Raw genomic sequence first — 144,179 nt, forward strand, 5'->3', positions numbered from 1 at the left:
CTGGGTCTTAGGAAAGTGTAATGAGGGTGGGTCGCCTTGTGGAGAGTGCTTCTGCATCCCTGCTAGGTGTAATCCTTGTGGGTTCCAGGTAGAACATATTTTTAGGTATTGAGGGCTGAAAGGAGAAAATGGGAATAGTCTAGAAGGGGGGCTGAGAAGGTCCTCAGGGAGGAAGAAATATGAGTCTTCCCAGGGAGTAGAGTAAAAGAGAGAAGACACGTTCCTGCAAGTAAATAGCTAGAGAGCTGTGGATGAGACTGGGAAATTTGAAATGGAGGACAGAAAGGAAAGGAAAGTTGAACAACCTGATTCCCAGGCAGGTGACCAGTGAGTTCCCAGGGAGAGAATGCCTCAGGGTTCTGGTGGCTGACACAAAGGGATGGGGTTAGGAAGGAAGGTTGGCCTGACTCAAGGACCCACAGGTGATGGAGATAGAGAAGTAGGCCAGGCCACAGTAAGTGGTCTGCTATAGGGATGGGGATGAGACTCTACATTTTCTTTTAAAATGTTGTATTTTAAAATGGAACTTTCTAAAGTCTTCTTTGATTTATTTTTAAAAATTTATTTATTTATATGTGTATAGGTGTTTTGTCTACATTCTATGTCTGTGAATCATGCACATATACAGTCACAGAAGCCAGAATAATATCCAAGATCTACAGTTATGGGTGGTTGTGAGCGATCCTGTGAATGCCGGGAAGTGAACCTGGCCAAGTATCTGCAAAAGCAGCAAGTGTTCTTTACTGTTGAGCCCTAGTGTATTAAACATCCAAAGAATAAAAACTATTATTTTTCCTGGAGACTTGACTGAACCACAAAACCCTGAGTATGTGATGAAACAGTATTCTGGATGTTTCTTTTGAGGGCACTTTTGGATGAAGTTCATTTTTAAATTGGTGGTCCTTGAAACTGTTACCCTTTGTAATGTGTATGGACTGCATCCAAGGAGAGAGAGAGAGAGAGAGAGAGAGAGAGAGAGAGAGAGAGAGAGAGACTGGGCTTCCCCAAGGAATGGGGGAAGTCTACAGCAGATGAACGTTCAATTTCAATTTCAATTTCAATTTCAACTTTGGCTATCCCCTGAATACACAGCTTGCCAACCAGTTTTTATTGGATTGTTTTTGAATTTACATTTCAAATGTTATCTCTTTTCCCAGTTTCCCGTCCATAAACCCCCTATCTCATCTCTCCTCCCCCTTCTTCTGTAAGGGTGTTCCCCATCCACTCCCCTTCCCACACCCCCAACCTTCCCCTACACTGGGGGTCCAACCTTGGCAGGACCAAGGGCTTCCCCTTCCATTGGTGCCTAACAAGGCCATCCTCTGCTACAAATGCAGGTCAGTCCATGTGTAGTCTTTGGATGGTGGTTTAGTCCCTGGGAGCTCTGGTTGGTTGGCATTGTTGTTCTTATGGGGTTGCAAACCTCATCAGCTCTTTTAATCCTTTCTCTAACTCCTACAATGGGAACCCTGTTCTCAGTTCAATGGTTGCCAGCCAGTTTTTATATATTACGGACTATCTGAATTCCATCCTTAAACAATCCAGATCTATCTCTAAGGATGCATATATCCTGTTGCTACTATTTCTCTGTGGGGGTGATTACACTAGGATGGAATAATATAGTTTCAGTTCTTCCATCTAAGTCACCAATCCATTTTAATGTCACTTTGGTATATGGTGTGAAATAGGGCTGATGTAATCACTCTTCAGGTAGGTACCACGTTATCTGAGCAAACTTTGTAGGTAACTTTTTTGTTCCTTAAAAAAAAACCTTTAGAGGGCCCAGGAGCGGCAGGACCCCTGCCTCAGACACCTCCGGAACCTGAAAAAAACAGAACGGATAAACAGTTCTCTGCACCCAAATCCCGTGGGAGGGAGAGCTAAACCTTCAGAGAGGCAGACAAACCTGGGAAACCAGAAGAGACTGCTCTCTGCACACACATCTCGGACGCCAGAGGAAAAAGCCAAAGACCATCTGGAACCCTGGTGCACTGAAGCTCCCGGAAGGGGCGGCACAGGTCTTCCTGGTTGCTGCCGCCGCAGAGAGCCCGTGGGCAGCACCCCACGAGCGAACTTGAGCCTCGGGACCACAGGTAAGACCAACTTTCTGCTGCAAGAAACCTGCCTGGTGAGCTTGGGATACACGGAGGCAGAATTCCTCTAGGACCGGGCACGTTCTGTGTTTACCGGAAGTCCCACACCCGCGGATCCCGGCCCGCAGCAGCTCTCTGCTCCCAGACCCCATGAGAGAGAGAGACCCAACCGCCTGGTCAGGTGGGCACTCCTGAGGCTGCAGAGCGGAAGAGATCACCAACACTGCTCACACCTGCCCACATCCCTGGCCCAAGAGGAAACTGTATAAGCCTCTGGGCTCCCGTGGGGGAGGGCCCAGGAGCGGCAGGACCCCTGCCTGAGACACCGCTGGAACCTGAAGGAAACAGACCGGATAAACAGTTCTCTGCACCCAAATCCCGTGGGAGGGAGAGCTAAACCTTCAGAGAGGCAGACAAGCCTGGGAAACCAGAAGAGACTGCTCTCTGCACACACATCTCGGACGCCAGAGGAAAAAGCCAAAGACCATCTGGAACCCTGGTGCACTGAAGCTCCCGGAAGGGGCGGCACAGGTCTTCCTGGTTGCTGCCGCTGCAGAGAGCCCGTGGGCAGCACCCCACGAGCGAACTTGAGCCTCGGGACCACAGGTAAGACCAAATTTTCTGCTGCAAGAAAGCTGCCTGGTGAACTCAAGACACAGGCCCACAGGAACAGCTGAAGACCTGTAGAGAGGAAAAACTACACGCCCGAAAGCAGAACACTCTGTCCCCATAACTGACTGAAAGAGAGGAAAACAGGTCTACAGCACTCCTGACACACAGGCTTATAGGACAGTCTAGCCACTGTCAGAAATAGCAGAACAAAGTAACACTAGAGATAATCTGATGGCGAGAGGCAAGCGCAGGAACCCAAGCAACAGAAACCAAGACTACATGGCACCATCGGAGCCCAATTCTCCCATCAAAACAAACATGGAATATCCAAACACACCAGAAAAGCAAGATCTAGTTTCAAAATCATTTTTGATCATGATGCTGGAGGACTTCAAGAAAGATGTGAAGAACTCCCTTAGAGAACAAGTAGAAGCCTACAGAGAGGAATCGCAAAAATGCCTGAAAGAATTCCAGGAAAACATAAATAAACAAGTAGAAGCCCATAGAGAGGAGACACAAAAATCCCTGAAAGAATTCCAGGAAAACACAATCAAACAGTTGAAGGAATTAAAAATGGAAATAGAAGCAATCAAGAAAGAACACATGGAAACAACCCTGGATATAGAAAACCAAAAGAAGAGACAAGGAGCTGTAGATACAAGCTTCACCAACAGAATACAAGAGATGAAAGAGAGAAACTCAGGAGCAGAAGATTCCATAGAAATCATTGACTCAACTGTCAAAGATAATGTAAAGCGGAAAAAGCTACTGGTCCAAAACATACAGGAAATCCAGGACTCAATGAGAAGATCAAACCTAAGGATAATAGGTATAGAAGAGAGTGAAGACTCCCAGCTCAAAGGACCAGTAAATATCTTCAACAAAATCATAGAAGAAAACTTCCCTAACCTAAAAAAAGAGATACCCATAGACATACAAGAAGCCTACAGAACTCCAAATAGATTGGACCAGAAAAGAAACACCTCCTGTCACATAATTGTCAAAACACCAAACGCACAAAATAAAGAAAGAATATTAAAAGCAGTAAGGGAAAAAGGTCAAGTAACATATAAAGGCAGACCTATCAGAATCACACCAGACTTCTCGCCAGAAACTATGAAGGCCAGAAGATCCTGGACTGATGTCATACAGACCCTAAGAGAACACAAATGCCAGCCCAGGTTACTGTATCCTGCAAAACTCTCAATTAACATAGATGGAGAAACCAAGATATTCCATGACAAAACCAAATTTATACAATATCTTTCTACAAATCCAGCACTACAAAGGATAATAAATGGTAAAGCCCAACATAAGGAGGCAAGCTATACCCTAGAAGAAGCAAGAACTAATCGTCTTGGCAACAAAACAAAGAGAATGAAAGCACACAAATATAACCTCACTTCCAAATATGAATATAACAGGAAGCAATAATCACTATTCCTTAATATCTCTCAATATCAATGGCCTCAACTCCCCAATAAAAAGACATAGATTAACAAACTGGATATGCAATGAGGACCCTGCATTCTGCTACCTACAGGAAACATACCTCAGAGACAAAGACAGACACTACCTCAGAGTGAAAGGCTGGAAAACAACTTTCCAAGGAAATGGTCAGAAGAAGCAAGCTGGAGTGGCCATTCTAATATCAAATAAAATGAATTTTCAACTAAAAGTCATCAAAAAAGATAAGGAAGGACACTTCATATTCATCAAAGGAAAAATCCACCAAGATGAACTCTCAATCCTAAATATCTATGCCCCAAATACAAGGGCACCTACATATGTAAAAGAAACCTTACTAAAGCTCAAAACACACATTGCACCTCACACAATAATAGTGGGAGATTTCAACACCCCACTCTCATCAATGGACAGATCATGGAAACAGAAATTAAACAGTGATGTCGACAGACTAAGAGAAGTCATGAGCCAAATGGACTTAACGGATATTTATAGAACATTCTATGCTAAAGCAAAAGGATGTACCTTCTTCTCAGCTCCTCATGGTACTTTCTCCAAAATTGACCATATAATTGGTCAAAAAACGGGCCTCAACAGGTACAGAAAGATAGAAATAATCCCATGCGTGCTATCGGACCACCAGGGCCTAAAACTGGTCTTCAATAACAATAAGGGAAGAAAAAAAAAACAATAAGGGAAGAATGCCCACATATACGTGGAAATTGAACAATGCTCTACTCAATGATAACCTGGTCAAGGAAGAAATAATAAAAGAAATTAAAAACTTTTTAGAATTTAATGAAAATGAAGGTACAACATACCCAAACTTATGGGACACAATGAAAGCTGTGCTAAGAGGAAAATTCATAGCGCTGAGTGCCTGCAGAAAGAAACAGGAAAGAGCATATGTCAGCAGCTTGACAGCACACCTAAAAGCTCTAGAACAAAAAGAAGCAAATACACCCAGGAGGAGTAGAAGGCAGGAAATAATCAAACTCAGAGCTGAAATCAACCAAGTAGAAACAAAAAGGACCATAGAAAGAATCAACAGAACCAAAAGTTGGTTCTTTGAGAAAATCAACAAGATAGATAAACCCTTAGCCAGACTAACGAGAGGACACAGAGAGTGCGTCCAAATTAACAAAATCAGAAATGAAAAGGGAGACATAACTACAGATTCAGAGGAAATTCAAAATATCATCAGATCTTACTATAAAAACCTATATTCAACAACACTTGAAAATCTTCAGGAAATGGACAATTTCCTAGAGAGATACCAGGTATCGAAGTTAAATCAGGAACAGATAAACCAGTTAAACAACCCCATAACTCCTAAGGAAATAGAAGCAGTCATTAAAGGTCTCCCAACCAAAAAGAGCCCAGGTCCAGACGGGTTTAGTGCAGAATTCTATCAAACCTTCATAGGAGACCTCATACCAATATTATCCAAACTATTCCACAAAATTGAAACAGATGGAGCCCTACCGAATTCCTTCTACGAAGCCACAATTACTCTTATACTTAAACACACAAAGACCCAACAAAGAAAGAGAACTTCAGACCAATTTCCCTTATGAATATCGACGCAAAAATACTCAATAAAATTCTGGCAAACCGAATTCAAGAGCACATCAAAACAATCATCCACCATGATCAAGTAGGCTTCATCCCAGGCATGCAGGGATGGTTTAATATACGGAAAACCATCAACGTGATCCATTATATAAACAAACTGAAAGAACAGAACCACATGATCATTTCATTAGATGCTGAGAAAGCATTTGACAAAATTCAACACCCCTTCATGATAAAAGTCCTGGAAAGAATAGGAATTCAAGGCCCATACCTAAACATAGTAAAAGCCATATACAGCAAACCAGTTGCTAACATTAAACTAAATGGAGAGAAACTTGAAGCAGTCCCACTAAAATCAGGGACTAGACAAGGCTGCCCACTCTCTCCCTACTTATTCAATATAGTTCTTGAAGTTCTAGCCAGAGCAATCAGACAACAAAAGGAGATCAAGGGGATACAGATCGGAAAAGAAGAGGTCAAAATATCACTATTTGCAGACGACATGATAGTATATTTAAGTGATCCCAAAAGTTCCACCAGAGAACTACTAAAGCTGATAAACAACTTCAGCAAAGTGGCTGGGTATAAAATTAACTCAAATAAATCAGTTGCCTTCCTCTATACAAAAGAGAAACAAGCCGAGAAAGAAATTAGGGAAACGACACCCTTCATAATAGACCCAAATAATATAAAGTACCTCGGTGTGACTTTAACCAAGCAAGTAAAAGATCTGTACAATAAGAACTTCAAGACACTGAGGGAAGAAATTGAAGAAGACCTCAGAAGATGGAAAGATCTCCCATGCTCATGGATTGGCAGGATTAATATAGTAAAAATGGCCATTTTACCAAAAGCAATCTACAGATTCAATGCAATCCCCATCAAAATACCAATCCAATTCTTCAAAGAGTTAGACAGAACAATTTGCAAATTCATCTGGAATAACAAAAAACCCAGGATAGCTAAAGCTATCCTCAACAATGAAAGGACTTCAGGGGGAACCACTATCCCTGAACTCAAGCAGTATTACAGAGCAATAGTGATAAAAACTGCATGGTATTGGTACAGAGACAGACAGATAGACCAAAGGAATAGAATCGAAGACCCAGAAATGAACCCACACACATATGGTCACTTGATTTTTGACAAAGGAGCCAAAACCATCCAATGGAAAAAAGATAGCATTTTCAGCAAATGGTGCTGGATCAACTGGAGGGCAACATGTAGAAGAATGCAGATCGATCCATACTTATCACCCTGTACAAAGCTTAAGTCCAAGTGGATCAAGGACCTCCACATCAAACTAGACACACTCAAACTAATAGAAGAAAAACTAGGGAAGCATCTGGAACACATGGGCACTGGAAAAAATTTCCTAAACAAAACACCAATGGCTTACGCTCTAAGATCAAGAATCGACAAATGGGATCTCATAAAACCGCAAAGCTTCTGTAAGGCAAAGGACACTGTGGTTAGGACAAAACAGCAACCAACAGATTGGGAAAAGATCTTTACCAATCCTACAACAGTTAGAGGCCTTATATCCAAAATATACAAAGAACTCAAGAAGTTAGACCGCAGGGAAACAAATAACCCTATTAAAAAATGGGGTTCAGAGCTAAACAAAGAATTCACAGCTGAGGAATGCCGAATGGCTGAGAAACACCTAAAGAAATGTTCAACATCTTTAGTCATAAGGGAAATGCAAATCAAAACAACCCTAAGATTTCACCTCACACCAGTGCAATTGGCTAAGATCAAAAACTCAGGTGACAGCAGATGCTGGCGAGGATGTGGAGAAAGAGGAACACTCCTCCATTGTTGGTGGGATTGCAGACTGGTAAAACCATTCTGGAAATCAGTCTGGAGGTTCCTCAGAAAATTGGACATTGAACTGCCTGAGGATCCAGCTATACCTCTCTTGGGCATATACCCAAAAGATGCCTCAACATATAAAAGAGACACGTGCTCCACTATGTTCATCGCAGCCTTATTTATAATAGCCAGAAAATGGAAAGAACCCAGATGCCCTTCAACAGAGGAATGGATACAGAAAATGTTGTACATCTACACAATGGACTATTACTCAGCTATCAAAAACAACGAGTTTATGAAATTCGTAGGCAAATGGTTGGAACTGGAAAATATCATCCTGAGTGAGCTAACCCAATCACAGAAAGACATACATGGTATGCACTCATTGATAAGTGGCTATTAGCCCAAATGCTTGAATTACCCTAGATCCCTAGAACAAACGAAACTCAAGACAGATGATCAAAATGTGAATGCTTCACTCCTTCTTTAAATGAGGAAAAAGAATACCCTTGGCAGGGAAGGGAGAGGCAAAGATTAAAACAGAGACTGAAGGAACACCCATTCAGAGCCTGCCCCACATGTGGCCCATACATATACAGCCACCCAATTAGACAAGATGGTTGAAGCAAAGAAGTGCAGACCAACAGGAGCCGGATGTAGATCGCTCCTGAGAGGCACAGCCAGAATACAGCAAATACAGAGGCGAATGCCAGCAGCAAACCACTGAACTGAGAATAGGTCCCCTATTGAAGGAATCAGAGAAAGAACTGGAAGAGCTTGAAGGTGCTCGAGACCCCAAAAGTACAACAATGCCAAGCAACCAGAGCTTCCAGGGACTAAGCCACTACCTAAAGACTATACATGGACTGACCCTGGACTCTGACCCCATAGGTAGCAATGAATATCCTAGTAAGATCACCAGTGGAAGGGGAAGCCCTGGGTCCTGCTAAGACTGAACCCCCAGTGAACTAGTCTATGGGGGGAGGGCGGCAATGGGGGAGGGTTGGGAGGGGAACACTCATAAGGAAGGGGAGGGGGGAGGGGGATGTTTGCCCGGAAACCGGGAAAGGGAATAACACTCGAAATGTATATAAGAAATACTCAAGTTAATAAAAAAAAAAAAAAGAAACAGGAAAGAGCATATGTCAGCAGCTTGACAGCACACCTAAAAGCTCTAGAACAAAAAGAAGCAAATACACCCAGGAGGAGTAGAAGGCAGGAAATAATCAAACTCAGAGCTGAAATCAACCAAGTAGAAACAAAAAGGACCATAGAAAGAATCAACAGAACCAAAAGTTGGTTCTTTGAGAAAATCAACAAGATAGATAAACCCTTAGCCAGACTAACGAGAGGACACAGAGAGTGCGTCCAAATTACCAAAATTAGAAATGAAAAGGGAGACATAACTACAGATTCAGAGGAAATTCAAAAAATCATCAGATCTTACTATAAAAACCTATATTCAACAACACTTGAAAATCTTCAGGAAATGGACAATTTCCTAGAGAGATACCAGGTATCGAAGTTAAATCAGGAACAGATAAACCAGTTAAACAACCCCATAACTCCTAAGGAAATAGAAGCAGTCATTAAAGGTCTCCCAACCAAAAAGAGCCCAGGTCCAGACGGGTTTAGTGCAGAATTCTATCAAACCTTCATAGGAGACCTCATACCAATATTATCCAAACTATTCCACAAAATTGAAACAGATGGAGCCCTACCGAATTCCTTCTACGAAGCCACAATTACTCTTATACCTAAACCACACAAAGACACAACAAAGAAAGAGAATTCAGACCAATTTCCCTTACGAATTTCGACGCAAAAATACTCAATAAAATTCTGGCAAACCGAATTCAAGAGCACATCAAAACAATCATCCACCATGATCATGTAGGCTTCATCCCAGGCATGCAGGGATGGTTTAATATACGGAAAACCATCAACGTGATCTATTATATAAACAAACTGAAAGAACAGAACCACATGATCATTTCATTAGATGCTGAGAAAGCATTTGACAAAATTCAACACCCCTTCATGATAAAAGTCCTGGAAAGAATAGGAATTCAAGGCCCATACCTAAACATAGTAAAAGCCATATACAGCAAACCAGTTGCTAACATTAAACTAAATGGAGAGAAACTTGAAGCAGTCCCACTAAAATCAGGGACTAGACAAGGCTGCCCACTCTCTCCCTACTTATTCAATATAGTTCTTGAAGTTCTAGCCAGAGCAATCAGACAACAAAAGGAGATCAAGGGGATACAGATCGGAAAAGAAGAGGTCAAAATATCACTATTTGCAGACGACATGATAGTATATTTAAGTGATCCCAAAAGTTCCACCAGAGAACTACTAAAGCTGATAAACAACTTCAGCAAAGTGGCTGGGTATAAAATTAACTCAAATAAATCAGTTGCCTTCCTCTATACAAAAGAGAAACAAGCCGAGAAAGAAATTAGGGAAACGACACCCTTCATAATAGACCCAAATAATATAAAGTACCTCGGTGTGACTTTAACCAAGCAAGTAAAAGATCTGTACAATAAGAACTTCAAGACACTGAGGAAAGAAATTGAAGAAGACCTCAGAAGATGGAAAGATCTCCCATGCTCATGGATTGGCAGGATTAATATAGTAAAAATGGCCATTTTACCAAAAGCAATCTACAGATTCAATGCAATCCCCATCAAAATACCAATCCAATTCTTCAAAGAGTTAGACAGAACAATTTGCAAATTCATCTGGAATAACAAAAAACCCAGGATAGCTAAAGCTATCCTCAACAATAAAAGGACTTCAGGGGGAACCACTATCCCTGAACTCAAGCAGTATTACAGAGCAATAGTGATAAAAACTGCATGGTATTGGTACAGAGACAGACAGATAGACCAATGGAATAGAATTGAATACCCAGAAATGAACCCACACACCTATGGTCACTTGATTTTTGACAAAGGAGCCAAAACCATCCAATGGAAAAAAGATAGCATTTTCAGCAAATGGTGCTGGATCAACTGGAGGGCAACATGTAGAAGAATGCAGATCGATCCATTCTTATCACCCTGTACAAAGCTTAAGTCCAAGTGGATCAAGGACCTCCACATCAAACCAGACACACTCAAACTAATAGAAGAAAAACTAGGGAAGCATCTGGAACACATGGGCACTGGAAAAAATTTCCTGAACAAAACACCAATGGCTTATGCTCTAAGATCAAGAATCGACAAATGGGATCTCATAAAACTGCAAAGCTTCTGTAAGGCAAAGGACACTGTGGTTAGGACAAAAAGACAACCAACAGTTTGGGAAAAGATCTTTACCAATCCTACAACAGATAGAGGCCTTATATCCAAAATATACAAAGAACTCAAGAAGTTAGACTGCAGGGAAACAAATAACCCTATTAAAAATGGGGTTCAGAGCTAAACAAAGAATTCACAGCTGAGGAATGCCGAATGGCTGAGAAACACCTAAAGAAATGTTCAACATCTTTAGTCATAAGGGAAATGCAAATCAAAACAACCCTGAGATTTCACCTCACACCAGTGAGAATGGCTAAGATCAAAAACTCAGGTGACAGCAGATGCTGGCGAGGATGTGGAGAAAGAGGAACACTCCTCCATTGTTGGTGGGATTGCAGACTGGTAAAACCATTCTGGAAATCAGTCTGGAGGTTCCTCAGAAAATTGGACATTGAACTGCCTGAGGATCCAGCTATACCTCTCTTGGGCATATACCCAAAAGATGCCTCAACATATAAAAGAGACACGTGCTCCACTATGTTCATCGCAGCCTCATTTATAATAGCCAGAAACTGGAAAGAACCCAGATCCCCTTCAACAGAGGAATGGATACAGAAAATGTGGTACATCTACACAATGGACTATTACTCAGCTATCAAAAACAACGAGTTTATGAAATTCGTAGGCAAATGGTTGGAACTGGAAAACATCATCCTGAGTGAGCTAACCCAATCACAGAAAGACATACATGGTATGCACTCATTGATAAGTGGCTATTAGCCCAAATGCTTGAATTACCCTAGATCCCTAGAACAAACGAAACTCAAGATGGATGATCAAAATGTGAATGCTTTACTCCTTCTTTAAATGAGGAAAAAGAATACCCTTGGCAGGGAAGGGAGAGGCAAAGATTAAAACAGAGACTGAAGGAACACCCATTCAGAGCCTGCCCCACATGTGGCCCATACATATACAGCCACCCAATTAGACAAGATGGATGAAGCAAAGAAGTGCAGACCAACAGGAGCCGGATGTAGATCGCTCCTGAGAGGCACAGCCAGAATACAGCAAATACAGAGGCGAATGCCAGCAGCAAACCACTGAACTGAGAATAGGTCCCCTATTGAAGGAATCAGAGAAAGAACTGGAAGAGCTTGAAGGTGCTCGAGACCCCAAAAGTACAACAATGTCAAGCAACCAGAGCTTCCAGGGACTAAGCCACTACCTAAAGACTATACATGGACTGACCCTGGACTCTGACCCCATAGGTAGCAATGAATATCCTAGTAAGAGCACCAGTGGAAGGGGAAGCCCTGGGTCCTGCTAAGACTGAACCCCCAGTGAACTAGACTATGGGGGGAGGGCGGCAATGGGGGGAGGGTTGGGAGGGGAACACCCATAAGGAAGGGGAGGGGGAAGGGGGATATTTGTCCGGAAACCGGGAAAGGGAATAACACTTGAAATGTATATAAGAAATACTCAAGTTAATAAAAAAAAAACCTTTAATCTTTTTCTAAATTCCAGACTTTATCCCCCTCCCAGTCTACCTTCTGACTATTCTACATCCCATACCCCCCCCCTCTGTCTCCAAGAGGATGTCCCCACTGCAACCCCCATTCCATCAGACCTTCACGCCCTGGGGCCTCAAGTCTCTGGCGGGTTAGTTGTATTTTCTCTCACTGAGGCCAGACCAGGCTGTCTTCTGCTGTCTATGTGTTGGGGGCCTCATATCAGCTGGTGTATGCTGCCCGGTTGGTGGCTCTGTATCTGAGAGTTCTCTGGTGTTCAGGTTAATTGAGACTGCTAGTCTTCCTATAGGTTCATCCTCCTCCTCAGCTTCTTCCAGCTTTTCCTTAATTCAACCACAGGGGTCACTAGCTTCTGTCTATTGGTTTGTTGTGAATGTCTGCATCTGACCCTTTCAGTTGATTGGTGGGTCTTTGGGAGGGCAGTCATGATAGGCCCCTGTTTGTAAGCACACCATAGCACCATTAATAGTGTCAGGCCTTGGAGCCTCCCCTTGAGCTGGATTCCAATTTGTGCCTGTAGCTGGACCTCTGTTTCCTCATCCTCTTCTCCATTTTTGCCCCTGCAGTTCTTTCAGGCAGAAACAATTCTGCATCAGAGTTTTTGACTGTTGGATGGCAATCCTATCCCTCCACTTGATGCCCTGTCTTTCTACTGGAGATAGGCTCTACAAGTTCCTTCTCCCCATTATAGGGCATTTCATCTAAGGTCCCTCCCTTTGAGTCCTGAGAGTCTCTCACCTCCCAGTTCTCTGGTACATTCTAGAGGGTGCCCTCACCTCCTACTTCTTGAGGTTTCCTGTTTGCATTCTTTCTGATGGCCCTCAGGATTTCAGTCCTGTTCTCCCCACCTGTCTTAGTCAGGGTTTCTATTCCTGCACAAACATCATGACCAAGAAGCAGGTTGGGGAGGAAAGGGTTTATTCAGCTTACACTTCCATGTTGCTGTTCATCACCAAAGGAAGTCCGGACTGGCACTGAAGCAGGGCAGGGAGCAGGAGCTGATGCAGAGGCCATCAAGGGATGTTTCTTACTAGCTCACTTCCCCTAGCTTGCTCAGCTTGCTTTCTTATAGAACCCAAGACTATCAGCCCAGGGATGGCATCACCCAAAATGGGCTGGGCCCTCCCCCTTGATCACTAATTGAGAAAAATGCCTTACAGCTGGGTCTCACAGCAGCATTTCCTCAACTGAGGCTCTTTTCTCTGTGCTAACTCCAGCTTGTGTCAAGTTGACACACAAAACCAGCCAGTACACCACCTATCCTCAGCATCCTGTACTTTTTTGGCTAATATTCACTTACTATTGCGTATATACCATGCACATCCTTTTGGGTCTGACCTCACTCAGGATGATATTTTCTAGTTCTGTCTATTTGCCTAAAATACTCAGGATGCCCTCAATCTTAATAGCTGTGTAGTATTCCATTATGTAAATGAACCACATTTTTCTGTATCCATTCTTTTGTTGAGGGACATCTGGGGTGTTTTCACCTTTTGGCTATTACAAATAAGGTTGCTATGAACATAGTGGAACATGTACCCCTGTGTCATATTTTGGGTATATGCCCAAGAGAAGTATAGCTGGATTTTCAAGAAGCTCTATTTCCAGTTTTCTGAGGAACCTCAGATTGATTCCTAGAGTTGCTATACCATTTTGAAATCCCAACAGCAATGAAGGAGTGTTCCTTTTTCTCCACATCCTTGTCAGCATCTGCTGTTACCTGAGGTTTTGACCTTAGCCATTGTAAGGTAAAATCTCAGGGTCATTTTGATTTGCATTTCTCTGATCACTGCGGACTTTGAACATTTCTTTAAGTGCTTCTCAGCCATTTGAGATTCTTCTGTTGTGAATTCTCTGTTTAGCTCCATACACCATTTTTTTGTATGGGTTGTTTGGGTTTTGGCGGTTAGCTTCTTGAGTTCTTTATATATCATGGATATTAGCCCTCTATCATATGTGTGTTTAGTAAAGAATTTTTTCACAATCTGTAGGATGCTGATTGTCTTACTGATTATGTCTTTGCCTTACAGAAGTTTTCCAGTTTCATGGGATCCGATTTATCAATTCTTGATCTTAGAGTGTGAGCCATTGGATTTCTGTTTAGGAAATTTCCCCCTGTGATAATGAGTTCAAGTCTCTTTCCCACTTTCTCTTCTATTAGATTCAGTGTATCTGGTTTTATGTTGAGGTTCTTGATCCACCTGGACTTGAGCTTTGTGAAAGGTGACAAATATGAAACTAGCTTCATTTTTCTACAATCAGACTGCCAGTTAGACCTGTACCATTTATTGAAGATGCTTTATTTTTTTCCATTGTATATTTTTCTCCATTAAAAGTCCTTGGCATCTGTGGAGATTTGAATAGGTGTGGCCCTCATAGATTCATGTGTTTAAATGTTTGGCCCATAGGGAGTGGCACTATTAGGAGGCCTTGTTGGAGAAGGTATGACTTTGTTAGAGGAAGTATGTCACTAGTGGCTCGGCTTTAAGGTCTCATATATGCTCAAGCCAGTTCTCTACCTGCTGCCTATGGGTCCAAATGTAGAACTCTCAGCTCCTCCAGGCACCAGGATTGCCTATGTGCTAATGGTAGAATTAATAATAAAAGGTTAAAAAAGACAAACTAAACAATCTAAAACAATCCTCATTTTCAGTAAGCCAAAGCTGGAAGAAAACTCCAGGTCAACTGTGTGCCTTGAGAAACCTGACCATAAGGAAAGACTAAATGTCAGGAAAATGAAAGAGAAAGAATAGGTCAGGACGAAGCTCCAAAGATCTGAGATGCCCTGAAAACATCTCTCCTGGTATCCTGATGATGACGAGTTCTGCCCATGTGCTTAAAACTGCTATTCAACTACAAAAACCTTGGCTTTTTTCTTTGCTGTTCCTATCATCAGATTAGTCAGACTGTGAAATTCTAAATCTTTCCACTGTGTCCGTTTGATCACTGTAAAACGGGCAGAATGTAGCCAAGAATACCCACGTTTCAGTCTGAAAGATTAGGGGGAGGGTGGTGGTGGAAATCTTCTCTGCCAAACTTATCCATCAACTTTAAATTTAGCTTTCCATGAAGTCTTAGCACACAAGCACAATATAGCTAAGGTCTTTTCCACAATTTAACAAGTGACTTTTTCTTTAGTTTCCAATAGAATCTTCATCTACTTCCAAGATCTCATCAATATAGACTTTAGCCCTTAAATTTCTGGTCATCTGGACCCTCACCAGAATCACCTTCATATCAACCATTCCAAAAGCTATTTTGCATTCTTTTAGTATTAGCTTTCTATTTGTAGAGTATGGTGCATGCTTTGGGTTTATTTAAATCAAACATTTGGAATTCAAAGTCTTAGTTAAGAATCCTCAGAGAATAGTGCATCATGAAGGAATCACATGTGTGACCATACAATGCAATCTGAGAGAGAATGGGCTAAACCAGGCTTGCTCCTTCTATTACTTAGGATTTTACTGCTGTGAACAGACACCATGACCTAGGCAACTCTTATAAGGACATTTAATTGGGGCTGGCTTACAGGTTCAGAGGTTCAGTATATTATCATCAAGGCAAGAACATGGCAGTACCTAAGCAGGCATAGTGCAGGAGTAGATGAGAGTTCTACACCTTTATCTGAAGGCTGCCAGAAGAATATTGACTTCTAGGCATCTAGGACAAGGTTATTAAAGTCCATGAACAAAGAATGGTCCCCAAATAGGGAGAGCTGTAAAAGGGGAAAACTGGAAGGCGGGGGGCGGCAATCAGGATGTAAAGTGAATAAATTAATTAATGAACTAATAGTTTCCAGAGCTTATATTTGAATACTAGTCACTAAGGAATGACACTATTTGAAATGATTTGGATGTGTGACCTTTTTGGAGGAAATGTATCACTGGAGGTGGGCTTTGAAGTTTCAAATGCCCAAACCAGGACTGGCAGCTTACTCTTCTTGCTACCATGGATTTGGATATAGAACTCTCAGCTGTCAAGTCTGCCCGAATGCTGTCACGCTTACCATCTGGATAATGAATGAAACCTTCGAAACTAAATAAGCAAGCTTCGATTGAATGCTTCATTAGAAGAGTTGCCATGGTCATGGCGTCTATTCATAGCAATAGAACACTTACTAAGTCTCTCTCCTTAGAAAGAATCGGAGGACTAGCAATTCTGTGTTGAGTAGCTGTGATGAGTGTAAACACCTATGACTTATTTGTTATACTAGAAGAAAAGCTTTCAACTTTTCAACATTGATTATGATGCTGTGAGTTTGTCATATGTGGTTTTTATGGTATAGAAATATACTCCTTCTACACCTAAATTATTCAGAGGGTTTGGGGTGGAATGGGTGGGGGTTGAAAGAGGAATGAAAGGGGAATGAAAGAGAACTTATGTAAGGTGGTACTGGAGGAGAAGAAGGGTGATATCAGGTTATAAAGTGAATAAATACATTTAATACAAAAGTAAGAATGTCACCAAAAATATGCTTTCTAGGAGAAATCTGTTCTTTGTGGCATTTTAACTATAAAATAAATGATGTTTACATTTCTTCCTTTATTCATTTACAAATGCTGCCCTCTCCTGATTCCCCCTGGCAGAGTTCCTTCCCCCTTCACCCCTGAGAGGTTAGCCTCGCCAGTATCATCCTGGTGCATCAGGTCTCAGCAGGATTAGGCATATCTTCCCCCATTGAGGCCAGACACAGCAGCCCTCTGCTACATATGTGCTGGGGGTTTCAGACAAGCTCATGCATATTCCTTTGGTTGGTGGCACAGTTTCTGGGAGTTCCTAGGGACCTAGGTTAGTTGACACTGTTAGTCTTCCTGTAGGGTTGCTATCTACTTGGTGGCCTTCCATCTTCTCTCTAACTCTTCCATAGATGTCCCTGACCTCTGTGAAATGTTTTTCTGTGGGCATCTGCATCTGTTTTAGTCAGTTTCTGGATAGAGCCTCTCAAAGGCCTGCTATGCTAGGCTACTGCCTGTAAGTTCAACATAGCACCATTACTACTATGAGGGATTGGTGCCTGGCCATGAGATGGGCCTCAAAATGTACCCACACAATAATCAAAGCACAAAATCTACAGAACAAAAAAGTGTATTAAAAGCTGCAAGAGGAAAAGGCCAGGTAACACCTATCAGAATTACATCCAAGTTCTCAATAAAGACTTTAAAAGCTTGAAGGGCCTGGACAGATATCTTGCAACCTTTAAACAACCACAGATGGCTACCTAGACTAATATACTAAGAAAAACTCTCAATCACCATAGATAAAGAAAACAAGATATTTCAAGACAAATCCAAATTTAAACAATATTGATCCACAAATCCAGCCCTACAGAAAATACTAGAAGGGAAATGTCAACACAAGGAAGATAACTGCATTCAAGAAAACATAGGAAATAAGTAATTCCATACAAAGCAAAAACATGGAAAACTATACTACAAACTACACTAATACTACAAACACCAAAACAACAGGAAGTAGCAAACACTGGTCGTTTATCTCTCAACATCAATGGACTCAATTCTTTAATAAAAAGACAGGCTAACAGAATGAACGTGAAAATGGAATCCATCATTCTGTGGCATACAAGAAATATACCTCAGCAACAAAGATAGATATTACCTCAGAATAAAAGGCTGGGTAAATGTTTTCCAAGCAAATGGACCCAAGAAGCAAGCTGGAGTAACCATTCTAATATTTAATAAAATAGACTTTCACATCTATGCCCCAAACAAAAGGGCACCCACATTTGTAAAAGAAACATTGCTAAAGGTTAAATTGCATTTCCAACCCTACACATTAATAGTTGGAGACTTCAATACCACATGACCAATCAACAGGTCATCCAGATAAAAACTAAACAGAGAAATAATGAAGCTAACAGACATTATGAATCAAATGGACCTAACAGACATCTATAAACTGTTTCACCGAAACACAAAAGAATATGTCTTCTTCTCAGGACCCAATGGATCCTTCTCCAAAATGAGCCATATACTCAGTCACAAAGCAAGCTTCAACAGATACAAGAAAACTGAAATAACGCCTTGTATTTTGTTAGACTAACATTGATTAAAGCTGGGCATCAACAACAATAGAAATAACAGAAAGCATACACACTCAAAGAAACTGAACAAGTCAATGATCTCTGGGTCAGGAAAGAAACAAATAAAGACTTTCTCAATTCAATGAAAATGAAGACATAACATACCCAAATTTATAGGGTACAATGAAAGCAGTGTTAAGAGGAAAGTTCATAACACTAAGTGCCTCCATAAAGAAATTAGAAAGTTCTCATACTAGTAATTTAAAAGTACACCTCAAAGCTCTAGGAAAAAAGAAGCAAACACACTGAAGAAGAGTAGAAGGAAGGAAATAATCAAAATCAAGACTGAAGTCCATCAATTAAAAACAAAGAAAACAATACAAAGAATCAATGAAACCAAGAGCTGGTTCTTTGAGAAAATCAACAAGCTAGACAAACCCTTAGGCAAACTAAACAAACAAACAAACAAAACCAAACAGACAAAAGCCAAAAAAAAATCAGAAATGAAAAGGAAGACATAACAATAGACAATGAGGAAATTCAAAGAATCTTTAGGTCTTATTTCACAAGGCTGTACCCCACAAAATCAGAAAATCTAATGAAATGGATGATTTTCTAGATAGAGATACCACTTACCAAAGTTAAATCAAGATCAGGTAAACTATTTATACAGCACCATAACACTAAGGAAAATAGAAGCAGTCATCAAAATATCCCAAATCCCCCCTCAAAAGCCCAAGGCCAGATGATTTTAGTCAAAAATTCTACCTGATATTCAAAGAAGACCTAATACCCAATGCTTCTCAAATTATTTCACAAAATAGAAACATAAGGAACACGGCCAAACTCATTCTGTAAGGCCACGATCACCCTGATACCTAAACAATGCACTCATTAAAGAAAGAGAACTTCAGACCGATTTCTCTTAGGAACATTGGTGTGAAAATATGCAATACAATTCTCTCAAATTGAATCCAGGGACACATCAAAAACATCATCCACCATGATCAAGTAGGCTTCAAACCAAGGATGCAGGGATGGTTCAATATATGAAAATCCATCAAAGTAACCCACTATATAACTGAAAGAAAAAAAATCACATGATTATCTCATTAGATGCTGAAAAATCCTTTGGAAAAAATCCAACACCCCTTCATGTTTAAAGTCTTAGAGATATCAGGGATACAAGGTGCATACATAAACATAATGAAAGCAATATACGGGAAGCCAATAGTCAACATCAAATTCAATGGAGAGATATTTAAAGCAATTCCATTAAAATCAGGGACAAAACAAAACTGCCTAGTCTCTCCCTATCCAATGTAGTACATGAAGTTCTAAGTAGAGGAATAAACAACTAAAGAAGATTAAGAGGACACCGATTGGAAAGGGAGGAGTCAAAGTGTCACTATTTATGGATGATATTATAGTATACATAAGCAACCCCAAAATTCTACCAGACAACTCCTATAGTCCATAAACACCTTCAGCAAAGTGGTTGGACACAAAATTAACTAAAAAAATCAGTAGCCCTCCTTTATACAAATGATAAATGGGACAAGAAAGAAATCAGGAAAACAATACCCTTTATAATAGCCACAAATAATATAAAATATCTTAGTGTAACTCTAACTAGGTAAGTGAAAGACCTATATAACAAGAACATTAAGTTGCTGAAGAAATAAATTGAGGAATATATCAGAAGATGGAAAGATCTCCAATGTTCAAGTATCAGTCAGATTAACATAGTAAAAATGGCCATTCTACCAAAAGCAATCTACAGATTCAATACAATCCCCATCAAAATTCCAAAACAATACTTTACAGACCTTGACAGATCAATTCTCAACTTCACGTGGAAAAACAAAAAGAGAGAGCCAGAGCCAAACATTGGATGGAGTTTTGAAACTCTTATAGAAGAGTAGGGGGAAGGATTGAGGGCTCCAAAGAGGATAGGAACTCTACAGGAAAAGCAAGAGTCAACTAACCTGAATCCTTGGGGTCTCTCAGAGACTGAACTACCAACCAAAAAGCACACATGGGCTGGACCTAGCCACTATATATGTAGCAGATACGCAGCTGGGTCTTCATGTGGGAACTAAACAATTGGAGTGGGGAGGAGGGTATCCCTAAAGCAGTTGTTTGTCAGTGGAATCCATTCCCCTAGCTTGGCTGTCTTGTCTAGCCTCAGTGGGAGATAAAGTGGCTAGCACTCACAGACTTGATGTGACAGGATGGGGGTATATCCAAGGGGTCTCCACTCCCTCAGAGGAAAAGCAGAATAAATAAATAAATAAATCTTAGACTCAAAACATATTTACAAATACCTTGGCCATATAGCTAGGCTCTTTCATGACTTTCTCATAATATAACTCATATACTTTAACATACATTTTGTCACATGGCTCAGGGGCCATGTGTCTAGTGTATCACATCTTCCTGGGTGAATTTCCTGTCTGGCGCTATTCCAAAATCCTTTCTGCCTAGCAGATGTTCCACCTCCTATTTTCTACCTAAGTTATAGCCCATCATATTTTTTATTGACAGGTGCCACATCCATACAGACACAAAATATTCTCTCTACAGATTGAGGGGAGGAGATACCTGTATTATTTATTTATTTATTTATTTATTTATTTATTTATTTATTTATTTATTTATTTATTTGGTTGGTTGGTTGGTTGGTTGGTTGGTTGTTTGGTTGGTTGGTTGATGGTGGTGGTGGTACTACTGCTGTGATAAATACCACGAGGCAAAGTAACTTGAGAAGAAAGAGGTTGTCGGGCTTGTGTTGCTAAGAATGAGTCTATAACAGCAAGGGAGGTGTAGCAGGTGACCAGAGCAGGAAACTCAGAGCAGGAAAGTCTTAAAGTGCAAAAATATAGGAAAGAGGAAGGAGGGAATGGGAGGTAGGAGGGAGAAAGAGAGGGATAAATGGAAGTAAGGCAAGATTATAAACTCTCAACTTCTGCACACAGTGACATACTTCTTTACAGCAAGACTATACCTCCTAAATGTTCCATTATCTCCCCAAACAGCACCACCAACAGGGGACCAAGTATTCAAATACATGAATCAAATGTATGGGGAACATTCTCATTTAAACTGCAATAAATACCATACTTCAAACAGTGGTCCCCTCTGTTTTTTTGAGACACTTATTTTATACAGTGCATTAACTGGATCCTGAAAGGGAACAGATATGCTCTGTATCTGTTAGCTTCTGTTGTATTATGGCCAGGATGTATGCCTCTTTCTTTTTGTGCCCTCATCTAATCTATGCAAAGCCTTACAGAAAGAAACATATGGTATAGCTGAGAAAAGGAATTCCCCATTTACCATGTTAATCAGTCTACAACAGATATTGGTGCATGGTACACATGTGTAACTTGGCACATGCCAGGGGAGTCAACTCTTGAATTGAAAAGACATGATAAACCTGATTCCCAGGTTTTCAAGTTGAAGGGAGACATTCCCGTCATTTATTCATATTTTATTTAGTTTTCTCTTTTACTTTGAGTTTTATACTTAAAATACATAGAATTTTAGTCATTTTCCCCAAACTATTCTTTCATTCCTTCTCCTTTTTTCATTGAAACACTTCTTTCTTAGCAGTCCCACTTGCATTTTCATGTTCTTTGTGAGTAGCTCAAGAACTCGTTTAGGGTTGCTTGCATGAAGATGGCTGGGAGATTATTTATTGGAGCATGAGAAAATTATCAGCAGCTACACTCTACTGAAAATTACAGTCCCATTGGTAATTTTAAAAAAGTTGAAATAGAATGGACGTCCTCTCCACAAGTTCTTTGTGTTCCTTTGTCTTCTAGATAGGAAACTCATTTTCAAATCCTCTTGATTTGTCTGCCCCTTGGATATACTCTTATTGTTTTACACAAATTTAATCTCCACGTGTTAAGAAAAAAGTTAACTTGGCTTTACAGGTTGGATTTTAGAACTCTTTTATAAAGTCCTAAGCAAATTGTCTCAAATAAAAGATGCAGATTAATGTAAGCAAACCAATCAGATAATTTAAACCCAATGTTATAGAAATATAAGAAACAATTGGCTATATAAACCCTCAGTAGGTCTATTTTTAGAAGAAACTGGTTTCTACTCAGGTTTTTTATGACTTTCATAAAAAGGCTCAAATATATCAGAAATTTTATAAAGGAAAGACAAAAAGAAACCATCAACTGCAAGAAAGAGACATAGAAGGGTAGAATGGAAATGTGTGGTCAGCTCTGAGTTGTGCTGCCATGGTGGACCACCATCCAGTGAATGTGCTCAGTCAGAATACAAAGTATGAATCTGTAAGGGAAGTTCAACCTGGAAATATCAATTCTGTGAAGACAATTGGGGACATCATCTGGACCTGTTTTTGATCTAAATCTATGAAGAAGATGCTTTTGGACCCAATGGGAGGCATCATGATAACCAATGATGGCAATGCCATTCTTTGAGAGATTCAAGTCCAGCATCCTGCAGCGAAATCCATTATTGAAATCAGTGGGACCCAGGATGAAGTGGCTAGAGATGGGACCATATCAGTAATTATTCTTGTGGGAGAAATGCTGTCTGTGGCTGAGCAGTTCCTAGAACAGCAGACGCACTCAACAGTGGTGAGCAGTGCTTACCACATGGCACTGGATGATATGCTCAGTACTCTGAAGCAAATCAATAGTCCTGTTGATGTCAATGACCGTGATATGATGTTAAACATCATAAATAGCTCTATTATTACAAAAGTCATCAGACTATGGTCCTCTTTAGCATACAACATTGCCCTGGATGCTGTCAAGTTTGAAGAGAACAGCTGAAAGGAAACTGACATCAAGAAATATGCAAGGATGGAAAAGATACCTGGGCAGCATCACTGAAGCCTCTCATGTCTTACATGGAGTCATGATTAACAAGGATGTAACCCATCCATGAATGCGTCGCTCTAACAAGAATCATTGGATTGTGCTACTGGATTCTTCTCTGGAATACAAAACAAGAGAAAGCCAGAGTTTCATTGAGATTACATGAGAGGAGGATTTCACCCGAATCCTGCAAATGGGAGAAGAGTACCCTTAGCAGTTGTGTGAGGATATTATCTAGCTGAAACCTGACATGGTCATCACAGAAGAGTGCTTCACAAATTTGCCTCAGCACTACCTCATATGGGACAATGTCACAGCTATTTTTAGAGTTTGGAAAATAGACAATAAATCACATTGCTAGAGCCTGTGGGGCACGGATAATCAGCAGATCTGAGAGAAGATGTTGGTACAGGGGAAGTTTTATTGGAAATTAAGAAGATTGGAAATGAGTACTTCACACTCATCACTGACTGAAATGACCCAAAGACCTGTACCATTTTTCTTAGAGGATCCAGCAAAGAGATACTCTTGTAAGTAGAAGGCAACCTCCAGGATGCCATGCAAGTGTGCTGCAATGTTCTCCTGGACCCTTACCTCATGCCTAGTGATGGAGCCTCAGAAATGGCTGTAGCCCATGCTGTGACAGAAAAAGCTAAGGCCAGGACTGTTATGGAACCATGGCCATATAGAGCTGTGGCCCAAGCTTTAGAGGTCATCCTTTGAACCTTGGTTCAGAACTGTGGGGCTAGTACTATTCATCTATTTACTTCTCTTCAGCCCACCCACACACAGACCTGGGGTATGAATGATGAAACTGGTACCTTGGTGGACATGAAAGAGCTGGGTAATAGGAGTCATTGGCTGTGAAGCTACAAATATACAAAACACCAGTGAAGGCTGCAGTTCTACTTCTGTGGATTAATAACATTGTCTCTGACCACAAAAAGAATGATGATGACCAAAGCCGGCAAAGCCGTGCTCCAGATGCTGACCAGGAGTTGTGAGCAAGGTGACTTCATTGCACAGAACCAGCAATCTCCCCTTTCCTGAGTCAGAGTTCCTGGAAAACTGTAGACATCTTTGTTTGCAAAAGATCAGGTTGAGGGGCAGGCCCCAGTCTGTTGCATCTAGGTTTACAGAAAGCACTGACATGTATCTCTTCTATTGTAAGCTTCCCATTTAGTTTGATTCCAATGATTAAATCTAAGTCATTTTTAGAAAATGGAAATATGTTACTTGTTTTAAAAGAGGAAATGGTTTAGTTTTAAAAACGGTTTATATGGTAAACTATAGTTTTATCCTTTATGTACAAGATTGTTATAAAAATGAAAATAGACAAAAAATAATAAAACCAAAATGCCAAAGTATATCACAAAATTGTTTGTAAAATATGAACCCTCAAATGTATAATATGGGCGTGTAGTAAGATTAAAAATCCCTTAAGTCAAAAATTCAGTGTGCTAAAATAGTTTTCACATAATTCGTTGTATATAGAAGCATCTATACAAAACTGGCTTAGAAAACAAAATATGTTTATCAAGATAACTACTCAAATTATTTTTTGCTTAATTTGTTAGGCTTTTCAGCTACTTAGGAAACTGAGTTATAACAGAGCCAAGAATAAATTTTTAAATATATTAGTTTTGTCAGTCTTTAAGTGTTATACTAAAACCATTATCCCTTCTTCAAAACAAATATGACTAACCTTTTAATTTCCAACAACCAAAGCTAGAGTCCATAACCAATGAGGATAAAGGTATTAATGGGACAGCCAATGTCTTTTTTCTTTTTCTCAGGTCGACCAAATTCCTGGGGACAATGGCACACCTTGAAAAGTGTCCTATGCCTCTGTTAGGTTATATTTCCTCTTGATTGGAGAGACCATGGAGACTCCAGAAGTTAGACTTTAACCAGTGTGCATTCTATAAGAAGGAGGATTATTATAAAGGGAATTGTAGAGACTTTTAGAAAGGTAGACACATGCCCAATAAGACCCTGACACATTCAATTATATAACACAGCTGGTTTAGGCAAGATTAAAGGTGTCACTGGACTCCTCTTATGTTCCTAAAAGTAACCCCTAAGGGACCCTCAGATGACCTTAACAATAAACAGAAGAAAATGTTAACTTTCGTCTACTTACAGAGTCTAAAAGACTTGTCAGGAAAGAATAAACAAAAAACAGATTAGTTGGTAATAAAAGAATTAAACTAGATTTGAAGTGGGATTCTAAATACTATGCCAACTTTTATAGGACCTACTCAAAAGAACATGGGGGCACAGAGTGTACAGAGAAAAAGAACAAATTTGTACAGTTTCTAACTGCATTGGTGGCTTCTTAACCAGCAGTCATTAAAATTTCCAGACTTCCAGTACAGTAGCGCTTGTAAAATGTATCATTCATCGTATTAAAAATGTTACTACATCTTGTATTATAAAGATACCCGAGTTCTCTGCACCCAAATCCCGTGGGAGGGAGAGCTAAACCTACAGAGAGGCAGACACGCCTGGGAAACCAGAAGAGACTGCACTCTGCGCACATCCAGACGCCAGAGGAAAACACCAAACGCCATCTGGAACCCTGGTGCACGGAGGCTCCCGGAAAGAGCGGCGCAGATCTTCTCGGTTGCTGCCTCCGTGGAGAGGACTTAGGCAGTACCCCCACGAGCACACTTGAGCCTCGGAACCTCAGGTAGGACCAACTTTTCCCCTGCAAGAAACCTGCCTGGTGAACTCAGGACACGCAGAGGCAGAATTCCTCTAGGACCGGGCACTTCCTGTGTTTACCGGAAGTCCCACACCCGCGGATCCCGGCCCGCAGCAGCTCTCTGCTCCCAAACCCCGTGGGAGAGAGACCTCACTGCCTGGTCAGGTGGGCACTCCTGAGGCTGCAGAGCGGAGGAGACCACCAACACTGCCCACCACTCCCCACATCCCTGGCCCAAGAGGAAACTGTATAAGGCCTCTGAGTTCCCGTAGGGGAGGGCCCAGGAGCGGCAGGACCCCTGCGCCTGAGACACCGCCGGAACCTGAAGGAAACAGACTGGATAAACAGTTCTCTGCACCCAAATCCCGTGGGAGGGAGAGCTAAACCTACAGAGAGGCAGACACGCCTGGGAAACCAGAAGAGACTGCACTCTGCGCACATCCAGACGCCAGAGGAAAACACCAAACGCCATCTGGAACCCTGGTGCACGGAGGCTCCCGGAAAGAACGGCGCAGATCTTCTCAGTTGCTGCCGCCGTGGAGAGGACTTAGGCAGTACCCCGTGAGCACACTTGAGCCTTGGAACCTCAGGTAGGACCAACTTTTCCCCTGCAAGAAACCTGCCTGGTGAACTCAAGACACAGGCCCACAGGAACAGCTGTACAGACCTGTACAGAGGAAAAACTACACGCCCGAAAGCAGAACACTCTGTCCCCATAACTGGCTGAAAGAAAACAGGAAAACAGGTCTACAGCACTCCTGACGCACAGGCTTATAGGACAGTCTAGCCACTGTCAGAAATAGCAGAACACAGCAACACTAGAGATAATCTGATGGCGAGAGGCAAGCGCAGGAACCCAAGCAACAGAAACCAAGACTACATGCCATCATCGGAGCCCAATTCTCCCACCAAAAAAAACATGGAATATCCAAACACACCAGAAAAGCAAGATCTAGTTTCAAAATCATATTTGATCATGATGCTGGAGGACTTCAAGAAAGACGTGAAGAACTCCCTTAGAGAACAAGTAGAAGCCTACAGAGAGGAATCGCAAAAATGCCTGAAAGAATTCCAGGAAAACATAAATAAACAAGTAGAAACCCATAGAGAGGAGACACAAAAATCCCTGAAAGAATTCCAGGAAAACACAATCAAACAGTTGAAGGAATTAAAAATGGAAATAGAAGCAATCAAGAAAGAACACATGGAAACAACCCTGGATATAGAAAATCAAAAGAAGAGACAAGGAGCTGTAGATACAAGCTTCACCAACAGAATACAAGAGATGGAAGAGAGAATCTCAGGAGCAGAAGATTCCCTAGAAATCATTGACTCAACTGTCAAAGATAATGTAAAGCAGAAAAAGCTACTGGTCCAAAACATACAGGAAATCCAGGACTCAATGAGAAGATCAAACCTAAGGATAATAGGCATAGAAGAGAGTGAAGACTCCCAGCTCAAAGGACCAGTAAATATCTTCAACAAAATCATAGAAGAAAACTTCCCTAACCTAAAAAAAGAGATACCCATAGGCATACAAGAAGCCTACAGAACTCCAAATAGATTGGACCAGAAAAGAAACACCTCCCATCACATAATAGTCAAAACACCAAACGCACAAAATAAAGAAAGAATATTAAAAGCAGTAAGGGAAAAAGGTCAAGTAACATATAAAGGCAGACCTATCAGAATCACACCAGACATCTCGCCAGAAACTATGAAGGCCAGAAGATCCTGGACAGATGTCATACAGACCCTAAGAGAACACAAGTGCCAGCCCAGGTTACTCTATCCTGCAAAACTCTCAATTAACATAGATGGAGAAACCAAGATATTCCATGACAAAACCAAATTTACACAATATCTTTCTACAAATCCAGCACTACAAAGGATAATAAATGGTAAAGCCCAACATAAGGAGGCAAGCTATACCCTAGAAGAAGCAAGACACTAATCGTCTTGGCAACAAAACAAAGAGAATGAAAGCACACAAACATAACCTCACATCCAAATATGAATATAACAGGAAGCAATAATCACTATTCCTTAATACCTCTCAACATCAATGGCCTCAACTCCCCAATAAAAAGACATAGATTAACAAACTGGATACGCAATGAGGTCCCTGCATTCTGCTGCCTACAGGAAACACACCTCAGAGACAAAGACAGACACTACCTCAGAGTGAAAGGCTGGAAAACAACTTTCCAAGCAAATGGTCAGAAGAAGCAAGCTGCAGTAGCCATTCTAATATCAAATAAAATCAATTTTCAATTAAAAGTCATCAAAAAAGATAAGGAAGGACACTTCATATTCATCAAAGCAAAAATCCACCAAGATGAACTCTCAATCCTAAATATCTCTGCCCCAAATACAAGGGCACCTACATACGTAAAAGAAACCTTACTAAAGCTCAAAACACACATTGCACCTCACACAATAATACTGGGAGATTTCAACACCCCACTCTCATCAATGGACAGATCATGGAAACAGAAATTGAACAGAGATGTAGACAGACTAAGAGAAGTCAGGAGCCAAATGGACTTAACAGATATTTAAAGAACATTCTATCCTAAAGCAAAAGGATATACCTTCTTCTCAGCTCCTCATGGTACTTTCTCCAAAATTGACCATATAGTTGGTCAAAAAACGGGCCTCAACAGGTACAGAAAGATAGAAATAATCCCATGCATGCTATCAGACTACCATGGCCTAAAACTGGTCTTCAATAACAATAAGGGAAGAATGCCCACATATACGTGGAAATTGAACAATGCTCTACTCAATGATAACCTAGTCAAGGAAGAAATAGAGAAATTAAAAACTTTTTAGAATTTAATGAAAATGAAGGTACAACATACCCAAACTTATGGGACACAATGAGAGCTGTGCTAAGAGGAAACTCATAGCGCTGTGTGCCTGCAGAAACAAACAGGAAAGAGCATATGTCAGCAGCTTGACAGCACACCTAAAAGCTCTAGAGCAAAAAGAAGCAAATACACCCAGGAGGAGTAGAAGGCAGGAAATAATCAAACTCAGAGCTGAAATCAACCAAGTAGAAACAAAAAGGACCATAGAAAGAATCAACAGAACCAAAAGTTGGTTCTTTGAGAAAATCAACAAGATAGATAAACCCCTAGCCAGACTAACGAGAGGACACAGAGAGTGTGTCCAAATTAACAAAATCAAAAATGAAAAGGGAGACATAACAACAGATTCAGAGGAAATTCAAAAAATCATCAGATCTTACTATAAAAGCCTATATTCAACAAAACTTGAAAATCTACAGGAAATGGACAATTTCCTAGACAAATATCAGGTACCGAAGTTAAATCAGGAACAGATAAACCAGTTAAACAACCCCATAACTCCTAAGGAAATAGAAGCAGTCATTAAAGGTCTCCCAACCAAAAAGAGCCCAGGTCCAGATGGGTTTAGAGCAGAATTCTATCAAACCTTCATAGAAGACCTCATACCAATATTATCCAAACTATTCCACAAAATTGAAACAGATGGATCACTCCCGAATTCCTTCTATGAAGCCACAATTACTCTTATACCTAAACCACACAAAGACCCAACAAAGAAAGAGAACTTCAGACCAATTTCCCTTATGAATATCGACGCAAAAATACTCAATAAAATTCTGGCAAACCGAATCCAAGAGCACATCAGAACAATCATCCACCATGATCAGGTTGGCTTCATCCCAGGCATGCAGGGATGGTTTAATACACGGAAAACCATCAACGTGATCCATTATATAAACAAACTGAAAGAACAAAACCACATGATCATTTCATTAGATGCTGAGAAAGCATTTGACAAAATTCAACACCCCTTCATGATAAAAGTCCTGGAAAGAGTAGGAATTCAAGGCCCATACCTAAACATAGTAAAAGCCATATACAGCAAACCAGTTGCTAACATTAAACTAAATGGAGAGAAACTTGAAGCAATCCCACTAAAATCAGGGACTAGACAAGGCTGCCCACTCTCTCCCTACTTACTCAATATAGTTCTTGAAGTCCTAGCCAGAGCAATCAGACAACAAAAGGAGGTCAAGGGGATACAGATCGGAAAAGAAGAAGTCAAAATATCACTATTTGCAGATGATATGATAGTATATTTAAGTGATCCCAAAAGTTCCACCAGAGAACTACTAAAGCTGATAAACAACTTCAGCAAAGTGGCTGGGTATAAAATTAACTCAAATAAATCAGTAGCCTTCCTCTACACAAAAGAGAAACAAGCCGAGAAAGAAATTAGGGAAACAACACCCTTCATAATAGACCCAAATAATATAAAGTACCTCGGTGTGACTTTAACCAAGCAAGTAAAACATCTGTACAATAAGAACTTCAAGACACTGAAGAAAGAAATTGAAGAAGACCTCAGAAGATGGAAAGATCTCCCATGCTCATGGATTGGCAGGATTAATATAGTAAAAATGGCCATTTTACCAAAAGCGATCTACAGATTCAATGCAATCCCCATCAAAATACCAATCCAATTCTTCAAAGAGTTAGACAGAACAATTTGCAAATTCATCTGGAATAACAAAAAACCCAGGATAGCTAAAGGTATCCTCAACAATGAAAGGACTTCAGGGGGAATCACATTCCCTGAACTCAAGCAGTATTACAGAGCAATAGTGATAAAAACTGCATGGTATTGGTACAGAGACAGACAGATAGACCAATGGAATAGAATTGAAGACACAGAAATGAACCCACACACCTATGGTCACTTGAATTTGACAAAGGAGCCAAAACCATCCAATGGAAAAAAGATAGCTTTTTCAGCAAATGGTGCTGGTTCAACTGGAGGTCAACATGTAGAAGAATGCAGATCGATCCATGCTTATCACCCTGTACAAAGCTTAAGTCCAAGTGGATCAAGGACCTCCACATCAAACTAGACACACTCAAACTAATAGAAGAAAAACTAGGGAAGCATCTGGAACACATGGGCACTGGAAAAAATTTCCTGAACAAAACACCAATGGCTTATGCTCTAAGATCAAGAATCGACAAATGGGATCTCATAAAACTGCAAAGCTTCTGTAAGGCAAAGGACACTGTGGTTAGGACAAATCGGCAACCAACAGATTGGGAAAAGATCCTTACCAATCCTACAACAGATAGAGGCCTTATATCCAAAATATACAAAGAACTCAAGAAGTTAGACCGCAGGGAGACAAATAACCCTATTAAAAAATGGGGTTCAGAGCTAAACAATGAATTCACAGCTGAGGAATGCCGAATGGCTGAGAAACACCTAAAGAAATGTTCAACATCTTTAGTCATAAGGGAAATGCAAATCAAAACAACCCTGAGATTTCACCTCAAACCCAGTGAGAATGGCTAAGATCAAAAACTCAGGTGACAGCAGATGCTGGCGAGGATGCAGAGAAAGAGGAACACTCCTCCATTGTTGGTGGGATTGCAGACTGGTAAAACCATTCTGGAAATCAGTCTGGAGGTTCCTCAGAAAATTGGACATTGAACTGCCTGAGGATCCAGCTATACCTCTCTTGGGCATATACCCAAAATATGTCCCAACATATAAAAAAGACACGTGCTCCACTATGTTCATCGCAGCCTTATTTATAATGGCCAGAAGCTGGAAAGAACCCAGATGCCCTTCAACAGAGGAATGGATACAGAAAATGTGGTACATCTACACAATGGAATATTACTCAGCTATCAAAAACAACGGCTTTATGAAGTTCGTAGGCAAATGGTTGGAACTGGAAAATATCATCCTGAGTGAGCTAACCCAATCACAGAAAGACATACATGGTATGCACTCACTGATAAGTGGCTATTAGCCCAAATGCTTGAATTACCCTAGATGCCTAGAACAAATGAAACTCTAGACGGATGATCAAAATGTGAATGCTTCACTCCTCCTCTAAAAGGGGAACAAGAATACCCTTGGCAGGGAAGAGAGAGGCAAAGATTAAAACAGAGACTGAAGGAACTCCCATTCAGAGCCTGCCCCACATGTGGCCCATACATATACAGCAACCCAATTAGACTAGATGGGTGAAGCAAAGAAGTGCAGACCGACAGGAGCCGGATGTAGATCGCTCCTGAGAGACACAGCCAGAATACAGCAAATACAGAGGCGAATGCCAGCAGCAAACCACTGAACTGAGAATAGGACCCCCGTTGAAGGAATCAGAGAAAGAACTGGAAGAGCTTGAAGGGGCTCGTGACCCCATATGTACAACAATGCCAAGCAACCAGAGCTTCCAGGGACTAAGCCACTACCTAAAGACTATACATGGACTGACCCTGGACTCTGACCTCATAGGTAGCAATGAATATCCTAGTAAGAGCACCAGTGGAAGGGGAAGCCCTGGGTCCTGCTAAGACTGAACCCCCAGTGAACTAGACTGTTGGGGGGAGGGCGGCATTGGGGGGAGGGTTGGGAGGGGAACACCCATAAGGAAGGGGAGGGGGGACGGGGGTGTCTGCCCGGAAACCAAAGAATTATTATTAAGTATTAAATAAATTAAAAAAAACTGAAAAAAAAGAAAAAAATAAAGATACCCAAAGTTTTTTTTACTAAAAACATGGTCATTTTAGCTTCCTTCATTGAGAAGCTGTTCAAGTTCTAACCACCACCAATTAATCATCATCCAATATTATATTAGACCACAAGCTAGCTTTAGATTAACTCTTAACTGATGAAGATGGAGTTCATGCTGCTTTTTATAAATGTTTCCCTAGTTAACAATTCAAGAATAGTGCAGATTGATTTTCAGAAGATTATCCTTCAGTCTGACCTCCATAGATCTCTTCGAAGTGATGGTTACCATTTTTCTATTTCTATTATAGAACACTCACCCTATAGCTAAGTAATGGGGACTTAGTTATTATCTTCACTCTGCTTATAGACTTAAGTCCTCTGGATAAGTAAATGTGTTATTCAGACCCTACTATCATCCATTAAAAAGCTTTGTCAGGAGACTCATCTTACCTGGAGGGCAAATGCTACCAATAATCCTATTTAGAGTCCATGTAAACATATAAACCTTCATTCAGCTCCTAGCTTTAATTCTTTTAAAACACCTTATAGGTACCCTTTTCTACATTCTAGTCTGCTAATAAACGACACAGTCTATGTTTTAAGTCAGAAATATGAGACCTGAGTGATACCTTTGGTCCTAGAAGGACATGTGACATCCCAAAGGGTTTACAAAGTGATTAATGGATAACATCTAAACCTAGCTTCTAGAACTCTAAATATTTTAAGATTATTATTTAACAGGAGCCTTTATGATATACAAATATGGACATGGATTATGTAGCAATTTCCTCTGAGTTCAAATGTTATATCTTGGAGGGAATTTCATTAAGAGTAAAGATATTCTAAAGGGGGCAGGAAACATTCTACCTAGAAGAAACATTAGACCTACAGGAAAGCTGATTAAGACCAAAGTAAACAACACAAAAATCTCAGGAAGTCCCTGTAACTGAACAGATAAATTAGGCCCCTGCCTCCCCAAGCATATATAAGCAGTAATAACTGATTGAATACACTCTTAAAGCAGCTGAACCTCCTGAAAAATAACACTGTACAAATTGTGGAGCTATCTTCAAGTTGTCCAGTGCATTTCAGATTTCCAACTTTAGTGAGCTGTCATCCATGCTTTGGTGGTCTTTGGTGATACAGCAAGCTTTGTGTCATCTCTGCTTCTATAAGTAACCCCAATACAATTCATTAGTTCACCAAATTTGACTTTTGGAAGTATCTTTAATTTGGTCTACTATTGATTTGGCATATATCATATGTGGATGTTTGTCCAAATCTTTCCAGAAACAGTGCCAGAAAACAACATACCAGTGATCCTTCCTCTAAGAATTAATGCAATTGAATCTCATTTTTGACACTATAGAAATAGTATAAAGCCTGTCTATTACCTGTTGAGACTCCACTCTCCTTTGAAATGCCCCCGTTGGTCACTGACTATACTCACCTCTTGATACTGGACTCTCTCCTACCACTGCCCCTTTCTACCCCTACTTTCACCCCTTTGGGAATGTACTCTGCTCTGCAATGTGCTCTTTGGCCATCTACTCTGATTCTTTGAGAGCTTTTTCCACCTTAGAATAAACTGCTCCTCTTCTACACTGTGCTCTGTGCATCTTACCTGAATTCTCTCTGTGAATCTCATCACAAGAACCAAGGAGCTAATGGTATCCAGAAAGAGACTGGTAACGTTGCTGATATCTAGGCTTGTAGTTTTAGTAAACATACTTTTTTTAGGATATTTTAACTTATTTTTTCTCTTTTGTTCTAACATGCAATCTGTTCTGAATAATGTTCTATGTGCAGTTGAGAAAATTGTATATTCTTTGTGGTATATGGTGTATGTGCTACATGCCGGATGGATGTCTGGAGTTGCCTTTTCCTTATTTATCTTCTTTCTAGCTCTATGAATTTAAAAAATGGATAAAAGTAAATGTAGACTGATCTTTCTCTCCCCTCAGTTCTGTTTATTTCATTTATTTATTCCTCTGGGGTTTTATGGTGTGTATATATGTTTACAATTCCTGTATATTTTGATGGACTTCACTTTTATCAATCTATAATATTCTTTATAATTTTTAAATAATTTAAACTAAGTATATTTTTCTTAAACTCCAGTCTAGCTAATATTTATATAGAATATATTTTACAATTATTCACTTTTATTTTTACCATTTTACCTAAAGTAAGTTTCTTAATTTTTCCTTACCCCAGATAGAAAGTATGTGAAGTGATGCATATGTTAGTTAGCTTGGCTACATTATTTCATAAAGGACATGTGTATCAAAATATTATATTAAGATCTGGCTGTGGCTCAGTGGCAACTGATGGCTTAGCATTGGTGAGGCCCTGGTTTATATCCACAGTAGTATGAAGAAAATGGAACACTCTAGTTGTTAATTACATCTCAATACAGTACTGTGCTGTAGTAGAGTTCTTTTCTACACGTGTAACATGATTGTCACCATCATGAAGCCTAGATCGCTGTGATGACCTATAGAATGGCTTATCTCTGCAGTCATAGTAACAAAATAAGCAAATTAAACTGTTAATAGCTGGGTTAATAAAAATTATAATTGGACCATTAACACTAACTCTTAGAAGGAATCCACTATCATTATCCACTACTCCCGACCTCTCACCTATATGTGGTCTTAGGAAGTTCTAGAGAATATAGAAGGGGGAGGATGACTAAAGCTAGAACTCTAGTTAGGCATCTTCTGTGAGTGGTCACACATGCTGGAGTAGGATTATTCAGTGAATCAGCTGCCCAAACCATCCATGCAGTGGCCACTCACTGAGGTTGAACTTGGTTGATGATATAGCTGCCCAGTTACCCATGTTCTTATAAGTAACTTCAATCAATTTCCTGATGCACCACTTGGAGCTTAGGTGGAGTCAGGATTTTAGTGTATACGTGATACCTTATGTGGGATAAATTGGCATTTCTTTATATCCTCCAAGAAAAGTCACCCAACAATATAATTTTATTTTTAATTAGTTTTTCTAGTGACTTCAATTTTAGGGTATGTGACAAATGCAATGTGTGTGTATAGAAAACATCTGTAACATTTAAAAATGTATAGGCATAATAAATATATTCACACTGTGGGAAATTGATCTATAGAATGTTTTCATGTTGCAAAAGTAATCTCTATTGTCCATAAAAAAATCAAGAACAACAATGAGAAAAATGAAGAGGAAGAGAGTGACAAAATCAACAAAAATTCTTTTATCCATCACCATGACTGTGATGCTTTGGATAAGAACACCCCCATATGTTCATATTTTTAAATGCTTGTTCATTAGGCAGTGGCACTACTTGAGAGAGATTAAGTGTGCCCTTTTTGAGTATGTGTGGCCTTGTTGGAGGAAGTATATCTAACTGGGGATGGGGGAGGAGGTGGGCTTTGGAGTTTCAAGGACTTAAACCAGGTCAAGTTTCTTTCTGACTTTCTGCCACCTTCAGATCTAGATGTAGAACTCTCAGCTCCTCTCCAACACCATGACTGCTTACATGCTGCAAAGCTTTTTACATGCTGATAATGGACTGAATCTTTGAAACTGTAAGCCAGCCTCAATTAAATGTTTTCCTTTATAAGAGTTGCCTTGGTCCTGGTATTTCTTCATAGCAGTAAAACAGTGATTAAGACACCCTGGTGACCACTATTCTATTAATATCTTTTTCTATGAATTTGATACTTCAGATATTTGTCTTAGTGAAGTCATTCACTAAATCATTTTTTGGTGGGCTTATTTCTTTTACCACAGTATCTGCAAAGTTTATCCACATACAGCAGCTGTAAGTTATCCCTCCTTTCGAAAGGGTAAATAAGACACTACTATATAATTATGCCTCATTTATCTATTCTTCCACTCATACATACTTCTACCTTTTTACTGTTGTAAATAAAAGCTTTTATGACTAGAGATATACAGATTTCTCTTGAAGATCCTGTTTTCAATCTTCCTGGGTAAATATTCACAAATAGAATTGCTAGATTATATAATTTTTACAAATATTTTTAAGGAATCACCAAAATATTTTCTACAGTAACTACATCATTTTATATTCTAACAAAGAGTGCTGAAAGTGTCAGATCTAAGAATCTTTGGTTGTGGTGTGGAGGGCGTTTTAAGTAGAAGCTCATGTCATTTGCAAATAATGATTTGACTTCTTTTCCTATTTATATACATTTTTCTCTTGTATTTTTGCTGTAAAGCTTCAAACACTCTATTCTATAAGAGTGGTAAAAGTAGGCACTGTATTACTCCAGATTTTAGAGTAAATGGTCTTGGTTTGTCTCCATTTAATAGAATGCTAACTATTGGTTTGTCGTATGTAGTCTTTTTTAAAAGTTGAAATATGTTCCTTTGATTACTAGATTCATGACTTTTTATCATGAACACATGTTAAACTTTGAAATGGCTTTTCTGGGTCTAAGGAAATTATCGTGTGATTCTTAAGTCTATTAATATAGTGCATTACATTAACTAATTTGCATGCTTTAAACCAAACTTGCATCCTTAGTATGAAACCAATTAGGTGGTCGTATATGTTCTTCTTAGCGTGTTCTTGAGTTTAGTTTACAAGTATTTTGAGATTTTTGTTTTTTACATCTGCTCACCAGGGAAATTGTGGCATCAAGATAATACCAGCTTCACAGAATAAGTTTAATTCTGTCTCCTCCATTTCTATTTTACGAAAGTTGTTTAAGAATTATTCATGTTAGACTCCCTTAATGATTTGTTAGAATTCAGTAGTGAATCCATCCAACCCCTGACTTTTCTATGTGTGAAGATTTCGATATCACTGCTTATTTTACATTTCTTGAAATTATTCTTGTCTTTTTGAATTTGTGTTAGCGGGTTACATGAGTTTAGTAATATGTCCATTTTTTTAAAGTTTTGTAAAATTTTGTTGTGTTAAAAATACTAGGAATCAAATCCACGACTTTGAGCATGCCAGACAAACCCTCTACCACTGAGCTACATCCCTGGCCCCAGTTTTCTAGCTTTTTAGACTATAAGCTTTCAAAGTATTCCCTAATGTCCCTCTGGATTTCATAAGAGCCTTTCTTTCATAATAGCTTTCTTTTCATTTGTATTTTTAATTTGGATATTATCTATTTTTCTTTAAGATTTGCTCCACCTTTTCAAATAACTAACTTTTTGTTTGATTTCCTATGTTTTATTATCTCTACTTCTTGTCATTCATGTCCTGTGAGTTTTCCTTCTAGTTTTTTTTAGAACCTTAAGGTGTATAATTAGGTTGTTTGAAGTATATATTGGGTTATTGTGATCCCATTGATTTTTTAATGTAAGCACTTATAATTATAATCCTTCTTATGAATGACCTTTTTGTACACCATAGCTTTGGTGTGTCATACTTTTCATTTATTTATAAGATTTCAAGAACTTTCTTCCTTGATTTCCTCAATGACCCACTGTTTACTCAAAAATATATTTTATACTATTTATGTTGCTTCCTTTATTCTACTATTATCTGCTGAAATGTTATTACTTTGATTTTGCTTTGTGTCCCATAATGTAAATAGCTCTAAACAAGGACCCATGTGCTGCTGGGAATAATTGCATTCCTTGTTTACTGGACAGAATATTCTGCATCTGTTAAATGGTATTTCTCTTTCATATTATTTACTTATGCTGCTGCTTTGTTAACTTTTAGTTTGAAATAAGTGCCTAAAGATGAGAGTACTGAAATCTCCTACCAATTGTACCTGATATTTGGTACATAAATGTTAACAATATTTTCCTTCCATTAGGTTATTTATTCACTTTATATCCCAACAGTAGACCCCTCCTCCTCTCAGTTCCCCCTCTCCTCCTCTCAGTTCCCCCTCATATGACCCTAGACCCCATTCCCCTTCTCCTCTGAGAAGAGGGAGGACCCCCTGGGTACCAACCCAGGCACATCAAGTCACTTCAGGACTAGAGGGAGGACCCCCTGGGTACCAACCCAGGCACATCAAGTCACTGCAGGACTAGAGGGAGGACCCCTGGGTACCAACCCAGGCACATCGAGTCACTGCAGGACTATGTACAATCTCTCCCACTGAGGCCAGACAAGGCAGCCCAGTTAGGGGAGCAGGATCCACAGGCAAGCAACAAAGTCAGGGAAAGACCCTGCTGTAGTTGTGAGGGGACCACACGAAGACCACATCTGTTAAATATGTTCAGGAGGCCTAAGTCTAACCTGTGTATGCTCTTTGGTTAGTGGTTCAGTCTCTGGAAGCCACCAAGAGTCTAAGTTAGTTGACACTGTTGGTCTTCTTGTGGAGTATCTATCCCCTCCTGATTTGTCCATCCTTCCCTCAACTCTTCCCCAAGACTTCCTGAGCTTAGTCTAATGTTTGGCTGTAGGTCTTTGCATCTGTTTCAGTCAGCCTCTCAGAGGACAGTTATGCTAGGCTTGTGTCTGTGAATTCAGGCCGACAGATTCAAACAGCCTGAGGATCCAAAGTTGCTGAAGGAGGAAGGCAGGCCTACAATGTGTCCCTATTGATCTTTTATCCTAGAACACAGCCCCATTGTGATAAGGGCTGGAAGCACACCCATTTTGATCTGTCTCACAGAACCTTCCAGCATATTCAGCAGAGCAGTGTTCCCTTTAATAATATGTAGTGATCTTCAACTTCATGTTTTCCAATCACATTTCTGCTACTCACTCTAACACCTACAATGCTGCAACCTGTTTTGTGTATAGATTCTTAACCATCATCCAGTTGTATTTACACAGTCCAGAATGGCCGTCTTGGGCTCTCATGGTGTAACTTTTGAGAATACACTGCTGGCAGCTACAGATGATGCCAGTCAGCAGGAATAATACTACAGCTGATTTCTTGTGGGCCTGGTTCATTGTGGAGAAATGCTGACTTTGCCTTATTTTTCTTTACTTCTCTTAGTTTCTCTTATCTATAAATAGGATTTATTATGTTTTTATCTTCACATTTTTTTATCCACTGACTCACATGCAGCATCTAATCCACCATCTTATCTATAAATTCCAATCTACCAATCCTACATTACTTAGGGAAAAATGTAAAAATTATGTAACACACCATCATTACACTACAAATAACAGTAGCAGTCTAAAATGCCATAAATACTATCTAATCACGTGTGTGCATACAAGTACCTCACCCATTCCAAAAGATCAGCCAAGAAAGTGTGTTGTTCAGAATGAATATTTTTGTGGCTTAAATAACAAAATAGCATCAATTTAAAATATTAATGGCATTATCCCTTAACAGTTAACAATAAAAACTGTTTTCTCAGCAAGATCACTAGAAAGTCTGTGGATTTCTCTCCTGATGTTTTGTTGGGTTGAGATAGGGTCACATTATGTTGTTCAGGATGGTCAACTCAGTTCTTTGACTTAAGTACTTCTCCTACCTCAGCCTCCCAAATAGTGTGGATTACAAGTACAGCTAAACTAGCATTTACAGAAATATGAGGAGGTGATTCTTTGTGTCCAGGTGATCTTGGAACTTTGGTTTGTGGTCAGCTCCTAGGTAAGTTGCTGGAATGTGGTGGCACGTTGACTGGCTGCTCCTCTTGACAGAACTACCAGGTGACAGTTCTGGTTAGAAACATCTGACAGAAACAAGACAAGTGTTAGGAGATGGCAGCTGGAAGTCATAAATAATTATTGCATTGCGACTGAGCAAATATCCTCCCACATACTAGGTAATAAACAGGACCATCTCTCTTAACAAGCAGTTCCATCAATAGTCAAACTTCTAGAAATACCAGTCTTTCGGATACATGATTTACATATTCAGGGTTTTTACTAGTTCTTTGAGACTTTTTGATAACTTTTACCCCTCCTCCCCCAACTCTTCCCATTCACTCCTTTTCTATCCACCTAACTTTGTATCTTTTCAAAAAGCCCCTCAAGACCAGTTTATGCTGCTCCAATGGTTTTGGATCTGAGGTCTTCCACTGTACTCTGCTCAACTTACCTGTGGCTCCAATCTTAAAGAAAACTATCCTTTCTCCCAGCAGCTAATTGCCAATAGCTCCAAGTAGGCTGTGGTTAACATTCCACATGTTTTGGAGTGCATAATATTTGGAGTACTTGTGAAAATGCCCATCCTTGGAACCCCCATCCCCTTTTCTGAGAGCTAGAGCTAGACTGGCATTGAAATGTTGCAGTGGGAATACGAGAAGAAGCTAATGGAGCAGATGGGTTTGTTCTAGTTCTCTTTGACCTGGCAGTTAGCTTGTATTTTCACATCAAGATTAGTATTCTCCCTGATTTGTGCAGTATAGCCAAGCTTTTATGGAAGGAATTTTAGACAAAAGACATATCAGACAATTTGGTAGAAGTCACGAAAGCCACTTACCTGTAATTACAGTATGGAGGTCTACATAATGAATACCAAAAAAACAAGCTTGAGGGCAATCCAGATACAAATGTCCAAAGGTGTTCCTCAGTTGAGTTTAGGACATGATGTTGAGCCAAATGGGATTCAGAGGTCCAGGGATATTCCGAAGAAAGAACAGCAAATATAAGTAAAAGTTATACATATCAGCCATTATTTAGACAGGTCCTTATCATGCAACCCAGGCTGTGCTGTAATCCTACTGCTTTGCTCCTTTCAGTTGTAGGATTATAGGAGTATATCACCAAGCCCAGCACTCATGGTGTTTTTATGGAAAGAATACTTCACCCACAGGTGACATTTTCCAAGTTATAAGCCTGAATTTTCTTGCTACGTTTAGTCTGATGAAGGGGATGAGCTGAGACAGACATACATCCCCATGTCATCTATCCTAGGCAGATAATTGGCTTTTCCCATAGAAAGCCTCATTGTCCTCTAGGGTATTGTTGACATTTTAGGGAGGGTTTTCATGCTTGCTTCTGAGATCTAGTCACCTTTTAGAGAAGTAGCTGCTGAATTGGCCATTGTCATAGCATGATTACAATATGTTCCCTGTGCTACACTCGGAGTCTCCTTCTTAGGTTGGATGCAGTCAGGATACAGAGTAAAGTGCCAAAACACACAGCATGAAAATGAAACACATACATACAAATAGGCATATATAGAAATGCGAAACTGTACAAAAGAGAACAAACTGGGCTCATCTACCTGGCTGTCCTTGGCTAGAACTTTGTACTAATTAACATATCCTTTAGTTTCTCTACTGTCTAAGACATGAGTGAAGCTAGAAATGTGAGATAATGAAATCACACTTGCTCTGCAAAAGACCGTTCACTGTGATGAGGTTGAGAGAACTCTTCTAAGAGAATCTTGAAGTAGTAGATGTGTAGGAGGAGAAAGTGTAGAGACTTAATGTATGGCAACATGACCCTATTGTATCTAGCATTTTTTAAAGAAGTAGCAAAAGGATTGATGGAGCTGAAGGGGCTTGCAACCCCATAAGAACAACAATACCAACCAACCAGAGCTCCCAGGGACTAAACCATTACCCAAAGGGTACACATGGACAGACCCATGGCTCCAGCTGCATATGTAGCAGAGGATGGCCTTGTTGGACAACAATGCTAGGAGAAGCCCTTGGTCTTGTCAAGCGGTACCCCCCCTCCCTGCAGTGTAAGGGAATGTCAGGTGGGGAGGTGGGAAGGGGTGGGTGATTGGGAAGGGGGAACACCCTCATAGAAGAAGGGGGGATGGGATAGGGAGTTTATGGACAGGAACTGGGAAAGGGGATAATATTTGAAATATGAATAAAAAATATCCAATTAAAAAAAGAAGTAGCTTTTACTGTTTTGTTACAAATAATTAGGTTATGAAGTAATACATTTCTTAATAATATGTGGGTGCTTTAGAGCTAAGATACATATATCAAAGCCCTGTTAGCTAGCACTGTAGGAAAATGTAGTAAGTTCAGGTCTTCCTGGCAGATGAGACATTCATTATCTCAATAGAAACACACAAAGAGCTGCTCTCCTCATATAAAATGCACAACCAGAAAAATCTTCAGTGCTCAGAGCAGAAATGGCCAGAGAGGAAAGAGGAAATTTCCTGTGTGCCACTAGAACAGATTTCATTCACACTGACAACAATTGGAGCAGTAGTACTAGACTTCTTTACTCATCTCTTTACTACTTGGATGAAGAGGAAACCAAAACTAGAATGTGACAGAAATAGACACAGCTGGACAGATGTGGAGTTAGAAGATTTTATAAATCCTAAATGGCAAGGAGAAAACTGCCATGACTTGAGAGCCATGATAATGGAAAAATAATTCTATGAGAAAGACAGCAATAGTTGGCAGAAACAGAAAGGTATTTTTTTTCTGGAAGGAGCCCTAACATACAATGTTTAATGATCAAGTTAATAAGCAGAGCAGAGAGACTTTGAAAGATACAAGGTAGGAATGGTTCCTTGCGTTATCAAAGCAGAGGTACCTGAAAAGCATGAAAGGGGAAGAACTTCATTCTTGGTCAGTGGTGGAAACTTTTTTTCTGACCAACTTTGTTGGGCCTATGGGAGAGGAGAGGCTGGAGAATTTCCTTAAGTGGGGTGGATATAGAATGGGAAGACATGGTCATGGAAAACTTGTTGCTTTACCAAGCAACTTTAGCTCCTGAGAAAAATGGATTTGGAAGGTATTTCACAACTATGACCCTGCACCAAGTGAGAGCACATAGAAGTTGAGCATCACTTTCTTGTCAACCACATCTATATCAGGGAAAATGCATGGTGATGGATGACTTATTCCAGTACTAAACCAGCAACAGGGAGGATATGACTGCAGAGAATTCAATTTATTGCTAAAGTAGTTGTGAGTTAAACATATATAGGCATGGAAAAATTATATCATGATTTAAAAAACTCTTATGAGTGAATAAGCCATACTAGATATTCTTCTTGAAACCAAAGTCCCTAATGATTATACAATACTTAGAACTGGATTATATCTCTTATGGGTACTCATTTTCAGTAATAAGTTAATATGGAAAACTCCTTCAATGCACTGAGAAGCTGTGGTTAGGAAAGACATGAGATAGAAGGCTTATTTTCTAATAATATTATCCATGGTAGAAAATATAGCATGCAGAATATATTTCATGAAGTAAATAGGAAGATGTTATCCATTTTTATCATCACACATTTATTGCCATGGAAGGGAGCACTCAAAATACTTATGACTTTGAAAGATGTGAAAATTGATAGGGTGTTTATTGATGGGAAACCAGGAAAGGGGATAACATTTGAAATGTAAATTAAAAATATCCAATAAAAAAGAGTAAAAAAGTTCCATGATAAAGAAAAAAAGATGTGAAAATTGAAGATTTCAGTAACTATTAAAGTAATATATGTGGGAAGGACAAGAATATGAAGTAGATATTAGGATTTGAAGGCAGCTATAACTTGAGAGGACATAGAGATTGATGACTCCTGTGTGACCAAAACAAATCCAGCTATGGAAGGCATGCATGCAATAAGTCCTCTCTGAATAGAATAGAATAAATAATGACAGTAAAGATACAAAAGTGGTAAACTTCCTTTGAAAGCTACATGACATGACCTTTTTGGAAATGCTGATTTAAAAGACTTATTTCCTGGACAGAACATAGGCAACTAGATAAACTAGATATGGAAGACTTAATGATCAAAGCAGAAAGAGCAGGAATAGTAAAATGCAGAAGCTATCTTTCATGATTCATGCTACTCTTAATTTGGAAAACATCTCATGGAAAGCTTCTTTTGATACAGGGTAAGAAGAGATGAGGGGGCCATAGAGCTCATAGTGCAAGGCCAATAAAAGACAGAGAAGGAACCATAAAATACCCAAAAGATAATTGTTATGTGTAAGAAGATTTGTGATAGCAAAACCACACAGCTGAAATGTATCTTTCGCTGTTGGACCAGAGAATGCAGAAAAAAAATACGTGTATACACAAAAGACATCCCTTAGTCACACTTGATAGTTCAAAAACACGCAAGCTGGAACAATGAGAAAAAACCCTACTCCTAAACAGGAGTATCATGGGAAAAAGAAAACCCTGGAAACTCCAAGGCAGATACAGGGAAAATAATATCAGAGAAACCAAGCAAATGGTAATCAGTGAAAAAGACGTGATTGACACCCCTGAAATGACCTAACACCTTTGCCCACACACATCAAATACCAGTTTCTGCATGTATCCTGCATATCCAGGGATACTATAAGAGGATAATCCACCATATTCTTAGCCCAAGCAAGGGTTATAATTCATGTGTACCAGAACAGAGGTGACTGCCTCAGCTCCTCAGTTCCTCAGGCAATATCAAGCATAGAGGTACAGTATGAACCCTGTGCCTCTGCTCCATTTGAAAAACGTCAAAAACTAGAGCAATCATCAAAGGGGAGGTTCACAGACACTCAGGTCTAGATGGATTTGGACACCGTGTACAATAGACCAGCCAGGGCGTGTTCCAGTTTCCCCAATGGCCTAGCCCTAACTTCACAATGCCTGGCCAGGCTAGGACACAAATATTCTGTGCTAGTCCAATCTAGTTGGAACAAGACATATATTTGCAGCCCATTGCCACAGACCGAGGCTGGCTGAAGACCCACATATGCAGCATGCCACATATGCAGCTTGGAGTCCTACATGCTTCCATGCTCATGCAGACTCTATTACCCAGCATCGGATGGGGCTCCACAACTACATCCCCCATCCAAACTCTGGAGGGACCCCAGTCCTCCCTCCTTGGCTCTGTCTGTTGCATCCTGGACTTACTGGTGTTGCTCGGTTTTGTGCTCCTCGTCAGTCAGTTGATTCACTTGTCTCTGCATTTCACCCATTTTTCATCATTCCAGAACCAACTGGGATCCCATTGCTCAAGGCCATCCACCCTAGGAGGTGGGCTTGACTTTCATTCACTCATATGATTCCCATATCCTATGAAGGCAAGGCCTGACTAGGCTCCAGGAGACTGTGCAACTCCAAAGCATAGTGAGTGACACAGGACATACCCATCAACATTGTGTCTACTCACAAAACACATAGGTTTTCCTGGGACATAGAACCTTACATCTGCCAAGCTTACAGCTTGTGCCAGACCTCTCTACCCTACATGCTCTATAAGCCTAAGACAGTGGTTCTCAACATTCTCAATGCCTCCACCCTGTACAATACAATTCCTGACATTTTGGTGACCTGCAACAGCAACATTATTTCTATTGCTACTGCATGATTGTAATTTTGCTACTGTTATGAATTGCCATGGAAAAGAGCGCGTATTTTCAGAACCTGTTATGACCTACAGTTTGAGAGCCATTGCCATAATCCATGGACTCTGTGGATGTTCACAGCATTCAGCCAGTTGTATGCCCTAACCCATTGTTCCCTCTACCAGGCTCATATCAACACCATGGGGCTCATGAGACCATATACTGCTAGGCCTTGCTGGTATCTTGAAGACTGCATAATAGTCTATCAGGAAGAATCACCCCTATCCTGAATGCCCTGGTTCCCACATTTGAGGCCTTATTTGGGTATAGATGGCCATACAAAGTTCCTTCCATGGCATAGCCTTCCTTAGATCACAATCCACCTAGTATCTACCTGTCCAAAGATTGCTAGGGTGATGCGGCCTACAAACCAGCAAGACCTTGTCCGTGTCCAGCACATAACACACCTACACTGTCCCACATTTTTAGACTTAGAGTAAGATACCATGTGCAACATACCAGCAAGATGAGTACCCTGGACCCTCAACTATAGACACAGTCCCATAATCCCAGGCAGAGGGAGGGGGTCCACAGCCTGTGCTCAAATCCTGCAATGTGAAGACCACAGACATGCCTTTACACGATTATGTTCAGACATCCAAGTCTTGATGAATTTGCACCCCTTGTGCACAAGACCTGTGAGGGAATGCTCCAGTTTGCCACATGCCTGGTCCTTTCTTCATAATGCATGACCCAGTTGACAGACAGAGATTCTGTGTGCCCAGGACAAACATTTGCAACAGATCACCAAGGTCAGAGCCCTAGGGTGGGTGGTCCCTCATCTTTATCAGATCTTTATCTTTGAGTCCCACATCTGTTCCTGTTCATGCAGTCCTCACTACCCAGGATCATAGGGGGCCCAGTGACCCTGATCCACCCTCCTTGACTTTGTCTACTGTTCCCTGGACTTGCTGCTGTTGCTCGGTTTTGTGCTCCTGCCCAGCCATCTGAGGTTTTTATAACTGTATTTTACTCAATTTGAATCATCCCAGAATGAAATGGGACCCCATTGTTCATGGTCAGACCAGCCTGGGAGGTAGGCTGTGCCTTCCATTCACCCATACTGTATGAAGTATTTCCCATACTTTATGAAGACCTGCTTACGGTCCACGAGCCTGTGCAACACTAAAGCTTAGTCAGTGGCACAGGTAAATACTGACTACCATTATTAGAAGACACCTAGATCACAGGGTTTCCTGGGACATTGAACCTTACATCTGCCAAGCCAGGGACTTGACCCAGCTCTCTCTACCATGCATACTCTATCACCATAAAACAGCAGATCTCAAAATTCCCAATGCCTCAACAACCCTGAATGATACATTTCTTCACCGTGTTGTGGTGACCTCCAATCATAATATTATCTTTTATTCTACTTCGTGACTCTAACTTTCCTCCTGTTGTGAATGGTCATGTCATAGGTCTGTGTTTTCAGACAATTCATCTGGGCTGTGACCCACAGCTCGGGAACCACTGCCATAATCCATGTGCTCTGTAAACTCAATCCTTTTAATGGCCTAGTCATATTGCTACCTCAATCAGGCCCACATCAAGACCTTGTTGGCACTCTACTCTCATGTTTAGATATATTTATATCTATTGCACATTAAGCTAGCAAAGGGAGAACTCCAATTCCTTACATGCCTACCCCTAATTTCATAATTCATACTCTTGCTGAAAATCTGTGTTGTAGACCAATCTAATGAAACCAACACACACATTTCCACGCCTTGGGCACAGTTATGGCCCTAGGTTGTATACTATAGCTTGTGCATGAGTCCATGCAGTCTGATATTTCAAAGGGTCCTTTGTGTGCCCCATCCCAGAATTGGCTGTGATCTCACCAGCACCCACATTAGCAGACCCCTTAATTACCTGTAGTCTGTACACTGACTTTTCTTAGAAACCAACTCAATTTCCAGCCTGGAAGCATGGTGCCCATATTCCACACCTATCTTGAGTCTCAAAACCTATGCAATGCAACACCGCTTCCTGGTGAGTGCTTATGATTTCACATACCCTGTTTGTTTTCAGCCTTTCTGACATGCTGCACGCTTACCAGCACAGCCTTGTACATATCCCTAGAACTTCACCCACACTCACTGTCCCTAAACTTTTTGGCGTACTCAGGGTCATACAGCATATGCACCAGCTCAAGGTGAATGACATAGATTCTTAAGTACTCATGTAATCACCATAGTGCCATGTCTAGGTGCAGGTCCTGCAGCCTGCTTATCCTGCTGGGGATTTTGTGATTGTCCCTCATCATTTTCATGCACTTGTCATCTTCATACTCCCAGAAGTCCTATTTCTGTCCAGCAGACTGTTCTATGGCCAAGCCTAGTGAGTCAACTAGATCCTCAGTCACCTCCTCCGTCCACATCTTTGTATGCATAGGTGTGGTCAATTGCCTTGTTCCTAAATTCAGGCATGTTAGTGCTACAAAGATCCCGATGAGCTCACGTAATCCCCACACTCCCGGGCCTAGCTGGATTTCCATAGCAAATATCCCAACACTGCCTAATGAGTAATCCAGACTCTCCCTCTCAATTTATGTCTCCTCATTCGCCAGTCTAGTTGTGGTCACAAAAGCTGTTGTACCAGTCTGGCTTGTTGAGTTTCCTGGGTCCCTGTATGCTTCCCAGTCCTCATATGCTCACACTCGTAGTTGCTTCCCAGTCCTATCTTTGGTTCCACAGCCAGTGCACCAGCCCAGTGGAATGAGTGATACTGACATTCCCAGTTCTAGCTGGGGTCACAAAGCTTGCGCAGTGGTATAATAAGACAAGTGCTCTGGATTCCCCAAATGCTCATGTGATCTCCATTCTTGTTAGATAGCTTGGGTCCCTTATCCTCTGTTTCAACAAACTGTAGAATTTGTCCAGATCCCTGTATGCCATGCCAGCCTCATACATCCAGTGTGCTCAGCTCAGGTTCTAGAGCCTATGAACCAGTTACGATTTCTCTAGAACCTAGCCTGCTTGTACTGACCCCATTTTCCCAAGCCTAGCTAGGGTCTCAGTCTGTATATACACCCTCTACTATATCTTTAAGTCATATTCTTGTATGGACTCAAGAATTTACAACTGAGGAGGCTTTTACGCTGGGGATCAACTGCAGGCAAGTGCAGGTCTTTGCACTAAGTGCTCTACCACTGAGTTGTAGCTCCAACCACTTTAAAATTACATCTTGAGGCAAAGCCTTGCTAAATTACTCTCCATTTGACTATGGATGTGATGAGACTAGCTTCCTGACTTCCTTGAAATGATGGAGTTGGAACTGTAAGGCAAGTAGACCCTCTCTCCCCAAAGATGCTTTTGGTCAGGTTATTTTCACAGAATCTTGCCTGAATGTGACCGATACAATTTAATTCACTTATTCCTAGCCTGATGATTAAGAATGCTACCACTCTGGAATAAAAGGGCTCATGGTACCTATTCTGACCTTACAGATACTTTAAAACTTCTAACTGGCTTGACAACTACTCTATAAAAATGGGTTATCTAGACTACCAATAAGAACAAGGTGTCACTGTTGTGGAAAGAAGTGTTGAAGGTTATCATTAGCTCGATTTTACTGAATAAATGAGGACCTAAGAGTTGCAGTGACTAGCCTATACCTAGTGGAGCATAGGAAAGCTGAAATAGAAACCCAGCCTTTTCTTCTAGTTGAGTTCCCTCTCTTTACCACATAGTATGTGGCATGCCATCTTTCCTCAGTATTACAAGAATATATTTAGCCTCAAGAGATTTTTAAATCTCTTATAACTGATAGAATCTGTAGTATATGAAGTTCTATAATTTATTCATCATTCATTTCAAGAAACACAAAATGAAAATGTGCTGTGTCATAGGACCTAGACTAGATGCAGAACTATTTTATGTATTCAAGGAAACTCACCAATAAATAATTCTTTCCTTTTCTATTTCCCCCTTTTTCTGTTCGTGTGCACGTTCGAGAATGAGTGTGCATGTGTGTGTGTGTGTGTGTGTGTGTGTGTGTGTGTGTGTGTGTGTGTGTGTAAATATATGTTGGGGGTTACTGAGGGCCTTGGCCTTGTGAATACCAGGCAAGTTTTGTAGTATTCAGCCCTGAATAATTCTTTTAAATAAATATCTAGAAGCAATACCCAATTTTTCTATTTAAAAAGGTCATTACATTTTACTTATTTTTTTGTGGGAGGAGACACTTGTGTGGAGGTCAAAGGACATCATGCAGCAGTTGGTTCTTTCCTTCTACCTTATGGGTTCTAAGGATTTCACTCAGGTCATCATGCTTAGTTAGTGTCAAGCAAAGTTACCTAACCAAGCCATCTTGTCAGTCCCAACCTGAATTTTCTTTTAAAAGACCCAGAATTCTTCATTTGAAAGAGGCTGCAAGAAACCACATTTATCAATTTCCTCTCCCCCACACCTAACAAGAACAAAACATTTAAGCATTAATTCTATTTTTATGTCTATCTATAAAGGAACAAGACATTTTAATCAACCCAATAACTCCAAAAGATAGGACTTATCTTTACAATCAAGGAGATTGAGCTGTAAGAAAACTAAGTAGGTTATCCATGACCACAGATCTTATAAGTATTTGAGCTAACATTTGAGCTCCCAATTGATTGTCAATGTATTTCTTCTTTATTAATTAAATTTTTGTTTTGTTTTCAGCTTCAGAAATTGTTTATTTATTGGAAATATTCTTTTTATTTTATTTATTTTGCATCCTGTCCAGTTTCCCCTCTCTTCTTTCCTCCCAGTCCTTCCCTCCCATCCCACCGTCAATCTACCCCTCCTCAATTTCTCCTCAGAAAAGGGCTAGCCTCAGTGGACATCAACCAACCATGGCATATCAAGTTGCAGTAAGATTAGCCACCTTCTCTTCTATTAAGATTAGAAAGGTAACCCAGTAGGGGGGAAGGGTTCCAAAGGCAAGGAACAGAGTCAGAGACAACCCTGCTCCCATTGTTAGAAATCCCACAAGAATATCAAACTACACAACTGTAACATATATACAGAGGTCCTAGCTCAGCCCCATTTAGTTAAATTTTAACTTAGGATATAAAGTAATGGACTTCATTCTGGCATTAGCTTATGTATCATTATGCTTTCTTCTTATCTGTCCCCCTGCCCCACTGCCCTAGCCTCTGTTCCCTGCCCTCTCTGGTTGGTTCTCTTCCTTTCCCCCATAGTCCCCTATTATGCTTTTGTAGATCACATTAATTCACTTATGTTCTCTTCTGCCCCCCACCTAAGATTGCTTCTTTCTGTGGCATCTACATCTTTTAGGACTATCAGCCATATTCCCAAGATGTCACTACATAAAGTGAACAACATGAAGTTCAGAGGAAGGAAAGAAAACGGGACACTGCTGAGTGTTCTCTATTTCCTTCAAGCTCACAAAACTCATCACATCGTAGAAAGTAGAGAAAGCCTGAGTTTTCACAAGGAAGAGATTAAACTTGGACTCTTGTTAGATTCTTTCCCAAAAATCATAGAACTGGAAATGTTCTGGGGGAGCTTCTTGAGGTAGTTTTACATTTTTTTTCTCTTTAATTCCATCTCAGCTAGACAGAAAATGGAAAAACTGTAGGGCTTTATGTTCCAAAACTGTTACTCATCCTAGTTTCACCCCCACTCCTACTGCCACCCCCATAATCCCACAGTCCAAGAAATAATGCAATGTACCTTTTGGGAAAAGTGACTTTATAATTGTTTTGGATCATAAGAACATACACTTTCCTTGCCTGATGATTTCTCACCTTAACTTCCAAGCAAAGTGTTTCCTAATGCAGACTTCTGCTAGGGACAGCTGCTTTCCAGTCCTTCCCAGTCCTTCCCAGTCCTTCCCAGTCCTTCCCAGTCCTTCCCAGTCCTTCCCAGTCCTTCCCAGTCCTTCCCAGTCCTTCCCAGTCTCCAGTGGATAGTAATACTGGAAAGCTTAGCAACTCTGCCAGAAAATAGGACAGAGGCGTCCTACCTGGCCAATGGCTTCTGTGATAAGGCTTTTGAAAAGGATGTTATTCTGTAAGAATACATCTTTCAGACCTGCCTTCTGTCATGGGGAGGGTATGGTAAGTGTTGGAGAATAGATAGAAGAGGGTATAAAACATGAACATAGGATATATGGCTGTTCCAAGAAGAAAGAGATCCATGAAGAACAGACTCTAACTTTTGTCTTGCCCCAAGTAATATCTTGAAATAATTGCAGAGAAAATCTGATTCATTGGCTATATTGTATGAGAGATGTCACAACAGATTTTAGCCATATGTTTCAAAAGCATCGGGTGATGATCTTGCTTTGTCTTACCTTCCAGTCAGAGAGCACTAGAAGAGAACAGGCCTGCCATATGTACAGTGTTAGCCTATTGGTAAAACCTTGCATAACATTTTTTTATTAACCCTGATTCATTCCATCATAGCCAAGTTCTTCACCCGGCCAAATCCACAGCTTGCTTGGATGCCAGCAAGGGTCAGTTCCCTTCAGCTGGCCTTCCCAGCTGGCCTTTGATTAGGAGTTCAGTAATGATCACACTGCAGTAATTCCTCCTGACTCATCCTCCTGAGGACCCATCAGAAGGGATAAGCCTCTGCTAGAAAGTCTGAGAGTGCTAACTATAGTACGCTTATTCTTCCTGACACTGCAAATGATCTACCCACACCCTGGGGGTAACATTCCCATCTTTTTTGGCATCATCTGGAAGAGCCACCTTTTCATTTTCAGGGAGAAGAGGAATAACAGTACATTGTTCCATGGCTTATAACAGGCTCAGGAGGGAAGAAATCTAAAGCTCGTGGCAAAGAGGTATAGGGAAACCGAAGGCAGATTTCAGCTCCTGTCATTATGGCAAAAACAGGGTATATTTGAAGGTTAAAATTAAGGATGGAGGTGTGGTAAGTAGGAAAAAAATGCCTAAAGATTTAAAAGAAAGTTGCCTTGTTTGCATGTCAGAGAGCCCAAGAAACAGCTTTGTATTTAGTTTTTACATTTTTACCTCAAATATTTCTACATAATTCTGAAGTGCTTGTTCTATACATCAGACCTCACATGTGGTTCAAAGAGCACAACAACATGACTGGAAAGATTCACTTTGCAACACCAAGGACTGTGAAGACGCAGGCCCAGGTCTTTCATTCTGAGTTCAAGATGAAACACGAAACCTTCAAAATGCAAATGTAAAGCAATGAACAATGAACAATAGCATAGTGTTCATTGGTAAGCCAGTGTTTATATTCTACTGTTAAGCCTACACTTGTACTGGGCATGGGAGCATCTCCTGTAATCCCAGCATTGGCAGAATCTGAGGAGTAAAGGCAAAAAGATCAGCAGTACACACTCAACCTTGGATACACAGGGATGGTGAAAAATCTGTTTAATCAGACCTTTAAGAACTTCTAGGAAGAACGTCTATAATTGTCTTTCTGACAATTAGGCCTCCTCTTCTTCCCTTACCTGCTGCATTGTATGATACAGTCCTTCCACAATGTCTTCCACTATGGGTACTTGTGCTGCTTCTCTTCTTTCTTGTATTATTTTTATTTTCAGGGCCAATAAATTATTCCCAAGGCATGGTAACAAAGCACTTAAGCTATGCCTGCCCATACAAAACACTCCAAAAACATCCACTCCTTTTACTTGCTACTTAGTGAATATGACTGTCTCTCTTTCTTCATCTTCCTATCATCATACTCAATGCTGAATGTTCAATGAGACACTGAAGGGAATAAACATGTGTTTCCCTGAGGACTACTGATTTCAAATAGCCTACTTAAATTTTCAGATGATATGTTCTAAATTTTTGGCTGGAAAATATGGTCACCATAAGTGTAAGACATCCTTGAAAAATACACAGTATACAGATCAGTGCAATTCAGTTTAACCTTAAATGGCTAGAGGCATTAAATGAAGATACACCAGAGAGGACCAAAACAACTAGATGGACTATGACAAATTTGAGTTGGGCCTTGGGAGATGGGTCATATCTGGATATAATAGGGATGAGATTGGGGGTTAAGTGTCATCATCTAAGCAAATTGAAGGACCATTTGTATGACAAGAAAATATTGCCCAGCTGCATCTTACTACATCGACCAATGTACACCACTACAGATGCTGGGATCAGTTGTTAAAACACTTTGTCCATTTTTGTGATAGCTCTTCATCCCAACCCCACATAGCCAGCTCATTTCCTGGCTTTATCTGTGTGGGCTCCCAGTATGATCCATTTCCACTAGTCAAATAGAAGTCAAGCGAATCCACTTAACTGTCAACATGCAAAGAAACCCAACCAGTGACTTGATATGATCATAAAACTCAAGGCCAAAACTCATTCAAAACTCATTTCAGCATTTTGTTTTCATTTCTAAGTTGATTTAAGAATAGATATAACCCACAGAAATGCTAATATAAACCAGTAGTCATATCATTTCAAAATCATAAATGAAAATAGATAACTACAAATAGGAATCAAGTACATATATTAAATAATGACATTATGTGACTATCAAGTCCCATTAGCAGATAAGTGAACAGGAAAAGGTAAAAAAAATCATGTCTGAGTAAGGTTGATAGAAATTATTGTTTCTTTGTCATGACTTAGGGAATTAGAATATCAAAATTTGGTTGGAAGTGAGCTGGGAGAAAGGCAATGAAGCTTTGGCTAAAGCTTTTGTAAAGAAGTAAGAAAGTTTAGACAAGGCTTTGGCTCACCTGACAAGTAATTGCCTTTGCTTCTAATTGGTTTTTTTAAATTTATTTCTAATGCCCCTTAAAATAAGCATGTCCAAAACCCTGTATCACCAAAGTACTGGCAGATAATGCTGAAACCCTTGGGAGCTATGAAAATCAAGTAGTACTACTATTACCAGAATTATTAACACCTAGACACATTAACATATAAATAAGTAGAAATTGATTACAAAAAAATGTCATCATCCAGAGATGTTCTAGGAATGCACAGTTAGCTTCTTGAAGGCTTCCTATGTATTTCAGGAATCTTGCTAGCTGCATATATGTTACAGGCATTGTGAACAATTTCTAGGAATGACTTACCAACATTATACACATTGCCTAGGAATTGTTTACAATTCCTGATTTAACATTTCGCTGCAACAAAAATACCAGTTAGCTTGAATTTGATCATACACTGGCTTCAAAGCAGAAGGCAGCATTTCTGCAGCCTGCTACGTAAAGGGAAGATTTTTATATAAAAAATCACAGACAATGGCTAAGTAACTGGGCTGTTCACTTTGAAGACTCACATGCAGAAGACTATGCAAGAAGTGACTAAAAAAAGTGCCAAGAAAAACTCCTTTCATTATTTTTAAAGTGAATTAATTTTATAGCAATCACACATCCAAACACATAATGCATTAAGTATTTAAAAATGAATTAAAACATGTAGGTCTACATTTCTTTCTTTTCACTGCTTTTGAACAAATTATGTACTTACTAGTAATATTTATTTTTAAATAGATTAGGATTTGTACACTCAAGATATGTACTGCACTGTCTGAAGCAGTCCCCTTGAGAAGGTATTCTGATGTTGCCATTGTTCAGAATGGTTTTGAAATGCTGCTTTGAGAACTGCCTTCTGAGCCAGTTTATGAGTGAGACAGTAACAAAATCACATTCTTTTCTTATCACATTTTAAAACAGCTATACAGCATAGTAACTATACAATTTGAATCAACTAGGTTCATCATAGAAATCAAAATGCAGCCACATTACCCAGGCCACCCCTAGAACCTCTGCTCAGGCTGGACGCGAGACAGTCTTTCACTCTCTACCCAAGCACCCTAAAGACATGTCCACTTTTTAAAAAAAAGTACTATCTAATATTTGTTTCAAAAATCTAGTCTAAACTTTGCCAGTAAACTTCCATGATACGTTTATCTTGGCCAGACTAGGCAGCTAGACTGGAAGCTTCATGACAGCAATTCACTGCCTTATTCCTAGCACTTATAGCCATGTTTTGGATGTTGTCATTGCTCAACAAACATCTGTTGAATAGTAAATGAATGGATGTAGAGGGAGGGTGGTGATGCATGTATGAATAGATGGATAAACTTCATTAAAGAGTTATTACAGATCTATCTTGGGATGTTGCTGAGTAATAGAGCACTTGGATAGCATATACAAGTCCCTGGGGTCATACCTCCCACATAAGAAAATAGATATCATGACACAGTAAGTGTTAGTGGAACAGTGAAATACAAGGGTGATGATTATGTAGAAAATTTACCTTCTAGCAGTGAGCCCAGGATATCACTGTTTGCCAGTAGCTAAAAAAGATTCTGGTGGTGCTTATAGCATACGCCTAGATTGTGAGCTGGTTAGCTGAGAAGTGTTAAAAAAAAGTTAGTGCTTTGCCTGTTTTGGACCAGTTGCTCTTACACATTCCATTCACAGACTATCCTCTAATACATGTCAGCTTGCCTGGAAACAAGTGCCCCAGGGTTTTACTTTCAAGGGGAACCAGTGAAACACCATTATCTAAAGTGGTTTGAGCTAGGTTACACAGGAAACTAATGAAGGATGGTAGAGCTTTGGTCTGAGATGAGGAAAACAAACTGTAAGAGCTCTACACTGCTCTCATTCTTTTCTTTTCAATCCAGAATTATAGTCCTGCAATCTTCTTTCTCGGCATGCTTACCTTCTCCGTAAGCTAGAAGAAGAACAAAGCTGAGGCCCTCTGCGGCTCCCCATGTAACTTGGCAATAAATCCTGCTTCCTGTCCTAGTGATAACAGGGGCAGCCGTGCTAATAGTATCAAAGCTCTGCTGGTGACGGTGCTGATAACCATGTTGTATTGCTGAGTGCTTAATACATGGTATACACTCTCTTTAAATGCAATTTTTGAGTTCACCTGACAAAACTGTAGCATTAGCACTGTTGCCATTAGCTTTGTAGTTTAACAAAGTGATACTTTGATAGGTTAACACACCAAGCCAGTCAGGGGTCAAAGCCTTTGCCTGCCTTCCTTTTATGCCAGAGATTGAATCACAATAGCATGTCGCCTCTCAGTATTATGTTCTGCCTTCTGACACATCCTTCCATGGCTGACAATAAAGATGCGAAAGAAAGCTAAACATACACCCTCTTCCCACCCTTAAAGCGATTTGGTCCTGCCTTATTGTATTTGATAATAGTAGCTGCAAAGCAGCCCAGTCCTAGAGCCTGAACATCTGTTTTAAGACCTTGAGTGAGTATGTTTTTCTGGAATATCCCTTCAGAAATGTTTTTTGAACATTTGTTCAAACAAGCTGAGGTCTGGACACCCTCTGATGCCTTTCTCGATTGGTTATGCGCCAACTATGACATGATCTTCTGCATGTGGTTTGAGTTAGGTGGAAGTGTTGCACATGCCTGGGATACTGGGCAAGCCCACTAGAGCTGCCCCTGGACACAGACAAGCCTGACTCCAGCAGGCCCACTGAGAAGATGGCAAAGCTGTGGTGACTGGGGGAGGAACGCCAGTTAGATAGGTCACCCCATAACCCCCATTGAGCTAGGCCATTTGTATTCTAAGCATTCTCTCTCCCTTTGCCTGAATATTTAATTGTGTTTGGGATGGGTTCCAAAACACCCAGTGGACTTCACGAGTCCTGTGACTTGAGTTTCAGGGGCTCTGAGCCTGAAGCACTAGGCTAGTTGCTATGGTCTGGCTTTCCTACTGCAAACCACATGAGCTCTACCTGCTGTGCCATGAGATCATGAGGGAATTGATCAATGCCTTTGGAAAGTGCCTCCTCGTGCACATAACTGGAAGGGACTATAATCCCAGACAGTTTTACAGCTTTGGCAGGATGGAGGTACACACTGAGGATAGATTGAATGTCACCTCTTGGCCCGGGTTTGTGGGAGATGGCTGAAGAGCCCATCCACAAAGCTGCCACGTGGCCAAGTCCATGTGAGTGATGGAAACAGCTGTGGGAAGAGGCCAAGGCCAGTAATGAGGAAGGAGACACTCAAACCTATGGGGAATCCCTGAATCCCCAACATCTGTGAGAAAGATCAAATGAGGCTCCGGGGTAAAAAGCAACAAGAAAGCACTTAGCAATTTCAAGTGTTCACAGAAAGAAATGAAGAGTACCAGTCTGCCACGGGCATGGGAGAACTCAGGTGTCAGACCTGCTTGAACATTCAAGTTCATAGGTACAGTATTTCCTTAATTCAGTAGGGACTCCCGAAATTTCTTCCATATATTCTTGAGAAACAACCCCTTCTTCCCTTCCTTCAAAGTAAGATGCATGTGTACTGCTGAAAACTAACATCACCTCTCTATACACTTAGCCTAGCAACTGGGAGAAAAGAATGCTAGTGGTTACATGTGATTCTGTGTTTTGATTGACTGGAGTAAATAAGGCTTGGAGAAAATTAACCAGGTAAGGGTTAATCACAACATTTGCAATGAGAAGTCAGTGAAGGCCTAATAAAAGGTGGAGTAGTGCAATATGGGTGAAGGACCGGTATCACAAGTTAGCAACCCACTAGATTTATTAGGGCAAAGGAGAAAAATGTAAGTGCTACTTTTATCATTGGTAGTGATTGATAAGAGAAAAACAGTAATGCCATTAGTATAAACAGTGAATTCAGAAAAAGAGCAGGTCTTGGGGAGAAGAGGAATATGTTTCGGGTGCCAGACTGAGCATGAGAATATACATTTTAAAATTGTTTTCTGACCTGGGAGAGAGGTCAGGGCTAGGTCACTGTCAATTTTTCCTGCTTCCCAGTTTCTTCTGCCCTCTATCTCCAGAATGTTACAGCAGAGCAACCTAACTGGGCTCTTCATCCATTGCAATCACAATACATGTTATACCTATCTTGAAGAATGACTCTTTTATATTCCCAAACACATGTCAGATGGGAATAATAAATGATCCCAACAGATTATATTAATCAGTTTCCATTTCCTTGGACATTTATTACATAGACAGAAAACTAGCCACATATGAGAAAAACCTAGAAAGGGAGATCAGGAGAGTGCTACAGAGTTATGGTGACCATATTTTCGAAAACAAAAATTTGACACTTGTTCCTGTTGAAAAAACTTGGTGAAGCCCTTTCTGGTTGAATGAGCAATTTAGGAGATATAACTGAAAGAATGAAAATGCTGTTTCCCAAGACACTTCAACTGTTCCCTAGGAACAAGACCACACAATACTTATAGTGGGCAATACACACAGTAGAATTCCAATAACATGATATACTTGGTGGTTTTGTACTTTAAATGTTTTTCTTTTATTCTTTTCATAGTCTATAACTACCAGTCTAAATTTAATGATCTTGCCATTTGCTCCTTCTCTAGACAATTTGAGGGTCCAAAAAATACTGAAGGTCAGTGCGAGAAGGTACCTCAAAGATAAACTGAACTTTTTCTTTGTTTTTAAGACAAGGTCTCATATATCCTAGGATGTTCCCAAACTTAAAGTGTAGCTGAACCTTGAACCTCTGATTCTCTTGCCATTACCACCTAAGAGCTGGGATTACAGACAGGCATGTACTACCATGCCTTGTTTATATAGCATTGGGGTTAGGACCCAGAGCATTGTGCATGGTAGGTAAGCACTCTACCAAGTGGGTTACATTCGCTGCCTCAAACCATTCTTTATTTTTTATTTTGAGACAAGGTCTCACTGTATATTCCTGACTGGCCTGAAACTCACTATATAGACTATCTTCGACTAACACCTGCCTCTGCCTACCAAGCGTTGTGATTATGGATGTGGAGAGACACATCTGGCCTCCAGCCCATTTTTTAAAAAGATATAAAGAAACTGAGATCCAAAACCTAGAAATGTCTTACCCAAGGTAATACATTAAAGTCAAGAGCAGATCTAGGACTAGAATCTAGGGATATTATCTTGACCTTACAAACATCCCACCTCCAAACACCAAACCTCCATTTGGGAAGCAGCCTTCCTTCCCCTTCATCATGTATCTCATCCTATCCTTTACTTTGGAGACCCCTGGAGGCCCAGGCCCAGCTATCAATAGGGCACAGTACTAAAGAGCCAAAGTCAAAATAGCAATGATCTCACATCCCCTTGATATGCCGAACCCCTTGGCCCACATTCTTTAACACCTTTCTCTTGTCTCTGCCAGGATATCCATATCTCTTTTACACCAAGGATCTTCCTGTCAACTGGGACATCAAGGGAAATAGGTAGAACTTGAGCAGCCATTATTCCCAGATGATGAAAGGTGAAAGAGACCTTTGCATATGTGTGTGCTGGACGTCAGCATTTTCCACAGCTTTCTGGGTTTCTTTTTATGAAAGCCAAACATCTTGCTCAGGGACAAACATTCACTGCTGAGAGAAAATTCATTGCTGCTTGTATTTCAATCCTTGAGTTTGCTAAACTCTTCCCTATGGTGAAGTAGAAAAGTCATATCTGTGTAATGGTCCAAAAAAGGTAATTGCACAAACCCAAGAGAGCTAGAACACAGGACTTAATACCGCATGTGGCAGAAGGTTTCTCCCTGGTCCTTATTCCTTCTATGAGGCTGTCATAAATGGAATTCCTCAGGTGGGTCTTCTCTATGAGAAACAAGCTTCTCTAGTGCCTTTAGCCACATGAGACACTTTAAAAGGTTCCCCCTCTGAGCCCAAGAGCTTTGGCATGTGTGGAAGAAGACCCTGTGGGGTAGTCCCAAGGCCTACTATGTGGTCAAGAACTACACTGCAAAGAAACAAATACAGAAGTCAACTCAACTGAAGTCGACAGTGTAACAGGAGATAGAGTGGAGAGGGAGGCTAGCACCATAATGTGAAGGGTTTTGCATGAAGCTTGTGGAACACACATTTTGACATAGGCTATGAGTATGTATCTTTTTGTCTGTCACAGAACAAAACACTTTCAACATCAGGGTAGATCTTCATGGCAAGTGAAAACTCTGTATTTGGTGCCTTTACAAGAAGTTCTGAGTCTCTTTTTTTTAAATAGTTAAGAAACTCATGGTTCCCAGGCACTCCCGTCAATGTGTCGCAAGCAATTTCATTGACGTATTGCATATACCTTGGGCCTGAGACCAAGTGTAAGGAATTTCATCCCAGCAGAAAAATCATTGAGGCAGCTTAAGGTAATGGAAACTGGTGCTTTGGATTAAACCTGTCTCTTTCCATCTCTGTTTTTGGTGCCTAGATAATGGCTGTGAAGGGAAAAAAACACTAGAAAGCATATAGCTTGCATACTTTGGAATTAATGAGGAAAGAAAGATCAAATGGAGAGAATGAAGAGATATGATCTAGTCTGTAACTCAGTTCCAAACTGAGATCTAAAGAGTATCACAAAGAAAGCCTTCAAACTAATGATGCTTCACAGGTCAGAGTGCTCCATTGACACCATCCAAGCTTAGCATATTCTCTTTGGATGGAAATTTGGAACTGTCTCTAACGCTCTGTAGTGTATTATCAAGAGAATGTTTGTCAGACCTTAACCATAGTGTCAGAAATCAAATACTGAAAGCTAAAGAGAAATGAATGCCAGGAATGCAGTGTAAGTTACCTATCATTGTTTTCAACGGCTCAACGGTGGAAAAGGAAGAATGAGAATAGCAAACACCGATAACTTTACCATTTTCGAAGATCATTTGCTTCTAAGTAATGTTCCCAATATTAAAGAATAGTTAGATTAGTCTCCTTAGTCTATCACAACAAGATATCATAGACTGTGCTGTAAAGAAGACATTCATTGTCTCACAGTTGTAGGGGCTGAAAACCCAAACTCAGGGTGTCAGGATTGGTTTCTGGTGAGGCTTCTTTTTCTGGCTTGTGGATAACCATCGTCTTCTCACTGTGTCCTCAAATGTCCTTTCCTCTGTATTCATGCAGAGAGAGGAGGGGAGGAGAAAAAGGGAGAGAGGGAGAGGGGGGAAGGAGAGAGGGAAAGGGAAAGAGGGGGAGAGAGAGATCTGATGTCTCTTCTCTTCTTATAAAGATAGCAGTTCTAATAAATTAGGGTTCCACTAATATGATCTCATTTAACCTTAATTACCTCCCTAAAAACCTCTATTTCCAAATACAGACACATCAAGGTTAGAGCATCAAACTATGAATTTGGAGGAGGGCACAATCCAATTCATAGCACTTTCATCAAATATACTTTTTATGGAGACAAGGTATCATGTAGCCTATTGGCCTTGAAATTCTGACTTTCCTCCCTCTACCTTCTGAGTCCTTGGATCACAGATGTGTGCCTCCATGTCTAGCTTATTACCTGAACTTTACCAATAAGAACTGAAGCTGAAAGAGAGTTAGTGATTTGCATATACGGGAAAGTAGCTGAGGTCAAGACCAGAACTTGGCACTATTAAGTAATGGCCCTGCCTTCTTTCTGGCACGCCTAACACTGAATTATGAAATGAATCAGAACACATCTTTCTGCTTTTTTTTTCCTTTCTTAGGTGACCTTTACAGAATTGGTATAGGTTCTTCTATGGGAAATTTTGATAAATTGACCCATCAATTCACCTTGATTTAATACTTTTGGGGAGATAATTATCAAACTAATTTTCTGAGTAGATAGAGGCTTATAAAAATAATCAATTCCCTTTGAGTTTTGATATTTTTAAATTTGATTTATTTGTCTTTTTTGAATTAAAATTTTAGTTAAACTAGGTATTAAAGGGTTTGGTAGATTGTCATTTGGGGAATGGTCCATTTCATTGAGGTTATCATATTTGTGGTTATAGTATTTCCTTACTATCCTTTTACTATCCATGAAACCCATTGCTTTGCCCCTTCTTAATTTCATATTTCAGTCATTTGAGGATTTTCTTTCATATTTTTATCTGAACTTTCTATGAATATATATTAATTGCACAAAGTAATATTCATTATAACATCTTTGTACACGTCAATAACATATTTAAATCCTTCTTGTTCATCCTCTGTTGTCCTCTCATATCCAACCATCCCCCATCTCCTGCTGGTCCTCCTCCTCTTCCCAAGTAGTTCCCTTTCTACTTTCTGTCTTTGCTTTAAAATCTATACTTTGTATCTCAGAGAAAATATGATATTTGTCTTTATAAACTTGGATTACCATACTTAATATAATTGCCAGTTCTATCCATTTTCCTGAAAATGATGTGATTTCATTATTCTTTGTTGCTGGATAATATTCCATTGTATATATGTACCATTTTTGTTATCTGATCTGGCTGCATGATTATCAAGTTTATTAATCTTTTCTAAGAAATACTATTCAACTTCATTTAATTTTGTCCATTTATTTCCAGCTTTTTAATTTCATTTATTTCTCTAATTTTTATTATCTATTTATTTTTATTTCTTTGGATATCATTCACTCTTTGAATAGTTTCCTATGGAAGAAACTTAAGCTATAGATTTTAAAACTTTTTTTAAATTATAGATTTAAAAATGTTTTTTAAATACTATTTAGCATTTAGTACTATAAATGTGTCTACAAATTCAGCACTGGCTGAATCCCACAAGCCCTGATATAAGTTCTATTTTTTTTTATTTTCATCTAATGCAAAGTATTTTTCTTTCTTCTGAAAACCTAATATTTGACCTACATGTTATTTAGAATTGTGTTCTTTACTGTCCAAATATTTGTGGATATTTTTCAACTATCATTTTGTTGTTCATCTCTATTTTAATCATATTACTGTCTGAAAGCATACATTGTATGGTTTCTATTCTTTAAAACTTAATATAATTCCCTTTATATCCTGAAAGTGAACCGTATGGTATTCTTTGATATCTATAAATTGAAACATACTCTGTTGTTGATGTATCATATAGATGTTAGCAAGATCTAGTTGATTGGTGGTCCTTTTTAGTTCTACGATATTTTTGCACATTTTTTTGCCTACTGAATCTATCAAGAAATAATAAACTTGAAATATAATTACAGAAGTGCTTATTTTTTAATCTTGTTTTTTGAACTAAAATGACAATCTGACTTTTAAAGATTTTCTTTTATTTTTAAGTAGTATGTATTTATGTGGATATGAGCACACAAGTACAGAAGCCTGTGTAGTCCAGAGGAGTTGAACACTCCTGGAAGTGCAGTTACAGGCAGTTATAAGCTGACTAATGTTGGTATGAGGAACTGAACATAGGTCTACTCCAAGAGCAGCACATGCATTTTAAGCACTGAGCATCTCTCCAGCCCCAGCTGACTTTTAATTGGGAGTGCTTAGACCTATTGATGTTGAAACCCCTGCTGGTAAAGTTGAATGAGTATCTACCACACTTTTTACTATTTCTCCATTCTATGTGCTTCCTTGCTCTTGGTCTCATTTTTCTTCTACTCCATTTATGCCTATAGTATATCATATATTATTTCATTTCATTTTTCAACATGTAAGCTATATTTTTTTCTTATTCCTGGAGAGAGAACCCAGGGGTTTTCACTAACTAAATTCCAGTCTTATATTTTAGTGTTTGCCACTGATGTTATAACATACATTCCTAACTGATCAGACTCCATTTTCAATTAACACTGTACCACTTCACAAGTATTACAATCATAACAAGATTCTCAAATTATTCCTCTCATTCCTTATAATACTAATGTCATTCTTTTTGCCTACCTATACGATAATCACCAATTATAATGTTGATATACACCTAGTAGAAAAATGATAATTAAGAATGAACTTTTGGGAATATTTAAGTATATGGGGGAAGAATAAATTAAAAAAACCATATACTTGAGGAAATAAAAAATGAAAAAAAATTACCTCTATATACTCACCCTATAATAATCTTCCTTTCTTCACAGAGATCCATATGTTTTACTACATTATTTCATCTATTTCTGAAGAATGTTTTTCAACCCCTCTTGTAAGAAAGGTCTACCAGTGATACATAACCTCCAGGTTTCTCTAGATATTTCCCAATTGTCTCCTGTTACTCAGAATTCTTGCTGATGTAGTGAGAAGTATGCTGCCGTCCTATAACATGGTCTCAATCTTTGTGTCAGCCTGTATCGCCTTCATAAGTGCTCCTCAGGTTGATTTTCCCCCACCCCCTGTTTCAATGACACAGGAAGGATAAAAGGGGATTGGAGCTGAGTATTTATCTCTTCCAAAGTCAGCTGGGCACTCATAAAACCTCATTCAGTCATGCTCTGACAGAACAGCTTCCCTGGACTGTAGGCCATAAGTATAGTTAGAATGCTCTGAGTATATTTCCAAATAGTTAATCTTGCCCACTCCTTGTGGGGAAAAAAACAAGGGGATTTTTTTCCTATCTTTACTGCAGAACCTCGAACAGATCCTGTGGCTAAAACTCATACAAATAAAACTGCCTCTGTTGGAGTTTTTAATTCTCACGCTTGTCTATTCTGAGCCTCTAGCAATTTATCAACTCAAGTTTGTTTTCCTACCCCACAACTGGCTCTAATGGTGATATTTTGCTCCTAGATTTCTGATCTTATGAGCCAAGGTCGTCTGTATCTGCCCATCTGTCCAACTAGAGGAATGTACTTTTCTCTGGGACTTCAGTTCTCTGGTACATGTAAGAAGAATTGATTTTTAAAATTTTTTTTCTGGCTATGTGGATGAGAATGATGACCTACAAGCTCATTCTATATGAGCACAAATACCAGACATCTCTCTTGCCTCTTTTTCTATATACAATTATTTCCCTCTGTAGAGCCTTTTCCTTGTTATTGGAATCTTTAGACTTAGGACATCTTCAAGTCTCTCCAGCTTTGTTTCAAGCTCCCTTACAAATATGTCTCCCTTTCATGTCAGATCAAAACTGCTCATGCTTCTCATAAGTGTGTAACTATTGATAGAAGCCAGTGATGGATTCATGCTAATCCATTAATGTGACTTTGTTTTAAGCCCAAATAATTAGCTCTGTCCATGCATACATTTCAAGACGCCATTCAATTTTTGTGTTCCCTATAGAATTTGGCACATAGTAGGTATTCCACACATGGGAAATTTCTTTAAAAGGATTTTCATAATGAGTGGGGTAAATGTTATTATGTGTATGATCAATTCCATGTGTTTGGAAAGAGCATCATGTTTTGGAACGACCAAGAAAGGCTTCATGATGGAAGCTGAAACTGAATATTACCCTGAAGAATGGATGGGATTTACGTTGAATCAGAGGAGAATGAAATGGCATTCCAAGTTTTGGGCACAGCATGAGCAAAGCTGCAGAAACAAAATAAGATGATGCTCTTTCTACTGTTAAAAAACAGCCATAACTGGGACAGCCTCATGACTTGAGATCTTTGAAGACACTGGCACACTATAGAACTGATTAAGTATGGTTATGAAAGGAGTACACTCAGCTTGGAAGATATTAAGTCAATAACAAACAATAGCTAAGGGTTTTTTTTTTTAACACAGTTAAATAATGCTTCTCTGCCAGTACTCAGTACTAGGTCTTAATTTTAAATCTAGGTTTTCAGTTGAAGTATTACATGTACTATAAAAATTAAAATATTGATTACTAGGCTCATAGCACAGTAACTATGGAAATTAAACATGGAATGATCTTGATTGCTGTTTATTAAAAGGGAACATAGTCTGGAGTGAAATATCGAGTGTACATAATTTCCCAACCTACTTTATCCTAAAGTGTAAACATGAGAAGCATTCAAGAAACATTCTCTAAAAGTATAAAATAACATCTTTTTAAAAGAAGATTGTTATGATATCTTGAATCATTCTTTGAACCCATTTAAAGGCACATGTATGAAAGAATTTGCTAACTGAAGTCCAAACTAAGAGAAAGCACCTTTCATATTATCCAGTGAAGTGTGGATCCTAGACATAAATTCATGTCTATCTAACTCTAAACCATATTATTTAAACAAAACTATGCTTTCTGAAAGAAAGAAAGAAAGAAAGAAAGAAAGAAAGAAAGAAAGAAGGAAAGAAAGACTTTTTTGACCCTAGATTACTATCATGAAAGGAAGTTATAATTGTAAATCAAACATGGGGTTAAGAAAGTAAATAGCCTTGATACTTAACTATTAAAAGTTCTATCAATTCTGAAAATCTGTGATCTAAAGATCTTAAGAACATGCTTTAGTATCATATAAAGTAGATATGTAAATAATTATACACTTATCTACACACTAAACAACAGTATTTTTGCTTCCTAGCAAAATTCCCCACTATATAGTCTTCCTTTGAAATTTCATCTCAGCTTTCCAATGTTCTTGGATTTTCTGAGCTGCAAATGTCAGCTCCTACAGGCTTCCTATGATTAAATAAATTACTGGGTCTTATCCCCCGAAATGTTGAGTTGGCAGAAGCCTCTAAACAAAACTCAAGTTGTCATAGATTCTGTACTGCAAAATGACTGTTTGGTTAGTACTCTAAAATGTATGAAATGGTTGTGCATATCACTGTAATAATTTTGACATACCATGAAGGAAATTGGGTAATGTACTTTCAAATCAAATTAAAAATATCAACTATTTCTCTGAGTTAGGAAATAATTCAAATCTTATAATATTACTTTTGCTTAATATCCTTAGTAGTCTCAATTTAGAACTTGAAAATGACTATTTACAACACATGACAAATACTGTGCTGTGCTTGTAAAGTAACTTGGGTGATGCACCCTCTGAGATTGTCCTCTCGTGCCAGCTCCCAGACATCTTGCCACTTCAGATCTACAATCAAATATAGTCCAATGAAATGAATCTTGTGCTTTTGACAGCTGGGCAGAGATGAAGACATCTTGAATCAGGCTTGAACTGCTGTCAAAAACAACACCTTGCTTCATCTCCCTCCCCTCCTACTCTTGGAGTTTAGGGTCAGTCACCTGGAACTGGAATGACTATCAGAAGCAATTTTTTTTTTTGTCAAACAGCAAGACAGGATTTAGGAATAGTTTGTATAATGGCAACAAGATTTTGTTGTTTGCTTACTATAACCTAATTTCAACATTCCTGCTAGACTTCAGAATTCCTTAACTTTCTATTGAGTTATAGAAAAATCTCTCCTCTCTCCCTCCCTCCCTTCTCCCTTCCCTTCCCTCCTCCTCCCTCCCTTGCCCCTCTCTCAACCTCTATCTTTCTTCCCTCCTTCTCAAGTCACCTACTAAGTTCCCTTATGTAATTATGCATGAGAGGTGGGAACTACTTCTCCCCTAACAGAGCATACAGCAACTCAGAAAACACCAATGGCAATATGAACACTAGAGGCTCCCCTGATAACAAAGGGTTATACAATGATAATTCTTTAAGTTAAAAATATTGGTTTTCATTAAATGTACACCCCTAAGTTTTAACCATCTTTATCCTTTTGCATGGAAACTCAGGATATGATACAGCCTTTGTATTGAAAGGTTTGGAAAACTGCTTGAGGTCAACAACTACCATTTGGCTACAAATGAAAGGGAAGTTGGAGTCACAAGTTGCAGGACTGTGGTGAACGCCTTTGAACCAGGACAAAATGAAAGCAGTTGTCCATAACCAAAGGTCTTTTCCAGTACCGAGCACGAATGAAAGGTTTCCAGGGCAGATTTTGAGCAGATTTCTTTGAGGAGTCCTCCAAAGCCTTCCCAAAGGGCTATTACTAAGTCGAAGACAGTAAGTTCAGTTCTCTCTGTGTCCAGCTGAAATTCCTCTACTGAATATCAACTTGATATTGGAAAATAGATGAACTTGATTCTTACCATCCTTTAAAACTCCTAAGGATTTTCAATTTATGTAGCATGAAACCTATCTAACAAGGCTTTCAAAGCCAGAGGAATAAGGTCACAGATCTGGGCATCTGAAATCAGGTCTTACTCAATGTGTGACTGAAAATTTCCAACCACTCTCTATATTATGTTAAGAAGAAAAGAATGAGCCATAAAAATATTTTAACACAATTTCACACAGTTAATTTACCAAGAGGTCAAAAGGTTATCTGAAATAAGAACGAAGTGGGAACAGATCTAAGCTCTGAGCTGCCACTACGGGGCTTATGGTCAGTGGAAATACTAGACACTGAACTACAACAAAACCTTTCTACTGAGCTCTTACTGTCTATTTGCACTTTGTTCTAGAATATAGGCAAAAAGACACACTTGTGTGTTCTCAAGGAGGGGCTACATTCCAAAGGGTAGACTTGGAACATTAGTTTCTTTATGATTGCATATAGGACAAGAAAAATATACTTGTGGCTATATTGCTATCTATCTATATGTTTGCAATAAATGTTTCTGCAGCTGGGCTTTGAGGTCGTTGAAGGTAGTTATTTTATTTATTACATTGAGCAAAGATAATAGACATATCAATATATTTGGATAGATAAAGATACTAATAAATAAGAGAGTTGTTGGTTATGTAATAAAAACCAGGAAAAGATCAAAGTTGGAAGCATATAATCTCATTTTTCTCCAATCTGCTCGCTCTACTTAGAGTGAATTTTTCCTGCAGATTTAATAAGATTACTGCATTAGGAAAATGGTTCTGCATTGTTTTGGGGATAAACACATGAAGCTTTTATGAATAATACCCAAGACCATTTATAATGTGCTCTCTGCATGCCTCAATTCTCACTGTAGTATGGGTCATACCACTGTAACCCTAGTTTATTCTCCATGTACACTGCAAGTTTCTTGATGGTAAAAATTCATCCCATTCATTTGTGTGGTACCAGCAAGTAAAATGGTTTTATCTCAAATCCTACTAAAGATCTAGCAGTATCTTCTAATGGCATTGGAACAATATTACTACACATTCAATTATCCTCAGATTCTCTTTCACTTAATTTTGCCTCACAGACCTTGCAAGAATTGTCAAATAATTACATGAGTCAGGAAACTTAGTATACAGTCCTATCTACCCTGCATCATGATTTATATGTGTACATGTCTCCTCATTTAGAAAAATAATATCACCTGTATTTTATGCATTACATAACTCCTAAGCTATTATACATTCTGGGCTAAGTTGATACAAATAGTCTTATGTACAAATAATGTGTGGAAAAATAATTTTGTAAATGCAGACTTGTGGTTTTAGTGGTAATTAATATGAGGTGACTGTGTGTGGAGACAGCCTGCTTTGGATTTGAATCCTGGATCAGTCATCTGATCAGGGACTATGTTTTTATCACATTCTTCATCTGTAACATGGAATTAATAATGATATTTCTTTGGGCTTTATTGAAGGTTAGTGAGAAAATTCAGATGAAGTAATTAAAATATTACCCTAGCACATCATAGATTCTTCGATGCCAACTAATGCTTACAGTTATCTGATACTTGATTATGGTTGTGCCTGTCAAGTTATCCATAAAGTAAAGACATAAGCTGTACAAGCTTTATGGCTGCCCAGACCCTAAGAATTGAACTATAGCATGCTCAGAGAAAGAATTGCCTCTAAACATTATTCTCAGCCTCAAACTGTAACATACACGGTCAATGCTTGAGAGCATTCCAACACTCCAGGTGTGCCATCTGGTCTTTGAGATTAAGTATATTTTCATTAATTTTGAAACTGCTTCTTTTCTAGTAACCAGGTTTACATGGTTCCAATGTAAAAGCCCCCCCCCCACACACACACAGAGAGAGAGAGAGAGAGAGAGAGAGAGAGAGAGAGAGAGAGGTGTGATATGAAGGTTTCCTCAAAAACTCTTTCCTAATCCCTACTGAGCTTTCTTGCTTGATGAGAAAACCAATTGTGAAAGCTTCCTTCATCCAGCAATAGCAGCAGAGAATGCACGATGACTGTCCTGTGCTTTTCAGTTCATTGTCTTAGAGTTGTAGATGAGAGTAACTCACCCCCCCCCTTATGCCAGTTCAGCCATGACTATGTACTGAGTTTCCCAAACCTCTTCAGAAGAGACCATCAAGATTTTTAACTTAGAACTGAAGAAAAAGAAAGAGTAGGGTGAGTGGTATTCAGAAAGCAAATAGATTAATAATTTTTACACATGAATTTTCAGTGTACAGGGACTCGGTGGTCCGTGTTGACCTTAAAGCCTCAGACTCCCAGAGGTGGAAGATTGTTGTGTGGTCTTGAAACAAAGGGGACTGTGAAAGGCAGAGCTTTATGTAGGTTAAGAGTTAAGGGAGATTTTAACGGATAAAAAATGCCTCTTATTTTAACTTCTGGATGGACAAACCTCAAAATGGAGAGAAAGGAGTGCATTAAATAGTTTTATGTCAAAAAAAAAACCTGACAAGAAGATGAAAGGTCACTCTGTTAGCTTAACTCAGATTGCCTCACCTCTATGAGAATCACTCAACTGACAGCAGATAGAGGAACATTGTTTTGGTTTCTAACAGTCTGTTAAAATTGACTTTATGACACTTGCAGCGAATTCTAAGTATATTTTTAGTACATGTGTTTTTTTTCTCTGCCCTCCCCTAACACATTTATTTCTGATGTTACTTTTGAAATGAGCTATTTTGGTTGCTTCTGTAGATCACACACAATTCCCAATAACTAATTTTAACTTTTTCATCTGGTTCCAGGAATGAGACAGTGCCCAACAGAAAGTTGCTGTTGTTGCCTTTGGAAAACTGAACTCTCTCAAAAGAAAAGTAAAGCATGAGCCCTGAATTCACCAGACCAATGGGCCTGCAGATAGAGTAAGGACTCAGTAGGGGCTAAGGGGCTCCTTTTAAGCTTCAAACTTCTCGGACTTTTCATTGTTATTCCTTTAAAATTCATTTATTCAAAGTAGATGTAAAATGTCCAATTTTGCAAGTGCTTTCTAATTTATTTATTTCTAATTATTAATTTAGTTATCAAATAAACCAATTTTAATTTTAGTTGTCTCTAGCAAATAATTGTTCTACTGATAAAAGCATCTAAGTCTACTTTTTCATGTCCAAGTATATTTTTAGGTCACTTTGGTCTAAAAACCATTCAGTGAATTAGTGCAATTGATGACTTTATTCAAATATATAATTCACCTTAATAATGGCTGGATTCTACCTCACAACTAATTGATTCAGTATACTTTTACTTTAGTTTTATCAATTGATAATCAATCTATTCAGTCAGTCAAGATTTAATAGACTATATTTATTCCATTAGATGAATAAGTAAAAGAGATGCTAAGGACAGAAAGGCACAGAGTTCTGGAAAGATTTTGACAAATGAAGTTAGAGATAAATTACTTTTCTTGTACACACACACGGGTATTTTTGAGATGTAGCCCAGTTCTCTTGCCTCTGTCTCACAAGTGCTGGGATTTCATGCATGTGCCACCACACCTGGCCTTGTGTTTATTAAATGTGCCAAGTTAAAGAAAATTCTTGTAAGAAAATAAAATTGCCAATAATTGCTATTCATTAACAAAAATCATGAGTTCATGATAGCCTGTGGAAATTTTTGGTTGTGTCTTTGACATTTTTGAAATATTCCAGTTTTTAAATTCCAATGCAAAAATAATTTTTCAATCAATTGATATGTTTAACCAATCACTTTATAAGTAAATCTCAACATGATCAGTGCACTGAAGATTATTTAGGAAGAAGGCTACCGAACAAGAAAATTTGACCAAAATTTCTACAGGGTAAATATAAATATTAAAAAACTACACTTAAATATTAAATCCAGAATGCGAATAACTATTGACCTGTATGCTTCTAGTTCAAAAGTGAATACATGTCGTACCATGGGTGTCTCCAACTCTCTTTGAATTAATTACAGAAGACATAATGTAGGAAACCCAGTTCAAGCAGATGTTCTTACACCTCCACTTTCTCGTCATCTGCTCATATGGACACCACATCCCTGAAACGGTTTAAATTCTCTAGGATGCATTCTTCTCTGTTTCTCACCTTGCCTCTATCCACGATGCATTACAATTTCTAATTAAGATTGCCATGATACAATGTCACACTTAAGGCCTTAATTTCTCAACCTATATTATCACCAAAATGTTCTTTAATAATTGTGAAGAAACTACTACAATCATGAGTTCTTTTGAAGTGATTAAAATTGGAAAACGTTATGTTCTTTAGAATAAGAAAAGCATATGGACACTTTCCTGCACAATTTTTTCCTATTTTAAGTCAAAATAATAGGTGAAAGCAGGAAAGTACATAACTAAATATTCATTAGGCTCAATGAGAGGAGAAACTACATATTTTCATCAGGAGGCCCCCAACACCCAACACCAGAATATCTGGATATATATATATATATATATATATATATATATATATATATATATATATATATATATATGAAAATATTTTAAATATGATTAAAAATAAAATGTATGTTTAAAAATCAAACATTTTAAAAATAAATGAATTAATTCCTACAAGGCACTTAAGTCACCAGCAAACATGATAAAGGCATGTCTCATGTTCTCAAAGAATTCACAAGAATCCATACAAGTAATTTAGTTGGTTATAAAATAAGTGTTGGAATAGAATACAGAAGGGGGACTATGAGAGTAGAAGGACAGCCATTCATTTTGACTGGGGGTATTTAAGAAAGCCCCCTAAAAAGGACAGCACTTTTGCATCAGTTCCAGTTTTTTTGCACCCATTTTGTGCCAGGAACTTTCTGACCTGGCTACTTTTACCCAGCCATTTTGATGTGGCTTAAGATAAATAAACCATCATGCTTTCGTCAGTTTTCTAAATTACTTAGTAATGTGTAAAACAGATGTCCTTACCCTGAGACTTGCCCCAATGCTAGCCTTTACCAGAAGGTGAAATGCAGGGTGCAGAGTAGAGCTGGCACATTTATACTTTCCATTTACAAAGAATGGCGGCCTGGCCTCCTTTACTCATCTCTAAAGTTCAAAAATTTTACTCAATAAATCATAAAATCACATTCCCATTCTCTGAGAGTTTATGTAGACCTTTAGATTTTACACACACACACACATATATGCATATATATATATATATATATGTAAAATGACTCCAAAGAGAAATGATGCTTGAGCAACATTGTGTTCTCTTGTCCTTAGTCTCCGAGTTTGCAGGAATTCTTCAATCGGATTCCTCAATGCAATTTCATGCATGATGTTATAACATTCCTCTAACTGGGGCCGTTCAAACGTATGATCGACACAACCTAGAAGGCAAGTTGCAGACACATGTCCCTCGGTGGTACAGTGCTTGCATTGGCAAGACTCTAGGTTTGGTCTGCAGCAGAGAGGTAGAGAAAGTGAAGAAAGGAGATGGGCAAATCAGCCTGGCTGATACTTTCATTTTTTCTAACTGTGAAGGTAATAATGGTTGATATTTTTAAAACCAGGAGTGGAGTTAGAGAGATGGCTCAGTAAAGTGCTTGTCATACAAGCATGAGGACCCAAGTCCACATCTCAAACATCAATTAAAAGAAAAAAGAGCCGGGCATGGCAGTGCACCTGCTATCCCATTTCTGATTAAGTAGAAATAAGCAGATCACTGGAGCTTCTAGCTGGTGAGCTCTAGGTTCAGTGAGAGATATTACCTCAGAAAGTAAGGCAGAGGGCTGGGGAGATAGCTCTGTGTATGATGAGCTTGCCACACAAGCATGAGGACCTGAGTTCAAATTCTCAAAGCCTACATAATTGTGTGTGTATATATAGATGTACACGCATTATATATTATATACATGTGGGATCATCTATAATCACAGCACTTTTATCAAAAGGAAGAGGTGGAGAAATGGGAATCCTTCAATGTTCACGGTAGACATACACAATAAGGAATGAGAGATTCTATCTCAAAGCAGAAGGTAGATATGGCATACAAGTTATACTCTGACCTCCACATATGTGGTGAGGTTCATGCACAGCCACATTCACAAACATGTATACATGCATTCATACATACATATCATATACATCATATAACACACACACAAACACACACACATACATACACACATACCCTATATACAAGATAAACTCTATACACCAGAAAATATAAATGATTGAAGAAGTTCAATATTGAATTCTAGCTTTCTCACTCTCACATGCACATGTGTGCCCACATACATAAGCACACATGTACAAGCAACCATATATACTCCAAACAATAAAACAACAGTCAAAAAAGGTAACAAAGGAAAAAGTAAACTCCTCCTCTAACTGGTACTGCAGTTAGGTAGAGCAGTTATGCCACATAGCAATAGTTTCAAAACAATTTGAGTTCCTTGTTGGTTTTTTGATAATAATAGATCAAATGTCCAGCTTTGGATTTTTTTCAGTACTGGTCACGGAGCACAGAGCCTTGCCCATGCTAGACAACAGCTCTGTCACTGAGTCATAATCCCTGCCTCCAGTACTGAGCTGGAAATGATGAGGGTCCAGAAGAAAAGAAACTGAGAGTCTTACCAGAGTAAGGAAAACTGTGTCGTCAAATGAGGTGCCGTTATGACCAACAACTACTTAAAGATGCACCAACTCTATAAAATGGAGACATGAGGAAACATTTCAATACCTCACGGAAGTGAAAGATGAAATAATAAGAAAGAATTCAATAAAGGTAAAATATTAAACCCGTATTATGTTTTTACATTTGTCTAAACTTTATTCTGTTACATACTATGATAGGTAAGAGGAAGGAAAATGTTTCTTTTCATCTGATCTGAAGTAGTATATCTCCACATCCAGTTATCTTGAACTACATAGCATTCTAGATAGTGGATCTAAGTTTCTACCCATTCCCTTGTCTCCCAATTACTGCCTACCAGGAAAACTAAACAGGGATAAGCCTGTGAACATGAATACCTATAGAAGTAGGTTACCTCCTTAGAGAATATAATCAAAGCCAAGGACTAAAAAAAATGAATATGAATACACACAACTTTATGCATGTAATTCTGAAGGTTCATAGGCTTGATTTAGTTAAGGGCTCCTGTCTTCATTTCTTTTGCTTCTGAACACATTGCTTCCTTTCTTGTCTATGCATACAACATTCTTAGCAGGGCATTAGCAGTGTGACCTTCTAGAAACAGGTTCCGGACTTACTCTTGTTCTTTGCCTCAGACGTTCTGCTGATGGCATGTGGATAGTGGTTTAACTTAACTTGACGTGGGGTCCTTGGGAAACTGGCATGTTGCCACAACTGCTAGCCCTGTCTTGGAAGCTAATGTGCCATCTCGTGTATAACAATAACACAGTAAAAATAACAGAACAGAATTCCCTAAACCATTTTTAAAAACCCAACTAGCACATTAACAGGCATGCAAAACCCAACTGGAGGTGTAGTTTTTTTCACCTTCTTTCTACATTAATTTTTCTTCCTGATTTCAATTAGCCAAACTTGAACGGAGACATTACAGACAGTTCAACTCCACCTCAGAGCTGTGCAGACAGCTCTTGTTGCCAAGCCGTCTATCACCAAGACAACTGGGCCAATGTGCTTTGCTCTGGGTAAATAGCTCATCAGGGCCAGTTGCAGAAGGAGCCATTTTACAATGACCTCCCATTGGATCAAAATCCGTATGCTTAGTGATCCAAACTATGTTTTGAAAGTCCATGGGGTTATAAATATGTAATCATTAATATTTTCACAGAATTCTTTGCACTGATGAAAAGTGCTTTAGCTCCAGAGATCGTTTGTTTACCAGTTGATTTGAGGGATCTAACAAGTGCAGAGTTCTTGTTTGTGAGTCCTTGTTATTTTTTCCCTTTGTATCAACCACAAGTTTCTTCCAACACAATCTTGTCAACAACAACCCCCCCAAAGTGGTCATCAGTATATAGCAATCTTCCTGTATCTATTCCTCTTTTCTTAAAACATTCTGAATAAAAAGCACTGATAAAATGGGAGGTGGTTGGCATTCCTGCCTCAGAAGGAGCCATCAACTAAGGTTAAGGTTTGGACACAACACCATTTAATGAAATCATGTTTTTAATAACTTCAGTACATATAAATGAATAAGAAATTAAAAAAAAAAAAACCTCAGCAGAGTCAAAGAGAGCTGTCTTTTTCATCTTGTTTTGTTCGTTAATTTGGAATACGAGTTCTGAGCCTCAGATTCTTTGGGGTCTAGCAGACGTGGCAGAGCATTGTTCCGCCATCCAGCCTCCCTAAGTGCTGATCCAACCTGAGCGACTTTGTGAGCAGCCCCTAGCATCTTTATTATTTTCTAGTCTCCTTGGTGGCAGGTGTCTGCTAATCAAAGGCTTAAGAAGGTGTGGGGTTTAGGAGTCAGCTCTGACTAGAAGGAAAACTTTCCATTCAGCCTTGGGCAACAATATTGGAGGTTTTTTTTTTTTTTTTTTTAATGTTGTAATCAACTCTGTGCCAAGTGGGGCCCAAGCTCCCCCTACACAGCCCCAGGAATCCAAAGAAAGAAGTGTTTTCAATTCTCTTCAGAACGTCTGATCTCCCACACTGCAGACCAAATAAAAACAGTCTGGGCCAATTGTGCCTCCTCCTACCCCCATCTATTGTGGAATCCGCCTGGGAGAAACTCAGGAAAGTTGGCCTCTGGCCAGCACTGGCCTTCCATGGCAGCAGAAAATTTCCCTCACCTTCCCTCTGTCAATTGCTTTTGGAGAATGAAGGACAAACCTTCACCTCAGATATTCCATAGGAAGGGACAACTAGGAGGGCCAGGGCAGAGCCTAAGATGCTCTAACTGGACTAGGATGGTGTGGGAAGTGCTAACCCTGAGTTGGCACCCTCTGTGCACTTGTTGCTTTTGTGTGTTACCTTTGCTCCTAGCAAATGGACCCTGGGGGGAAGAATGTATAAAGTTCCTTGGGAGTACAACTGACCACAGACTGACACGCATCATCACTGCTTGCTTCCCAACTACAGACTAAAACAGACTGTGCAGAGCAAAGCCCTTATCCCTGTTCTCCAGTGGATTGCAGTATGCCTTAGCCAAACCTGGATTGCAACCTTGGTCCTCCCATCATGGAAACATGAGGTCACTGCTAGGGACCTCCTTCAATCAGGCAGTTCAAGTCACTTCTGGGGTCCTGAGTTGTGAAAACACATAGGTTACTGTCTATCCCCAAACCCTAGCAACATTGACAGCGCTTGGCCACAGGTCCCTCTGGACATGTTTCTTGGGGGCCTCCAAGTCATGAGAAGCACAAGCAGGCCATGGAACACTAAATCCATTATAGAAATCCAGGTGGCTATGTTCAAATCAAGAATAACTCAAAACACTGGGTTTTTCTGGCCAGCGATTCCATTTAAACATTAATACAGTTTGTAGTAGGTTTTTCCTTAAGAATTTTACCAAGCAAACCTTCCCGGGTGAGTGAGAATACCTTGGAGAACATGGCTTAGGACTACCAGGGATTTCAACTATGAGCTAGAGGAGATGGTGAGAAAAACCAGTGCAAGCATAAATATTGGAACAGGGACTCTTGGAAACCAAAGTCTTCTCAAGATCTCAATAAACAAAAGGTTAAAAGGCTAATTCTACAATTGCAGGTGCATTGGGGCAGGGCAAGGGAGAGCTAGGAGACTAAAACATTGGAAAGAATCCCACATGGCCCTTTTCTTTGATCCTTAAGATAGAATGGTCCTTACCTAAAGTTGAGGGAGGGCTGTGAGAGTGAATATAGTGAAATTCAAAGCAGTATAATGCTTGGTAGAAATGCATGCTATTTCCATTTTCAAAATATTCTAGTCTGGATTTATTAAAATAAAACTAAATTAAAAAGAACAAGGCTAAACTCCAGCTTATGTTTTTGTGTTCATGACACCAAATAAACAGATTTTCGTGAATTCTCCCTTTTTAACTCATTGGTTGGTATTGTATAGATGCAGCCAGCATCTAATATGCTTTCAATTGTGTCTTCAGCCCTCAAGACCCTGGGGGTCTGAAATCTCAGCCAACTTTGCAATTTAATCCAAAACCCAAAGCAGTTCAGATTCCAAGTAACCTGTTACCCTCTGCTAGCAAAACATCACTGGTGGTTTGAAAAAGGCCATTTTTAATAACCCCTTTTCAGTTTCCTGGCAGGCCCCCAGCTTTACTTCAAAGTTGATTTTCCCCAGTGAGAGTACAGCTGGAAGAACCCAGAAGTGTACTGTGCCATGCTTCCACTACCCTGGGCTTCGAAGGCCCAGCTCTAGGGCAATGAAGAGGACTAGGACTGGAAGGCAGGCAGGGGGCTGGGCAGGCTGTGGTTCACAGGGAAATTGCCTCAGCTAGGGCCTTCCCAGAGACAAAACAGCGTATCACCCATAACAGTGAACAACTACAGGAACTGAATCCAAATTGAATTTTGGAATTGTATCACTTTGGCTTATTTTTAAGTAAATTTGATGATGATGATGACGACGACGATGATGATGATAATAATAATAATAATGAAACCATTGTAACTTGAGCTGTCTCTTGAGTGTCACAGTTGTTTAGGGGTTCTTATTATTTATTTATTTACTTATTTACTTATGTATTTATTGGTTATTGTTTTCTCTGTGGTTCATTCTTTAGATGTCACACAATAAGATGCCAAGGAAACAATCTGAAATGAGACACTGGAGGCAGGGAGCAGGCAAGGAAGCAGGACTGACAAATGAAGACAAGTGCAGACTGAGCTAGCCTCAAACTCCAAGACAGTAGCCTTCAAGTACCACATTCTCTTTTGTGTTTCTTGCCCAGGACTAGTGAGGCTGGGGTTGCCAGTAAAATGACCACTCAGCTCAAAATGTCTCATTTAAACTCCAAGTCTTCTGAGAACAGTGGAGAAGGATTAGAGCCAGAAAGTGCTTTCTAGGACAAACACTAGTGCACTTTTACAAGGCAGGTAAAGCCCTAAATTATGTTACTAATTAATTTTATATTTCCTCCAACTACCTAGAACCAACTACAGCCCAATATTTCCCAATTGGGATTTTGCCAAGAATTCAGACAATGCCATTTATGGACCATGCCAACAGTTGAGCTCATGCTTTCTGTCTCAAGAGAAAAAAGCAATAGGGAGGAATTCATGGAAAGTACATATTGGGGAAGACAAAAGGGAGAGAGGAAAGAGACCAGAGGTAAAAATCTCTCTATAGCAACCAAGCCCAAACAGACACAAAGAGCACAGGCAGTCCAAGAGGCTTTGCAATTATACAACTTGGGGGTGAGTATGAAGCAAAACAGTCTAAAAGAGTTCACGGGGAAAGTTCGAGAAGCAGCACTGTGGAGGCACAGAAGCAACCCCTCCCAAACTGTGAAGGACATCAAAGGGCCTGGTGCTTTGCATCATGGCTGCTGGCAAAGGCTTTCCTTCATGTATGCCAGGAATGGGAAGTGCCCACTACCTGGTTCAGGGTTAGGTAATTGGAAGTGAGGTTTCGTTTCTAGCAAGAATTCAAGACTCTGAGGACTAGAGAGAAGCTCTAGAATCTGGATAGCACTTTGTATTTCATTAGGTTTAATCACCCCTGTTGTAGAGATGGGCAAAACGAGGCCCCAAATGGGAAAGTAGCACAGCTGAGTGTTACTATTTGCCCCAGAGAAAAGACTGGCACCCAGCTGCCAGCTATTCGTGTTGAACATTCCACTGTTCCAAAAGAAAACGAGAGGCAGGACTGTACAGATTATTTCATAAACTTAAAACTTCTAATCCCGATATTCTATCATCTCTACTTTTTTAATGTCAAATACCTTTTCTTTCAGCAAATGATGACCCCAGAAAGTAACCATTGTTTTAGAATGTCTTCTATGCTTTATAATATAACCAGCAGAACTAATAAATTAGAAGCTCTACATGACACATCAGTATTTGGGGACAAATATTTGGCATGTAAAAACAATAATCTAGTCCAGTCCCCTGCTGCATAGCACCAGTCTATTCAAGTTCTCATTTGAGCCTAAGTTTGGATTCCATTGAAAGTGCCACCAGAGTGTTAGGCAAGGAACAGTGCATTTGAAATAGGGTTTGTGGAGAGCGAGCTAGGGGAGAGAAGGAGTGTTTAGAAGACTGTGGAGAACCAAGTTGCCTTGGGCTCAGTCTCTCAGCCTGTTTGGTTTTGTTTTCTGTTGTTGTGTGATGACAACTTCAAACTACCATTACATCCCGCTTTAATGGCCAATATCTCTGCTACTGTATAGTTATGTTTTGGATTCGGAGCTGTTTTTACATTTTCCTCATGAGGGAAAAGTCATGATACTCATTTTCCATGTGGTATGTTCCTTGTCTAGAAGTTTAGAGAGGTTATGGGACTTGCCTGAAATTACATGGTTCCTCCAGGTTGGGCTTCACTTTAGATCTTAGTCCTTCCTCTAGTCTCCATGCCTATCCCACGTATGTTAACTTAGCTTTGTAGTATGATCCATCAACTGGATGGCACTGCAACATGTGCTAGCAACACTCCTGCTCTCCTCTCTCCGAATGCTCAGAAGCACCACTCTGCATACCAGAGCCAAGAAGCACCAGGCTTCAGGACACAGAAAAATTACAAACTTGCTGCAGTTGGGGGTGGGGGGGTTGTGGTGGTAGTGTAAAAGATGTCTGCTTTCTGACCACCCACTGATGTGACCTGTGGGAAATTTGTTCCCCCAGTGTCCCATCACCACAGCTGTCTTGTTGCTTTCACTTCCAGCCAGATAAAGGCCAGAGCAGGAAACCTGCATGTCAGAATGCACATCCACTGCAATCATTGTCATCAAATTTTCCTGATCCTTGTTGGGATGACTCAACTAAAGGATATGTTAGGAATATGCTTCCTCCTAGACACCACCCTGTACTACTCAATTAAAAGTCAATGTGATCGCGGAAAAGGATTTAACTATTATTTTTAAGCAAGAAGTATTTCAAAGACAGAATAAATAATACTGACAAAATAAACACAGCATTCCAAATCCGAAGCTGAATGCCTTTGAGATTCCTATTTGGAACTGTGATTGTCTAGAGTTGTTTCTCATTGGGATTCTGGCTGTTTATGATCACTCACACACACACACACACACACACACACACACACACACACACACCTATTTATGTGGGGAAAAAATCACATTTTTAAGTGAATACAAAGATGGCTTCTGGCTCCTGGCGAATTCGATGGCTGGCAAGTTCCAGAACCCTGACTCAAAGTGCTTTGAGGGAAGACCTAGTAGTCACCCAGATGTGGTCCAGACAGAACCTGCATTATTTTCAAAATAGCTTTTGAAAAAAAAAAGTTGAACTTATATCTCTCTCTGGGCAGGCAGGGGCCCAATACAGATCATAGATCTGGCCCATCAACAAATGGTATCTCTCAGACCCTGGTGAAATAAAGCAGGTCTCCGGGGCTTCTCAGACTCACATGTGAAAGTTAATATGGTGGTAATGAGCCACTTAAACGCCTGTCTGCCTATGTTACAATAACATGCCCTTTCATGCCTTCCAACAGCTCCCAAAGGGCACTGTGGACAGCCATGTTTTCTGGCTATTTACCTCCCACTCCACAAGCCTAACAAAAGCAAATCCTTCCTATCTCTCCCAAAGGTTTTTGTTGTTTTGTTTTGTTTTTTTAACATGCTGAGTCTCCCTGCCTCATTCCTTTTCTATTATACATAAGAGTTTTCCTTCTCTTAATTCCTTTTATAATTTATTTCTCTTTATTCTCTCAATGTTTAGAATTTTTTATTGTCATTGCTGAGAATTTTTTCCCTTTCTCTATTTATTAGATTTCCTTTTACTTTATGTCCTATTACTCTGGTTTTGGTGGGTTTTGCTTTGTTGTTTTATGGAGGTTGTGTTTATTTTTCTTCTTCTATCATCTTTGTAAAAAAGAAAACAGGGTTTGGTTTAATTTTTCTTTGCTGTGCCTCACCACCACCTTGGGTTTTAACTGCTCTAAGGTGTGTGTGGGTGTGGGTGTGTGTGTTTTGTTGTTGTTTGTTAGTGTTTTGTTTTGTTTTTGTTTTTGCTTCTTAGGGAGTTTGCAGGCAGGTGAAGAGTTGTTTTTAGATTTTTCGGTAGATTTGTTTTTCTTTTTAAAAGTTCTTTATATTGTTTCCTTTAAAAATACTTTGTCTCTTAGCCATTTGTGGGGGTGCACTTTGAAGACAGGAATTATTATCATCTACTAAACTTCACACCACTCTTGAAAGCTATATCCCCTCCCAGAATGACCAACAGGCCCTGTACTATAAGTTCTAAGAGTGTCTACTTTCTTCAGTAACTCTGACCCATTTGTAGTCATAGTCATTAAAATGAAATTTGCCCGGAATATTAAAGTGATACTTGCATATTTAATACTTTTCTTGAATATAAGCATCCACATTAAAATCACCGTAGCCAGCTATGTGTAAAGGAGCTGTGTCCTACATGGTCCTTTTGTAGATGTTCTTAGCTCTGCATTAAGAACATGTGAGTGTGTGGGTGCATGCGTGTGTGTGTGTGTGTGTGTGTGTGTGTGTGTGTGTGTGTGTGTGTCCCACACTCAGGGAGGAACCAAGGATAAGAAGTGAGTTGGAGCCTAGGAATTGGGGAAGAAGGCTTTATGAGAAATATATATGCATGTGGCCGGAAGGCCAGTAAAGCTGAGCTGCTGATTGCTTTGCTCTTTTGCACTCCAGGTTCCCTGAGTGGGAAAAAACAACTGGACAGCTTTTCCTGACAAGCCCTGTATAGAGTTTGTTTTAGGTGTAACCCCACACAGGAGCTTGGCAGGCCTTGAGGTATGTGTGAATTAGATGACTTCTATGATCCTTTTCTGATGGTGAGCTCAGTCCTCTGAGGACTTTTGTTGTTGCTGTTAATTAAGACTGACATAAGGAGGTGAGCAGACATTGAGCTAGGGCAAAGCTAGATTACTTTTAGAGCTGAAGAAAGGCAAGAAAATCATTCTAGCTCCTACCAGAACCCTTCTTTTTCTGCTCTGTTTCATTGTGGTGCCGTGTGTTTAGAAAAGAAGCCAGGGATAATTCTATAAGATGGTGTGTCCTATCCAGTTTTGGATATGTTAGTAGTGTAGATTGACTCTATGTTGTCACATAGATATGTTCCTATCTTTTGCTTGCCTTTATACATCATCCACAATCATGTACTGGCACTGCGCTAAAGACCATGTGACTTTATCTTCCTTCAATGTGGTATTAATTTTCACCAGGGGAAAAAATGTGGTTAATGGAAATCGGGCACTTAAGGTAGTAAGAGGTACAGTTTTGCCTTAGGGCAACACATAAGGGTTTGATTTTCTTTGAATTCTCAACCTGATTCTGAGGTCAGCAGTAACTAGTATAAGGGCAGTACAAATACATGAGGTGAAGCCCTCATCCCAGAGCCAGCAGAACCCACTGCTGCACGATTTTCAACAGTTCACATATTGAAGGGCTTTTAAACAATGTGGTTCTCATCCACAGTGACCAGACTGAGCAAGTCTACTATGCAAAGTAAAGCTCAAACAGGCAACGTAATATTGAAGTGGAGGACACATAAAAAATGGTTCAGAAGAATGACGGAGTTTCTGCTTTTATGGTTCATTCCTTGTATACAGCATGGGAAGGAGGAAGAAGAGACGGTTACAAGAGCAGATGGATATGGCAGATGCTCAGAAGGCCACCATGCAAGCATCAGCCCTTTTGAGACTATATAGATCACTGTTGCTGTTAATTTAAACATTGGGAACTCCCTAGGCTGAACCTAGAAAAACAATCAAAGACACCATAAATACTGATGTAGAGAAGTAGAACTAACTGAGGAAAACTTGACCTTGGGAATGTAAAGTCCTTGCTTTAAGAGAACCAATGCCTCACAGTGCAGGAAGAGGCCATAGAGATGTGTTAATTAATCTTCAAGCTTAACTATAATAAACAATTCCCAAAGACTAGCAATTACAAATGACTGAGAGACTTTGAATTCATAGTAGAAAAAGGCTGTGAGCTATATAGAAAGGTTGAAGCAGGATAGCTTAAAAAATTAGGGGACTTCACATGTGACCTCAAAGGAGAGAGGCAGAATGGCAATGGGAAAGATAAAGGGGTACAGGAAATGTTATACCAGAACATGCAACAGTTTTGCTGAGTTCCAATATTAAAAATGAAATTCAATGAACCACAAAGGAAGAAATAACTCTTTTGAATGGCCATACATATATATCATTTTCTCAGTTCATAGTAAATGAATTAATATAAATACTTATAGGATGTAATTGAAATAGGATATTTCTTTTAAAATAAATACCCACCCAGCCAATCCTGGCCTGTAAGTCCAGCTACCAGTGAGACTAAGGCTGGAGGATCATCAGTTCAAGACCTTTTTAAACTACCAGTGATGGTCAAGTTAATAATGAGCTACCTGGTTTCAACAAAATGATAAACAAGCTGTTTATATTGTAATGGCAGATAGCTTATCTGGAATGCTGAAGCCCTGGTTTCATTTCAGCCCAGGGAAACATTTTATAGGCTCCTTGTCTCGTCTTCCAAAGACAATCAATTTTGCAAGTATGCTCTAGCTAATCATATGCCCTTTTGAAGGCTTCTGACCCCTGTCAGATTTCTTTCACAGCAACATGTAATTTTCACAGCATGTCATAATCACAAAAAATCCAGGCAGGCACCAGTCTATTTTGTATACACAGGAACCAAATCCCAGGAAGAATGCAGCAAGAGCTTTTTTTAAAAGTATACAATCTACAGTTTATAGTCTACATAGGCCAACAATAGATATTTGACACTCTTCATACCCATATCTTCATCAGAATGGGTTACAAGGATTTGAATTCTAATACACTCTTGCTTTGTACTTAATACACTCTTTCTTAGTACTAAAGTGTTTACTTAATGCTACTAAAGATTGAGCCTATGACTTTGCACATGCTAGCTGAGCATTTTACCAGTGAGCACCAGCAATTATTGTAATACTAGCACCACAATAATTTGAATATGGTCTGAGGGTGCCTTGCAACTTTATATGTTGACATTTCTTCCCCCTGTAATGTATTAAGAAGATACAAAGTTAATTCAACGATGCTGTTTAGACACAGGGCCTATGAGAGGTGACTAAGTTTAAATAAGGCCATTATGGTGGGGCTCTCATAGTTGAATTCTGGTAGATTAAGGAATGAGGGAAGCTATAGTCTCCTACACATGCTCTTTGCCCCTTGTCATATGATTCTAATACAGCCTTGGGACCCTGGTTGCAAAGTCAAGGGGCCTTAAGCTAAAGTAGTCTTTGACTTTTAAAGTATCCTGTTTCATGTATTTTATTACACAACAGTAAATGGATTAAATATAGATACTTAGACCTTAAAAAGCTGTTGTTAAGTACTGAAAGAATTCATGCAAATAACCATGCTTAACAGAGCACTTCCATGGGATCAGATTATGTGTATATTAGCTACCGTCATCACTATAGCTATTGTTTGTTGTGGCTCCAGATGCTGTTACTGTGAAAGAAAACATCTTAAGTGTTTCTCGAAGCTCCTCCATGTTTTCTGCAGTTTTTCCTCACACGTTTCGCGAAAGATCAGAATGTCTGCCACTACTCTTTGTCAAAAAACACCACCCCCACCAATTGTGAATCAAAATTGTACCTCAAAAACTCTTCTGGTCACAGAAAGTCTTTCCCTCCCTGCCTGTCATTCCTCTCACGTCATTGGCCAAACAAACAGTTTCATGTGTCATTATCACCACTATTCTTGCATAGACCAAGGAAAAACATTGAAAGATCAGCATGCACCACACTCTCTAGGAATTAACCTAGAAAATACTACATCCATTCCTTTGTGTGATTCCGTTTTTCTTCATTCCTGAGCCTCTCAGTGCTTCTGCAGAGTTGCATGCTACTGACTAGCACAGTAACACAGGCCTTATCCTGATAGCTAGTCCTTTAGGCATCTAGGACTGCTGGGACAGGCTGTACTCCACAGACACTGGTTGATTCCCATTGTAGCTGGAGTGTTCTATCTCATTTCAGTAAGAATTCCATGAGGAGGGAAGCCAAGATGACAGACGCTCACCTCCTGTTTCAGGTAATGAATAGCTAGGGTATTTACATTCTCCAACAAACAAATGCTGTCATCACTGGTATCTGCTTACTTTCTTCCAAACATTAACCCCCAAAATTGATCTTGGACTCCTGGTACAAGCCTTTGTATGATCACATGGATTTAAACATCCATGGGAAATAATCAGAAAGCCCTAACTTCTTGGTTCAACTACCATAACCTCTTGCTATGCCTACACCATTTATTCACATCCTTGGTCACACCCAGAATCTTTTTGTCATTCCAGACCACGACACCTGTGTCGTCCTCTACTTGTATACTCTGGCTGCTTCTGCGCCAATAAGGCCTTTTCCTTGTTTCCATCATTTGCATCTTAATCACCTTCTCAAACTGCCCTAGGACCTGCAATTTATCGTTGCAATCACTGCCCTTTGCATACTCTTAACTTTCTCCATCATCTCCTGGTACCACCTGCAAGTCCACACTCTCGTGCTTCAGAAGACTTCGTGTGGAGATCCTAGCCAGGTTCCACTCTCACCCCCTCTATAGCCTCAGACCTACCTGACTTTCCCTTGCTCACTGCCTTAACTCTTGAATCTTCATCCTGCCCTCTCTAATGGGAACATTATGCTCAAGCCTCTCATTCTCAAGGTAAAACTTCTCACCCTTACCTCTCTATTTGCTGTCACCTTCTCTCCTTTCCTTCCTAAGGTTTTGGAATAAATGGTGTATATTCGCAGCTTCTTCCCACAGTGCAACTTGCTTCTGTTTCCTGGGCATATCCTCTTATCCCTCTCAGCACTGTTGTTATAACTAATCATTCTATTATAGCCACTACTAGAAATAAGGACCTCAAAAGGGAACATCTTGTCTAACTTAGCTATGTGGCCCCAGAGCCTAGCACAGTGCTTGATTGATAGGAGGTGCTCAATAAACGAATTATGTCACAAACACTTACTGAGCACCTACTAGGAACCAAGCACTATATCGGCTCTGTTAGAATCCACAACACTTGGCCCCTAATCCATCACAAAACCCTCATTCAGGAACCATTGGTTTTCGCAGAAACCTTCTCTCTTTGTGAATGCCCACAACTACTGCTCTGTTCTGGACCCTCCTTACAACAGGCACTTGAATTTTGTTGAATAAGCCTGATAAAACCCAGCAGAATCCAAAAGACTAATTTGAAGATTTGCTCATATAAATGGTCATGTGTATGTTTGATATGGGATCTGATAGCTGACAGAAGGCTTTCTGAACAGCCCTATCTTAACACTTGCAAACCTATCTTAACACAGCTAGATTTCAGTAAGTTGCTGCATGACCTCTCCCTGACCATTTCTTCAGCTTCTCTCAACAAATCTTTGTTTCTTGGTTTTTATCTTCCACATTCAAACCAGTGAAGAAGGTCTCTTGCCTGTCTACTTAACAGTCTGAAGAAATAGTAATACTAGCAGTACTGTTGACTTCAGGATCCCGCTTCACAGAGTATGCTTCCCTTTCCCACATGGAGGCTACTTTTGCTAATTCCATCCTGCCAATTAGATCCTATGCCAAGTGGCCAGTAAGGATAGAATATGGTTTTAAATTGTCAGTGGGGAGGTTGTTCATGGACAAGAAAGGGAACTCGTTGTGATTATAGTTCTGGATAAAAATGAAGGTGTGTGTGTGTGTGTGTGTGTGTGTGTGTGTAGTTTTCTTGTTGGAAGCAGGCAGTAGTGTATAATACAAAAGCAAGAGGTACAAAATTGACTACGTGTTCTTCCCACTTCTACCAGGTTCTCTTGTCAGAGAATGATCACTATGTTTCTTCTGTGTCCTTCAAGAGATGTTAGATACATTTATAAATATTGACACACCTGTATTCTAGTCACTGACTTAGTATGGTCCAAAACACCATATGCAGAGTGAGCTGATATGTATAGAAGTGTTAACAAAGTAAGGAATAGTCTCTTTCATCCAATATACCCTACTTCAGTCTCAACCACTCTCAGTAGCTGATCCCATCCTCCAGGGGAGACACGTTGCAACTCCTGATCACCTCTTACTGGTACCATGGTCTTCAGTTTGTGGGGTGTGGTCATAGCTTGTTTCATATACCCTTGTACAGCTCTATGAATTAATTTCCCCTTATCTATGTTTACATTAGAGTTAGGCCAATTAATAATCTCTGTACCTTCACTGTAGCTAGTTTGAAAAACACTTCTACCTACAACTACCTCTAATCACTTCCATTGTCCATTTGTCACTCTAGCTCTATCTTTCCTGTCCTCATTGATTTTTAAGGGCAACACTGGAATTTGGAATGAATGCCTACATAATGGCCTCAAGCATATTAGGTAAAATTAAAATGGCCTATGTACTATTAGAGCTCACTAGTACTTAACAAATATTTGTTTCTTTCTCATCCTGTCTCTGATATCTCTTCCCCCCTTCACTCATTCTCCATATTACATATATGTGTGACTCATCAGATGGTGTACAATTCATGAAATATTTATGTCTTTTATCTATTAAAATTAGGGTCAGAGCATTAGATTATGGCAACTTACCTGAACCCTAGATGAAAGTACTAGAAACTTCTAGGTATATACATCCCAAAAGAGAACCACTTTCAATGCCTCTTAAAGTCATTGACTTCAGAGTCTAGAGTGGTATCACTGTTGAAGCTGAAAAGGTCAATACTTACCCTGTATTTCAACCCTAAGATTCTACATATCCTTTAAGACTCAGCTGCAAAGTCATAGTCATCATCATTGTTGTTGACGCCTTCTTCTTCTTCTTCTTCTTCTTCTTCTTCTTCTTCTTCTTCTTCTTCTTCTTCTTCTTCTTCTTCTTCTTCTTCTTCTTCTTCTTGCCTTCTAAGAACTGAGACAGTTCATCTAATTTCATAGAAGTCTCAATGAAATTTTTCCTTTCTGTGCATGGCCAAAGGTGAGTCTGTTCTTCCTTGTCTGATCAATACAGTAAGACTCCATTGCTCATGCCAACTCATTATCCCATCTCCTAAAGCATGCCCAACTACATGAGATGGATGGCTACTGAGGAGCAGGTTAGAAGGTTCCCTCAACTTGTATGTACTGGATTATACTTAAAATGAGTTTCACCCCGAAACTGATTTATTTTCAACTTGACCTACTTCAGTGTATTATGATAAAAGTGTAACTTAATTTTTAACTTATATGTCATCTGCTTTATTTCAACGAAGATAAAATGTTTTTCATGTTATCAACTGTTCTTTGAGAATAATTTAAGGATTTTGTAAGGCTCATTTATGTCCTGTTTCTATGCACAGTACATCTGTTCTCCCTCTTAAAAGACTCCCTGTAATTTTTTCTACCTTTGTTCTTACAAGTAACATTATACTAAAGATATGTAGAGCTGAACATTTACTTCTCAGAAGACATACTTTGAAGTTCAATTTCAATGATGTACTAAAATTTGTACAAGTTTTTTTAGAGGCCACTAAGCCACTTCCTATGATGTCATGTTGATTTACTCCACTGGTAGTATACAAAAAAGTGATTAAGATCATTGTACTGTGGCCAGCACAGTTCATAAATCTTTTCTAATATGATAGGCAACAACACTGACCTGTCATTGTTACTCCAACTTGAATTCTTTTATTGTTAGTAAATGAAAGAGTTTTCCAATAATGTTAACATGCATGATTTGTTTGTCTCTGTCCAGTCACTTAACCTATGTACTACTTTCGCTTGCTTTTGATGAAGTTCACATTGTTTCCCTCATAAATTGACATTGTAGCTTGTGTAATCAGCATTTTTGATAGTTATCATGCTTCTTGTTATTCACAATTGATAACTTTGATAAAAATCATGGCAAACACTATTCTAGTGAATACTGACCCATCGTATAAATATGATTCATTAACAAAATTATAGCCAGCAGCACCATCACACATGACTGAAGCTTATGTGATACTCATTAGTATCTGTAAGGTACCTCTCAGCCTTCTTAAACTTAGAAGCACTCAACAGTACTACGTTGGGGAGTGTTTTGAACAGTGAACTTATCAAAAAGTATGAGGATTGTGGCACTTAACACACTATGCAGACAACTTTATTTACAATGTAAGATTGAAAACAAAAAGTCATAACTGGACTTCTGCTAAAATCCTACACAGTGGGTGTTCAGTCACTATATTTATCCAAATATAACCACACAAATACCAGAATTGATCTTGGGTTTATCACTCAATTGTGCCAAATGGCAATTTTGCAAATATGTAAATCATGCAAGGACAGAATATACCTTATATTATTATCTGAGTGCCCAGTTGACCACTTATGTTTAATGTCATTCATGTTTTTATAGAGTTTTACATTTTTAAATAGGCAAACATGTAACTCTTCCCTTATTTTATATATTTAGTTCATCCAAAGCTGAAATAATGTATTCACCTATATCTGGATATGTGTATATGTGTTGTAGTATTCTAAATATTTTCTTTAATAATAGACCTGAAACTTCATGTGATGGATAGTGTGAAATCATTTGGATAGGAACCAAACTCAAGTCAGTATGACCCCAGAATGAGCACTGTGTCCTTCCAGCTCCCGGTGCAGGCTCCTTCAAACACAGGTAAGCTGGGTCTGAAATGCATAAGCAATTTCCAGAAAACAAAAAACAAGGAAGAACGGCCTTACCTTTGCTACTTTGTGAAGGTGCTGGCTCTTAGGCCACTTAGTAGCTACATAACAGGGAGCAGAGGATAACAGGAAAACCAGAGGCTGATGACTGGCAGGGACTAAAATAGTAAGGGTGCTGATCTTGCCAGGCCACCAAACAGTATCCAAATTCCCCGAAGTGCTTCTAAACTGATTCTGTGCCTCACTGTGAACCTGGTGAATCAGAACAGGGATGACTGGGTATCTGGAATCCTCATGTTTTAAATCATAGTAAACTATATAGAACATGAGGTTTACCACTCAACATTTTTAAATTATACAGTTCAGTGGCATTTACCACACTCCCACTGCCTGGAACTATTCATCCCCTGAGCTCCCTCAGCTTCCCAAACTGAAACGTTTTACCCACTACACAGAATTCTAATCCTCCCTCCTTCCTCGCCAGTGTTAACCACTATTCTACTCTGTCTCCCGAATGTCTATATTCTAGGAAACCCATCGTGTGGAGTCTTACAGTATTTGCTCTTTTGTGTAAAAACAGGGTTTACTTCAATGAAAAAATGGCCCATGTGAAAGTACATCCATGTCTCATGAAGCATAACTTATTTTAGAAAACCTTGGATTGCCCAGGGACCTCTGAGGATCCCAAAGCCCTGCCAGAGAGAGAACTCATGGAGTCAAAATTCCCTAATCTTCAGAATCTATATGGAGAGATGGCTCAGAGATTAAGGCTCTTGAAAAGGACCTGAGTTCAGATCCTATCACCCACATTAGGCAGCTCACAACTGCCTGGGACTCAGGGTCCAGGGGATCCAATATCCTCTTTGGCACTCAGTTATATAAACTTATACACGATGCAGATGCATAGACATACATACATACATACATACATACATACATACATACACACACACACACACAACTTGAAAATAAATCTTATAAAAGAAAAAAATTGCAAGCTTATTCACAGTTTCTCCTTCCCAAAATGAGGTTTCTAGCAGCCATATCTATGTGATATGGCAAAATACTGAATGTGAAAGATGCTAAGGACAGCTACTAAAAAAATGAAAGACCACAACTCATAGATGTTTTATTTGGAAAATGTTCCTTCCTTCAAAATAAGTTTTTGTGAACTGTTTTGAATTTATTGCAACTGTCCTTGAATTAGTAGATTATTAAATTCTGTTTTCAGGCCTAACGTGCTAAATATCAATAGGCAATGGGTATAACGTCATTTCTTCCTGGTTATGGGTATAATGTAGGAGATAAATACCCTACAGACATTGACACAAGCCAAGTTACGTTTATTCCGGGGCCAACTAGGTAACTTAATGAGACCTTCTCTGCGAAGCTGTGGCTCAGTAGTAGCACTTGTACAGAAAACACAGGGCCTTTGGTTTGATACACAGTTCTGAAGAAAAAGTAGTATATGCAAAACCATACTGAAGGCCAAGTATGATGCCACACACTTGTAATCCCAGAACCCAGGAGGCTGAGGCAGGATGATTACAAGTTAGAGGCCAGTCTGGACTACATAGCAAAACCAAGACTCATATGGGGGTGGGGGCTTTTATTTTAACCTTCTTTACAATAAAGGACATACAGATTGGCTCAGAATTGGCCTTTAAAAAGATTCCCAGGTGAAGTTCATGTGTGTCACTGCTACAGCATATCATAATGACCCAGGAAGATAGTATGGTGTGCTGCTAAAGACAGAGAATTTAGCTCTAATACACATTTATGTAAGACAGTGTTCAAAACAAACATGAACTATTGAAGCCTTAGGATACACCAATAAAATGACAGTGTCTGAAATGAAGGAGATGGTGGCTTTCTTTTTACTCCATCCCATTTCAGAAGTACTGCGTTTAGCTTTAGAGTAAGTTATACCAAGAGTGACAAAAACAAAATAATCCTCAAAGGGACAAATGAGCTAATAAGGAAACTAGAATCCAAGGCAAATGCAGACTTAGCAAACATGTTAAGTCTAGAGGCTAATATCTAGAGCTATCAAGTCAGAGAACTGAAAAAAAAGTGGATGAACAGCCATCTTGTGGAAGAGATTCTTCTGCTTAGGTGAGGCCATGTGTAGGCCTCATGAGGCTTTCTGTACAGCCCCCAGGACAAGTAATTCTCACATCTGTCTATCTAGAAGGGAACACTCTCTGAGCTTTAGCTCTTCCCTGATTCCCTTCATCTAGATTTCCCCAGTTACCTCCAACTCCACAGGAATAGAATCAAATCGGTAGTCCTAATTTTAAAAGTAAAGAACCTAGGGCCCCGGAAAATCTTAGTGGATTTCCATCTGTGTTTCTGAAAGGGAATTAGTCCCAATCTGACTTACTCTGAAGTATAGTATCTTTATATTTCTATGATGCTAGCTTATATAATAACCAGGAAGAAATGAAAATACTACCCTGCAGACCTATCTTAGCAAGGTTCACAGAGGAATTGGTCTTTCCTCAAAAACAAATATGCTTGAAGCCTACATTTTCTTGATCATATTTAAAAATTAATTTCGAGCAGAATCAGGGGCAAAATCATTAAGGAGAAAAACTTGGAGAGGTCCCTGCCCCTCTCTTGACCACACTTTTCTGATCTTTAATGGGGAGGTCTCCATATCTTCTTACAGATGTGCCCTTCCAAGTGTCTATAGAGGACAATGTTCTGGGGGAGGTACAGACATTATGAATAAGTGTTCATGCCATTTGGCTGTGTAATAGCTTAGCTGTGTTCCAACCTCATCCTCCAGGACCTGCTGGGCTAAAGGCTGATCATATATCTTCACAATACTCTCATCAACTCCAGGCACCCAGCCCAATATGACGTACTTGTGCACAGTCCTGATGCGCCTCTGGCAATATCAGCATGTTACTCAACTGGAGAAATGATCAGGTAAGAGTGAAAATCCTGAGGCACATGCACCCAGTGATCTGAAGCATACCACACCCCAGGTTACTTACTAGCTGTATGGCCTTGGACAAGTCACAGAAGCTCTTGGAGCCTCAGTTTCCTCATCTGTGAAAAGAAGAAAATGGGTTAACACACAAGGCTAGAGTGTTGTTCAAATGGTAAAGTGCTTCCTTCACATGCTTCAAGTCCAGAGTTCAATCCGTAGCACCAAATAAACCAACTAGTTGGTGACACAGATCATCACATAGGAGCAGAGACAGGAGGATCAGAAGAAGTTCAAGGTCATCCTTGGCTACAAAGCAAGTCTAAGGCCAACCTGGATAACATGTTAAAAATGATTAGTAATACATAAATTGCCTGTTATGAAAATTCACATTTGGCTATGTCAGGCCAGCCAATGCCCTGTCATGCACCAGCCAAAGAACACTTAAAGAACTAAGGCTACATCTGATGACTCACAGCCTCAGTCCCTAGAACACATCAGTGGCTTGTGCTTCCTTCTACCTGGAGCAAGTTCCTTCTGACTGAGCTTCTCTAATCAGCTCTTTAGCAGCTCTCACCCACCACTCTCATTCTGCCTCTTGGGGTCAAATTGTACAGATGAAAACAAGATGTCAGAAGACAAGAATCATGGCCTATTCACCCTCTAGCCCCCCTTTTTTCATCTTTGTTTCATCATATTCCCTTTTTAAAGACAATATAACCAAGCCCAGTATTTGAGGTTTGGTTCTACAAATGCTGGTCAGAATAAACCAATCAGTCGACTCCTGCAATTTTAGAGCCTACATTATCATAATATAACCTGAGTTTACATTGACTTTTCCTTCTTAAACACGGATTCATCCTTTAGAATTGTAATTTTTTAAAGGAATTTTGTCTGCTTTATAAACCAAGCACAAAATGTCACACTTGTTCTTATCAAATTTATATTGCTTTTGTTGGACTATCTTAGTGGTCTAGTAAATTCTTCATAGATTCCTAGCTCTGTCTTCCTACCTCAGGAGTGTGCTATTCTGTGGCTTCACCCAAGACACGAACTAAAATGAAGAAACCAAGCCAGAGCCAGGTAGAGTGCTGCAGTCTACTGCCAAGGATCTCTCTTTATCATGGGGAAGTTCAACATTTTCCCTAGCTTGCTGTGCCTGAAACCTTGCAGCCGTGCCACCATCACAATGGCTCACACAGCATTTTATAGTCCCAGGGAGGGACAGGCCTTCTGAGAAAAAGCTGAACTCGGGGAAATGCCTTTCTCCATGTGTTCCTGTTAATCCCAAAGAGAATGGGTCCTCATCTTTCATACTGGGTGAGAATTCTTACTCCAGAGAAAATGCAGACAATAACTGACACCTTTTGTCAATGGTTTCTTCATTTACATGGGTGGTTCTGGGAGAAAAATAAGTAATGTATGTAAATCATCCAGCATGTCAAGCACATAGTAAATACTCAATGAAAGATTACCTTAAAAATTAAAAGGACCTATTCAGCTCTAACTAGAAGAGCAATGCTGACTCATAGGTCCTCCATCTTGTTCACAGAGCACCATGACAAAAATCTTTGCCATGCTCTTCTTGTCTTACAGACATGTTGTAACCATCAGTTCATTAATTGATCTCATCAAAAAGGCAACATTTCCTGGCTCCCAATTCTGACTACATAACAGAGTTCCCCAACGGGAATACTGTGGATAGCACTATACAATATGGATTGTTTTTTTCAAACTGAACCTCTGCTATTCCTCCTGACCTGCCTCTCAAGCATCAGGACAGCCACATTCTGAAAGCCCACACCATTGCCCTTCCAGATGATCCTTCATCTGATCCTGCTTTTGACAGGGCCAGTAACAGAATCCAGGCAAGGGGACCAAAGCTGGTCTTGAAATCAGGTAATTTTCCACATTTTTATGTCTAAAGGTCAGATTGTGATACCCCATTCCACTCATACCCACATCTCTGACATGATCCCCAGCTCCCCCAGTCCTGCCTCTCCCACCATGGGCTCCCATGGCTCATGATGCTGCATACCATATCACAAAGCCTCCAGTCACCACAGGTCCAGGGTGAAGCCAAGAAAGAAGTGAATCTGGAATCCAAGAAATCTGTGAGTGTGCAACAAATGTATCAGAAGACATTTTACACTGGGTTTCTCCAGTACTGCTTGGGTAATAATCAACAAGTTATTATAGAAACAAATAATCACATATATACTTTATAGTTTGTAAAAAAAAAAAAAAACTCCAGTAAATAATTTTCCCTTTGATCTTCAAAATAGTCCAGTGGTTTCATTTGTGGAAAAACACTGCTAAAAATAATTTAGAAAGAAATTGTCTGTATCAACCTAAACTATTCACACATACATACATACAAAAATAATCTCTGCCCCACAATCCAAAGCAATAAAAACAAAAAGGTTGAATGTCAGCTACTTTGCCCCCAAAGGCATAAAACTCTAAGGTTCCTATCTTTTAAGGAAGACTATAAAATATCGTAACAAGTCTTTAGGAGGTTAATTTACTCAAAGTTCACATAGCAAATAACAGGGATGACTCGCAAAGCCTGGGTTATCTGACTCTAAACCTTCTAATCTTTCCACCTCGATCCTGAGAAGGCCATTCAGCTGTCTTCAGTAAAATGGCCGCCACCCTCCCTTTGGAGAAATGGGCAGTAGCTAACTGAAGCAATCTTCCTAAACACACAGAATCCTAACAAATTCTCCAAATGTATATTTACATTAAAGATCAACTTCCCTCCCTAAAGTTTCTAGATCATTCTAGGAGAGCTTTCTTTTTCTGCTTACAAGAAGGGAGCCAGAGAACCACATGCACCTCCCCCCTCCCCCCCCCCGCCCGCGGCAGCTGCACCAGCCAGCTCCAACCCCACCCTCCATCTTGCAGCAGTACATCAGTCGTCATCAAATCATTGGGCCTGCCCACTGTCCCACTGCATCAGAAATGCTGCAGTCTGTGAAAATGTCATTGTTTTCATCCTCCATGTTTTTGCCCCAACCTTTCAACTGCTGTCCCCACAAAGCACAGGAACAGAAATCCAGACCATACAGGCTAGTTTCTCCATCAACCCACAGCACTGAGGATAACCCATGCCAGAATGGAGAAAAGAGGCGCTATTATTCACAACTACCTTGCTGAAACGGAAATTAGAAAGTGAGCGCCCCAACTCCACTCCAATCAACTCATTCATGCACGCCTGTCTTACCTATTGTAATTTGCTATTTCTTCAAACTTGCTCACTCCCTCCTAATTTAAATGATCATCTTGGGTGAAAAGGTGGCCATTTGTAGGCCTGAAACTATCAAACAACCCGAGGTGAGTCACATATAAAGAAGGGCCCTAGGAGCAGGCCTGCAGAGACAGACAGCATCACGCACCACAAACCACCCAGTCTCTCTGCTCCAGCCTACCAGATGATGTCAGCATCCAGACTGCTTCCTAGACAGCTGAATTTACAGCCCCAAAGCCTACGTTGCTTCCTAGAAATGACCTCTCGACCTCTAAAAAAATTGCTTCGGGTTGCACCACCACCCTCTTCTGAGCCTTCCCTCTACCAATCCTACTTCCTATATTCTCCTGTTTCCTTAATCAGACTTTTTTCCTTCTCTCAGATTACTTTCAACTTCTATAAATACCTGGCTCCTTGTCTGGGCTTGAGTCAGCAAAGCATTCAGCCATCTTCCTGGATTTACCGACCTCAGACTCCAGCTCTGCCCAATGAGCGTTTACTGGCTCAGATGGATTTTAACTGGTCAGAAATTGAAGTTTTTTTCTTTATCATAAAAGATTTAAAGTGATAAAGAGCAACTTCTGGCCATTTTCAACCCATTTGGTCCAGTTCACAGCGCTCACGCAGGAGTAAAGCACTGAGGGGCTCAGGATCCATCAGGAATGAGATGAAGCTGCGTCAAGTCTGCTCAGAAGACCAGTGGGGGACAAAAAGGACCTGATGCTAAGGACCATACCATTAGTAATGGTGATGCTAGAGGGGGAATCAGAAAGAACCTAATAGTCCATGAGGTAGGATCAAACCACTGTGGACCCCGGGGGAGGGGCTAAAAGCCTGATGCTCAGTGACGCAGTATCTAATCATTCTCGTGTGAGACAGGAGGGGAAAGATGCTGATGCTTAGCAGATAGGAGCAAACCACTGCTGTGAGCAGAAATTATGTGGGGATACTTTAGTGTAAGACACAATCAAACCACACTAGGCTATTAGCTAGATGACTACAGGGAAAAATAAAAGCAGAGAGGGCCTAATAATCCGTGAGACAGGAGCAGGCCACTCTGGGGGTTTAGTGGAAAGGATGCTGTTCTGAGAAACAGGACCAAACCACTGGGGGAAAGGAGGGGAGCAGGAACGAGCTGAAATCTCTTCAAGCAAATTTAATTTTCCCCTAGTGACATAAAGGAAGATCCAACATTCTGTGAGACACAATCAAATCCCTTTTCATGAGTTATCATGGGTTCGACTACATTATCTCCTTTGCTCTTTACTCTGCCCTGATGGTTGGATCAGACCATCTTTCCACAAAAGCTTCAGCAGAAATTCTGAGCTGTCCCTCAGGGTTGCTAGGCAACAGTGCAGCAGCTGCCCAGCGAACCTTGCCCTTTTGACATTAACCCCTTAGTTTCTGAAAAGAAAAGAAAATGCATGAAAAAAAACGAGGAACAAGATGAGGCAATTATCAACACATACTAGTCAAGGAGGAATGGACTGTGTACAAAGACCTAACAAATATAAACACAGAAGTGTGTGGGTGAGAAATGATGGATACGTAGAGGAAACACTTTGTCACAGTGGCAATCCTGTAGATTTTAAAGACGAAAAACCAATCCCTGGCCAGGCCTTAGAGTCTTCCTATGACATCCCTAACAGGTGCCTCTTGAATATCTTTTCTATCGTTTTTTAGGGTAGTGGTTGTAGCTTTCTGGGAAACAAATCTCATTTTCCTAAAAATCTAGTTATCCTTTTTTCCATTGGAGCCAAAGATTCCTCTTTTGGCCGGTAGCTCCGTTCTGTCCTCTAGAGCAGTGGTTAATAAAAGCAAACTAGAACTCTCAGGCCATATCTAACCTACTGACTATTTTTGTGCAGAACACAAGGCAAGAATGGTTTTGACATTTTAAATAACCCCCTTTAAAGCAAAGGAAGGAGTGCATGCTTCTTTGCTTATATACACATTGGGTTGCTTTCCTGTCACAAAAGCTGAGTTGAATAGACATATAGAAATCAGGAGTGTTCTCAAAATCATTAACTTGTTGACTCTCATGAGGCCTGGTTTTTTTTAGCTGGGAAAGACAACTAGCCCTATAGCTTGATGACCTAGCACTTAGAAGATCTCAGACACTTTCGAGACTCTCTGTCAGCTCTTGCTCCACATCCACCTTAAGAGACCAGACAGCTGGGGAAGAGGGACCATGCAAACAAGCTAGTTCTTTCTGGTACTGATGTTGCAAGGTCCATAGCTCCCCATTGTGCCTGTGTTTCATGGGCTCGGGGCTAACTAACCTGGTCAGGAAGACAAAGCCCATAGTGATGTCTGCCAGGCATCCAATCCCATTTTCCATGGCCTCTGTTGATCCTGGAGCCAACCTTCAGGCTGGACTCAACAGATTCAGGACCAAAATAGGCACTTGGCCGGGAAGGCTGGCTTTCCACAAAGTGCTCTTTACCCCAATGGCCAAAGCAAACGCTGCAGGCTGGGGCTAACAGCCAGCCAGCCGCTCCCCGACCTCTGCCGGCCAGCACCAAGGAGGCCCAGAGTCAACAGTGCACGCACCGGTCTGCTATTTCATTCCTCCTTAATTGCTCCGACATCAGATTTCCCTTCAGTGAATCTGAAAATCCAAATAGAGCTGAAGGCAGCTCTTGCCTCTAGGAAAAAGTCAGAGATCATCCAAGAGCCTCAACTTCAAAGATTCAGTCTCAACAACCTCTCAGGTCACCTTCTGAAGTCTCAGTTTAAAGTGGTTTCTCCTGTTTCCTTAAGGGAAGGAAGGATACATGCAAGAACGAGCTAACAGCACCCTGTATTCTGGCTGGCTTACGGGCCTAATGGAGAATCAAAACAGTCAGACAAATCATTCTTCCTGAATTAAGTAGCCGATCTCCCCTCACAGTGAGGAGAGCTTGGGTAAGAACAAGGATTCAGATACTGGGTGAGAAGGGCATGGATAAAGGACGAGAGGGGAAGCAAAGGAAAAGGAGAGAAAGGCCAGAAGGAGGCTAAAGAAAACCTTACTTGCTTGGTTTAACTCTACAGTGCGGAGGTTTGGACTCAGAGCCTCACAGAGACTAGGCATGTAGTCTACCACTAAGTACATTTCTAGACGTACTTTTACTTTTTGTTTTGAAAAAGAGTCTAAGTTGCCCAAGATGGCTCAGAACTCAGCCTGTAGTTCAGTCAAGCCTTGAATAATAATATATAATACTGAATAATATATGGATTGAATATAATATATAATGAATATAAACGTGATCCTCCAGCCTCAGCCTCCAAAGTAACTGGGATTAGAGGACCAGCAAAGGAAAGTATGTCCATCTAGTACATGAAATCTTTTTTTAAAGCAGTGACTTGTGATCAATGGCTGACAGGGGGCAGAAGGAGCAAACCTAGAAAAGGGCACTGCATTAGTTATGACATTTTCTTGACTGTTCGTATAGAAGCTCATCTTCTAAGGAACCTCTTTCTCTAGTGATAATAATAGACACCTCCCAGTAACAAACAGTCTGTAATTAATGAGAAATGTGTTCCCAGGAATGTTTTATTTTTAAACTGGTCACCAACACACCCCAGGGTGACAGACAACTCACAAGGTTATTGTAAGATATTTTAAATTTTTGAGGGAAACATACAGCTCATAAACTAGCCCCATTACCATTTTTTACACCTAATTGCTCAATAAACACACATGTGACACAGTTCTTTTCACTTAGGGGTGCCATAAAGAAAATTACTGAGGCAATGAGAGTACAATGAACCCAAAAGTACTGGGCACTTTAGTATATGCACAGTGTGCTTTATTTCATATAATCTCTAGCCATCATGAGGTAAGTTCTAATAGCGTTTCCATTTCTTAGATAAAGAAACTAAGGCTCTGAAAGATTAAATCATTTCCCCAGGAATGTCAGGGGGGAGAGGTGAGAGGGAGTGGGTGGGTAGGTAAGGGAGCACCCTCATAGAAGCAGGGGAGTTGGGGGATGGGATAGTGGGTTTCTGGAGGGAAAACCAGGAAAGGGGATAACGTTTAAAATGTAAGTTTAAAAATATCCAATAAAAGAAAAAATGTATTGGAAACAAATCATTTTCCCAGGGTATCCAGGCAAGTGAGAATGTGAGAGCCCAGTTGTACGAGACTCCAGAGATGGTTTTCTTAACCTATCAACAAGATTACTTCTGTATAATTAGCTCCAGGCATGTTGAAGGAATGCCTTCAAAGGACAAAATGTCCTATGGGCTATAGAAATACTAGTACTATTCTAGAATACAGTTACCTTATATGTAGGCCAACATGCATACTATAAGAGGCATAAGGAAAGAAGTGCCTTTGAACAAATCTCCATGCATTCTATAACCTTGCCTTATTTTTTTGTTTTATTAGCAGATATTTGTTGTACATAGCATCATGATGGATTTAGTGAGGACAATTTCAAGAATATAAAGTACTCTGTATCCATTCCTCTGTTGAAGGGCATCTGTGTTCCTTCTACCTTCTGGCTATTATAAATAAGGCTGCTATGAACATAGTGGAGCACGTGTCTTTGTTGTATGTTGGGGCATCTTTTGGGTATATGCCCAAGAGAGGTATAGCTGGGTCCTCAGGTAGTTCAATGTCCAATTTTCTGAGGAACTCCAGACTGATTTCCAGAATGGTTTTACCAGTCTGCAATCCCACCAACAATGGAGGAGTGTTCCTTTCTCTACATCCTCGCCAGCATCTGCTGTCACCTGAGTTTTTGATCTTAGCCATTCTGAGTGGTGTGAGGTGGAATCTCAGGGTTGTTTTGATTTATGACTAAAGATGTTGAACAAGTGGAAGGGGAAGCCCTTGGTCCTGCCAAGACTGAACCCCCAGTGAATGTGATTGTTATGGAGAGGGCAGTAATGGGGGGAGGATGGGGAGGGGAACACCCATAAAGAAGGGGAGAGGGAGGGGTTAGGGGGATGTTGACCCAGAAACCGGGAAAGGGAATAATAATCGAAATGTAAATAAGAAATACCCAAGTTAATAAGGATGAAAAGAAAATAAATAAAGTACTCTGATTATACCCATTTTCCCATATCCTCTATTTTCTCCTCCTTCTTCTCTTCCTCCTGCCAGCAGTCTCCTTTATGCTTTTGACTTGTGTGTCTATATAAGCTATAGGATCCATGAATTAAAGGAAACATGCAATATTTGTCTGGCTCATTTCACATAACATGATGATCTCAAATGTAGTTCATTTCTAGCAAAGAAAATATGTTTATTATTCCTGGGTATATAAAGCTCTATCATTCATATGTAACATATTCTCTTTATGCATCCATCTATGAACAGACCCCAAGGCTGATCCTGTAACTTAGCTATTGTGACTAGTGCCCCATAAACATAGATGGCATGTATCTCTGTGATATGTTGACTTATAATCTTCTGACTCTTATAGGCAGTGGTGGTAGAGATGTTACTTTAAATTTTAATTATATTGGAGCATTTAAAATTAATTTTGTACTATAGTGAAAGAACAATATATTTGATGGGTTGGAATATAAAATAGTTCTAGTTGTCATTGCTCTCTCCCAAAGTGGAGATAAAGACCCAAACTAACCAAACAAACAAAGCACAGAAGAGTCAAGAGAACCATGAAGGAGAGGAGCCAGCATCATGGCTAAACCAGTGTGTGGCCTGTCCAAACTCTGGGCTTTCCTGTCATGTAAGGAAAAAATCCTCAGCATTATTTTTTTGTCCATTTAAGTTGAGTTTGACATAATTGGCAGTCAAAACATCCTTTGTGGGAGTTACTTTCCTAAACCACTGAGCACAATGTTTGCTGCTCCCATGCATACACAAGAACCTAGTTTCAGTGTCAACTATCCACAGTAGACTGATATGAACTAAAAACCACTATGTATTGCTCCATTCATTGTGTATACATAGGCCATTATACACAATTTTACCATATATGGTGGGTTATTTATTTATAGTTGCTTCTGTCACTGCTATTTCCCAATGTATAGTGAATCTGTATTGCCTTACAAAGTGTCAGAAAACCCTCCAAAAACTGAAGTCAAATGTTAATCATTAAGTTCCCCTGCCACTGGTGAGCAGAATGAAGTCCAACAAACCCCATTCTTACTACAATTCCTGGTGGCTCAAAGACTTGAGCTTTCAGCTCTAGGTACATGTAGAATATCTATGGATGGTAAAGTCCAGCCAGCTAGACCACAACCAATACTCCACATCAAACATGACAGAAGTCAGTGAAGAAATTGTTGGCAGAAGCCATGGTCTCAGTGAAACACAGATGGTAAAGGAGCCATGATGACTACCACAAATGTGGTCACCTAATAACAATCAAAGTACTGCAAAGACATTTTCAGGAAGGCCCCCAAAATGGACCTAACCAATCCTATCTTCTGTCCTAGCTCCAAGAATGTAATAGAAATAGAGCTGTTTTGATAACTGAAAGCTCTGGCTATTTTTACACTCTGATGCCTCTCTGGGCAGTAGCTCCTTTTTTCTAAATGCTCACATGGCTATATATACTCTCCTGCTACCACCTATTTTATTGACTTGTGACTATCTATAGATATCTGTTGTAGATTTTGAATTTTTTTAAGGACAAGAACTGTGTCTTCTCATCTTCTGCATTCCACTCATCTAGCATAAAATTTCAAATAGAACAGCTGCCAATAGGTATGTATTTTTACTTTCATTTCTCAGGTGTTGGAAAGTAATTTTAGTTTATTAAGAACTTCAGAAAAAGTTTAAGTCTATAATAATACAATGTTCAAATACAGATCCAAGGTAAAATTATAGTTATCAAATTATGGAATATAGAATTCTCTTTAGGTGAAAATTTGTTTATTAATATTGTGAAACAATCTTATTAACACAATGTTTTTGTTTTTGTTAATGCAAATTTATAAATGTTGCAGTTTTCTCATTGACTAGTTTCCAAATAATTGAGACAAGACTATTTTATTTATTTAACAGCTTTAAGGTATAACAACTGAGCAATAGTAATCTATTTTAATCTTCTATGGCTAATCTGGCTACCTCCCAGCCCAAATCCCCAAGATACTTGGCATTTCATGGCTTTCCCTGCTCCAGCCATTTTTTTATGATGCCTCCTAGACCCTCTCCTCATGGCTGAATCCCCACTTTCTTTTCCTCCCTCCCCTTCCCCTGGTTGGGAGTAGTCCAGCCCTATTCTCTCCCCTGCTCAGTCATTAGCTGGCCAATTACAGAATATTCACTCAAGAGATTCTTAGAATAAGGATTGCAACAGGAGCCCTGAAATCAGCATTTGAATAATACAAGGATAATCTTGACACAGTGCACAATAACGTTGTGCCTACAGCTTTTGTGTGCAAGTCTGTCCATGTCTGTGTATAAATATGTATGCATAGGTATGTAGAGACCAGAGGTCAAGGTTAGATATCTTCCTCAATTACTCCTCACCTTACATTTTGGACAGGGTCTCTCACTGAAGTGGGAACTCATTGACTCATCTGTCTGCCTAGGGAATCCACCTTCCTGCCTCTGCCTCCCCAGCTGGGGTCACAGATATGCCAGCTGCACCCTACCTTTTACATGGGTGCTGGGGATCCTAATTCTAGTAACCATGCTTGTGTAGGTACTTTAGTGACTGAGCCATCTCCTCAGCCCTCAATGCATTTTCCAAAGCCACCTCAGCAGCTGTTAATACTTTTACTTCAAAGAACAGATTGCTTACACTATTGTGAAAACTAAATGCCTAATCGTGGACACTGAAGAAAAAACATTTCAAGGTCCATAGTTTTAATTTTAAAAGAATTTAGCAGATATAGTTGTTCGATAGAGTGCGGCATCTACCTCTTTAAATCTGACTGAGAGAATGTTGTTTGTGGTTGAATATTTGCTGAATAATATCAATGTTGATTGTGCAATTGCAAAATTAAAAACAATCTTCAGAACTAGCGGTTCTCAAAATGTAACCCTGGGGTCACTGATGAAATTGTTTTAGAAAATTTACAAGTTCACCATATTTTCATAAGAATGCTGCAATGTTGTGGGTTTTTTTTTTTTTACTAAGATTGGCATACACTGATGCTGCAGAGGCAGTGGGGGTAAAACCATGGGGTCATACCTTGAGTCCAGGTGGAGAACCAAATGCATTTAACAAGCACCTAGGGAATTTCTCATCTTGTAGAAAGGTTGAGCTAATTTATGATGTAATTGAAGTACTTTTTAAAAATCACATTTTTTTTTGCCTCGGCCTGCATGGGGGTTTCTTCAGAGTGCTTCAGAATGCCACTGTACATACAGATGTCCACCCCCACCCCCATCCATCCACCTGCGTGGATTGCTGCTCTTGTTGCTATGGGACCATTCGCTTTTCTCCATTAGACAGTCCACAGACTTTATCCTTCAGTGCTCCTCCTTCAGCAGTGCTCAAGGTGGGCAAATAGTCCCAGAACATGCACTACAACAGCATTCTCTCAGACAAGAGGCTTTCTCATTCAGCCACTCTTCAGATGATATTAACACCAATGTATGTCTCCAGGACACCTGCAGGCTGGATAATGAGAGACGTTATAGAGGGACATAGGTGATGAGGGGAAGAAAGTCACCTATGAATGCCAAGCTAAAACCTGCCAAATTCTACTAGTCATTGTCACTTCTCCACAGTCACATCCTTGCTCTTCCACGTCTAAAAGTCATGAATGGCTTCTATCTATTACTTCTCCAAGTCAAGAGCCAATTGTCCTTCAAACACAGCACCACAGATCAAATTCCATTCATACAGCAGCTTCCCCACCAAAACTAGGAGTTGTTTTCTTTCCCTTCATGTTCCTTCAAAAAACCTAGGTCCTGGGTCTTCCTGATTTTCATCATCTACCTCAGTTACAGTTTCTAATGTACCCTTTCCTCCTCCTGCACATGCGTCTCTTGCCTCTAATACCACAGATGCATATAAAGTAGCTTCCCTGGGAGCCGTCTTTCTTTCTGTCCTACATGTTTTATTATGCTATTGCCAAAGACAGCTTTCTACAATGCAGAGTACTACTCTGATTAAAAGCTTCTTCGTATACGACTGCACACTTAGTAACACAATCAACCACAACTCTGTGAACTCAACAGATCAAAGTCACGGGCCAGGAAGGGATGGAAGAGAAGTATGTTTAGAAACGTAGATTCCCAACAAGATTTGGTTTCCTGAAAATCTGTAATTTGAAAAGCTTCACAGATCAGCCAAGGATGGCAAGTATGTTTCACCTCATGAATCAATTCAACTTGGCTGCAAGTAGCCGTTTGGCGTGCTGTGTTCAGGATTTTAAGTCCTATCCAGGCTAAGTGGGAAAGAACATCATGTCTAATTAACAATTGCTGCCAAGGGCAGGGTAGTAACTAAGAGTAGTGATTATCCTAGGAATTTACCATACCTACCCTAGAGAACGAACAACACCTTCGTGCTCTGTTCCATTTGTCATCTGGAAGAACACCCCCGACTCACTCCCAGCCTTGGAGTCCCTAGAAAACTCTGAGTCATCCTCCAAGTTCAATCCAGTGTCTTCTAGTCTGGGAAGCTTTGGCTGACTTTCTACATCATTCCTTCTCCTCTGGCCTCTCATAACAATTTGTTCATAAGCAGAACGTACTATGTTTGCCATTTCAAACCTCTTTTTAATAAGGGTAATAGGAATAAATAAAAAAATTTGAGACAGGGTGTCAAATCCAGACTAGATTTCTGCTCATAACTCTGTCTCAGCCTTGTAGGTACTCAAGTTACAGGTGTGTCCCACCATGCCTGGCCAATAAACACATTAAAAAAATAGTAACTTATATTACAAACCTTTGTGCATTACTGTCATATGTAAGGCTGGTGTAGCAGAGTCAAATGTATTCTGCTCTTCTTTTATACTAAGCCCTCAACTCAGTGCCTGGCATCGTCAGTGTGCTTAGCAAGCAGACACTAAACTGACAGCAGCCCCCATGTAAGGGTAGCAGTGGAGGAGGACCCAGGGAGACTCTCATTATGTCAAAAACATCTTGGAAAACTATGGTCCATGGGTGCCAGTGACCACTTGTGAATGAAGAAACACACAGCATCAGCAAAAATATTGCCTGACATCAATGCAAAGGCCTATTCTTTCCTCTGTAACACATTATGCTTTAGCTTCAGTGTCTACCCTCTATTCTTAACCACCACTTGATGTCTGTACTTCATAATTTGGCACCAGTTTCCTCGGGAATGTGAGTCTTGCCTCCACTACTAGACTACTTTTTTTTTAAGAATATGTACTTCTGTGTGTTTATGTGCATGCACACGGCTTCATACAAATGTTGTAGCGTTCTTGTAGAAGTCAGAGAAAAACTTTGTGGGGATGGGTTCTCTTCATCCACTGTGTGGGTTCCAGGGATTGAATGTAAGTCATCATGCTTGGTGGAAGGTATCTTTACCCTCTGAGACAGTTTGTTGGCCCCTAGAGCACCGTTAAAGAATAAAATCTTAAAGTATCCCAAGCATGTAGCACAGGTCTAGACCCCCAAAATATACTAATTTTACACAATGAAAAACAGGCCATGAATTTGAAGGAGCGCAAGAAAGGAGTATAAGAGAGAAAGAGAGAAGAGGAATCTTAAAAAAAAATAAAAGAAATAATTTTAACTGGTGTTATTTATAGTAGAACAGACCAAGTGGTTATGAAATACTTGCTTAGGAAGACATAAGCAAGAATGCTTTAATCTCAGAAGGGGTAATAAAATAGTCATAAGAGGCAGTTGGAAGCAGGGAATTGGGAGGGAGAGTGGATGGGGAGGGAAATGGGGGGAGTTCGGGATCAGGTATGGGGAGGGACAGTAGGGATGACCCAATGGCCATGAGAATCAGTGAACATCTGCACTGACAGGGATGAGGAGGTGGGGGGGATCTCCAGGAAGACACTGAGACCTGGGATAAGGGAGGTGCTCAAGAACCAATGGGAGTGACCTTAGCCATGACTCACAGCATTGGGATATGAAATCTGAAAGAGGCTACCTTCTGTAGCCAGACAAGAACACCAATGGAGTGATTGGGACACCAACACACCCACAAAATTTTCTACCCAAAATGTATCCTGTCTACAAGAAATGCAGGGATGGGGGATAGAACAGAGACTGAGGGAATGACCAACCAATAACCGGCCTACCTTGAGACTCATCCTATGGCAAGCACCAATCCCTGACATTATTAATAATTCTCTGTTGTGCTTGCAGACAGGAGCGTGTTGTGCTCTGAGAGACTCCACCCAGCAGCTGACTCAAAAGGATGCAAACACCCACAGCCAATGAATAGAGCGTGGGGAATCTTATGGAAGAATAGGAGGAAAGATTGTGGCCCCAAAGGGAATAGCAATTCCACAAGAAGCTCAATAGACTCAACTAACCTGAATCCTGGGGGCCCTCAGAGACTGAACCATCAACCAAAGAACATACATGGACTGGACCTAGGCCTCCTTGCACATATGTATTTTGTCGACTGTGCAGCAAAAACTCTTCTAGAATCTGAGATTATAGCACTAAATAAAACAAGATCTCGACTCTCTAACTCCTGATGTTCCAATTGGGGGGGGGTGAACTATAATCAAACAAAGTTATACTATGTTACTGAGTGCAGTGGAGAGGAACACATGAAATCAAGAAGGAAGGGTAGTCATGGGATAGCACTGAACTTATGTATGGCAACCAAGAAAGGCCATCTTATAAAGTAATACACGATTAAAGACATAAAAGAAGTAAGAGAGCCAGCAGTGAGATGTCTGAGGGACAATAATTCCAGGACAATAAACAAAAGGTAAAAAGTCCTGTAAAAGGGTATGCTAGAAATGGTCAGAGGCTGCTGTGACTGGAGCAGAGTAAGAGAACAATAAAACAGGAGGCAGCAGGGAGACAGAGCATAGAAGACCCTTGAAGAACATCCTAAGATTGGATTTTATTCAGAGTGAATCTGAAGACCACTGCAAGGCTGCTCATACAAAGTAATATGGCATAATTTGTATATCGAATGCAATACTATGCCCTGTCTTGAGACTATCATGTAAAAAGGGCAAGCAGGAATTAGAATAAGAAAACCAGTTAGAAAGCTATGTTAAAAGTGTGCTAGCTGCCTGGGTGTGGTGCCACATGTCTTTAATCCCACCACTTGGGAGGCAGAAGCAGATGGATCTTTTCGAGTTTCAAGGCCAGCCTGATATACAGAGTGAGTTCCACTATGTAAAGGACTATTATGTAGAGATCTTGTCTCAAAAAAAAAAAAAGAAAGAAAGAAAAGAAAAAAGAAAAAAAGAGAAAGAAACCTAAACTAAAAACAAAAGGGAGGGATAGTTGATTGAAAAAACAGACATCTATATATGAATCAATGAAAGACTCAAACAATGATGATGTGACTACAGGTGGAGGAGGAGAGTCCTGTAATGTTGGGCAGGACCAAGTGTGTGAATTTATCTGTGATAGACAAAGACTCCATCTTGTTTTAAAGATGAAGGGGGAAGATCTATATTGGGATTAAGATGAGGGCACTAGGATCCAGGAGAGAAGATCCAGTTACAAACTAAATTCATAGCCTCCACCTAAGAGTCCTAATTCTCTGCCACATGCCCTTCCTGCTCTAATTCAGATGGCTTGTTTTCATCTAGACTTAGACATTTTCATTTCTCAGGTGGTCAGCTGTCACACAGCTAGATCCCATATGTTAGACTTCCCCATCACTTTTCAAGAACTATTTTCATACCAGAAAGCCTGGTCTGAATGATCTAAGTTTTGTATATCTTTGTTATGATATACAAATAGAATATGAATCCTATTTTGCTAGACTGAAAATCATGTTTTTTTCTATTCTCCTTTTTCCTTTGTCTCCTTAGTATTTCTTGCTCCATCATATGTATCACACCCTCCAAACACCAGGTAAGCATTATGCTGATAAGTAGTAGTATTTTGGTTACTGCCCTATCCTCAATACCTCCAACAGTGCTCTTCAGATGTTAGTCACCCAATAAACATCGAATGAACTGAGTGGTGGCAATACTGTTGAAAACACAAGTTCCTGATTTGTTCTGTCACTTATAGTGTGTAACTTCTCGTTCATGGTCAAGGAAAAGAAATGGGAAAGTGACACAACACATTCCCCAAATTATACCTAGCCCTTGGGCAAATTTCAGTCAAAACATCATGTATAGCTTCCAGAGAGGCTTGGAGATTCTCTTGAGCTACATAGCCTTAGGGTATCTAGTTTATAATGTTCATTAATGCAAAAGAAGAAAAGGAATATTAATCAATAGGCTATAGTTCACAAAGCAAATAGCTTTAATATCTGTGAACATTTTATAAGCCTAATTGTTCTATTACCTAACCTCTAATACACTCAAAAATGGCAGAGATAGATTCTCTCCTCAGGAAAATATCATAAGCTCAGTAACATTATATCCTGCTATTTATGCCACGATTTTAATAATTAGGGAATCTGTAAGTTTCTCATTCTGCATTACGTGGCCCAAGTAACATGGATCTTTAAAAACCTGACTTGTTGGCTATTGAACAGTAAGGCTCTAAGTTTCATATTCAGTAAGAGTTATAAAGGAAGCCTATAAATTGTTGCAATGTGGTAAGCAACCTTGAAGCATTATTAAAACAACAGTGAGCCTCATTCTAGGCATGCTGTCATTGAAACAACCCCAAACTATTTTCAGCTGACCCTCCCCCCAAAGACAGGGTTTGGATTTGCTATTTCTGTACACCAGCTTTTCTTTTTATTGGCCCTACTTACAAACTTCCATCCCTGCAACTGAAGAAAAATGTGTCCTACTCTGAGAACTCTAGTTACTCAAGACATAATTCCAAAATTGACAAATGGAACCTTATGAAATTAAAGGTGTAGGGATTGCCTACAACTGGAGCTGACCTTGTGACAAAGCTCTTTGTACCCAGATTCTGTGGGTAGACAGTTGGATTCTCAGAAGTGCAGAGAATCCTGAGAGCACAGGTGAGACTACCACTCCTGCTCACATTCCTGGCCCAAGAGGAACCCAGCTAGAACCCTCAGGACACAGGAACTGAAGAGCAGTCTGGGACAGGATCCTTCCGGTTTCTATCCTGTACCCAGAGCTGACCCTGTGACATAGCTCTCTGTACCCGGACCATGCTGAGAGAAAGCCAGTCTCCAGGAGTGCTGACATACAGGCTTACAGGAGGGTCAAGCCATAATCAGAGACATCAAGACCAGCTAACATCAGAGGTAACCAGATGGCGAGAGGCAAGAACCTAAGCAACAGGAACCAAGGCCACTTAGCATTATCAGAACCCAGTTCCCCCACTACATCAAGCCCTGGATACCCCAACACACTGGAAAAGCAAGATTCTAATTTAAAATCACACCTCATGATTATGTTAGAGGATTTTAAGAAGGACATAAATAACTCCCTCAAAGAAACCCAGGACAACACAGGTAAACAGGTAGAAGTCCTTAAAGAGAAAACACAAAAATCCATTAAAGAATTACAGGAAAAAGCAACCAGACTTCCGGCTTTTACCGGGATTCCCAAACCCGAGGATCCCTGCCTGCAGCAGCTCACTGCTCCCAAACCCAGTGGGAGAGAGACCTCACGCCTGGAGAGGTGGGCACTCCTGAGACTTCAGAGTGGAAGAGACCACCAACACTGCCCACCCCTGCCCACATCCCTGGCCCAAGAGGAAACTGTATACGGCCTCTGCGTTCCCTTGGATAAGGGCACAGCAGCAGCAGGTCCCCTGCGTCTCAGACACTGCCAGAACCTGAAGGGACCGACCAGATAAACAGTTCTCTGCACCCAAATCCCGTGGGAGGGAGAGCTAAACCTTCAGAGAGGCAGACACGCATGGGAAACCAGAAGAGACTGCACTCTGCACACATTACTGATTCCAGAGGAAAACACCAAACGCCATCTGGAACCCTGGTGCACGAAAGCTCCCGGAAAGGGCAGCGCAGATCTTCCTGGATGCTGCCCACACGGAGAGCTCATAAGCAACACCCCACCAGCAAACTTGAGCCTCGGGACCACAGGTAAGACCAACTTTTCTGCTCCAAGCGACCTGCCTGGTGAACTCAGGGCACAGGCCCACAGGAACAGCTGAAGACCTGTAGAGTGGAAAAACTACACGCCCGAAAGCAGAACACTCTGTTCCCATAACTGGCTAAAAGAAAACAGGAAAACAGGTCTATAGCACCCCTGACACACAGGCTTATAAGACACTCTAGCCACTGTCACAATAGAAGAACAAAGTAACACTAGAGATAATCTGATGGCGAGAGGCAAATGCAGGAATCCAAGCAACAGAAACCAAGACTACATGGCATCATCGGAGCCCAATTCTCCCACCAAAGCAAACACTGAATATCCAAACACACCAGAAAAGCAAGATGTAGATTCAAAATCATATTTGATCATGATGATGGATGACTTCAAGAAAGACATAAAGAACTCCCTTAGAGAAGTGCAGGAAAACATAAATAAACAAGTAGAAGACTAGAGAGAGGAATCACAAAAATCCCTGAAAGAATTCCAGGAAAACACAATCAAACAGTTGAAGGAATTAAAAATGGAAATAGAAGCAATCAAGAAAGAACACATGGAAACAACCCTGGTTATAGAAAACCAAAGGAAGAGACAAGGAGCCGTAGATACAAGCTTCACCAAGAGAATACAAGAGATAGAAGAGAGAATCTCAGGAGCAGAAGATTCCATAGAAATCATTGACTCAACTGTCAAAGATAATGTAAAGCGGAAAAAGCTACTGGTCCAAAACATACAGGAAATCCAGGACTCAATGAGAAGATCAAACCTAAGGATAATAGGTATAGAAGAGAGTGAAGACTCCCAGCTCAAAGGACCAGTAAATATCTTCAACAAAATCATAGAAGAAAACTTCCCTAACCTAAAAAAAGAGATACCCATAAGCATACAAGAAGCCTACAGAACTCCAAATAGATTGGACCAGAAAAGAAACACCTCCCGTCACATAATTGTCAAAACACCAAACGCACAAAATAAAGAAAGAATATTAAAAGCAGTAAGGGAAAAAGGTCAAGGAACATATAAAGGCAGACCTATCAGAATTACACCAGACTTTTCGCCAGAAACTATGAAAGCCAGAAGATCCTGGACAGATGTCATACTGACCCTAAGAGAACACAAATGCCAGCCCAGGTTACTGCATCCTGCAACACTCTCAATTAACATTGATGGAGAAACCAAGATATTCCATGACAAAACCAAATTTACACAATATCTTTCTACAAATCCAGCACTACAAAGGATAATAAATGGTAAAGTCCAACATAAGGAGGCAAGCTATAACCTAGAAGAAGCAAGAAACTAATCGTCTTGGCAACAAAACAAGGAGAAGAAAAGCACACAAACATAACCTCATATCCAAATATGAATATAACAGGAAGCAATAATCCCTATTCCTTAATATCTCTCAACATCAATGGCCTCAACTCCCCAATAAAAAGACATAGATTAACAAACTGGATACGCACGAGGACCCTGCATTCTGCTGCCTACAGGAAACACACCTCAGAGACAAAGACAGACACTACCTCAGAGTGAAAGGCTGGAAAACAACTTTCCAAGCAAATGGTCAGAAGAAGCAAGCTGGAGTAGCCATTCTAATATCAAATAAAATCAATTTTCAACTAAAATTCATCAAAAAAGATAAGGAAGGACACTTCATATTCATCAAAGGAAAAATCCACCAAGATGAACTCTCAATCCTAAATATCTATTCTCCAAATACAAGGGCACCTACATACGTAAAAGAAACCTTACTAAACCTCAAAACACACATTGCACCTCACACAATAATAGTAGGAGATTTCAACACCCCACTCTCATCAATGGAGAGATCATGGAAACAGAAATTAAACAGAGACATAGACAGACTAAGAGAAGTCATGAGCCAAATGGACTTAACAGATATTTATAGAACATTCTATCCTAAAGCAAAAGGATATACCTTCTTCTCAGCTCCTCATGGTACTTTCTCCAAAATTGACCATATAATTGGTCAAAAAATGAACCTCAACAGGTACAGAAAGATAGAAATAATCCCATGCGAGCTATCAGACCACCACGGCCTAAAGCTGGTCTTCAATAACAATAAGGGAAGAATGCCCACGTATACATGGACGTTGAACAATGCTCTACTCAATGATAACCTGGTCAAGAAAGAAATAAAGAAATTAAAGATTTTTTAGAATTTAATGAAAATGAAGGTTCAACATACCCAAACTTATGGGACACAATGAAAGCTGTGCTAAGAGGAAAACTCATAGCGCTGAGTGCCTGCAGAAAGAAACAGGAGAAAGCATATATCAGCAGCTTGACAGCACACCTAAAAGCTCTAGAACAAAAAGAAGCAAATACACCCAGGAGGAGTAGAAGGCAGGAAATAATCAAACTCAGAGCTGAAATCAACCAAGTAGAAACAAAAAGGAACATAGATAGAATCAACAGAACCAAAAGTTGGTTCTTTGAGAAAATCAACAAGATAGATAAACCCTTAGCCAGACTAACGAGAGGACACAGAGAGTGCGTCCAAATTAACTAAATCAGAAATGAAAAGGGAGACATAACTACAGATTCAGAGGAAATTCAAAAAATCATCAGATCTTACTATAAAAGTCTATATTCAAGAAAACTTGAAAATCTGCAGGAAATGGACAATTTCCTAGACAGACACCAGGTACCAAAGTTAAATCAGGAACAGATAAACTAGTTAAACAATCCCATAACTCCTAAGGAAGTAGAAGCAGTCATTAAAGGTCTCCCAACCAAAAAGAGCCCAGGTCCAGATGGGTTTAGTGCAGAATTCTATCAGACCTTCATAGAAGACCTCATACCAATATTATCCAAACTATTCCACAAAATTGAAACAGATGGAGCACTACCTAATTCCTTCTATGAAGCCACAATTACTCTTATACCTAAACCACACAAAGACCCAACAAAGCAAGGGAACTTCAGACCAATTTCCCTTATGAATATCGACGCAAAAATACTCAATAAAATTCTGGCAAACCGAATCCAAGAGCACATCAAAACAATCATCCACCGTGATCAAATAGGCTTCATCCCAGGCATGCAGGGATGGTTTAATATACGGAAAACCATCAACGTGATCCATTATATAAACAAACTGAAAGAACAAAACCACATGATCATTTCATTAGATGCTGAGAAAGCATTTGACAAAATTCAACACCCCTTCATGATAAAAGTCCTGGAAAGAATAGGAATTCAAGGCCCATACCTAAACATAGTAAAAGCCATATACAGCAAACCAGTTGCTAACATTAAACTAAATGGAGAGAAATTTGAAGCAATCCCACTAAAATCAGGGACTAGACAAGGCTGCCCACTCTCTCCCTACTTATTCAATATAGTTCTTGAAGTTCTAGCCAGAGCAATCAGACAACGAAAGGAGGTCAAGGGGATACAGATCGGAAAAGAAGAAGTCAAAATATCACTATTTGCGGATGATATGATAGTACATTTAAGTGATCCCAAAAGTTCCAAAAAGTTCCACCAGAGAACTACTAAAGCTGATAAACAACTTCAGCAAAGTGGCTGGGTATAAAATTAACTCAAATAAATCAGTAGCCTTCCTCTACACAACAGAGAAACAAGCCGAGAAAGAAATTAGGGAAACATCACCCTTCATAATAGACCCAAATAATATAAAGTACCTTGGTGTGACTTTAACCAAGCAAGTAAAAGATCCGTACAATAAGAACTTCAAGACTCTGAAGAAAGAAATTGAAGAAGACCTCAGAAGATGGAAAGATCTCCCATGCTCATGGATTGGCAGGATTAATATAGTAAAAATGGCCATTTTACCAAAAGCGATCTACAGATTCAATGCAATCCCCATCAAAATACCAGTCCATTACTTCAAAGAGTTAGACAGAACAATTTGCAAATTCATCTGGAATAACAAAAAACCCAGGATAGCTAAAACTATCCTCAACAATAAAAGGACTTCAGGGGGAATCACTATCCCTGAACTCAAGCAGTATTACAGAGCAATAGTGATAAAAACTGTATGGTATTGGTACAGAGACAGACAGATAGACCAATGGAACAGAATTGAAGACCCAGAAATGAACCCACACACCTATGGGCACTCGATTTTTGCCAAAGGAGCCAAAACCATCAAATGGAAAATAGATAGCATTTGCAGCAAATGGTGCTGGTTCAATTGGAGGTCAACATGTAGAAGAATGCAGATCGATCCATGCTTATCACCCTGTACAAAGCTTAAGTCCAAGTGGATCAAGGACCTCCACATCAAACCAGATACACTCAAACTAATAGAAGAAAAACTAGGGAAGCATCTCGAACACATGGGCACTGGAAAAAATTTCCTGAACAAAACACCAATGGCTTATGCTCTAAGATCAAGAATCAACAAATGGGATCTCATAAAACTGCAAAGCTTCTGTAAGGCAAAGGACACTGTGGTTAGGACAAATCGGCAACCAACAGATTGGGAAAAGATCTTTACCAATCCTACAACAGATAGAGGCCTTGTATCCAAAATATACAAAGAACTCAAGAAGTTAGACCGCAGGGAGACAAATAACCCTATTAAAAAATGGGGTTCAGAGCTAAACAAAGAATTCACAGCTGAGGAATGCCGAATGGCTGAGAAACACCTAAAGTAATGTTCAACATCTTTAGTCATAAGGGAAATGCAAATCAAAACAACCCTGAGATTTCACCTCACACCAGTGAGAATGGCTAAGATCAAAAACTCAGGTGACAGCAAATGCTGGAGAGGATGTGGAGAAAGAGGAACACTCCTCCATTGTTGGTGGGATTGCAGACTGGTACAACCATTCTGGAAATCAGTCTGGAGGTTCCTCAAAAAATTAGACATTGAAGTGCCTGAGGATCCAGCTATACCTCTCTTGGGCATATACCCAAAAGATGCCCCAACATATAAAAAAGACACGTGTTCCACTATGTTCATCGCAGCCTTATTTATAATAGCCAGAAGCTGGAAAGAACCCAGATGCCCTTCAACAGAGGAATGGATACAGAAAATGTGGTACATCTACACAATGGAATATTACTCAGGTATCAAAAACAATGCCTTTATGAAATTCATAGGCAAATGGTTGGAACTGGAAAATATCATCCTGAGTGAGGTAACCCAATCACAGAAAAACACACATGGTATGCACTCATTGATAAGTGGCTATTAGCTCAAATGCTTGAATTACCCTAGATCCACAGAACACATGAAACTCAAGATGGATGATCAAAATGTGAATGCTTCACTGCTTCTTTAAAAGGGGAACAAGAATACCCTTTGCAGGGAAGAGAGAGGCAAAGATTAAAACAGACACAGAAGGAACACCCATTCAGAGCCTGACCCACATATGGCCCATACATATACAGCCATCCAATTAGACAAGATGGATGAAGCAAAGAAGTGCAGGCAGACAGGAGCCGGATGTAGATCTCTCCTGAGAGACACAGCCAGAATACAGGAAATACATAGGCGAATGCCAGCAGCAAACCACTGAACTGAGATCAGGACCCCCGTTGAAGGAATCAGAGAAAGAACTGAAAGAGCTTGAAGGGGCTTGAGACCCCATATGAACAACAATGCCAACCAACCAGAGCTTCCAGGGACTAAGCCACTACCCAAAGACTATACATGGACTGACCCTGGACTCTGACCGCATAGGTAGCAATGAATATCCTAGTAAGAGCACCAGTGGAAGGGGAAGCCCTTGGTCCTGCTAAGACTGAACACCCAGTGAATGTGATTATTGGGGGGGAGGGTGGCAATGGGGGGGAGGATGGGGAGGGGAACACCCATATATAAGGGGAGGGGGAGGGGCTGGGGGATGTTGGCCTGTAAACAGGGAAAGGGAATAACACTCGAAATGTAAATAAGAAATACTCAAGTTAAAAAAAAAAGAAAGAAAGAAAATTAAACAATCCATGGGAAGCAAGCCAGTAAGCAACATCCTCCCATGCCCTGTGCATCAGCTCCTGCTTCCTGCCATGCTTGACTTCTATTCCTGACTTCCTTTGGTAATAAACAACAATGTCAATGTATAAGCTGAATAAACTTTTCCTCCAAAAAAAAAAAAAACCACAACCAAACAGGTGAAGTGATTGAACAAAAACATCCAGGATCTAAAAATGGAAATAGAAACAATAAAAAATCACAAAGGGAGACAACCCTGGAGATAGAAACCCTAGGGAAGAGATGAGGAGTCATAAATGCAAGCATCACCAACAGAATACAAGAGATAGAAGAGAGAATTTCAGGGTTAGAAGATACCATAGAGAATATTGATAAAATAGTCAAAGAAAATGCAAAATGCAAAAATCTCCCACCCAAAACACCCAGGAAATCCAGGACACAGTGAGAAGATCAAACCTGAAGAAACTAAGTACAGAAGAGAGTGAAGATTCCCAACTTAAAATGCCAGTAAATATCTTCAACAAAATTATAGAAGAAAACTTCCCTAACGTAAAGAAAGAGATGCCCATAAACATTCAAGAAACCTATAGGACTTCAAATAGATTGGACCAGAAAAGAAACACCTCCCGTCACATAATAGTCAAAACACCAAACGCACAAAATAAAGAGAGAATATTAAAAGCAGTAAGGGAAAAAGGTCAAGTAACATATAAAGGCAGACCTATCAGAATCACACCAGACTTCTCACAAGAGACTATGAAAGCCGGAAGATCCTGGACAGATGTAATACAGACCCTAAGAGAACAAAATGCCAGACCAGGTTACTGTATCCTGCAAAACTCTCAATTAACATAGATGGAGAAACCAAGATATTCCATGACAAAACCAAAGTTACACAATATCGTTCCACAAATCCAGCCCTACAAAGGATAATAGATGGAAAACTCCAACACAAGGCAAGAAACTATACCTAGAAAAAGCAAGAAAGCAATCTCCTTGCAATGAACCCAAAAGAAGATAGCCACACAAACATAATTCCACCTCTAACAACAAAAATAATAGGAAAGAGCAATCATTGGTCCCTAGTATCTCTCACCATCAATGGACTCAATTCCCCAATATAAAGACATAGACTAACAGACTGGCTACATGAAGCAGACCCAGCATTTCGCTGCATAAAGGAAATGGCACCACAGTGACAAAGACAGACACTACCTCACAGTAAAAGGCTGAAAAACAATTTTCTGAGACAACAATCCCAAGAAACAAGCTGTAGTAGCCATCTTAATGTCGAATAAAGTTGACTTTCAACCAGAAGTTATCAAAAAAAAAAAAAGGGTAAGGAAGGACACTTTATATTCAACAAGGAAAATTCCACCAAGATGAGCTAATAATCTTGAATATCTATGCTCCAAATGCAAGGGCACCTACATTCTTAAAAGAACCCTTACTTAAGCTCAAAGCACACATTGCACCTCACAAATTAATAGTAGGAGATTTCAACACCCCACTCTCATCAAGGGACAGATCATGAAAACAGAAATTAAACAGAGACACACAGAAACTAACAGAACTTATGAACCAGATTTAACAGATATTTATAGAACACCTTAAGACAAAAGAATAAACGTTCTTCTCAGGACCTCATGGAACTTTTTCCAAAATTAAACACATAATCAGTCAGGAAAGTGTAGGTGGATGTGTGGGGAGCTCCCTCATAGGAGAAGGAGAGTGCGATGGGATAGAGAGGTTATGGACAGGAAACCAAGAAAGGAGATAACATTTGAAATATAAAAAATAAAAGATATCCAACAGAAACTAAATAAGAGTGTAGTGATAATCACATGGATACTTTGTGGAAGCATCCCACATAAAAATCTGATGGCCAATAAAGTGAGGCAGGATTAGAAGGTGGGACATCTGGCAGAGAGGAACTTTGGGGTACAGTCAGAGATAAGAAGAATTCACCACCTGGACTTGGAGGAAGTTGAACATATGAAACTGTGGAGAGGTAACCAGCCATGTGGCAGACATAGATTAGTATATATAAATGGGTTAATTAAGTTACGAGCTAGTTGGGAACACACCTAGCTTAAGGCTTAGGCATTTATTGATAAATAATAAGCCTTCTAGTCATTATTCAGGAACTGGTGCACGGGTGGAAAGGCCAAATGTTTATATAAAAGCTTTCTGCACAGCACAGGAAACAATCAAATGAAGAGACAGAATGGAACAAAGTCTTTACTAGCTATACATCTGACAGAAGGCATATCTAGAATATTGTGATGGCTATTCTTGGTTGTCAACTTGACTACATCTGGAATTAATTAAAAGCCATGTGGCTGAATATACCTGTGAGTTTTTTAAATTAAGTCATTTGAACTAGAACAACCCACGTTCAATCCAGATCTCAAGGTTGGAAGATACAACTTTAATCTGGGCCACATTTCCTAATGGCAGAATATATATATATATATATTTTATTTATTCATGAGACATGGAGGAAGGAAGCTTGCTTTTTGCCTGCTTGTCCTCACTCTTGCTGGCAAGTTTATTCCTTCACTGGTATTAGAGTGTACTTCTTTGGGATTCTGATATATACTGAAGCCCAGCTGAGGCATCCAGATATGAGGACTGAACAACTAAGTACTGGATTCTTAGATATTCGATTGTTGGATTAGCTTGGTCACAACCTGCAAGCAATTGTGTGTGTGTGTGTGTGTGTCTGTGTGTGTCTGTGTGTCTGTGTGTGTCTGTGTGTTCATTCAGTCAGCTCTAGTTCTGTTCTTTTATGGAACCCTAATACAAATAGACAAAAAAAATAAAATTTAAACAAGAAATAAAAAACAATCAATACAGATGGCCAATAAAAATATTTTAAAAAAGGTTGACCTCACTAGCCATATAAATTGAATAAATAAAATAAATAAAATTAAAACAATATTGAAATTTAATATCACCCAGCCAGAATAGCAATCATTAGGAAAATAACAAGAAATGCTGACAAAATGTGAATATAAGAGAACCTTTATACACTGCTGATAGGAATATAACCTAATCTACCCACTATGAAAATCAATATAGTGCTTCTTCCAAGCACTAATAATAGATTGTGAAGGTTTGCATATGCTTGGCCCAGGGAATAGCACTACTAGAAGGTGTTGTCTTATTGGAGGAAGTGTGTCACTGTGGGGGTGGGCTTGGAGACCTTCGTCCTAGCTGTCTGAGGATGCTCAGTCTGTTCCTGGCTTCCTTCAGGTGAAGATGTAGAACTCAGCTTCTCCTGCCTGGATGCTGCTATGCTCCCACTTTGATGATAATGGACTGAACCTCTGAACTTGTAAGTCAGCCCCAATTAAATGTTGTCCTTTATAAAACCTGCATTGATCATGGTGTCTGCTCAGAGCAATAAAACCCTAACTAAGACATAGATCTACTATATGGCCATGCTATATACCACTCCTGCATAGTTCCTGGAAGGTCTCCGTGTCAAAATATCATGGAGATACCTGCACGTTGATGCTTTTCAAAGGACTGTTCACAACAGTTAAGTTAAAAATCCAGCATAGTTACCCAATTACAGAAGAATTGATGGAGAAAATGTGGTAGATCAACAATGGAAATTTTCAGACACAAAGAAGAATGATGTTATGATGCTTACAGAAAAAATCTGGATGTTTACAGATATTTTTGATTAGTTGAATGAATGAATAAATGAATAGAGGGATAGATGGACGGATGGGTGGGTGGATGGAAAAATAGGTAATGTGACCTGGGTCATTTACCTTGCAGCCCAGCGATCTTGCCATTTGAGAGCAACATGTTTGAATATAAGCATAGTCGTATTAGTAGTTTTCAGGTTACCACATGAGTGAAACTTTAGGGTATCCATTATGTACCAAGTTCTGTGTGTTAAGTGTTGGCTTAGTTTTTGATCTTAAGGAACTAGGAATCTCATGGAAAAGACAAATGATTATAATATGTTTATAATATGATTATATTGTTATATGATTATAATGTAGCTATATTAACAGGCAAGACTTAGGTGTCATGAAAATTTGGAAGAAAGGGGAACCTAACATTTTTAAACCTAATTTGGGTTAAGAGCAAGGTCAGGGAAACATTTCCCTAAGAGGCACTGTTAGAACTGGAGCTAGAAGAAGTTGGACTTTGCCGTGTGGAGTGCAGAATGGAGTAGAGAGGTCAAAGGGAAGAGCGTGTGCACAGCTCAGAAGCAATACAACAATCCCCAAAGACCAGACACTGATTAGTTATTAAAGAGGGCAAAGGGCAAGGAAAAAGAAGGAAGACACATGCTAGAATGCCGAGCTCAACAGAGCATATGGAGCTGTGTATGTCAGCTTCTAGAGCCTGCTGTTGAGCCTAAGGAGCAGTTGGGAGTTTTAAACTGGAGCATGCCACAATTGGCTTCACACATGGGAATAACCACTCAGATTCCACAGTAGAAGACGCATTGGAAGTCTGGGTTACCATGACAACGATGGTGGAGAGAAGCAGACTGAGAATGAAGATGGGATGAGAATCATCCATACTTGACAGTTAATTAACAATCAGTAAAGAGGAGTGAAGCATGCTGTCCAGGTTTTTCTCTGTTAGCTAACTAGGAGCACTTGCCTATCTAATCACTAGGGGCACCTGCCCATCACTTTGCTTAGTTGATTCTCAGTTTTTTGTGTGTCAGATGGCTATAAACACGTCTGCTATGCCTCCTACAATGCGAGGAAGACTCAAGTGAAAAAAAAATGGCTGTGAATACTCTTTCGCCCCAGGGTTTAAGCTCATTGCAAAGAAAGTTAAGTAGGATTAGCACAAGTCCAGGGCGCAAGTGGAAAATATGCCCTTGATACTCTCTGCTTCCTGCCGCTCTGACCTCAACATCTTGTTTCCCTGTATCTACCAGACAACGTTACTTCCAGTTTGTCGTCAGCATCTCTGAAGCCAGATTTTAGAGTCTCTCCACTTTCATATCAAGTTATACTGCTTATGCTGTGACTTTCCCACGTGACAACAGAAAGGAAGAGTTACTGCATCTGTGGAGAGATGTTGTGGTGGTTTTAATGACCCCCATAGGCTCATTTTTTAATGCTTAGGCTGCTTGTGTTTCTGTTTAATGTTTTGAGGTTTCAAAAGCTCATGTCAGGCCCAGTTTCTTTCTCTCTCTCTCCCTCTCCCCCTCTCCCCCTCTCTCCCTCTCTCCCTCTCTCTCTCTCTCCCTCTCCCCCTCTCCCCCTCTCTCCCTCTCTCCCTCTCTCCCTCTCCCCCTCTCCCCCTCTCTCCCTCTCTCCCTCTCTCCCTCTCCCCCTCTCTCCCTCTCTCTGCCAGTGACTTGCAGATCAAGGTGTAAACTCTTAGCTACATCACCATGCCAGCCTGTTTATCTGTCTGCCTGCTGCCATGCTCCCCACACTGACAGTCGTGGACATTCTCTGCAACTGCAAGCAAGCCCCCAGTTAAATGGTCTCTTTTACGTGTTGACTTTAGAAAAGTAGCTAAAACAGATGGTAATATAATCTAGCATCCCTTCATTTCTGTTAGCACAGTCATCAAGTTCCCTATCTTGTTCTTACATCACAGAACAACGGGTATCAGGAACTCCACTGGAAATGGAAGAAGTTAAGATGCAAGGAAGTAGTGACTGACTTGCCTAAGTTTGCACAGTGCACGTTAATAACAGGTTCAGAACTAAACTCAGATCTTCTGTCCCCACCCCCTGCCTACCAGCTAAGAGAACATGCTTCTTCATCAGAGGATGACCTCTTCCTATTGGAAGCTGCTCAATGAAAGAAATGCAACCAGCTGTAAGCAAGGATCCACCCAGCAGCAGCTGGGTCTATGAACTCCTCTCCCCTACCCCCACCCCACCCCCACCCCAACCCAAGAGGCTCAATTCTAGGCCTGAAAAATGCAAGCATCAGCCAGGCTGTGGGTGTGCAGTTCAGAATCTGGTCCCCTCCTCCTCCTGTTCCCTTCTAGATCCCCGGAGCTTGAGCCTTGGAAAAGCCACACGTTTCAGGGAGGAGGCCTCCCCGTGACAGCTGCAAGCAGGTTATTCCAGTGAACATTGAGATGGCAGGAATATTTTCCAGTTGAAATCAACCCAATTCCCTTTGAGTTTGAGTCTCAGGAACATTCATGATGAAAATCTAGACAGCATGACATTGTATGAACTCTGAAAGGCGGGCTGATGCTACTCTGCCTGGTGTTGCCTTTGGCTCATGCTGAAGACCTAGTCAGAGTCCTGGAAAGGTTTGGATAAAGCAGCTTCAGCCAAAGACCCTGTGCCATCCATATTTTAAAGACTGCTGGGTGTAGTGCTGCCCTGATCTCAGAGAAAATGATTGGCTTTTTGTACTGTTGTCCAAGAAAGATCTGGAGCTGTGGGTATTACCACTTGGGGTAGCAGAAGAGGAAGTGATTGGCTGCATCTTTGTTCCAGCTACCTAAGGTAAAAGAAAAGGATGACCAAAAGAAAGCCCAAGAAGCTGAGGATAGTGGTGACTCATTCTCTCCCAGAGTGCCACTGGTGTCAGCCATGGCCAAGGGATTTCCCATGAAGATTGGGGGTAGGGGACATCATCATATTAAAAGAGCAACTCTGGTCCAGAAGTGAAATCTGGTCTCCTAATTTTCTCCTTCCATACTCCAGCCTGGTCCCTCTCTGAAATATGAGATTCTCAGTATGGTCATAAAGTAGCCATCCTTGGAGCTGGAGAGCTGGAGATGGTCAGTAGTTAAAAGCACGTCAACTTGCAGCTCCAACATGGGTGGCGGGGATAGCTCACAACTGCTTATAACTCCAACTTCAGAGTCTCTGACACCGTCTTCTGGCCTCTGCACGCATCTCTCTCTCTCTCTCTCTCTCTCTCTCTCTCTCTCTCTCTCTCTCTGTGTGTGTGTGTGTGTGTGTGTGTGTGTGTGTGTGCATGCGTGCATGCGCACGTGCACGCATCCACAGTCCAAATGATTCTTTTAAAAATTAAATGACCAGGCTTACAAGAGCTGCGTAAGTGACAGCATGGACTATTACCCAGAAACCAGTAGCAGTAGGCTATGCCACTCACTGAATGCCTAAAAATTCCCTTTCCTTACACTGGTCTTCTGTTTCCTCACATTAATCTACAAGAATGATAAATTCTACCTACTTCATAAAGCATATCAGATGCTTTATTTATTTATTGCTGTGATAAAACACCATAGGTATAAGGAACTTTCAGAAGGAAGAGTTTCCTTGGGCTCACAGTTTTCGAGGGTTAAAAGTCTAAGGATGTGCTGCAGAGTACCAGGTATGATGGCAGATGACAGCTCACATCTCTGATCACAAGCAGCAAGCAGAGAGGGCACACTGAAAATGGCACATGGCTTTCCAAGCCCCGAAGCCCGGCCATAGTGCCGTACTTCCTCTTGCAAAGCAACATCTCCTAAGCCAACTCAAACAGTGTCACCAACTGGTACCAAGTACTCAGATGCCTGAAAATATGGCAGACATCTCATTTAAAACTTTGTGAGAAGCAAATGAGAGAGTGGGTACCAGGCAGCTTCGAAAGATGTAAACTATAAGGATCTTCCTTCCTTCCTTCCTTCCTTCCTTCCTTCCTTCCTTTCTTTCTTTCTTTCTTTCTTTCTTTCTCTCTCTCTTTCTTTCGTTCTTTGTTTTGTAGATTTTATTATTTTTTAATTTAAATTATTTTATTTATTTACATTCCAATATTTGGCCCCCTCAGTCCCCCCCACACACGCACACAGTTCCTCATCCCATTCCTCCTCCCTTTTGCCTCTGAGAGGGTGCTCTCCCCACTACCAGGCCTCTCCTTTCCCTGGGGCCTCAAGGGTCTCGAGGATTAAAGACATCTTCTCCCATGGAGAGTAAACCTCTGCTACACATGTGCCAGGGCCCTCAGACCAGACTGTGTATGCTCCTGTTTGGTGGCTCAGTCTCTGGGAGTTCCCTGGGATCTGTGCTAGTTGAAACTGGTGGTTTTCAGCTTCCTCAATCTTCCTCCTAATTCAATCATTGGGATCCCTTACTTCAGTCCAATGGTTGGATATAAGTATCTGCTCCCATCTCTGTCAGCTGCTGGTAGGGCCTCTCTGAGGACAGCCATGCCAGACTCCCATGTGTAAGCGCACCATAGCATACTAATGTCAGGACTCGGTGTAGGGCCTTACAGCTAGTGTCTTAGGAGTAGACTAGATGATACAACTGACATGGCAGACATGTGCCAGGAGTCTCCCTAGAGGTGGAGCTTTCTGAGAGGAGAGAAAGGAAGATCCAAGGTCTCTCTAAACTGTGGATCCTAGGACTGTGGCACATAGAAATGTGGATGCAGAAGGAATGCAGATAATGGAGAATAGCACTGGGCTTTTCCTAGAACTTCTCAGAGAGGAGTCTCAATTGAATTTTGTCATGTTCCAGGGCCAGAACGGCTCCAGTTCCAAAATATCGTCATCACTAATGGCTGAAATCCCAGAGGAAGTGCTGGGTTGTTAAGTCACCTTTTCTGTTATAAAACCCAGGTGTACTCTCGGCATGGGCCTGTACCATTTGCTCCCTATTTTAAAGGTCTCTTCCTCATGTTTTGCTCCCCACAAGTGCTATTCTGCCAGGGATCATTGCACTATCCTCCTACAGTAGCCTACTAAATTGCAAACGGTGACATGACTTCAGCAGCATCCCATTCCCAACAGGACCAAAAGTTTCCCCCTGGCTTTCGGGATTCTGAACCATCTTGCTCTAGCCTATTTCCAGCTGTGCCTTAAATGAATGCCATCTGTGTTTTGGCTAAACGTCTCTGTTCCAGAAGCCGCAGAGAAAACATGCATTACATGGAGAACACACTGCACTAGGAGTCCAGAGAACTGGTTCCAGTCCCAGCTCTTACATTAATCTTCTTGATGATCTTATCCAAGCCATGGATTAGTTTCACCATAATCTCTACAATGGTGTGATTACTTGCAAAGTGTATCGAATCTATTTGCTAGTAAATTAAAGTAGAGGTATTTTTTAATCTCTCTGTGTGTTCGTAAGTGTGAGTAAAAGACAATGTTGAATATAAGTCCTTCCTCCAACTCTTTCCATGTCTCTCTCACTTCTTGTCAATTTAACTGCTTCTGATTCTTTACTCATAATAGTTGCATGCACAAGCATATAAATACTAGAACGTAGTCTAGCCCCTCTCTGTATTGTCGCCCATGCTCACTTTCTTTCCTTTATGCTTTCCAGAATGAGAGAAACATTACTTAAGTTATAACCAGCATCCACAGAATCATGTACCATCATAGAAAAATGAAAATTCCTCCAGTTTTAATGCTATGCAAGCTAAAGTCACATGCTAATTATTCTGCTTTTGTCTTTTCCTTCCCATTCATGTTTCTTAGACTCTTTTTACTTTACCTTTCCTCCCTACCCCCCAACACACACACACACCTCTGAGTCCCCTCTATTTATGAAACCAAATGCACTCTAATATTAGGACTGCTTTTCACAGGAGGACTAGGACGAACACACACACACACACACACACACACACACACACACACACACACACAGCCCAGCGAGCTTTCCTTCATGCTGCCATCTGTATTAATGGCTGTGCCTAGCCTTCAGAGCTTTATAAGAGTCAGCTTGTGATTTCTCTGTCAACCATAAAGAACAGTATGCCCTACCTAACTTATTTACTGACAGTGAGTACATAAGTTCCTGAGGCTGCCCGGAGTTCTCTCTTCTACCCTTTGACAGAAATTTTATAGGTGATGACAGGTGAAGGATTTCATGGATGATAGGTTGAATAAAACATTGTCTTATCCTTATCACCACTTCTACAACCATCCCTGAAATATCTAGAACACCATTTGAAATATGTCCTCTACCCATTATCACATATAATCAGAGACTCAACACTGGAAAGTCTTTAGATGATTTCCAACTAACGATTCCCTTTGCCTGGAAGACTTCTCAAAGGCCCCGATCCCACTCCACCCCCACCCTCACCCACACACCCCACCCCTCCACAATACCTGGTTTGCTGGGTCTAGGACGATACCTGAAAATTGGCATTTCTGAATTCCCAGGTAATATTGATGATGATGACCTGAGCATCCTATGTCAGGATTCACTTACTTGGTCTAATCCTCCCACTCTACACATGATGAAAACAAAACCTAGCAAGAAAAAGAGATTCAGCAAAGATAACCCAAGGAGTCAGTGACCAAGCTGTGGCTCCTGACTCCTAAGCCATAGAACACTTTCTTCCTCATCATGGCTAAAATGGATCCCCTCCATTCTTCCTTCCCAAGAGTACAGTGAAGATGAATTAAATGGTGCCTGGAAAAGCCCTTGGGGTCTTGCACAGTTAAGATGTTCATGACCAGGTGGAGTGTTATTGCTCTTCTGAGACATCTGATCCCAATTAGGGCTTTTCCCCTCACTGCCTGGCCTCATGTTTAGATGATCCTCTTTGCCCTCACTCTCTCTCCCAGCTGTGTCTGCAACAAAGAGCCACCCTTCTTGGCCTAGAGCCAGTTGTGGTCATTGTTACTAGCTGTGCCTTCCCTGAGGGTGTGTGCAGATGGAAAGGCCGAGTACAACCAAGAGGGTTGATGAGGTGCTTAGTTTGCTTCAAGCAGAGCTCCAGATGGGACTGTCTCAGGTTCCACCTCTGACCTGTACATATTCCCAACCAAGAGAAGCTTGGAAACTACAGGCCATATGCAAGTCCTGTTGGAAATGGAGGATGCCCTGTATGCACTTGTCTTACCATGCACCAGATCACATTGTACAAGATGTTTATGTAGTAGCCACACTGTAGATTACATAGGGTTTAGCAACCTGTGAATGACAAGTAGAATTCTGTCTATTCTTGTTTCTGTACTTCAGATGATCTGTGGGAATTTTTTTTGACACATTTAAGGGGACTTCAGAAACAAAAGGGGAAGGTGATGGCAGCAGTGGCAACAGCCATCATAGTACACCACAAAGCATACTATACTATCTGCTTCATTATAGAAAAAGCATGTTGACCCTTGCACTTTAGAACCCTCAATATGCCAAACATCAGAATAAAAAGGGACTTTGGTAGCTCAGGATCAAATTGCATTTCTTAATGTCCTGGAGTTCTAGAGCTTGTTCAACTATGGTCTCTAAGGTAACTGTGTCTATACTGCTTTCCCCTTACTAGACAAGAGACATCTATTTCATTTCTAAAATCAGTTCCTTTGCTTTTGAAAATATTAAAAAAAATCAGTGGCAGAATGAACCAGATTCGCCACTATGATATATGAGAATAGAGGAGCAGATTAGAGAAAAGACGTTTTCCCAAAATTTCTCAGAGCCAGATAGGAAAGTAATATGCTGATTCACTGGCTGTAATAGAGCTCTGTCTTCCCACTATGGCGTAGCCATTGAAGTCCTGAAATCATACAGATAACTCTGATTTCCTGAGAGGGAAAGAAAGAGGAAAAAAATGGGCCCACTGACCTTCCCTTATGGAGGGGAGGGAGGGGTCAAGAGACAAAACAGGAGCAGCCATGAGTCAACCCACTAGGCACACACAAGGTCCTGTCTGTCCTTGTGGGGTTTCTGGGCTGAGGGGCATTTTTAGGGATAGTATACCCATTTCTAACTCCTATAATAGCTCACCCATGTGCCTGCAGGCAGTGCCAATTGAATTTGTGTCAGCAAGTTAATCTTAGGTGGAAACAATTCTTTGATCTGTTATTGAGGTCCTATCTAGAGTAAATGTGCGGAAATTGTTTTGTTCCTCTCCAGGAAAAGTTAACACTGCCCAACAACATGAGAGTTTACAAGTCAACATTGCACAAAGTAGATAAAGTTGGTGATAACCATGATAATGGCAATTATCATCTATAGAGTTTATCACTTCACAAAGACTGTTGCACACCAGTCAGTCTAACAGCACATACTAGTAGGATTTTACCAGTTCCACTAATACAAATTCTTTAAGATGAAGCATGCTGGAATATTACCCCATCTAGCCCTCTTCTCATATATATATCTGACCCATACATGTGGATGACTTTGCCTTTAGTATGTAATGAACCAGTGGCCTAACTTATTCCATATACCATGCTTGGTGATAGAATGCCAATCCAGCAGCAGGAGAGAGGGAATGGCAAAACTGCTTCTTGCAAGATGAGTCCAGTCTCCACTGTTTCCCAGCGTCTTGGGAAACTAGAGCCTGAAAAGCTTCCCACACCCTTCTCCCCTCTACACGTAGTGCCGCATTTACCTCATCAGCTCCAATGGCTTCAAATGCCATCTCTTTGCCAAAGACTCCCAAATTATACTTCCAGCCACAGCTATTTCTCAAGTTCCAGACTAATATATTGAATTACCCTACTCAACAACTCCACTCAGTTGTCAAATAGAATTCTCGAACTCATCATATCAATAGCTAAACTCCATGTCTCCTCTCCCTTTCAAATCCCTGCAGGGAAGAGACACCAACTGCTTGGAGACCACTTGAACCAATCCAAAGAATAGAAGAATCTGGTGAATGCAGTGATGAGTGAGAGGTCTCCTGTGCCGTACAGGTCAAGTTCTTTTTAAAGAGGGAAGAAGGTGGCCTTTAATTATCTCCTTTTCCTTTTCCCCACCAGAGCATTGTGGGAGAGCACAAAATCAATTAATCTCTAAAGCAGCATGACATTAAAAGCAAATGCGAAAGTGGTTTGTGGGATGTTTTGCTCCTTTTAAAGTGACTGTAAGAGTATTGAAAAAATATGTAAATCTAGAGATTAATTATCTCTATTTATGAGTAGAAGGTGGCAAGCAAGGAATGGAAGCAAGAGATAAGAGTCAGCATGAACGGGAAGCAAGGAAGAGAGGAAAGTAGGAATACTTACTCCCCATGAACCCATTCATCTAGAGATTTAGACAAGGAAATCTCTGAAACATCCGAATGGGATCTGGGGTGGGGATGGGCAAGTGGACCCTCCTCTTCACTCAAAAGTCCAGGTTCTTCCCCTCCATAATAGAACTTTGACCGTATTGCAATTGTAACAGACCCCGAAGCTTCTGATGTTCCCTGGCCACAGTGTACCCAGTTCAATGAGGCAGTATGATTGCACAGAAAGTATTACCCTTGGGGTCAAAAGAACTAGGTTCCAGAACTAGGTTGCCTCAAACATTCTCCCCTCATCTCAGACTGCAGTAGGATCACATTCCCAAAATGGAAGATTTACGGGCAACTACAGAATGCTGAGAGTGGGAGAAATAGTCTTCCGCAAGGAATCGCACACCAATTGGTTGTCCAATACCAAAATGGTCAACCCTGAAAATGTACATATGAGTAACATTACACAGATTGAGTAGTTTCCATTTAGGAATGTGAGTGAGTGTGTGTGTGTGTGTGTGTGTGTGTGTGTGTGTGTGTGTGTGTTAAAATTAATAAAAGGGGGCCGTGAATTTGAAGCAGAGCAGGGGAGAGAATATGAGAGGGTTTGGGGAAGAGAGAGAAATGCTATGATTATAGTAGAATCTCAAATGCTAAAAGAAAAATAAGAAGACATTGGGGTGTCTGTTTCAAAAGAAATCGCAAGCCCTCAGAGTCTCAGTGCCTACTACAGGCTCCACCACTTTTGTCAGCTACATGCCACTCCAGCAAATGCACACAAAGACAGAGCTTCTGTGCCTATATTCCCTCACTATGGCCCAGAAATAGAGACCTACCTGCTAGTTACTATGCCTTTGGGGATAAGAAGATTAAGAACTAAGACACAGAGAAGAAGTATAATCTTACAGAAGATAAAGGGGACCAGTAGATGTGTCAAGACTACAAAGCAACCTACTGGAATGAGCCCTAGAGCTATAGTTAGGAGTCCTGCTACTACTGCTCTGTGGCTAACCAGTTGTGTAGTCATGGGCAGGCACTGTTTAGGATGTATCTAATTACAGAAATAAATGAACTAATTTGTACAGAACTCTATTGTCCCCTACTGATGACCCTCTAGGAAACATGCTTCTCAGCTGTCCCCCTTCTCTGAGCTTATATGCTTGATGTGATAATGAATGAGTCTTGGAATCAAATGGAGATAAACACTGAAGTCTCAGAGGCCTTAAAATAAAGTGATGCACAACTGTAATCTCAAGACATAGATAGCAAAGGCAGGAGGATGATGAGTTTGAAGACAGTCTGGACTACAAAGGGTGTTCGAAGCCAGTCTATGATACATAATGAGACCCAGTCTCCAAACACATGCACGCATGCACACACCACTGAAAGCCCTTAGTGCTTCCCCACAGCAGGAGAAAAGCAACCTTCTCAGCAGCCTGTGCAGAGGCCAAGCAGCTAAGAGGCTCCTGAAGAGACAATTTAGAAGGCATAAGAGGGTGTCGGGTGTGGCCAGACACAGCGACCAGAAAAACTCTCGGAATGCTGCTTCACAGTGGCCTGGTATTGTCAAACAAGGCAAGAAAAGGCCTGGCTTGGTTTTTGTTTTGGCCAGACTTTAGAGGGGGCAATAAGTACCCACAAACAGCTGGTTATGAAAATACACACGTGAAAAGCACGCACACTCATGCGAGCATACACACACACACCACACACACACACACACACACACACACACACACACACACACACACACACGTGCTCATGCACGTATATATTCCCTCTGGAAAATCATGGCCTTTAGCACATTCCCTAGGATGACATCAACCAGGGAACAGGGCCAAAAATGTGACTTTCACATTTCTGCAGCAACAGACGATTTCCTCTCCCCACTTGGCTTTTTTCTTATATGTATAAATAAAGGAGTCAGTCAATCGTTCAAAAACTATGAACATCTTAAGCACTTCCAGGCTTTGCAAGTAGTAATTATTAATAGAAGCAAGTGACCATGCCTCTTAGAAATGTTATTTCACATAGCTCGTTTCTGGTTCCTTAAAGGAGATTTATATATGAGACCATGCTGAACTGAAATAATAAGAGTTGACACAATGACCACACCAAAATGGATTTTTCCCCACTTGATTTATATCACCAAGCTTGCACATGAATGTTCCATTTGGTCTGCCCAAAGACTCTTAAGTCTGAGCACAGAAGACTGGAGGTTACCCAGCCCATGGTGACTGACAATCGACCAGGGCAAAAGGCGGTGAACGGAAACATCAGGAAAGGCCAGCTGTGTAAATGGCTTGCTGTCCTTCAGACTTACCCAGAGGTCACTGCAAGGTCTAGCAACTAAGGTAAACGTACTGTGCACTTTGTTCCCTAAACTTCTGTCCCCTTATCTTTGCCTCCCTGGCTCATCTGTCTTTCTTTCTGAGGAGCAACATTCCTTTCAACTACAGAAATGGCATGTGTTGTCTTCCTCCACTACCTGGACTCCTCTCTTCTTTCCACCAGTCATTCCACCAACAAGGATGCATCACCCTTCCTATTATAAGTGAGATGTAGAAATTGCCCAGACACAACAACTCAAATCTATGTCACAGGCTTTTCATAGTGAGTTACAGCTTGGGCTGTAAAGGGAACTGAGGCCTAACATGGTTCTCTCTAGTCAAACTTGGAGGGGAGGGGTTCTGATTAAATTGCAACAATATAGTCCTCTTCCTAGTCTCTTCTTAAACATCTTGATTATCAATGTGGCAGAATCTAGCATCGCTAAGAGAAAAGCCTTGGGAAGTTCTGTGAGGACGTTTCTGGGAAGGACTAACAAAGATCCTTCCCAGAGTGAACAGCCCCTTGGAGAGTGGCCCCAATATATGAAGCCGTCCAAGGAAAAGGCTGTGCTGTTTATTTGCTGGTATGTCTCTTCTTCCTGCTACTGCTGCTACTACTGCCACCACCCGCAGGAGGAATCCTCCACATTGGTACTGTCTAGGCATCCAGCTTCATGGCTGAGACACTACTAGCTTCTTAGCCTTTCCAGTGTCCAGATGGCCACCATTGTTGGACTATCCAGCCACCATCGGTTACAAGTTGTTCTAATGAAGTCGCTTTGTACACACTTTCTATCTATTCTACTCCCCTAAAGTACTCTGCCATATATATTTTTTTCCTACAAATCCTTCCCTGCTACTCAAAGGATCTCACCCTTTAGCTTTAGTTATCTAAATAAAAAAGGGCTTTCCCTATTCCAGAAGGTGGCAATAGACAATTCTTGAAATAGTACTCTCCATCTATTGCTACCAGAGTGCATTTTAACTTAGGAATGGGTAGGGTTTCAGTGGAGCACCAAAAAGCAAGAAATGCCAACTCACTTCCTCACTGAGGAGTAATACTAAGTGAAGATCCGATTGAGCTACAACTAGTTCTCCAAATGCTCTGGCTTCAGGGAGCAGATTAATAGACTAGTTTTTAGCTGGTATGGCTGAATCTGTAACCTCCATACTTGGGAGGCTGAAGCAAGAGGATTGCCCCAAGTTCAAGGCTAACTTGAGCTACACAATGAAGGAATACCAGGCTGGCCCAGACTACAATATGAAATCTTGTCTTAGATAGATAGGTAGATAGATAGATAGATAAATAGATAGATAGATAGATAGATAGATAGATAGATAGATAGATAGATAGATAGATAGATAGATAGATCAGTCGGTGGATGGATGGATGGATGGATGAATGGATGGATGGATGGATGAATGGATGGATGGATGGATGAATGGATGGATGGATGAATGGATGGATGGATGGATGGGTGTGGGGGGTGAGTGGGTAGATAGACAGATGAACAGACAGATGGATGAACAGAAAAGACAGATAAGGTAGTCTTTCCAAAATTAATAAGGCCCCTAAAAAGCACTTGGGTGCTCCTAAGAAGTCCTTGGGTCCTGTTAGCACACCAGCTCCAATTTGTGCTGCCTTTAATTGAAGCCCAACAAGATAACGCCTGGAGAGATAGACTGGGGAAAATGCAACTGTTGTCTGATTAAATATGAATTTGAAAAATGATGTGAAGAATTAGAATTAACTCAATCAATCCTTACTTTTATAAATATGATCTGGGTGTGTCCCTCTAAAGTTCATTGCTGGAAGCTTGGTTCCCGGTGTAATAGTATTGAGGTTGTGAAACTAATTAAATAGGTAATTAATTACTGTACAGTCTAATGTAAGGTAATTAGTCATGGGTGCATGGTTTCCACATCAGTGGGAGGGGAAGCCCTTGGACCTATGGAGGCTTGATGTCCCAGTGTAGGGGGATGCTAGAGCAGTGAGGCAGGAGCAAGTGAGTGGGTAGAGGAACACCCTCATACAGGCAAATGGGAGGGGAGGTGGGATAGGAGTTTGAGGAGGAGAAATCGGGAAGGGGGACAACATTTGAAATGTAAACAAATAAAATAACTAATAAATTTAAACAGAGAGATTAATGCTGGTCTTTTGTAGTGAATTCTTATTAGAATACTTATTAGAGTACTGGTTATAAAAGGCCATTCCAATGCCTTGACCAATTATATGCGTAGCTAGTTCCTGTCCTATTTCTTTGTCATGTGACATAGTTACATCAGAGCCCGAACTGAAGAAGCCACCTAATCTTGACCTTTCAGCCTCCAAAACTATGAGCTACACAAATATCTTTTCTTTATAAAGTACCAAGTTTCAGGTATTTTATTATAACAACAAACTTGACTGATAAAATTTATTAACACACATTAAGTCATATAATTGAACATTAAGTACATAGTCAAACAGAACTTGAAATAAATTCCATTGATGTATACACTGTCCTTCTTAATACCCAGTTTCCTAATCTATAAAATTGGACTGATAATTATACCAAGTTAATAAATTTATTGCAGAGACTAAATGAAACAAGATCCTGTATGTATAAACTAGTCATTGTAGTTCTCGGCATAATGTAATCATACCACCAATGGTAACAATTGATATTATTACTAAAAATTGTAATTTATAAAGCATAAGCCATATTTGCACATTTTAAATATTACAGATCCCGGACATCATGAATCTTTATTGATGGTGACTGTATCTGAATAGGAATAATCTTACAGGGACACAAATAATAGTGTCTTCCCCCAGAACACTAATTTATTAACACTAGTAGTAATAAAAGTTAATCAAGCAGGGCAAGGTAGTTACACTTCAGGTCTCATAGTCATTTTATAGCACTATCACCTTTAATTTATGATGAAAATAAAAAGTTCCTAAATAAGAGAATTAGGTAAATGAAAGAAGTAATAACATAGGGTGACTGTAAGGAAGGGCTAAAGGATTTAAGTATGGCTAGTTTCAGTCACGGTGACATATTGCTGTTGGGGGGTATTTTTTGCTGTTATTTTTGGTTTGGGATGATTTTTTGGTTTTGTTTGTTTTGTCTCAGTAACACATACTTTTCTGGAACCTAAACTCTCCTGCATCAGTAATTTATTCTGCTTTAATAAACAATTTTATCAGTATACAAAAAAACCTTGATTTCTCAGGACCTATTGTCTTTCCTAGTCTTACCTAAATTCTCTGTTCTTTAGCAATGGGAAAATCATCAAATTATTTGTCTATAGTTGTCTTAGTATTTTATTGCCGTGAACAGACACTATGACCATAGCAACACTCATAAAGGAAAACATTTCATTGGAGCTGGCTTGCAGTTCTGAGGTTTAGCCATTATTCTCATAGTAGGTAGCATGGTAGCACATAGGCAGACATGGTACTGGAGAGGTAGCTTAAAGTTCTATATCGAATCAGCAGGAAGAGAGAGTGGCACTGAGCCTGGCCTGGGCCTCTGAAATCCCAAAGCCCACTCCAAATGGCACATTTCCTCCAACAAAGCCAAACCTACTCCAGCAGGAACACACACCTCCCAAGATAATCACTCTCTGTGAACCTGTGGGGGCCATTTTCATTCGAACCACAGTAGTCATTAGTTTTACTTCCTTACCTTTGTTTCTAAACTCGTTCCAAATAAATTTATATTAATAAAAATGTCACTGAAATTCTTTCACTGAGTTCCTATGGCATTCATATTACCTATTACAGTAGATTCTGTGTCCTCATTTATTCAGCTACTAGCCCACACTCAGCCTTATTAATCACACTCTGTCTTACAACACCTTTTCTCTTACCTTCTCAACATCTATTCACTGGGTCTATTCTTGTCTTACTGAGCTCCCCTTCTCACTTTTCTTTACTATTTCTATGTCCCAGGATACCTTTCTTTTCCATTTATATGCTCTCATACAAAAATTTTACTTAGCCTCATAGATTGGTCTCATAGACCATCTACATGCACTGAGTTCCACCATTTTAACTATATTTTTCAATTCAAACTTGACATATCCAACTACAAAATTGGCCTCATTTCTTGCATGTTCAGTTGGTATCTGAAAGTTGATATGACTGGGAGCTTCTGGTCCAAGCATTAACACATGTGACCCTTAAACTCATTTCTACTTTAGGACACGAGCCCCCAAATAGAGTCCTTCTTAGTACATATCCTTTCCTGTGGTCCTGTACCTAGCTTGTCATATTTTCACATAATCCCTCCTTGGGAACATATCCTATCACCATCCACTTTCTTCCACATCCACAGGTAACAATGCATTCCAATTATTCTCTCTCCCTCTCTCCCTCTGTCTCTGTTAGAATGTAAGCTTCCATTATTTCTTTTGCCTGGTTTACCACCATAGCATCCTGGAAGTTGTCCCTGGACATTTTTGTAAACCATCTTCCCAGTATAGCCAGGATCATTCTTTTAAAATACGTTAGATCATTGAATTTCCCAAAAAGCATTCGATAGTTTTACACTATTGCTCTCAGAATAAAAGTGAAACACTTAATTGTACACAATTAATCACTATATGATCCATTCCTGCCTATTTCATCTGATAGCACGCCCTTTATATCACCTTACTTATAATGTCTCCTCTGTCCCATTGATGTAGGATACTTGTATTTATTCTATTAATGCTTTTGTTGCAGATTTTACTTGGCTGAGTTCTCAGCTTAATCACACTAAGTGAATCCCTATAGCATAACACTCTATGCTTTTTACTTTAACATTTCTAGTTATCTGATACTTTCTTGTTGCTTCATTACCCGTTATACTAAATTACACCATAAGCCATAGAAGAATAGAGAACATGGGGATGGAGAGATGGCTTGGTGATTAAGAGCAATGGCTTCTCCTCCACAAGACCTGGGCTTATTTCCAAGTACATACATGTTGACAAACAACCATTTGTAACTCCAGTGTCGTCTTCTAGCCTCCACATGTTCTGCATGCACATGGTGCATATACATACATGCAGATAAAAACTTCATACACATAAAGTAAAAAAATTAACTACTGAATATTCACTAAATGAACAAATAGTAGAAACTACCATTTTTTAAAGTAATATTAAAAAGAACCAAAAAAAAAAAAGAACCTAAAGTAATATTATAAGGGTTTTTTTGAAGTATTTGTTAAGGGTTTTTAATTTCATTTTCTTGGATATTTTATGTATTTACATTTCAAATGTTATTCTCCATCTCCCTCTCCCATGCCCCCTCCCCTCACCGGGCTTCTATGAAAGATGCTCCCACTCCCATCCACCCACTCCCACCTCAACTCCCAGGCATTCACCTACACTGGGAAAATAAGCCTTCACAGGACCAAGGGCTTTTCCTCCCATTGATGCTGGACAATACCATCCTCTGATACATATGTGGCTGGAGTCATGGATCCTTCCATGCGTACTCATTGGTTGGTAATTTAGTCCCGGGAGCTCTGGTGGGGTCTGGTTGGTTGATACTGTTGTTCTTCCTATGGTGTAGTAAACCTGTTCAGCTCCTACACTCTTTTCTCTAACTCCTCCATTGGGGTCCCATTGTTCAGTCCAATGGTTAGCTGCAAGCATCCTCATCTGTATCAGTAGGGCTCTGGCAGAGACTCTAAGGAGACATCCACATCTGGCTCCTGTCAGCAAGCATTTCTTGGTATCAGCAATATTGACTGGGTTTGGTGGTTGCATATGGAATGGATCCCTGGGTGGGGCAGTCTCTGGAAGACCTTTATTTCAGTCCCTTCTCCACTCTTTGTCCGTGAATTTCCTCCTATGATTATTTTGTTTTCTCTTCTAAGAAGGAACGAAGCATCCATATTTTGCTCTCCCTTCTTCTTGAGCTTCATACAATCTGTGAATTTTTCCTTAGGTATTTCAAGCTTTGGGGCTAATATCCACTTAGCAGTGAGTGTATGCCATGTGTATTCTTTTGTGACTGTGTTACCTCACTCAGGATGATATTTTCTAGTTCCACCCATTTGCCTAAGAATTTCATGTAGTCATTGTTCTTTATAGCTGAGTAGTACTCTATTGTGTAGCTGTACCACATTTTCTGTATCCATTCCTCTGTTGAAGGGCATCTAGGTTCTTTCCAGCTTCTGGCTATTATAAATAAGGCTGCTATGAACATAGTGGGGCATGTGTCTTTGTTATATGTTGGGGCATCTTTTGGGTATATGCCCAAGAGAGGTATAGCTGGGTCCTCAGGTAGTGCAATGTCCAATTTTCTGAGGAACCTCCAGACTGATTTCCAGAATGGTTGTACCAGTCTGCAATCCCACCAACAACGGAGGAGTGTTCTTCTTTCTCCACATCCTCGCCAGCATCTGCTGTCACCTGAGCTTCTTATCTTAGCCATTCTGACTGATGTGGGGTGGAATATCAGGGTTGTTTTGATTTGCATTTCCCTGATGACTAATAATGTTGACATATCTTTAGGTGCTTCTCAGCCATTCGATATCCCTCAACTGAATTTTTTTTTGTTTAGCTCTGTACCCCATTTTTCAATAGGGTTATTTTATTCTCTGGAGTATAACTTCTTGAGTTCTTTGTATATTTTGGATATAAGGCCTCTATCAGTTGTAGGATTGGTAAAGATCTTTTCCCCATCTGTTGGTTGCCGTTTTGTCCTAATGACAGTGTCCTTTGCCTTACAGAAGCTTTGTAGTTTTATGAAGTCCCATTTGTCGATTCTTGATCTTAGAGCATAAGCCACTAGTGTTTTCTTCAGGAAAATTTCCCCAGTGCCCATGTGTTCCAGATTCTTCTCCACTTCCTTTTCTCTTCTATCTCTTGTATTCTGTTGGTGATTCTTGTATCTATGACTCCTGATCTCTTCCTTAGGTGTTCTATCTCCAGGGTTGTCTCCCTTTGTGCTTTTATTATTGTTTCTATTTCCATTTTTAAATCCTGGATGGTTTTGTTCAATTCCCTCACCTGTTTGGTTGTGTTTTTCTGTAATTCTTTAAGGTATGTTTGTGTTTCCTCTTTAAAGGCTTCTATTTGTTCTCCTGTGTTGTACTGTATTTCTTTAGGGGAGTTAATTGTGTCCTTCTTATAGTTCTCTATCATCCTCATGAGATGTGATTTTAAATCCAAATCTTGCTTTTCTGGTGTGATAGGATATCCAGTGTTTGTTGTGGTGGGATCACTCAGTTCTGATGATGCCAAGTAGTCTTGGTTTCTGTTGCTTAGGTCTTGTACTTTTACTCACCATCTGGTTATCTCCGATATTAGTTGGTCTTGCTATCTCTGACTGGAGTTCGTCCTTCCTGTGAGCCTGTGAGCTTGTGATCTTAGAAGTGAGAGGGTTTCTTGGAGACCGGCTCTCTCAGGGCAGGTTCTGTGTCTGAGAGCCATGGGACAACCCCAGCTCTGGGCCCAGATGTAGAATGGAAGGGTCCCATCCCAGGCTGCCCTGCAGCTCCAGAGCCCTGTGCACTCCAGATGGGTCTTTCTTTGGATCGTTGGTGGAGAGAACCTGGGGTCCTATCTGTGGGCTGTGGGCATAGGAGACAGAGCACTCCTGGCATACCAGCTCTCTGCCAGCAGGTTTTGTGTTCAAGGGCTGTGTGAAACTCTATCTTGATACATTTGTATCTATATTAATACTAGCCAAATTCTCATTCACACCAATCATTTATCTTCAGAAAAATAATGCATAATTGCAAGCTATAAAAAATTATATGATTGAGCTCAGGGTGGTGGCACTAGTCTTTAATCTCAGCACTGAGAGGCAGTGGCGGGTGGATCTTTGAGTTTGAAGCCAAGCGTGGTCTACAAAGTCAGTTTCAGGACAGCCAGGGCTACATAGAAAAACCCTGTCTCAAAAAAAACCAAAATAAAAAAAAGTAGTAGCAGAAGAAAGAAAAAGAAAGGTAGTAAGGGACCTAGGATAACTTATAAACTTCAAAGGTATATGTCCAGTGACCTGCTTCCTTCCTTTTTAGTCCCAACTTCTTTAAAGTATATGACACCTCACAAACTAGTGCCATTTGCTGGGGACCAAGCATTTGGCATATGACCCCATTTGGGAATAATTCCTTTCCAAATCATAACATTGTGCCTTTGGCCCCCAAAGTTCTGTGGCCAGCCTATAATACCAAGTGCATTCAATTCAAGTTCAAGGGTCCCTGCAGTATTAACAATTCCAGCACTGTTCAGAAGTTTAAATCCAGTTTTTCCCAAGACTTGAGGCAAGCTCTTAACCATAAGCATTAACAAAAACTAAAATTAAAATTAAAAACAAGTTATATACTTCCAACATGCAATGACTAAACATTCTTATTCTAAAAGGAGAAGAGAATGAATGTTCACAGCAAAGAAAGACTGAGACCCAGCAAGGCAAACGTTAATTCTCATAGTACCATATGTGGTGTCATGGCATATGATATCAAAGCATGGACTCTGAAGTGTTAGGCAGCCACATCTCTTTGTCATTGCTGCTTGCTGCTGACATGTTCTCTTTATTGAGTTGGCTTTACTCATTTTATGCAGCTTTCATTTGTATATATTCTATATCCTTGGCAATTTCTATATCCAAGGGTCTCTATTATATCTTAGGCTTTGTTCTTACAGCTTCACCTGGCACCCAGAGACTGCCTGCCACACAAAGTCCAGCCTCTCAAACCTTCCTTTGAAACCTGAATGGAGGCCTCCATGACCCCATAGGCACTTGCATTTTTGCAACCATCTAAAGCAGCATGATGTTGATGTTGCCAAGGTCTCTTGTCTTCTATGAACCATAGCTGAGGTGGTGTCTGAGTGTTTCTAGGCAACTGACCTCAAGAAAACACTTCTATAGACATTCCTATGAAAGCAGGATATCCTGGAGCTACTGTCTCAAAGAAAAGTCATTAAAACTGAAGGAACACCCATTCAGAGCCTGCCCCACAGGTGGCCCATACATATACAGCCACCCAATTAGACAAGATGGATGAAGCAAAGAAGTGCAGACCGACAGGAGCTGGATGTACATCGCTCCTGAGAGACACAGCCAGAATACAGCAAATACAGAGGCGAATGCCAGCAGCAAACCACTGAACTGAGAATAGGTCCCCCGTTGAAGGAATCAGAGAAAGAACTGGAAGAGCTTGAAGGGGCTCGAGACCCCAAAAGTACAACAATGTCAAGCAACCAGAGCTTCCAGGGACTAAGCCACTACCTAAAGACTATACATGGACTGACCCTGGACTCTGACCCCATAGGTAGCAATGAATATCCTAGTAAGAGCACCAGTGGAAGGGGAAGCCCTGGGTCCTGCTAAGACTGAACCCCCAGTGAACTAGATTGTTGGGGGGAGGGCGGCAATGGGGGGATGGGGAGGGGAACACCCATAAAGAAGGGGAGGAGGAAGGATTAGGGGGATGTTTGCCCAGAAACCGGGAAAGGGAATAACACTCGAAATGTAAATAAGAAATACTCAAGTTAATAAAAAAAAATAAGGTGTTCTTTAAAACAACTTTATAACCATGATTCTTTGATAGATAGGACCTAGAAGTTATCCTGATATATCCTCAAAGGGATCCATACACACAAACACAACACACCACACCATACCACACACACACACACACACACACACACACATACACACACACACACACACACACGCACGGATGTGGAGGCCATGAAATTGAGAGAGGATAGTGGGGAGGATACATAGGAAGGGTTGAATGAAAGAAAGGAAAGGTGGAAATTATATAATTATATTGTAAATTCAAAGGGAAAATACCTTCTCCAATGCAGTGTCACTGTATAAATCAACTATACTGGAGGGCAAGTTCCATGTCCAGGAGTGTTGGCCAAAACAAAACAGATTCCATGTTTTATTTGTGTGCCTTTTGTTTTTGCTTTTTTTATGCCTTGCTGTTTTTTGTTTGATTGCTTTAATTTTTGCTTTATTTTATGGTTTTCTTTGAATGGAAGGAGATAGAATATAAAGTTGGGCAGGTAGGGAGGTCGGGAGGGTCTGGGAGGCATTGGGGAGGGCAAAGAATATGATTAAACTATTTTGCATGAAAAAATAATAAAAAGAAAGCTTCCAAATAAAATTAAAAGGTCGCATGTAGTGGAAAATAAAAATAAAAATTCAAAGTCTATTAAAAATTAAATCTCTTACCTGTAGATTCTTGTAAAATCCAAAATAAATTACATACTTTATTATTCCAAAATGAAAAACCAGGACACAGTTACAATTGAATAAAAGCAAACCCAAAATTCAACAGTATACAAAACTCAGTGTCTAGCATCTTGAACTTACTGGGCTGCAAAGGTCTTTAGTAGACTTACTTCTCTGACTTTGCCATCTTCAAAACATCTTGTCTCATAAGCTCAGGCTAACTCTGTTCCATGTCTGCTGCTGTCCTTGGTGGTCACACCACATTCTGGGGTCTCTAACATCCTGGGGTCTCTACTACAACTGAGGATACACCTTCACGAATGGCCTTTCCTGGTCTACTCAGCCTTTTCTACATGATGCCAAGCTTCTCTCTATGACCCCTTCATGCCTTCAAAAAAGTACCATGTCGGAGAGTCTTATACATTATTTGCCAAGTTCTGCTGCCATGTCTATGTGATGTCTTGACATCCCCGCCACTATATCATAGCTTCTTTATACTGACTCCAAGGAAATATATCCCAGATTTTTCTCTCAATGATACTGCTCTATTATCAATTACAGATTAGTCCTCAGCCCAA

At 40.2% G+C, this 144,179-nt stretch overlaps 1 long non-coding RNA gene, 2 other non-coding genes and 1 pseudogene across 24 annotated transcripts; 1 reads left to right on the top strand and 3 right to left on the bottom strand.

Moving 5' to 3' along the window:
* Cct3-ps3 (chaperonin containing Tcp1, subunit 3 (gamma), pseudogene 3) lies at positions 22,618-24,455 on the top strand (annotated as a pseudogene).
* Positions 33,699-98,304, bottom strand: LOC103690870 (uncharacterized). Of its 22 annotated transcripts, none has more exons than XR_010061269.1 (7): positions 97,652-98,046; positions 96,034-96,107; positions 94,063-94,117; positions 91,118-91,312; positions 74,942-75,012; positions 40,864-73,692; positions 33,699-40,111 (listed from the first exon to the last, which is right to left on the bottom strand). It is a non-coding gene; the product is annotated as an uncharacterized LOC103690870 (long non-coding RNA). The 22 variants fall into 22 exon arrangements; XR_005498463.2 differs by having other exon boundaries at positions 40,864-73,763; XR_005498462.2 differs by having other exon boundaries at positions 40,864-61,524; positions 97,652-98,044.
* Positions 54,716-54,798, bottom strand: Mir384 (microRNA 384). Its single transcript, NR_032273.1, has one exon. It is a non-coding gene; the product is annotated as a microRNA 384 (primary transcript).
* Mir325 (microRNA 325) lies at positions 87,341-87,438 on the bottom strand. Its single transcript, NR_031772.1, has one exon. It is a non-coding gene; the product is annotated as a microRNA 325 (primary transcript).
* Positions 98,305-144,179: the final 45,875 nt, after the last annotated feature.

This window comes from Rattus norvegicus, chromosome X (assembly GCF_036323735.1).
Source record: "Rattus norvegicus strain BN/NHsdMcwi chromosome X, GRCr8, whole genome shotgun sequence".
NCBI classification, from domain to species: Eukaryota; Metazoa; Chordata; class Mammalia; order Rodentia; family Muridae; genus Rattus; species Rattus norvegicus.